Here is a 144179-nt window from a genome sequence, read left to right as displayed (position 1 = left end):
CAATACCTCCACAACGAGTATGAACAAAGGGTGGTGCACTGCGACGTCAAGGCGAGCAACATTATGCTTGACTCCAACTTTGACGCCCACCTCGGTGACTTCGGCCGAGCCCGGGCGCTCGACAATGGGGAGACATCCTATGCGGAAACTGGGGAGGTAATAGGCACCATGGGGTACATCACGCCCGAGCACTCCTGCATGGGCAGGGCTACGCAACAGTCAAACGTTTACGCGTTTGGCGCCGTGGTGCTAGGGCTAGTGTGCGGGAGGCTGCCCGGGGCCATGATCAGCGGGTACCAGCTGCTGGTAGATTGGGTCTGGTCTCCGCATCGTGATGGGCTGCTGCTGGAGGCCGTGGACCCAAGGCTAGGGCAAAACTAGGCCCAAAATTTTTTTGTAGAGAACTTTGCCAAAACTCTTTTAGAAATTTTATTACTACTCGAAATAAGATTCATTCTAGACCTTATTATAACGATTTATAATGCGGATTAGCTATTACTTTCCAACAATTAAATTAGTTATCTTTCGCTGTGACTTTTTTTTTGAATCAAATGTGGCTTCAACCTATATGTCATCTAATATAGTGTTAAATATAGTAATACTGTGTGAGCTTAACAGAAAAGAAATTCCTTTGGTTTATAAGTATACAATACCAACAATAAAGTGATAAAATAAAACAGTACATATAAAGCAAATATTTTCAATTGAATTTATGAACTAACGATATTAGTACATTACAATTGCTTGGTTTATAATTTTCAACTCTTCAAATCCTCCTTTATAAGGATACAATACCAACAATATAGTGATAAATATAAAACTTTACGTACATATAGAGCAAATATTTCTAATTGAATTTATGAATTAATGATTTATAAGAAGCGGATGGAGTATTATTATATAATGATTTAGAAATGGTACTGTAGTTGCAAGTTAGATCATAAGTCAGTGATTTTATTTGCAATTGATCTTTTAGTAAATTGACAAAGTATGACCCTTTTAGAAATTTTATTACTACTCGAAATAGGATTCGTTTTAGACCTGATTATAATAATTTATAATAGCCTATTACTTTCCAACAATTAGTTAAATTAGTTATTTTTCACTGTGACTTTTTTTTAGAATTAAATGTGGCTTCAACTTATATGCCATCAGTAATAGGGCTGACAAATCATGTCGATTGGGTCGCTATCAGGTCAACCCAATATCGACCCAACCCAATAAGGTCAAACCCAACCCATCCTGAAATCATCGGGTTCTTATCAAGTTCCAACCCAACAGATTTGTGTCGGATTCGTGCAGATTTCAAGTCGAATTCGTCCAGATTTCGTGTCGGATTCGTGCAGATTTCGTATCATCCAAAAAATTATCAGTCCTCTTTTAATTATAGTAAGTTAATATCATTAAGCAAGTATTTCCAATTGAATTTATGAATTAACAGGCGCTTTCGCCTGGGAAGATCTAGCTCGCTAGCCCTCCTCAACTCATCCTTCCACATCAACATTTTCCCAGAGATAACAGAACTCAAGGCAGAGGCCTGACATTCGTCATCGTCCCCGACCTCGCTGACCCCACCCCGAAGCACTGGCGGGTACCTCGGACTCACCAACGCCTTCACCGACGGCAACTCCACAAATAGATTAGTCGCCGTGGTGCATGGATGTGGATGCCCTAAAATAATGCATAGATCAACACAAGAAATTAAAATAAATAAAATGCATGCATCTTGTGACTTCGATTTTTTCTTTTTTTTTGGTGAAAATAAGCGGGCAGAGCCCGACTTCGATTATTTTTTAATGATACTATTATGAATTTTTTCCAATTGAAAACTTGGTATTTTCGATTAATTTCGGCTGCCAAGACGTCGCGGCGACACCGGCTGGCCGCTCAGGTCCCTAATAATTCGGCAAGAGATAACTCGAGTAGTCCAATAAAGAATTAACACTCTCATGCTGAAGGAATTAAATAAGTCGGCCCACTGCCAGGAATTTAAAAGACTAGCCCAAAAATTAGTTACACAAATTCCCATTCCTTTACAAACAAAAGAAAAAGAATTTAAATACAAAAAAAATATATACTCCCATTCATACCACATGTATACTTCCTTAAAAAAAAAGACTAGCCCAAAAATTAGTTACACAATTCCCATTCCTTTACAAACAAAAGAAAAAAGAATGTAAATACAAAAAAGAATATATACTCCCAACCAATTCACAAAAGAAAGACTAGCCCAAAAATTTGTTACACAATTCCCATTCCTTTACTATCAGAAGAAAAAGTATACTCCCTCTAAAGAAAGACTTCCTTTACAAACAAAAGAAAAAGAATTTAATTATGATAAAGAATATATACTCCCACCACACGTATACTCCCTCAAATAAAACATACTCGTACTGAATACGCCCAAAGAAAAAGAATTTAAATACAGAAAATAATATATACTCCCATTCACACCACAAATGACAAATGTATACTCCCTCAAAAAAAAATAAAAAATACACGTACTGAATACTCCCTTTATAAGCCAAGTTAATATATACTCCCAATTTGGAGAAATTCTTAAACGTTTCGCCCTTTGTAATTTCAAAACACAAATTGAACAAGCACCCGAATGAAAATCCAACTCCATATTCACAAAAGGCATGATTTAGTCCATGGGTGATTTGCCGAGTCTATCGTAAAATTTGGGTTGAGAATGATAATGAAATTTGAAAAATGATAAATTTAGGCGTGAATTGGGTGAAGATGAATTAGAAAAGAAAATTTTTATTATGCCCTTCAGCCTTTTAATTTGATTAAAATAAAATAAAATGAACTGCCACATGACAGCTTAGCAATCGTCCGATTTCCAGATCCTAGGGCCCCTAATAGTGGTATGGTATTATATTAAATGGTGTTGTCATTTCAACACATCCCTATATAGAGTAGTGATATGGAGCAAGTGCCCATTAAGTGTATAACTAGAGAATAAATCTCAGCCACAAGATTAAGAAATCAAGGACTGGTATTTATCCATGTGATTTTCAAAATTGAAGCAGAATTAGTTCACTATGTGAATGATTTGGTTCACTATAAGAATGCGGGGTCATAATAGACTTTTCAATTCGGTTCAATTTGCTTCCCCATTTCCAGATTTCGTTCTCGCTCTAATTCTCTCCAAAGTGATGGGATTTCCTCTTCAATTGTGCGATTTCTTCCTCATTCTATAGCTAGGGTTTAGTCGATTTTTCATATTTTCCCATAGTAAGGAAGATAGTCATGAAGAAGAGGGGAAAACTAAAGGTAATTTATAATTTTTTTATTTGTTAAATTTTTTTTCGATTTGTTTTCAAATTTCTGTACATTGTATTATTTGTTATCCATTTGCTGGATTGGATTCTTGATTTGTTGAATCTGGTTCAAAAATTCATTTGTTTTCTATTTGTTGAATCTGTTTCTACAGAAAATAATGAAAAAAATGAGTGAATTATTAGTTCGCTCTGTAGAAACTAATGAAAAAATGACAAAACTGAAGGTATGTTGTAATTTTCACTTCAATTGTTTCTCGATTTGGTTCATTCTATGTGAATTAATTGGTGTTGTGTACGAGTGGACTATATTGTTTTTTCATCTCAGTAAAGTAAAAACGTGCTTAGAGTGAAGTGTTTGTGATCCATGTTATTAGTGGTTTATTTTTTCATATCGGTGAAGTAAAACGTGCTTAAAGTGAAGTATTCCATGGTTAGAGTGAAGTGTTTGTGATGAATGTTATTAATGATCTGTTTTTTCATCTCAGTGAAGTAAAATGTGCTTAGAGTAAAGTATTTCATGGCTAGAGTGAAGTGTTTGTGATGCATGTTATTAGTGATCTGTTTTTCATCTCAGTGAAGTAAAATGTGCTTAGAGTGAAGTATTTCATGGTTAGAGTGAGCAGTTTGTGATGCATGTTATTAGTGATCTGTTTTTCATTTCAGTGAAGTAAAATGTGCTTAGCGTGAAGTATTTCATGGTTAGAGTGTGTTTATGATGTATATTATTAGCGATCTTTTTGTGTTTGAATGTTTGTTATGTTCAAATATATTAGGTTTGAATATTGTCATTAATCATTTTTTACGTTCTTTATATGATAGGATAACCAGAAAATCTTTCAGAAACTGCTGATATACGTAAAGAAAGACGAAAGACGAAGAGAAAAATAAAGAGTAGGGGAAGCTGATGCATGTATGGAGAATGAAATAATTGTATAAACTGATATAGTTCATAACATGATTCAGTTCACTGTAATACCTATTCGGTTCATTTACATTCAATAGTTTCGTAACTTCACTATAATAGACATTTAACAATTGAGTTAAGGTTAAAATCAATTACCCTATTATATTCATTTTCAAAATCCAACTTCGTCTGTCCTCCTTCTATTCTTCTCTACTCTCTGGAAATTCACCCAACGTCGTTTCTTTCACCTTCATTCGTCGTTTCCTCCGCCTCCAGCTGTTTCTTCCATCTCCAACCGTTGAAGTGAATATTATCTACAAATTAACTCATTTTCATTTATTAATCTTTAGCTAATTTTTTCAATCGTGTTTCTTAGTTGTTTATATACATTTAACTTCACCGCCTCACGATTGCTGCGATTGCCTTTTCTTCTAATCCAGATTGTAAAATTATAATCTCTTATAAGTTTCTGATTTTTTTTTCTTTGAGCAATAGTTGGAGAATCAGAAAAAAAACAGCACACTATAAGGCATCCGGAATATACTTCATTATATGCTCAATATACTTCACTAGAATGGAAAAACAGTACAATATAAGACATGCAGAACATACTTCACTATATGCAAGATATACATCACTATATGCTCAATATACTTCACTGAAATGAAAAAACAGTACACTATAAGGTATCCAGAATATACTTCACAATTTGCTTAATACACTTCACTGAAATATCAAACATCATATTTACTTCACTACTTTACTCTAAACATCATATATGATCTTGAAAGAGGCATGCAGAATATACTTTACTTTATGCACAATATACATCATTATATGCTCAATATACTTCACTGGAAAAAAATACTCCCTCCGTCCCGCTTTAGGAGTCCCGGTTGAGTCGGGCACATGTTTTAAGAAAAAAGTGTTTGAGTGTATAATAAATAAATATAGTAGTGGATGTTGGGACCCCATTTTTAATTGAATGTCCAATAAATAAATATTATAGTGGATGTTGGGACCCACTTTTAACACTTTTTTATTAGTTGTAGTGGATGTTGGAACCCATTTTTAATTGAATGTCCAATAAATAAATATTATAGTGGATGTTGGGACCCACTTTTAACACTTTGTAGATATTTTTTTATTAATTTATCTCAACCGGGACTCCTAAAGCGGGACGCCCGAAATTGATTAACCGGGACTCCTAAAGCGGGACGGAGGGAGTAGTACACTAAAAGAGGCATGCAGAATATACTTCACTATATGCAAAGTATACATCACTATATGCTCAATATATTTCACTAAAAAGGAAAAACAGTACACTATAAGGCATTCAGAACATACTTCACTATGTGCACAATATACATCACTATATGCTCAATATACTTCACTAAAATAAATATAAAAAAACCGTACACTCCAAGGTATGCAGAATATACTTCACTATATGCACAATATACATCACTATATATACTCAATATACTTCACTAAAATGGAAAAACAGTACAATATAAGGCTTGCATAACATACTTCACTATATGCAAAATATACATCACTATATGCTCAATATACTTCATTGAAATGAATAAACAGTACACTCTAAAGCTTCCAGAATATACTTCACTATTTGCTTAATATACTTCACTAAAATATCAAACATCATATTACTTCACTCTAGACATCATATTCCATGATTAATACGTGGAGATTGCATGAAGATGCCCTGATCTCGGTAACAGACGTTAAATTGAGATTTTGTGTTTGGGTGATGACGAGTGATTCTCGATTTCTAGCGTGAAATCTAAACTAGTAAAATCCGATGTAAGATGACATGGAATCTAATGTTTAATTGACAACTTCTGGTGAGAAATCTAGAAATAATAATGAAGATTGTAAAAGATGAGATTCTCGATCTTGAATATGGAAATTATTGATGAATTCCAGATCGTGAAACTAACCAGCTTAAGCTGATTAATTCAAATCGTGAAACTAACAACTTGCAGGTGCTGTGTTTAGAGAGCTAGAGAAGATTGTTCGTTGATTTGATAAAAAATGCGCTCGATTCTAGATAAAGATCTCAATCGCAGATGGGAAATTTATTCGCAAGTCTTCAATTGCAGAAGTGATTAATGTCTGGAATGGTGGAGATGGGGAGCGTGAATTTGGAAACAAATCTGCTTTCCATAAATGCCCTGTTAATTAAATATGTAAGATATTTTTATCTTTATTTTAATCTTTAGATTAATACAATGTATGGCTAAAATTTGTTCTCTAGTTATGGATTTAAAAATAGTTATACATTGATCACTTCTATATATATATATATATAGGGTCTTCATCTACCAAAATCAGTCCTTAAGTATGGAAATATAGACCATATCTAGACCGTCGGATCTGGTGATTAATGGCTAAGATCTGTAGTGACTCCTCGTTTTGTATGGGTCATAATAAGACCAATCTGTGTCATGTGAGGGGTAATTTAAGAATAAAAAATATTAGGAACCGTTGTTCCGTTTTCTAGGCGCTGATTAATTGGGATTTGGGAGTAATTACTGCACACGTTAAGTTGGTGCTTGGAATCCAAACACCATTCAATCCCACTCTCTTTCAACCAAATCCCTTCAATTTCCCACAAATCTTCTTCTTCTACCACCAAATCAACAAACAATCCTTCAACAAAAAATCCTCTCGGCCCATAAAAATCGTCGTCTCCTCCATAGATTCATCGTCTCCTCCACAAAAACGTCGCCTCCTTCCAGACAATCGTTTCTTCCACCAAAAAGGTGCTTACATTATTCAACTAGTAATAACTTGCTATGATTGTGATTATATCTCTACTTCACAATTGTTTTGTAATGACACTGGGATTAAGTTGGAAAATGTCATATATTCTTCACTCTGGTGTGTATGTACTACCCATTATTGTGGGAAAAAAGAGAGTCATCTTTGGTGCCTGTGATGTGGTTATATAAGTGTGTAAAATGTATTACTTAGTTGAATCTTTTGAGAAACTATAAAGCTTATTCTACTATGATCCAAGAAATTGATGAGGGTCCAGTAAGTTTATCATCTAAGAATAATGTCATACTTGCTAGGATATATATGTTGTACTAATTTATTGATGTTTCTGATACAGCACCACAAAAGAAAATCAGTCCAGAAGTGGAAAAAGAGAAAGAAACAGCTGATCATATTTCCAATTCTGGAAAAGGTACTTACTTTTAACACAAATAATAACTTACTATGATTTTGGTGATGTCTCTATTGCACAAATGTTGATTTATGACGGTTACCTATAAGTATTAACATCGTTCCATTGCACAGATGCACTAATAGGGGGAGTAGACACCTCTACAAAAGGGAAAGAAGTGGCAGAAAACGCAATGAAGGCTGCAAAAGGTTATACATTTACATTTTAGAAAATTGCAATGCTTATTCCATCTAAGAATAATGGCATACTTGTTTAGGACATGTGACAGTGACCCTAAAAAAATACACTCAAATGTTTAGCTCATTTGTTTCCCAGTTGAATGTAACTGGGGTAATAACACAATCATCTTCATTGTTTCTGGGTCATAATAAACAGATATTGAAGTAATTAATCGTATGGGTAATCTGGATCATAATAATCATTTATTCGAATCATGACATAATTACTTCAGAGCAACAGGATGCCTCATACAACCACTTCTAAGGGTATAAGTATTGCACTTCAAGGGATCATCTGTGTCTAATTTACTATATTTTGAAGTTTTATATAATCATGGTTGTAGTTACAGCTATAATGAATACTTTGTTGAAAGTATTATGTTACTGGAAAAATAATTAATTTTGCCTATAACTATGTAGGTGTAGGCAGGATTGGTCTGTCCTTAAACAAGGCAAACGAACTGATCATCAGGAAAAGAGCCAGGGCTAAGGAGAGCCTCAAAATTATGCAATTGGAGACAACAACAAGAGATAAGGCACATACCTCCAATGCGACTGATGATGTAACTGAATCACCTGATATGTCTAAAGGTATTACTCCATTATAAGACAACTAATATTATTAACTAAAAGTAATATTACCTGATTTGGTTTTATTTTTGCAGGCTCAAAGCGCCTTCGTGAATCTGTGATGGAAACCCAGGTATAGACAATAAAAACAAAATACAACCAGAAGAGATACACAAAAATGCACCTGGGAAGAAGAAGGATAGCAAAGGGAAGGAAAAGGTTGAGGAGGTTGTTGGAACAGCAAAGACAGGTGAAAGGAATATAAGGCACGAAAAGCTTAAGCTCAAAGCTAGCCCGCGGAAAATCATAGAGCTTTTACAAACTCTAAACGAAGAGCAGATGAATAAAGTGGTAGAGATGTGATTTGGAGAGTTGAAGTATTTTTGCATCGCTGAGGTCCCTGGCAAAATGGCTTATGACCTGGTCAAAGGTTTCCGCGAAATAGACTGCACAATACAGCTGGACACCGGACGACTGCCTATTTACCCTGAAGATGTCTACATGACTTTGGGGCTTCCTATGGGGGGGACGTTGATCAACCGCGTCGAAAGGCAGAAAAAGAAACCATTCTTTGAGGAGGTTGCTCGAAGAATAGGAAAAAACTCTGGTCGTATTCTTCCAGAAGACCTTATCAAACAGGTTTTGAAGTATAAGTTTGGAGGTGAATGGTTTCGAAAGATCTTCGTTCTTATCTTAGACACAGTGCTGATAAATCCATGTGGGGATGGCAAGTGCAGAACTCATATAGACTATTTGTTCAGAAACATGTCAGTTGTGAAAGAATACAACTGGTGTGCTTATGTACTTGAGACACTGGCAGTTGCAACAAAGAACTGGAGGATAACCAACAACTCCCCCTTCACAGGAACAATTGCATTCTTGGTGGTATGATCTTTATTACACTATGTTTATATACAGTTTCCAAAATAACATTCCATTTACCAAATCTGCATTATGTATATAATTTAAATTCTTGAAGAATTAGTTATAACTTGTTAAATCTTACACTTCAATTGCAGGCCTTTTATGTGGATCGCATTTTACACAAATAACTGCTGATGTCACGCGTTTTCCCGACCGTTTATGGCTGGACAAGCGAAAAGCTCAGGCAACGAGAGAAGATGGAGCTTGAGTCCAGTGATACTATCGGGAGCGGAAGTGTGGTAGAAAGAGGTAACCCTGAAAAGCTGCCTCGGCCATCAAGGCTAGTTGTCTTTGAAGCAGAAGAGCCGGAGCCAAGTGAGCAGTTGGAAACCGCGATAGAAGCGTTCGCAGAAGCAAGTGACGATGCAGTACGGGGACTGGAAAATTTGGTGAGAAGTATGCATGATTTAAGTGATATAATCCAGAACTTTGAAGCGATGAAGCTTGCTGCATCGTATGATGGGGATAATTGCTGAGGTGGAAGGGGATGAGGAGAAAACGGGTGCGTCCATGAAGACCTCTTTGGCAAAGGAAAAGCTGAATGCACTAGAGCTGTGCAACGCATGTTGAAAATTACAGCACAGCTGACCAAGCTTACAGACGAAGGGCTACCGTTTGAACTCCATCCTTCTTTTGTAGCAGATAATGTAAGTTGAAGACTAACCCGAACACAAATGCAATTTTTGATGGAAAACCAAGTTGTCTGTACTAACTATTTGAACACTGGTGTCTTAGTAGTATGTAATTTGTAATGGTACAATGACGATGTGGAACCCAGGAATCGCTTGTTATGACTCACTAATTACATGTGTTTCTATGACTCAGATATGCGTTTAGTATCACCCATATGCTTATATGTTGCTATGACTCAGATATGCGTTTAGTATGACCCAAAGAGCTGATATGATGTTTTTGGATATTGTTAGTGTATTCTTCGGGTGTAGTAATTTTTTGTACCCATGACAAACTTATCTGATATATGTGATACAAATGCTCTTTTAGTCTGATGCATGATACTGTTTTCTTCTGTTACACAAACATAGTGAATCGCAGGGTGGTGTCGTCAGAAGAATCGCCATGAAAGATAGAAACAGAACTAACATAAATGACTTACAGAGTTGTTTTGGTACAGCATATATTGGAGTGAACAAGGTATATCTTCAAGGAATAATTCTATACGTTTATTGATTATTAATGATCTAAACAGGATTCTGCAATGGCTTTATCGTATTATATCTAGAAATTATTTTTGCAGATCAATGTCATACTTAAACACCCAACGGACTCATATCCGACCATCAATTCAGTCAACAGCTTGAAAGTGAGAGAAGGACCGATATTAGCACCAGCACAATCCGTAATAAATTTTTGGTGAACTGGATCAAGTTGACGATTTAATCTCATGAACTTCTGGTGTTGTACCAATACCATGGGGTGGTTGTGTTCTTCGTTCAAGTGTTGAATGACATAACCACGGTCAGAATCGAATTTGAATGCAACCCGAGCATTACATCCACATATTTTGGATTTACGTCGTCGTTTGGGTTGTTCATTGCTAAATTTCTGCTCACCTTCTCTGTTACACACCATGTAAAACCATATGGTAAGATCATCAACCTTCTTTAAACCGTTCTTCCTTGTGTCAAAACCGACACATCAACCATAGTTCTCGTAAAACTAAATGGCGTTGTCTAAAGTAGGGAAGCTACGACCAACAAAAGATTTAAGCTCTATAGGGCATTCTGGTGTATTTAAATCTGTAATAATAAAAACAAAGACGGTCAGTGGCTGGTTGATTGTCCTAAAATAATACAGGCAGTGTACTGCTAAAAATTGTTACAGTATATAACATGTCATGCTAAGTGCATATTTGAGTCATACAAAAACATGTCATAGTTGCATCTTTACTAAGTAATACTTGTATCATTACTACTACTGATGAAGACTCAAAGATAAAAACAACCCAAACGTTGTGTCATACTAAGTGCGGATTGAAGTCATACGAAATAATGGCATAATAAACAAATAAATAAGTATTGATTGTAACATTACTAAAACAAAACGATAAAGAATTCATGGTTGAATCATTATTAAAATTACAGTCACAAAATTAAAATCATAACCTGTATTGTCAAGAATGTCAACAGGGGATGATTGATTGTCTAGATGTGAAGTAGATGGCGTTTCAGATTCCATTTCCAAAACGATTGAATCTGGAAACAAGTGCTCTATAAGTGTAACAGAATGATACAGCGACTGAATGCTATAAACGGAAATATGAAGTTTTCGACATTGTGGAATGCAAACTCAAAGGCTGTGAAGAAGAAGACAAAACTAGAAACTAAGTAGAAGGTAAAATGAATTAAAGATCGTATGAATCTTCAGAGAAGATATGAAGGAGAGAAATTATGGATTGTAACACACATAACTCAAGCTGATGATCAGTGAGTGGAGAGAGAAATATGCAACAATATAGGAACTTCCATAACCAACGAAAACATGGATTGACCAAAGTGACCTTTTATGAATATAAATGATTAAATTAATATAATCTGACAATTAAATCTAGCCATTAGATAATCTAATCTTAAGATGATCACGCCTAATCCTATGGACAATAAACCGTCTGTATTTATTTATTTAAGGTCATTTTCGTTTTGATCAAAATCCTATATACATATATATATATACATATAGGACTGTGATCAACACCAAATCACTCTTAAATCTTAAACGCCGAACAACATCATTATATGATAACTTGGAATTCAATATAATGAACTAATAACTAACATATAATGAACTTCAGATTTCTAAATTATCCATGATGATGTCATTGTTTTTAAATCTCAGAATTCCCTATAATGAACTACAAATAAAGTTGTAATGAACTCCACGTTATTTTATAATGATGTGTTTGGCGTTTAGCGTTTAAGACTAGTATATATATTTTGTCCACTTCCCAAAAAAATATATCCGTTTTCCTCCAACTTAATTTATTTTTTTCATTTTTTCATCCTATAATTCACAATTTTCATCTATAAATATCCTCATTTCGGCTCTTCTCATACCCAAGGCTTGGAAATTCCGAGTGGCTACTGTCTCTACCTAGTGGATATGTAAAATGCTGACGAAGGGCAATACGAGTGGACGCCCGAATCCGGCTCCGGCTCGACACAGCCGTTGTCTCAACTTCCGGAGGGCAATTTCCCAGATGTCGGTCTCGGTGTCCGCACTGTGTACTCATAAGATGAGGTTGAGAAGATGTTCACGGTCTATGTTTCGGTATCCGAAGATGTATCCGTCGGTACAATTCTGGGAGCGCGTCTGCTTCACCTACAACGCCATCCGTACGGAAGGAACTGTGGAGTGCAACCAGAGTATGTTGCGCAATGCGATTGCAAGAGCAAGCGAGGACATACAGGAGTTCCAAGGGTTTTCTATTGAGGAACTACAGTCGGTCGAGAGCAGCTCCAGCGAAGCCGACGTCATCACAATCGCCATGATGGTCTTCCAAACGATGACCCACAAAGCTTTCAGGAACCTTAACACTTGGAAGTAGGTACGTCATATGGACAAGTGGTTGGGAGGCACCCAATCCTCCACGAACTCCAACAGCAAACGGTCGAGGTCGCAATCTTTGGACAGAAAGGAAACACAAATAAGCTAAAAAATGAAATTAAACTAAAAGAACTCCATTGTATTCGTAATCATCCAAACAAAGATGTTTCCAACAAAAGCAGTCAACTAGACTAAACGTCGAATGCAAGGTAGTAAACGAAATGCTTGAACTAGAGAATCATAAAACAAAACGAAATAAAGATTATTTTTGGCTCCCAAGAGTGATGTTACTATTGAAATTTTAACTACGGCGATGGTAAACTGGTTGGCTTGAAACGTAGACTTCCCTCCGGCAGAGGGTCGGAGACTTCAAGTGATGATTAGACTAGTGAGCGAGTGATACGCTCGGATTTTGCAATGTTTTAAGGCCTTTGATTAGTCTGTTTTTAATGTCAAAATCACAATTCATGTTCATATTTTACATATTTTCTCTATTTTGGTATTTTTACGTGTTTTGTGAGATATGTGCATATTTAAGCCTAAAAAGACAAGAAAAAGTCGAAGTTGGAAATATGGAGCGTTCAGGAAGTCTAGCGGTCCGCTGCAACATGCACAACGACCGCTGGAGCCTAGCGACCACCATACCAGTAGTGGTCCGCTCTGGATAAAGTTGTGCTGAAACGAAGAACACGTCCAGCGAGTCGCTGGGGAGTGTGTAGCGACCGCTATCCTAGAGTCAAAGGCTACAGATCATTATGCAGCGACCGCTGGCCAACGTGCAACGGCCCGCTGCGAAAGTGCGGCGCACGAATTTGACCTACTTTCTCCTCAAGATTTACCAAACTTAGCCATCTTTTACCTTATTTCATAGAGCTCGATTTTCCCAATATATGTATACCCCCTCAAACCTATTCATTAGGATCTTCTTTTTGCCTCATAATTCTAGAGCATAAAATTGAGAGAGTTCTTCATTGTGCAAGAGGTTGAAGAAGGAATCAAGGCTACAAGGATTCAACTTTTGGGTTTTATTACTTTAGTTCTTATGTTCACTTTGTTTTTTCCTTCATTCTATGCTTTTAGCTCATTCAATTATGTGTAACTAAATTCATAGGATTGTAGGAATGTGTTAGTAACGACTTTGGTTATAAAATTTAATTTTGCTATTTAATATCCGTTTTTTTTAACTTCATTTCTTCCCTAAGTTGTTCTATAATACTTCACGTTTGAGTGACACATTCGGTGATGATTTAATATAACTTGCTACATAATTGTGAGAGGAGATTGGCGAGTTAGATCCACTTAGTAGACACACAATTAGCTTCCCTTAAAACGGCACTGTTAATTGAGGGTGAGGACTTTCCAAGGGTCTTAGGAGCTTTTAGGAGTTACAGATCTTGGATTGACAACCCTAGTGTTAGTAATCTACGTTTGTACCGCATGGGCATAACTTGTGTGACTCGTTCTATCAAAGTATAAACTGTGTCAGGGTATTGTAGTTAGAATTTGTATAACCATAACTGTGAACGCACATACCTGAAATTCTCTTATCTCACATATTTTTGCCTCTTTGATTATTTATAATTAGTTGTTTACTTGCTTTCAAGTTGTTCTTGTTTTCAAAAATCTTCAAAATTCTTGGTTTTCCAAATAGTGAAAGAAGCTTAGTAGAAGGTAGACAGTGTGTGACTTTATTCCCCGTGTTCGATATCCGGTACTGACCTTTAACTATATAGAGTATACTTGCAGGTTTATTTAGTGCTAATAAAAAGTGCATCAGCGAGCAGAGTGGAGCTAGCTTCCAAGTGTGTGTCTTCCTTCTTCATGTTGATCTCCTATTTATAGGGCAGCCTGCCCTAATCTCTAGGGCTACTTCTCCTCCTTAATTGACAATTTTGTTGTTTATTAAAAATTGTTCATTTGAAGCAATCCCTTCCTTCTCGTGCTCAAGCTTCACAGTATGCATCCTGACTGTTTTGCACCCTTCCTGCATCCTTTTAACTTGAAATCCTTCCTACCCTTTTTCTCCTAATTTGTATCCTATCTTGCACACTTCAGCAACTAATTTTGCACATATTATCCAATTAAGCACGTTATCCTGACCATTAACTAAGGTCTAGAATGAGAATTATCAATCCCCATTAACAATATCATATATACTCCCTCCGTCCCAAAAGAATATGCATTTTAGATTCGGTACCGGTTTTAATGCGAAATTGGGAAAGTAAGAGAGAGGTAGAGAGAAAAAAGTTTCCAAAATTAGAAAGTGCATATTCTTGTGGGGCAGACTAAAAAAGAAAGAGTGCATATTCTTGTTGGACAAATGGAGTATATGCTTGTAAACTTTATATGTTTATAAACTTTACTTTAGACAAATAGACGGAAAAAAACAACAATTCAATGCAAAAGATATTGTAATTCGTGAACATTTCTGAAACATATTTTATAAAATAAAAATTTGGATATTGGCACCTAATTTTATTGAATTTTCAAAAAGTTGAGTTTTTTTCCACGAACTTTGAAATTGATAAATAATATCACGAACTTTACCCCGAGTTTGTTATTTCCCACTAATGACAAATTCCGGCAAATAATATCATGATACAGATTATTTTCGTAATTTCTCGACAAAAACTTCAAGAGCTCCAAATTTTCAATCTTTGAGGATAGTTTTTCTTGAAACGCATCCTCCATAATTGTTCTTCAATCTATTAATATACCCGGAATTTTTTCATTGGTGGGAAACAACAAATTCTGGGTAAAGTTTGTGATATTATTTGTCAATTTCAAAGTTTGTGAGAAATTAAAAACCCAATTTTTGAAAGTTCCCTAATATTATATGCCAATATCCTTTTTTTTAATACACACATAATCAACCACCCTAAATTCTATTTATGGTGTAAGTATATTAAAATCATAATTCAATCTCCTTCTTATCTACTTCCACATCCCACAAAAATAATCTTATGCGTCCTACAAAAATAGCTCATTTCTATTTTTGCCAAGTCTTTTCTCTCTTATAAGGTAGACTCGTTTTCCAATAACAATACTTCAAATACTTTTCTTTTCTACGTCTCTTCTACTTTACCAATCTTATATTAAAACTTAGAGTGAACTTCAAAAATGGTCCCTGGACTATGGGTTTATCTCGCTCATAGTCCCTGGACTTTAAAAATATCGCCAGTAGTCCCTGGACTAAGGGTTTATCTCGAAATTGGTCCTTTTGGCTTTTTTTGGTACGAAAATGCCCTTTTGGGGGGTTTTGAGGGTTTTGGGCAATTTGGTATTTTTACACTTTTAACATTTTAAATATGATATTATTTCAGTTATGTACTAAATTTGATATTATTTCAAAATTATCATTCTTCTTCCATTTTGTAATCCTTCACTTTGTTTTTTTATTTCAATATTATATTTAATTTTATAAAAATTAAATTTTAAATTTTGATTTTTAAATATCAATAAATTTTTTAATTAAACTATTAATTCATGTACACTATTAATATTAATTAAAACTATTAATTTTTGTTATTTAATATAATATTCAGTTGAATTGAAGAAGTACACACAAATAATATTAATCATGATGGAAAAATAAGAACTATTTTATTTAGCCTTCGTTCGGTTGTTATAATTGCTTGTGATTGAATATTATGAAGTTGACTAAATATTTGATCCTAGTAAAAATTTTATATATGAGTATTTTTGTTGAAAATTACTAGTAAATTTTGATTGTTTTCAAATTAATAAACAAAAGTTATATTAGTCTTACATTAGATGCATATTTATTTCAGAATAAATCGTGTTATATGATATATTTATGATTAAAGCTATTAAATATTGATTAAAACTAAGTCGTTGTCATATTGATTAAATATTATACACTTTCAAATATTGATTATGACTATTAATTTTTTTTATTTAATAATTTTTGTAATTAAAATTTTTTTATTGATATTTAAAAATTAAAATTTAAAATTTTGTAAAATTAAATCTAATATTGAAATAAAGAAACAAAGTGAAGGATGACAAAAGGGAAGAAGAATGATAATTTTGAAATAATATCAAATTTAGTACATAACTGAAATAATATCATATTTAAAATGTTAAAAGTGTAAAAAGACCAAATTGTCCAAACCCCTCAAAAGGGCATTTTCGTACCAAAAAAGCCAAAAGGACCAATTTCGAGATAAACCCTTAGTCCAGGGACTACTGACGGTATTTTTAAAGTCCATGGACTATGGGTGAGATAAACCCATAGTCCAGGGACCATTTTTATAGTTCACTCTAAAACTTATGTCATTTCAAAAATCTCTATTTTTATAAGACGGATGGAATATAATTTTCTAGTTTTCGCAAACGGCATAATTAAGTCAATATATAAATTAGTATAGGGAATTCATTTACCACATAAACCCAAATTTTATAAATGGTGTAAGTATATTAAAATCATAATTAATTCTCCTTCTTAATTGTAACTTACTAGTCTTCAAAAAAAGGCATGAGTTAGTCAATAGATAAATTAGTGTAGGCATTCATTTACAACATAAAATCAAAATTTATTTATGGGGTAAGTATATTAAAATCATAATTCAGTCTCCTTAAATGTAATTTACTAGTCTTCACAAAAGGCATGATGATTTAGTCCATGTATATATAAATTAGTATTGGCATTCATTGACAATGTAAACCGTAGTAGAAAAAATGGTCCTCTTTTTCCCTCGTAAAGGGTTGTTACTTGTCTTCACCTTCTCGATTGCGCTCATCCATTTTGGTTCATCACTTTTCCTTAACGATTACAATAGCTCGTGTGAGACGTCACGACCATCAAACCTCGCTCCCTGCAATCATTCAAATGTCCATGGATCGTAGAGAAGAGGAGCTTTGCAACGTGCGATCTGAGTTTGGGAAAGTTGCATGGGAAATTCAATTTTTTTTTTATTCGGACAAGGATTTGGAGAGGTGTTAGGACAAAAGAGTGTTTGTGGACCGTTAATGAGAGCGGCGTGTACTTGAAATTGGGTGCTCAAGAAGTGCTTCAGTATCGATGGCCTTAGAGTTATGTGTCAATAACTTCTTGTCAATAAATATAATGTAAAACATAAGTGCATCCTATATTGAACTTCTCACAAAATTCACCCATATTATAACTTGAGATTCAATGCAATACAAAATTCTATTCATCAAAATACAAATCTTAATCTTATATTTTTTTTTTAAAAAAAAAAAACTAAAGAAATAGGCCTTCTCAGGTGATGATGGGCTTCTCCAAGAGAGCAGAGAAGTACCACTCATTCTTCTGAATGCCTCGATCCAGCTTCATCCCGGTGTTCCACCTCAATCTCTTAAACCCGACCCGGTCGAACATAGGCACGTACGTCTCGTTAAGCTGCGACCCGAAGCAGAAGAACCGGTCGAGCCAGAACAGCCCACCCGGCCTCAGCACTCTGTATATGTCATACAGAGCAAACTCCAGCATCGGATCCGGGATCCAGTTGCTCAGCACGTGCATCGAATGGACAATATCCAATGTGTTCTCGAAGAACGGAAACCTCTGCGAGATGCTCACGTGCATCGGGATCAGCCCCCTCGACGCAATGAAGCTGTTGAACGGCCCGTCGAAGTTCATCGACGTCGTGATGATCGTCACGTTCCTCTCCCTCATCCTCGCAGCAAACGTCCCCGACCCTCCCCCGATGTCCAGCCCGATCCTCACGCTTCCGGGCGCCTTCGTTGCGAGGACTTGATCCATCCCGAAGTCTAGTCCGCCGTTGTCGTATTGCCATCTTGTTTTCTCCCTGCCTTGTAAATCGAAGCAGTCTTTGCAGTCGTAGGAGCCCGGGAATCTTTTTCTCTCTATTAGGCACGTGTAGTTTTTACACGTGTACGGGTCCCACACGATGCTTGTGTCGGGTGGGGTGGCCCACATGGACCCCGGGAGCGGGCGCGGCTCCGCGTAGTTTTTAGGCTGCCGGGGGTGGCACCGGCGCCGGGGGAGGGGCTCGCAGCCTTTTAGCATTAGTATTTGAGCGAATACGTCGTCGGAGGGGCACAGCCCTCCGACTTCGTATGACATGTACTTTGCTAGGTCTTGCTTGTGGTTTAGGCACCCACCCCCGACCGAGGAGTAGATCTCGGACCCGATCCGAGGGGTGTTCCCGAGGGGGAGCATGTGGGGGCCGGTCGCGAGCCTGACCTCGTCCGGGAGGTCGTCGAGGAGGCCGGCATAGGAGGCGGCGCCGGGTCGGTTCCCGTTGAGGTTGTTGAGGTGGTCGATGAGGGATTCGAGTAGGTGGTGGGCTGAGTTGAGTTGAGTTTGCAAGTTCTCAATTTGGGAGTGGCTTTCAATGAGTTGGTCTTGTGTGGAGTTGAGCTTGAGGAGGAGTAGTTTGGTGTCAAAAAAGGGGAGTTGGGAGATTCTTGAGAGTGGGTGATCAATGTATGAGTGAGGAGTAGTGAAAATGTAGAGGGTTAAGAGGTTGGTTACTATGATTAGGAATACTACTTTGAGCATGTATGTGACTTGAAATTGTTGGAATGCTTGCTTTCTTGGATTGGAGTCATCACTTCCCATCTCTCTTTTCTCTCACTAAAACAAGATAGGACTTACTACACACTCAATGAATGCATTTAAGATGAAATATATATACAATGTGAAGGGGAATAAAAATATAGACACTTGATTGGGAAAATGTTAGGCATGTGACCGCAAACTTTGCCGGTTAAGATGAAATATAGAATATAGATAGAAACAAAAATGTTTAATTTGAAGTCAATTTAAGATCTATTATGCCTAGTTGAAGAAGTGGAACATTACAAAAAGTCCACTCATTTATTTTACTAAAATTACAAATAGTAGCTTCTACTCCGTCGCGACTTTTTAGAGTTGAATCCAATCCATATGCATATATTGATTAAGCCTAGTGTGTTAATATTTTAATTATATGAGAATAAAATTAATGTTACTTGTTGATGAACCAACAACAACCGAAATGAAAAAAAAGAATTGAGGAAGGCCATATTCTCTTTTCGTTTCTTGCGTAGCTGTTAATTGTATCACATTATATAATTTGTACGATAGTTTGGTCTTTGTGCAATAGGTACCAAAAATTTCAGCACACCTTTATTGTCACGATTTATATCTCTATAATTATACCCAATTATAATAGGATAACGTTCAATATGGGTAGTCAATAATGTACATACTACAAACAACTGAAAAAACAAAATAGGAGAACACGTTAAGTTAATTAGGTGCAACTAATTAATAATACTAGAATATTATTGCTATAACAGTTTTGACATCATTTTTCATCTTACGAATTTTCTTACTCATTTAAAATTAGTTCAAATTTTGATGGATCTCTATTCAACTTGATGTTTATATAATGGATCGGTCCACTATGCGCGCCGCATTTCACGCAGGCCACAAGATAGGCCCATTTATCATTTATTAGAGAAGTCTTAGTGCATAATTATTTAAGTTAATGAAGTAATTAGGAGTGGAGCGCATATAATGTATATTGATTTATATGGTCATATTCTAATACTTATATTATCCTAATCCAAAATCAAGACCAAATCTCTACCCTTAGATTTTAAAATGAGTGGATGAAATTAAATCTTATGAATCTTAATAAATAGTGAACAAAATATCAACAAAATGGTAATATCGTTATTATATTATCATATGATAATTTTCGTGAATGTTTTTTTATATCCACATAGGTGGCGTTCGATTGCCATGACTAATTATCATGAGACTATCCATCTAGGATTAAGTTGTGGGATTATTTTAGTTGGTGGGGGAGGCTATGACTAATTATCATGAGACTATCCATCTATGATTAAGTTATGAGGGTCAATCTTATGAACCAAACATGATACATATTAATAATGAGATTTAGTATTGACAACCGAACACCCACATAGTGTATTACAAGTATCAACAATATGATATAAGAATATCAACACTAGTACAAGAAAATATCAACACATATTTATTGAGATTTATACATGGTTTTATTGAGATTTTTTATATATTTGTTGATAAAAATCTGGTTATCAACATTTACGAAAACTAAAATAAAAAATATCAAATTTCATCATCCGAACGTCGCCGGAACATATGCAACTGAGATCTCGTTGGAATCCTTATAAAATTATCTTTAATTTGATATATTTTTTGCTAAAAAATAATTTAAATCGAGAGAGTTACGTAAAATTTAAAGTTTTAAGATGATTTTAATGAGAGGAAATTGACATTAACACCCTCTAATTTTATTTATTAACTTTCTTAATTAAAAATATAATCTAGTGAAATTATTTCAACCATTAGATCTTCTAATCTAATGGCTAAGATTTAATCTTAGTTTGAGATTGTTAATTAGTTAGCAATTGATCACTCCCCTTGATTTATATACGGTATATGGGTCATATTCTAATGCTTATAGCACCCTAATCCAAAATCAAGACCAAATCTCCACCCTTAGATTTAAAATGAGTGGATGAGATTAAATCTTACGAATCTCAATAAATAGTAGACAAAATATCAACAAAAGGGTAATATCATCATTATGTTATCATATGATAATTTTCGTGAATGTTTTTTATATCAACATAGTGTATTACAAATATCAACAATATGCAATAAAAATATCAACATTAGTACAAGAAAATATCTACACATATTTATTGAGATTTTTACATTGTTTTATTGAGTTTTTTTTATGTATTTGTTGATAAAAATCTGGTTATCAACATTTACGAAAACTAAAATAAAAAATATCAAATTTCATCATCCGAACGTCGTCGTCGGAACTTATGCAATTGAGATCTCGTTGGAATCCTTATAAAATTATCTTTAATTTGATATATTTTTTGCGAAAAAATAATTTAAATTGAGAGTTACGTAAATTTAAAGTTTTAAGATGATTTTAATGAGAGAGAATTGACATTAATACCCTCTAATTTTATTTATTAATTTTCTTAATTAAAAATATAATCCATGTTGCATTATTTCAACCATTAGATCTTCTAATTTAATGGCTAAGATTTAGTTTTAGTTTGGAATTATTAATTAGTTAGCAATTGATCACTCCCCTACGGTATACATTAACATATATGTGTGAAAAAGAGAAGAAAACAAGATTCATTAAGTGTTTGGATAATATTTTTGGTCTTCGATTTATGGATTAATTATTTCTGCAATAAGGTGTTTATTTCAAGTAGCCACCTAATAAATATGTCGAGACAGTACATTACTTTGGCTTCGTTCATTGAAATTTTCGCATGAAAGAAAACATGCTATCGTAACAATGCAACATCTGTTTCAATCAAGTTATCTATTTCGTTGTACTTGTACCTAAATTAAATCAAGTTATCTATTTCGTTGTACTTGTACCTAAATTGTGGAGTACTAATACACTCACTCTATCTATGAAAAATATAAATATTTAATTCAATCCAAGTTAATATATAATTAATAAATTAAGAGAGATGAAGATAAAGAATAATGTAAATAATGTAAGTGGAGAGTGAACTTCACATCATTAGTATTATAGTATAATGGTATAATTTATAAATAAAATTATGTGTAAAAATAATGTGTGGCTTAACTATTCTAAATTTAAAAAGTTCATAATTTTCTGTAACGGACTAATAAGGATATAGTAATACTTTTTCAAAGGATGGAGGAAGTATATTTTACATAACACTGTAATTATTTAAATATCATACACTATTTAATTCTTCTATTTGCTATTCCATGAATTCCGTGTCCTAGATTGTATCTAGGGAGTCTGTATCCTAGATTGCAATAGCAAGTATTCGAAATTAGGGCCTCGTTTGTTTGCCTTGGTTGGGTAGTGGGAGTAATTATTTATATAGCTAGTTTGTAGCTTAAGTATCTTCTAGAACAACTAAAATAACCGTAAAATATTAGGTTGATATATAGAATTGATTATGGTATAATTGGTAATCCACTGACTTTGTTAGAATCCAACTTAGCAGGGTTAATTATTTCTTGACTACTAATTAATCAAGTCCAAAGTCTTATATATTTGCAAAGCCTGTATATTTTTAGATATAGTAGAAAGTTTCAGGCCCAGTTGTCATTCTGATATAATATTAAGTCCATTTTGACTAATGTATATAAAATTGTTTCTCATCACTTCTACACATTTGAATTAAAATTTTATAAATTTAAATTTGAAAGAATTGATTTCTAGCTAAGTTCCGAATTCTTTAATTAATAAAATGAGTTAATTATATGAAATTAAATTGAAAAGAATTGCATATGTACCCATAGATAGGCAAACACATGCACAAAATGGGTACTGATAAATGCAAACTCTAAATATTGTACAAATTCCAAACATTGATCTGAACCGTAAGAAAATGCCAACAGATAACAACATTACAGCAACAAAGAATGTCAACATAGTGTCAGCACAATTTCAATACAACATCAGCCGTTGATACTGTGTTGAAATTTTTTGTTACTGTTATTTTATCATTTGTTGACATTTCCTAACGATCTAAATTAAAATTTGAGTTTGTATAATATTTTTGTCTAGTTCTTTCTCGAGTCATATCGAAAATCAAATCGCATATTAGATTTTGTTTAAAGAAAAATAAAACCAATTACTATTATCTTATCTCAAACTCTCTTTCCTTTCTCTCTATTATGTAGCAAGAGAAAAAAGAGGAGCCTGAGCCAACGAACGGACCTAGGTGGGGTCGGCCGACCCCACCGTCGGTCTGTGAATGCTTCCGTGAAGCTCCGTATTCATCCGCCTGACCCACGGTCGCTCCGCCTCCCGACCCCACGTATAACAGAAAAATTAGAGAATAATTGAGAGGAGAAGAGAGATATAGAAAAAAAAAAAACATGGTTGTTAATTAGAAAATTTAACTAGGTTGAACATTTGACGTTGAGGAGGAGAGCTCTGATGTAGAAGATGAGAGCTCTGAATTGGGGAAAAGAAGAAAAGAAGAGAGGAGCCGATTTAGTAAACCAAGGAATATTTTTATTATTGATGATACCTGGTACTCCAATTCATTATATTTTATTTTTAGTTTTATGCTGTAACTAGAGTACTAGTATAATTAATAACACTATTATATTTAATATGTTAATTAATTTCATTTAGTTTGTTTTCAACTGTAGTTTAAAATTAATAAAAGCTTAACTAGAAAAATTATATTTTTAAAAATGATTATTTTAATAATATACTCCATCCATCCCATTAAATATGCAACATTTGCTTTTCGGCATAGAATTTTATGTAGTGTTGTTTTGTGAGTTAATGAGGAGAGATAAAGTAAGAGGGCAGAAAAAGTAGAGAGAGTATTGTTTCCATTTTTAGAAACGTTTCGTTTTTAATGATGACAGACCAAAAAGGAAAACGTTTCATTTCTAATGGGATAGAGGGAGTACTATAAATTAAATCATTAATATATATAAATATTACTCCCTCCGTCCCGGCTAAGATGACACATTGCTTAGCCGGCACGGGATTTTAGGAGTTATTGGTTAAAGTGTTTAATTGGAGAGAGAGAAGGTGGGTGTAAATATTAAAGTAGAGAGATAAAGAAAGATGAATATTTTAATATGAGTGAGAAAAAGTGGTTGAGTGTATTAATTGGAGAGAGAAAGTTACCAAAAAAAGAAATGTGTCATCTTAGATGGGACAAACTAAAAAGGAAAACGTGTCATCTTAAGCGGGACGGAGGGAGTACTATTAAATTTTTTTCGACCCCACGAATTTTATTATCTGGGTCCGTCATTGAAGCTACTCAATTCCAAACTATAGTCATAGTATCTTTACTTTATAGCTAGATGTAAGTAGTATTACAGTGGCAGTTGTTTCATGGGAGTGGAGCTTATATAAGGTAACATAACTATCTAGATATTTCAGTTTCAGTCTTTAGACAATGGTAGATGTCGAACCATAAAACGTGATACTTGTGTGGCATATGTTCTTTAATTTGTATAGCCTGTAGGTAGTGATCTATTTAGATTTTAGATAGTGGTCCTTAGCATGTTCTTAAAGAAGCGGTGTTGAATCAATGGCAAAAAGATTAATTGCTGCTTATATGAAAAAGTCATGTTGCTAAAGCAAATCATCTCAATTGCACTTTCTCACTTCTTAGTTTTAGAAGAAATGGCTTGAACTTTGTTGTGTTTACCATGAAAAATGATGAAAGTATAAAAAATTGAAGTGTAAGTTCATGATGTTGATGAATTGCCAAAAGCTATAGCTAGGGGCAGTCAAAACTTAAGAGAATTAAGCAGTCCTGATCGATTTTTGGTTACTTTGTCAAACTTCTTGTAATGATATGATTAGTTTTGGCGATTGAAATTGAAAAATATATTATAACCTTCCCACATCGGTGTACAAAAAGAATTGAAATCTCTATATAAGTCTTATAGATTCCTCATATCATCAATTGATTTTAGGATGGAATCATAAATTTCTATCATGATATCGGAGCGGTCGCCGACTATAGGTCAAATTTAAATATTCTTTACATCATAATAAAATGACATCATTTTGCACCATAATTATAATATAAACAAGATGCAATTGAATAGTTTTACATACAAGCTAGATTGCCCATTTCATTTGACTTTGCAGACTTTGTTTAGAAGCTGTCGCTCATTGGTCAACGGTAGTGGACAAAATAGATGTCTGTAGGTAATTTCGTCATTCTTGATTTGGTATTCCTTCATTTTCCGTTAAAATTTTCTCCCACCTTCTAGACCTCGATTGTTTTAGTTCGATTAATTCAAAATTTTTGTTATAAAATCAATTCTTTATGATAGTGATTAATTTTTTTTATCACATTATTTGCAAAAAGTTATATTTATTAAATTAAATTGGGAGAGAATAAAATAAGAGAAATTAAATATATTAACTTTTGCTAAAAATGAAAAAGCAATACGAGTATGAATCTGTGAATGAGTGAATCTAATAAAGGTTTGATTCATCGCATAACGAATTTTCAGAATGTGGCTAACTGGTGCCAAATATGACAAATATTTTGTTCTTCTTCCATCCTAAGAGTATGCACTCTTTCTCTCATAAGAGTATGTACTTTCTAATTTTAGAATTTATTATTCTAATGAGATGAGACTCATTCTCCGCTAATTCTCCCTCCATCCCGCTTTAGCAATCCGATTACTTTTGAGCATTCGTTTTATAAAAATGATAATAAATAGTTAAACTGGACAAGTAGTAAAGTAAGAGAGAGAATAATATAGATAACACTCTTTTATACCTTATTCTCTCTCTTACTTTACTATTTCTCCACTTTAACTATTTATTACTCCCTCCGGCCCCCATTAATTGTCCACATTCACTTTTACCATAAATGGTAAGTAGGACTCACATTCCAATAACTTATTACACTCACATTTTATTATAAAACCAATAAATACTAGTAGGACCCTTATTCCACTAACTTTTTAACCCACTTTCCCTTACATTTCTTAAAACCCGTGCCGGAACCAAAGTAGACAATTAATGGGGACGGGGGAAGTATCATTTTTACAAAACGAGCGCTCAAAAGTAACTAGAACTGCTAAAGCGGGACAGAGGGAGTAATACTTTAATTACTTTTTCTTTCTATCTCTCTCTTACTTTACCAATTGTGCATTAAAACTCGTGTTCAACCAAAAATGTATACTCTTGTGGGATGGAGAGAGTATATATTTGTATATAGATTTGAAATAAGTAAAATGATATAGAACCTTTAATAGTTAGAATAAAAGTACTGAGAAAAAAAGGTATAGAATTCAAAACATAAAAGAATTAAGAAAAAAAGGTATAGAAATCAGAGAATGAAGAAAAAAGGCGTAGAAATAAAAACAAATTGAGTTCAGCAACTGTGAGGATCGAACTCGCAAGTGCTTTGAAAATGGGGAGCACAACCGCTTGACCAATGATGACATTTGGTAGAAGTAACTCATTACACAATATTAGTACTCTAATTTGGGGGTACAGTTGTACCCCCTTGCTCTAAGGTGGATACGCCACTGTCAACACAATGTCAATCGGTTGACAGTAGTGACGTTGTTTTGACATTTTCTATTAATGTTATTCGCCGTCTGTTGATATCAAATCTTAAAATCTAACGGTCAAAATCATAATTTGGAATTTATACGATATACAGAATTTGCATTTGAACATTTTCTAGTTTTCTCTAACGATAGATCATTTCGCAGAACTCATTTCACCTCCAATGCTCAATTGAATTTGCATATGAATTTTATAAACACAATGTTTTTAATATATATGAGTTCAATAAATACATACATGTGTTTTGTGTAGAAAAACAAATTTTCAATTTGAATCGAAATAAATACATACATTAATTTGTGCCCATAGTCCATAGATTATGATTATACTCGTAAAACGGCAATCCAAATACAATTTGATATACAAAAATTATAAATATCTGAATGCACAATATATGTGTCATGAAATTTATGCTTCATTCAAGACATTAGACATGGTCCAAACCAATTTGAGTTACAAACGAGAAGTTGTCTATATAAAAAACTTTGATTTGATCAAATCATTTGCCAGAGAAAAAATACAACACTTTTCAAATTCAAACCAAAATTTTCAAATCACTCGATGATGGCTTATGCACTTTTTTTCTTATAAAAAAACAAACTACTCACGGGATTTGTCTAATTGTGTACGATGTGGACTATTACACGGATATGATATTTACCCTAAGCACATTAATTAAACCGATTAGTGAAGACTTGATTTCTCATCGTCAGTCACAGCAAAATAATTGATGTTTACGCTTCAAAATGGTCACAAACGATTATTTAAATAGTAGTAACCGAAAATCAGGCTTTAGGCAACTCGAGAAATAAAATCGAATGTGTAAATAACAAGTTTTGGGGCTCCACACAATTTATTATGGTGCCTCTACTAGAAGTTAGTCTACAGAACCCTTACAAAAATGATTTTACTTCAATTAATGAATATCCGATGTAATTTTGACCAATGAATCAAAAACCAAACATCTTGAACTTACTGATTGGTTACTTGAATATGTGCCCCTATTGGTAAGTAATCTGAAGTATATCAATCGCAATAAATTCGGATATATACGAAGAATTTAGGGTTGGTTCCGAGCGAGCAATTACTTGTGTATAAGAAATTAATTTTATATTTAACCGGCAAGAACATAGCCCTTATTTTGGAGTAGAAGAAATTAAGCTCAAACTTAAAATCGGTTCTCCCCACTTTCTATCGAGTGAAAAAAAAAAATCATGTGATAAGGTGAAGTGTCAATTCCTTGGATTAAGGCTGACTCATCAGTAGCAAAAGTTGCAATTTGTTTGGCATTACTAATATGAGGTTCCAAATTGACAACCACAACTATATATAGTCGGTTTTATATCCATTTCTTGAGATTTATTGATAAGTCACTCTCTGAAAAAAAAAATATACTGAGTCACGTATGATTCCAAATTTGTTCTTTCCCTCGGCTGAATAAAAGTTTAATTTAGTCTTTTTTTCCGAACTCATATGTATGACAAGGTAAATAACTCATTTAGGAACAAAATGCTATGAACAAAAATATTTCTCTTCCTCGGTCCCTATTAGTATTCTTTGAAAGATGTAATGTTATGTAAAATTGAATGTCTCAGTTCACCCAATGTTTGCACATGGATGTGTTACTAATATGTATGTTGACAAACAGAAAGGAGGCTAATACCAACAAAGTTTGTTAGGGAAATATCTTTTCAAAAATGCGGGCAAATAAAAAAAGGGTCAATTTTAGGGTTGCCGTCTCATTAATAGCAAAAGTTGCAAGTTGATTGTCTGTGTAATCTGAGGCTAAAATTAACTTGGGATAGAGATAAATAAGCACTTCGAGACAAAGTCTGATTGATATAGAAGTATAGAACTTAAATACAACTAATCTTCAAAATTGACATTTTTCAAACATGAACCGAAATTAAATTGCTCTCGTCAAATTGAAGCATTTCGCAATGCATATTTGAATTTACTGGACCATTAAGTGCCACCAAATTTTCATATTTTCTAAATTAACGTTGGTTGGCAATTGATATTTGATTGAATGAATGATGAATTACAGTAATGAAAGTGACATAGTTATTTTGTAAAATACATTTCAAGTTCAACACGAATTCTCAACTGACACATTTATGTCTAAATGGGTAAGAGGATGAGAATTTTGGTCCCATTAAATTTCAACATATAGCAACTATAGTCCATATCTTGTCATATGCTAATGAAAAGAAGTGGATTGTTGATACAATAATCTCTAATATATACTCCTTCGGTCTAATTGTGAGATATTTTTTTTCGGCACAAGTTTTTAGGAGTGAAAAAAAGTAGTGAAAAAATAGAAGAGGGGATGAAGTAAGAGAGAGATAAAGTGTTGCTTTATGCCATAAAAGGAAATGTATGTCTCACTGTGATATGACCTAAAAAGAAATACACTTCACTTATAATGGAACAGAGGAAGTACTCCATAAGGTACAAATTTGCCATTAGTATTAACCATTGATGTAAATGTTTCTCAGAATTCATAGTTTATCTGATAATTTTCTTTCTTAAGAGCATTCCCAGTGCTCTCCCTAAAAACTCCCTTATTTCTCCCTAACTCCTGCCACATCAGCGCCACATCAGCACCAAATTTATCCTCAGTTTTTAGCCAACTTTTAGCCAACTGCTCCAATGGTTTCTCCCTTATTTCTCCCTTATTTTTCCCTAACTCAACATTTCATTTTTACATCATCACTAATATTGTTTAATTTTCCCTACAAATGTGTTTAATAAATAGATTTATAATGAACAATTCATCGTTGTATTAATCATTGCAAAATATAATACAACGAGAAAAAAAAAACTACAAATAAAAAACCATAAAAAACCATAAAAAACAAAGATTTAAAAAACTAAGAGGGAGGGGCATCCGGCGGGAGGCCCATCAGGATCTTCGAATTTTGGATGGTCGACCAGAGGGACTGCTTCTCTTCTGGGGTTCCGCTGCCGGTGAAGTACAGCGTGTACAGCTGCGTCAGATTGGCGACATTGGCAGAGAGCGTGGCTTGTTGTATGAACTGGGGTTCCGACTGGGCATCCGACGATGCGCCCTTCCCCTTCCGCCTCCCCTTCGCCTGCTTCGCTCCCACAGGGCGCTCGTGCGGACCATCCCCAGTCAAGTCGATGGGGGACGCGCTCCCCTCGCTCTCCGCACCGCTAAGTCGCGAGCGCACCGATTTCCGGTGCAGCGCGCTGTGCATCCCTGTCCGGAATTTGGGGAGATCCTTCAGCCTATCATAGATGTTCCAATACTTGAAGCCCTTCGACAAGAACTGGCCACTATACCTCTGGATGGCCTCATATCGGACCATGTGCTCGTTCTGGCCACTCGTCATGTTCGTCATCAAGTTAGAATATATACCGTTGAAATGGCCGCAGTCCCTCATGAGGCGCTCCCAATGCCGGCGGATCGCCTCGCTGCCATGGTCCTTCATCGAGGCAGTCTTGTTGCTCGTGTACTTCTCCGCAACCCGCTCCCAGAACATGATCTCAGTCTGGTAGTTGCTGCGCTCCGCGTTCTGCGTCGTGTCCGCCCAGCAGTTGGCTATCAGCTCGGACTCTTCCAGAGTGTAAGTAGTCCTTACCCGCTTCGGCTTCTCATCGGAAGCCGTATCAGTCGCAGCCGTCGACTCCAGCGCCTTCCCCTTCCTGCTCCTGGAAGGCGGCTCGGTGGGCGTTTCTTCCACCTCGTAGTCGTCCGTGCTGAGTGTCGGATCCGTTGTGTACGTCGCGGCCTGAGATCCTTCGTCGCCTGGGGTTGATCCAGGGGTGTCGAACAACGATGTGACTATCTGGAGGCGATACACATCGTCGGCTGGAGAGGGCATGCTGAGGGCAGACTGGAAGTACGGAGAAAGTCTGCGCACCGGAGGAGTCTGCAATGGGGACGGACCCGCATATGGATATTGGCCGGGAGGAGAACCTTTCGACAACAACGAGTTCATCCACTGCTGATTTGTTTCATCAGTGGGGTTGGGAATTTGCGGACTCGGCTCTTTGCCCTTACATTTTCGGGAATTTTTCCTACTTGAACTCATAATTTTGAAGATTGAAGATTAAAGATTGAGATAATGAGATTGAAAAATTGAGAGAATGAAGATTGTGTGTGATGAATGGAGGAGGAGGAGGAGGAATTATATATAGGTTTGGAATTATAGCCATCTGAAAAAGAAAAAAAAACGCCGATTTATCGCCGAATCGCGCCTACAGTGGGCGCCGATGATTCGGCGATAACTCGGCGATGCAGCGGGAGTCGGCGTTAATTCGGTAGAATTAACGCCGAAAAACCGCCGAAACACTCCCAATGGTCGGCGATAACTCGGCGAAAAATCGCCGAGTGTTATCGCCGGACCATTGGGAATGCTCTAAACACGTATTGAGATTGCCAGGAATGTTTGGTGTATGATTTATGAATTGATGCAATATTATCAATAGGGTGAGTGAAACTAAGAAATGTATTATGGTCCTTGTCACCTCTCTAATATTGATGCCTTCAGATTTCTCTCTACAAATTTGATATTTATTAAAATTTTAAGAGAAGGAAGAAATTACAAAGTGAGACGTGGCATGTGGAATTTGAGTTTAGAGAAAAAAAAATGTTGTGGAATCTCAATCTGTCTCTGTTTTAAACCTCGCTGCAAATTTGAGATTAAAAAAAACTGTGCAGATGTATTTTTGACTCAATATTACTGGAGAATTAGATCTGTCAAGAAATAAGAAATAACTTCAAAATGTAAAAGGAATTAAAAAATACTTTCACAATCCCACTTTAGGAGTCCCGGTTTACCATTTTTGGGTGTTCCACTTTAGGAGTCTCGATTGAAATATTCCATAAATGGTAATAGGCCCTACATTCCACTACCCTTTTTCCTGCTCACATTTTATTATAAAACTAATATATAAAAGTAGAACTCACATTCAACTATATATTTTCATCAACTTTTCTTTATATTCTTAAAACTCGTGCCGAACTCAAATGAGACTCTTAAAGTGGGATGGATAGAGTAATAAATATTACTCCATCCGTCCCCCAAAGTTTGTCTCAGTTTGATCCGGCACGGATTTTAAGAAATTGTTTGATTTTGTATTAAGTGGATGTGTGTAGTGGAATGAGGGTCCCATGTTGAGGATATTGTGAGTGTATTTAATGTGTATTTTTGGAAAGATTCCAATAAGGAAAAACTTTGTGGGACGGACGAAAATGGTAAAATGGGACAAATTTTATGAAACGTAGGGAGTATATCCATATCAGAAAACTGAAAAAGTAGAAAGAGAAACGGAAAAGAAAAATTAATGAAAGAAAGGGGTGCTCACAATGGAGCTCATTTTGAAGACTTAGCAAAGCAATCCTCTAATTTTGAATTACAAACTTCTTCCATCCTTGAAATATATAGAAAAATTTTAGTCGAAACAGATTTTAATATACAAATGATTAGAGTAAGTTAGTAGAGAATGGATCCAACCTAGAGAGAATAAAGTTTTCTAAAATAGCATAAGGTTTCTATTTTTAAAGTATAAGTTTAGTTCATCCTTAAAAGTTTGAACTGAAAAATAGATTTGATAATTCAATTCTTTTATCATAAATTCAAATCATTAAAAAACAAAATTCGCAACACTTTTATGACTCTAATTGATCATTTTCTTTAATTGATCATTCGCAACACTTTTTTTATGACTCTAATTCGCAACACTTTTATATAAAAATGACAAATTAGTTACATTCTAGCTAGGTTTAGTGAAATCAGTAGTTATCTTGGAACTTAATTACAGTCGATCAAAAATTGCCCCCTCGCAAATGGTGTAAGATAATGCAAGATTAACACCCTCAAATCATAGTAGTGCCAAATATATACTCCCATTTCTTAAAAATAATTTTTTTTAAAATGGCGTACACATTTAATGTAAAATTAGAAAAATAATAGAATGAAAAATGGATCTCAAAATATTTTTTAAATAACATTTTTTTTATTTTTTATAGATGGATTAAAAAGAAAAAAGAAATTCTATTTTTAGGAGGTGGAAGTGGCACTCTCGTTATATGTTCGACGTGACATGATAAATATCTAGTAACCAGCAAATATTGAGCACAGGATTGGTCGGTCGGTTTTGGCGACTACAACGAAAAATGAAAAGTATTCTAGAGGATATATATTTTTCTCGAAATGTCTTGATTTAATATCTAAGATTGATTATAAGTTGGGTCAACCACAATGATGTTGGAAATATGGTGACAATATCTCTAGCTAGGATGATGTCATCCAAAATAGATGGAACTGGAAAACGGGCTGAGTGAATGACGACGCAAGATTTATTGAATAAACAAACACGAAAAAGGAAAAAGAAACGTTAAAATAGAAATGGAATAATTTCTTCAGCTTCCAAACATGTTTATTGATTTATAAGTGTGCAAGTTTGTAGTGAGAATACATTCATTTTTGTATGTGGTCTAATGAGAAATGGATTAAATTTAAGTAACCTAAAATGAGTTTCTAATTTTAGCCGTTGCATATTAGTTAGTTCCAATTTTCATCTTACAAGATCTAGTGTATTTTCTTTTGAGTCTAGCCATTTGTTATTTATTTGTAATGGATGATAATCATGCTCTGGATTTTAAGATTGTTATATCTACATAAATAGTACCTAATCTTTCACTTTCGCATATAAATGGTATTTGATCTTTATATATCACTTTTTTTTTACTTATTAATCACATTTTTAGTATCCGATAAGATTTTCACCCCAAAATGCCCTCTAAACAAATGCATTTTTCCATTTGTGTCATGAAGGATATTTTGGACATAAATAAAACTAGTACCAAAGTGATATTATAATATTTTCTTTCATTCTCCTCACTCTTTATACTATTATTATTAATCAATATTAATAATATTAATTTAATATTATAAATTAATAATTTGTTTATTTTTTAATATCATTCAAATATATTTAAATATAATTATAGTTATAATTATATTTAATTATTATAATAATATTGTTGTTATAATAGAAATACTAGTACTAATTAATAAATAATTATAGTATTATTGTTTAAATTATGAATCGTATAATATTATATAATAATAACAATTATTATTATTATTTATATTAAATTAATAATTAATCAATATATTCTTAATAAAAATTTAAAATTGTGAATTGTAATATAAAGAGTTGAATATATTTAGTTAGGTGTTTCAACCTTAAAATGAGTATAAAATAATTTATTAAAAAATATTCAATTGATTTAATTACTTTAAATAATTAATTTAATTAGGTGTTTTGTTCTTGATTTATATTATTAATACAATTAGATGTACCTATAAAACAGTACAAAGAAAGAAAGAAAAAAAGAAAAGAGAAAACATAAACTAAGGAAAAAAAAGAAAGAAGAAAGGAAGATAAAGAGTAAAGGCCAAATGTGGTCCCTAACATATGGCCGTTTTATCAATTTGGTCCTTAACATTATCTTTTTTATTATTTGGTCCCTTACAAATAAACTCAGACCCGAATCGGTCCTCACTTAACAGAACCGTCAAAAAATAGACAGTGATTGCAATTTGACTATATTAAATTACTAATGGTAATTAATTATACCTAATTATAATTCTTTTCCTATTAGCAAAATTGGAAAAAAGATATTATCAGTTGCAAAATGAAATGAATAATTTATAATTTAATAGGAATTAAGAATTATAATTAGGTATAATTAATTACCATTAGTAATTTAATACAGTCAAATTACAATCACCGTCTATTTTTTGACGGTTCTGTTAAGTGAGAACCGATTCGGGTCCGAGTTTATTTGTGAGGGACCAAATAATGAAAATGATAATGTTAAAGACCAAATTGATAAAACGGCCATATGTTAGGGACCACATTTGGCCTTTACTCGAAGATAAAATACTAAAAAGAAAGAAGAAAATGAAGAAAAAAGAAAGAAGAAGAACTAAAGAAGAAAAAAAGAAATAAGGAAGGAAGAAAAAAAAATCACATCTTCGGTACTATTTAATTGAAATTTCCAAAAATATCCTCCATAACAAAAAAATCACATGTTTGGTACCCAGAGTTATTTTTATCATGAGGTACCAAAAACGATATAAAATAAAGATCATGTACCATTTATGTGCGAAAGTGAAAGATCGGGTACCATTTATGTAGTTCACTCTATATATAATATCATTTTTTGATATTGTTATACAATTTCAAAAAAAAAAAAGTTTTCCAGTTCAAATCACTTTTCCTTATTCGGTTTTTTATATTTATTTTTTAAAAAAATCGGTTTTGATTCGGTTTCAATTTTAAGAAAAAATTCAGTTTTACAACTCAGTTCGATTTTGACATAAAAACTGAACCGATAACCAAATGTTGACTCCGAAGTTTAATAGGATTAGGGCTGGGGAAAAATACCAAAAAAATGATATATCGCTCGTATCGTATTGAAAAATATCAAAAAATTATCGAATTTTCGATATATCGTAATTTTCGATACGATACGATATCGTATCGTAAGTTTTTGATACGATAACGATATGAATTTCCTTATATCGCGATATATCGTTTTATATCGAAAATACGATATATATCGAAAATTTTCGATATATCGATATTTTATTTTCGATATATATCGAAATTTTCGATATATATCGATATTTAACGATATATCGAATTTCGGTACGATATATCGAAATATCGATACAATAACGATATGAAATTTTTTTATATCGAAACTTTCGATACGATAACGATATGAAATTCTTTCATATCGATATTTTCGATACGATACACGATACAACGTTTTCGATACGATATATCGTATCGACCCACCCTAGAATATCGATATTTTCGATACGATACACGATACAACGTTTTCGATACGATATATCGTATCGACCCACCCCTAACTAGGATGCATGTGTTCATAAATAAAACAAATTAATTTAACAATATCCACGTCCATGCATAGAATGAATTCAATGAAATGAAATGAACTCATTTCTAAAACAATTTTTACTTTATTCTTTTTTCACTTAACTCATTTTTAACACTATTTCTTAAATTTCATGCTGAAAATAAATATCTCTAGCTACTACAGAGAAACAGAAAAAGTATGAGTTTTATAAATTAGTTTTATACCAATGGAACCGATTAAGTCATTCAAACTCCCAAAATGTCATTCTACAATAATGATACTCCGGAATGACAATTAAATATTATACTTATGTCTTTATTAGGTGATCCATCTTTACGTGCTTTTCTGCCTCTATAAAATATTGTTTTAAAATTATTAATTTTATTATTTTGAAATGGATCAGAAATGAAGCGATGTACAGAATCACTCTATTATTGACGTACAATTAATGATTTAAAGTCAATCCATCGAAATTGGTGGATCAGTCTAGAATTTGATTTTGGTAACATGATACTCCCTCCGTCCCCGATTAAAAGTTACACTTTTCCATTTCGGTCTGTCCCCAATTAAGAGTCACACTTTTCCATTTCGGTATGTCCCCAATTAAGAGTCACACTTCATTTTTACCATAAATATTAAGTAGGTCTCACATTCCATTAACTCAATTCACTCACATTTTATTATAAAACTAATATAAAAAAATGGGTTTCACAATCCACTAACTTTTTCAACCAACTTTTCTTTACATTTCTTAAAACTCATGCCCGATCAAAATGTAACTCTTAATCGAGGACGGAGGGAGTATTACGCATGGTACATTGGTACTTATCAAATAACGAAAAGAATTCACATTTCCTAATATATAGATGAACAAGCCCAAATTGCTCATGGCGTCAATAAAATATTAATGAGTAGTTTATTTTTCCTCATAATAATAACCCATTTTAAGATGAATTTGTGTCCAATTAATTGTGGTAATTTGTCACTCGATCGAAGTATCTATTCTTGGGGAGAAACAAAATATACTCCATTTAGATTCCAATTAAGTTTTCGCCAGCTTGTTAGTTGCCAATTTCGATCATTTGATTGGCTCGTATATTCAGAATTTTCTACAACGTATAATTATTAAAGAAAGATCTAATTGCTGGAGAAAATTAAAAGGAGGGTCAATGGTCTAAAAATTCATACTATTATAGACAAATGTAGAAGATTAGTGATTAGTGAATATGAAATGGGAGTTGAAACATAAATTAGGAGACTTTGAATAATATGAAGTAAGAGTAGGACGCCAACTGAGTGGTCGTTTGATGACACTGAAGGCTTGTGACAATGATTGTCGTTTATTATATGTTTTTACATACTCCGATCGATTTTCTTGTTCTCTTGTACTTTATTAATTGCATATTAAAACGCATATTGTTCACAAATATAACTATTTTCTGAAGGATGGAGTATATCCTAATTAAATTCATATCTTGTCATAGTCAAAATATGTGAAATTCATTATAATTTATAAAATACATAACTGAAAAAAAATTGTTAACTCATATATCTTGGTCTTCAAGTTGTATCATGAAAATGATTTAAAATATGCGTTTTTATTATATTTTTGTTAATTTATTTATCTTTTCTAGCTAAATATATTTATTATTGTCAGAATTTATAAAATTTGTTCAATATATCATTTACACTAAATAAGTATAGTAGGAGTATATACTTTTCTACACTGCATGATGTTAATACTAAACTTTGAGTACATATTCCATATAAGAAAAAAATTTCCATTGAAAAAAAATTCCATTGCAAGCCATCCCAAGACATCCTTTCGGCGATGTTTCGTTATCTAGTGTATACAACGTACTAGTATTACTCAGTGAAAAACAAATACTAGTGGATGTAATTGAATGCAAATTCTAAATATTATACAAACTTCAAACTATAATCTGGACCGTTAGAAATCTGATCTGGACCGTTAGAAAATGTCAATAGATGACAAAATAATATCAACAAAAAATGTCAACACAATGTTAACGGTTAATATTGTGTTGACATTGTGTTGACATTTTTTGTTGCTATCATCTGTTAATATTTTCTAATGGTCCAGATCATAGTTTAAAGTTTGTACAATATTTAGATAAATAAATAAGTTGATTATTTACCTACATGTGTGTGTGAGAGAGAGAGAGAGAACCCAAATATCGAACCGAAAGCAGGAAAAAATTTCGGAAATGCAATAAGAACAAAAGAGAAGAATGCTACTGTTATTGTCATGCATCATGTAGTATATATATTTATATTTATATTTATATATAGATAGAGACAGAGAGAGAGAGTGCTCACGGGAGTCTCTTGAGTCTTGACCATGCAGTTCCCCACCACCCCCCTTCCCCACCCCACCCCACACTCATACAGTAGAGTCCAACCTCATCCCCAGCCTAACCTCCATAAGCATGCTTTTGCCTAGAAAAAATTCTTACCTTTCTCCATCACCACCACCCCTATTAATCCCCTATATTTAGCCACTAAATGCACAATATATACCTATTATATGCTCATTAATCCACTTTAATTATCTCCATTAATTAGATGTGTAATTATTCAATCTTACAGTAATCCAACTAATTTATCTCCAAGACCATCCACATAATTTGTGTTTAGCTAACCTCAGAACCACTACTAGTCTACTAAACTCATATTAATTATATTAAAGTCATGGACTAATCCAATAGTCAAAATTGTTATGTATACATATGCATGTATCAATATAAAATTACATCATTATAGTTTAATCATGATACAGTCATTTTAATTAAAATTAATTTTAGAAGATATATAAGTTGTTAATGGGCAGAAGAGTTATAGTTTATGTAGAGATAAGATATAAGATGTTTGTTCATTTCCCATTTTGAATTAACTTGTGTAACATCAACGATTAGGCCCACCGACTCTATTAACTGATCAAGAATTCAAGGATTTAGATGACATAAGAAGATCTTAATTGAAGGTCTAAAAAAATATTTGGAATTTGGATGATAACTAGAGATTCAAATAAGATTATTTATATAGTGAGTGAAAATGTTAGCTGTAACGAACCACTTGCATCTTATAATCCCACTTTTATTTTTTAAATTCAAATTATTTTTGAACAAATTAAAATAAATGAATTCCAACATATTTTTTGAGGAACAAATTATTCAATTAATTTTAATAATTAATGGCATCACGCATCCGTGTCTGCAATTCTTAACCATTTAAATAAATTTAAATAACATACTGGGCATTTATTTGTCTACTATGGTTTAAAATTTCAAGGTGCATGAATTGCGCAACTACATGGGAACTTCTATACTACTATTAATCACGAATCATTTTCCCTACTCATATTATATTTTAAGTACTAATATTATCACTAAGGTGACACTCTATAACTCTTCACTGTCAATACAAACAACCATTTTTACAAAAACTCGTGTTACTTAGATATATGAAATCATAGTAGACAAATAAATGCCTAGTTTGTTATCATTTAAATTTATTTAAACAGTTAAGAATTACAGACACGAATGCGTGATGTCATTAATTATTGGAATTAAAAGAATAATCGAAAACAGCAGTACCACTTGATCACTTATTACTTGACCCCAAAATATGAAGAAAAAAAATTGAAAAGTAAGAAAATTAATTGTGGAATTAAGGAGGATCCAAACTCACCGCAAATGTGAGACTTGGCCACCCTGTCCTTTGTTTGTGATGTCCCTTTCTCATCTTAAACACCTTAATTAATTACATCATGTAGGCCCTCCATAGTTATGTAGATCTTTCTATTAATTCTTTCCCCTCTCCCCATTTTCTTCTTCCCTAGCTAGAGAAATTAAGAGAGAGAGAAGGATAACTACCAATTCTTGGAATCCTATAAAATTTCACTCTCTTATCCCTCTTAACCCTTGAAAGACCAACACCTCAAATAAGACAATTTTGCACAATCCAGTTGTGTGTGATTGTACTATAACCCCGTGTGTGTGTTCACGCTTAAAACAAGAAACACACACAAATATATGATATGTGTATGTATCCATCATCAAGCAAATTAAGCGATTGATGATTTCGGATGCACTAGCTAGCTAGTTTAATTATTGATTCCGATTGTTGTTGTGAGGGTTTTATGGCCATTGGTGCCGCAGGCATGAACAATCAACAAGACAAGCAAGACGAGCACGAAAACGACGTCGTGATGCCCGGCTTCCGCTTCCACCCCACCGAGGAAGAGCTCGTCGAATTCTACCTCCGGAGGAAGGTGGAGGGCAAGAAATTCAACGTCGAGCTCATCACTTTTCTAGACCTCTACCGCTACGACCCTTGGGAACTCCCAGGTAAATACATATATATCTATTTTGATTTATTTGAGATGGAAATTAGTTATCGACTGGGTTCTTGTACGGACGATATGCCAGCTCTGGCGGCTATAGGGGAGAAAGAGTGGTACTTCTACGTCCCGAGAGATCGGAAGTACAGGAACGGCGATCGGCCCAACCGCGTGACCACATCCGGGTACTGGAAGGCCACGGGCGCAGATCGGATGATCCGGAGCGAGAATCTCCGGTCCATCGGCCTCAAGAAAACCCTCGTTTTCTACTCCGGCAAAGCCCCCAAAGGCATCCGTACTAGCTGGATCATGAACGAATACCGCCTCCCTCATCTCGACACTCAGCGTCTACAAAAGGAGGTTTTTCCATTCAAACATTTTCAGAATTAATTGATGTAAAAAAACTCACGAGATCTTCGTGAATCTCATTTAATTTTTCAAATTTTCAATTTCATAGGCGGAAATTTCCCTCTGCCGTGTGTACAAAAGGGCGGGAGTGGAGGACCACCCGTCCCTGCCGCGGATCCTCCCTACCAAGGCAGCGTCTTCGTCGAGAGGATCGCAGCAGGCGCGGAAGCAGCAGGAGACGGCGTCGAGGGGGATTTTCCAGCAAACCGACGGGAAATTGAGCGAATTATCGAGCCCCACGAGCAGCACGGACATCGGAACCTCCCTCGCCCTCTCGCACCGGACCTCCTACGCCATCGATCCACTGGCCCCGGAACAGTCCAAGCAGCCGATCTTTGTCAATCCCAACGCCATCGATGATCTCCACAAACTCGTCCATAACTACTCGTCGTCATCTCAGCAATCTGCATCGGCCATCGGCAACGAGAGCCAGCTTCATCTCTACAACACTCCTCCGGCTAATGCGCCCAATCTGCTATCGCAGTTCACGGCCTTGCAGCCGCAGACGGCGGCGTACTCGGATAGACTGTGGGAGTGGGGGGGTGCGATATCGGAGGCGGGGAAGGACTACAGCAATCTTTTCAAGTAAATTTCATTGTTTGTATGTTGATTTTATGTTGATTTACTTCTTCGTTGCATACTTTGGTGAAAGATTTACTAAATAAGGAGTAATTTGGTTTTTATAGTTAGGGTTTTGGACTATTGTTCCAAATTTCAATTGTTTTTGGAAATCCAATTATATATAGGTTCTTAATTTTTTCCACTACTTGCTAGTTGCTACCTAGTTAATATCCTCCCATGATGAATGTGATTTATTTAAATTAAATGATGAAAAATAGGAGAAATTAAGAAATGAAAAATATGTATGGAGCGGAGATGAGGAGGCATGGGAATGATAATGTGATGATTGATTAGTTACAGGCAAATGATGACTTGCAGACGACTGCTCAGAGACAAAGGTAGTACAAAAACAAGTGTTAGGCAAAAATGTTGGACCCCAATTTCTTCACAAGACAAAATTATGCTGTCGGAATTCCGCAGTATTTGATTTTTGATAGGTCAACATTTTTGGAGTAACAAACCCATTATCTCTCTTCCAGTAAAAACAAGCCTATGCCAAATATTTCCGCATCAGTTTTAGCATATATTCACAGAAGTAGTTAGCCGCCACTGCTAACAATTCTTTTGTCATCAAATCTAGCTTGCATCACTCACTCAGTAAGCAGCAGCTTCAATTCAATCTAACCCACTATTTTTTATTGTTGTGTTTTAAGCTTGAGTTATCTCTTCTAGTAATTGTTAAACAAGGTAGAGAAAGTATAGGCAAAGTTAATGTGATGTTGAGAAATATCGCCAGAAAGCAGAACTGGTCAACTGCATATGTATATTTTGTGTACATTATCCATGCATAGTGCTTGCTAATCAATAAATTAACGCAATATATAACGGAACCTGAAATATTACATCAGTAATATTTTTATAATTAACGAGACGCTAGATGAGGACGAGTCACAACGCCTTGAAATCGTTGAAGAATTGTCTCATTGTCAACCAAATTCATGAATAAAATTAGTACGTACTATAATACTCTTCCAGTCATTAGCTTTCAAGTTTCAACAGATGATATAAATTGATAAATTTGTTGAAGTTTATAGTGATCAAACTTTGATGCCATAAAAAGTATATTATATTATATAAATAAAGTAAATCAAAAATTGAAAATAATATAATGAACTTTCTATTTTGAAGAAGCTTCTCCTTTCTATTTTTCAATAAATACATATAAAGGGTCACGTTAGGTTGAGATTATTTAGCTTAATTGAGAAATGAGATGCAATATCAACCACTAATCCACAAGACTAACGAAATGTCAACAGCTATCACATTATATCAACACGGGGGTATAATTGTCATTTCATTAATAATGTAGCGGAACAAAATAAAATTGTACTATTTGAATTCATTTTCTAAAACCCTCTCTAAAACTATCGCTGCAAAATCTGCCGATCTTCATACAATTCTGCATTCAATTTTGCAAATCTTCAAAATTCAAACGTAGACCTTCAAACACCAGTTATCTACAATGGCGATCGAAAAGCAAAATCGAAGAGAATCGGCTGAAGCGCCGATTATAGCTGAATCGACATTCAAAATCGGTGGTGGTTGAAGCGACTTCTTCAGGTTGATGAATTTTCAAAATCGACATTCAAAATCGTCGTTCATCCGAAAATTAATGAATTTTCGAACAACAAACGACTAATTCGACGGAGTTTGGTTGAATCTGAAGTTTTTAGGTTGATTTTATCGACTTTGATTATGTTTTAATGCTTTATTTGTTGATCTCCAATCAAATTTGTTCCTAATCAATTTTTTTTTTTTTTTTTCTTTTTCATTTTTAGGTTCGAGTACACTTCATAATCAAAGCCTAAGGTGTTATCTGATGGATTCTTCATCCTATTCAGAGTCGACGTCGACGAATGTTGAAGGTATTTTGGTTTGATTTTCATTAACATGACTTTTTTGTACTTTGTTGGTGAATTATACACTGTTAACATAAATGCAGATTTGTTGACATTCTATGTAGAATTTATTGATATCATGTATACTCTCTGTTGCTATGATGATAATTTCTTGTTGACATAAATGCAAATATGTTGATATTTGAATTGATGTTCTGTTGACATAAATGCAAATTTGTTGACATGGTGTATGTTACCTGTTAAATATTCTATGTAGCTATACTCTTTGTTAACATTTTGTTGACACACAAAAGAGTCGTATCCAAAATGCACCGCCCGGATGAAGAGCCTCTGTTGTGGTGTTTGTGGGTGGAGGAAGGGGTTATGGATAGGGTTGAGAGTCCATGGTAGGATATGTGAGATGTTGGTGCTGCATATTTTTAGATTTTGATTCTGGATTTTTGGAATCCTTTCCTTTATGTTGTCAGTTAAGAGATGCTAGTTGACATATTTGGATCTTAGTTTATATGTTGTTGTGTTGACACTATGCTAGTTGATATGTTGTCAGTTAAGATATGCTAGTTGATATGCTGGTGTATATTTTAAGACGTAGTGTTGAGATTTTGATTCTGGATTTTGGAAACCCTTTATGTTGTCAGTTAAGATATGCTAGTTGACATTATCTATTTCAGCTTGTTGACATATTTTCTCATTATGTTGTAGGACCTGTTATTCCAATTTGCAAAGTTGAGTTGGGCCTTATGAAGGTCAAAAATTTTCTTCACTTGAGGGGGGAATTTCCTTTTATGAAAAGTATGCTCAGGAGGCTTGTTTTGATTGTCGAAGATTTGGAAATAGGTCTAGTGGTGGTGGTGGTGTTTTTCAGTATGTTGTTTGCAACAGACAAGGTTTTCATACAGTTGATCCGTTGGATGTCGATACAAGTATATCTGAGGAAGGGAATGTTTCATATGATGATGAAGTAACTTCAAAGAAGAAACGCAGACGTGGCACAAAAGAGAGTTGCAGAATCACTGGAGAAGCTAATGGATGCCACGAGGGAAGAGCTGCCGGACACCATGGCTGTCGTTCTATTATCTGGGATGGAGATCAGCGACTTGACAATGGAGCTGAGTGACAATGGTTCCGATTGGAAACTCTTCTGCTTCAAATCTCGCGAGCTTGTGGAGGTGACGAAATCGTCCAAGGATCTAAGGCACAGTGTGCCGGCGTGTTGGAGTTGGAGGTGGATCAGAGCGGTGGACCTATGATACAGAACACGGCGATGGAGCTGTACAGGAGAGGATGAATCTGCGAAAATCAATATCACAAGTTGTTGACAAGCTGTTGACATTTTGTTATAAGTTGTTGATATTTTGATATGGAGGCTATTGACATGTGTTGTATGATCATGATGCCAAAACTTAAAATCATACGATAGATGTCAATAGAGAGCAAAATCAAATATAAACAACTAATAAGAAAATGTCAATAACTTGTAGTATATGTTAACAACTAAAAAACAACTCTGATAGTTGTTGACATGGCTTGTACGTGTAGTTGACATGACTTATAATTATTGCTGACATGTTTTATATGTGTAGTTGACATAGTATGTAACATATTTGACATGGCTTGTACGTGTAGTCGACACGATATGTACCGTAGTTGACATGACTTGTATGTGCCGTTGACACGATATGCACCATAGTTGATATAATTATATTGGTTGTTGACATGTCTAGTATATATAGTTGACATGATTTTTAATTGTAATTAACCTTAAAAACATGAAGTGTAATTGTAATTACCCCTCCAGGCAGGACTGGGGCAGCCTGGATCCTGGACGACCTCATCGGCGAGGAGAACGGAAGCAAACCCGACTCCAACTTGTATTGAAATGTTAAAATCTTATAACCAAACTTGTATTGAAATGTTAAAAACTTATAATCAAATGTCAACAGCTTGTATAAAGTGTGTACAACTCAGAAAACAAATCTTAAAATTAAAAAAGAAAATCATATGATAGATGTCAATAGAGAGCAAAATCAAATATCAACAACTAATAAGAAAATGTCAATAACTTGTAGTATATGTTAACAACTAAAAAAAAACTCTGATTATTGTTGACATGGATTGTACATGTAGTTGACATGGCTTATAATTGTTGTTGACATGTTTTCTATGTGTAGTTGACATGGCTTGTACGTGTAGTTGACATAGTATGTAACATAGTTGACATAGTATGTAAAATAGTTGACATGGCTTGTACGTGTAGTTGACATGGTATGTACCATAGTTGACATGGCTAGTATATATAGTTGACATGATTTTTAATTGTAATTAACCTTCAAAACATGAATTGTCAACTAGGGGGCATAATTGTCATTTTCGCGCGATGTCAACTACTGAGACATTATGCCAACTACGATGTCAACAACAAACGTTATTTATGTCAACTACGATGTCAATAGAAAACGTTATTTACGTCAACTTTCATGTCAACAACAACATTTTACGAATAATTAATGTCAACAACAAATATTTTCATGTCAACAACGTATGTTATTTATGTCAACAACAACGTTTTACATATAATTCATATCAACAACAATGTTTTACATATAATTTATGTCAACAACATTTCTCATAAAATTTATGTCAACGACCTACATAATTCATGTCAACAACAAACGTTATTTATGTCAACGAGCTATATAATTCATGTCAACAACTTGTAGTTGACATTATATGTGTATAGTTGAGGGTTTAGGGTTTAATTTACATGAATTGTATATGTAGTTGACATTATATGTGTGTAGTTGACATGAATTGTATATGTAGTTGACATAAATTATATATGTAGTTGACATTAAAAAAGAGATATAGTTAAATCTTGATCTAACTCTTAGCAACTAGTAATTCCCAACTGAGGAATATCATCAAACACCTAGAGTTCATTATGATTAAGCTTGATTCCCCAATCTAGCTCACATCCAACACAATTTCAACAATTTTTTCAATCAATAAATGACAAAATTGACAATAATCAAATGTTCAACAAGCATATGAGTAAATCATAAATACATAACTCAATTCAAAATATCAGCAAATTTGATTTGGTCCAAAAATTCAAAAAAATTTCTAATCACTAAATGATAAATCAAAAGCTCATCAACTACCGATTGCAGCTAGAAAATCATAAAAAACACAATCTAATTTCAGAAATTAGCTAAATGGATCTGATTTGAGAGCTGCTGATACTGATAAATTGCTACTGGTCGATCCTCAATCACACCGACAAACCGACGTGGCTCCTCCCTCCCACTGTCGCTGCCGCCGACCGAGCCACCTCCGCCTCCAGAAGCCACAGCATAGCCGAGAAATGCCGCAGAGACAGAATCAACGCTCATCTCTCCACTCTCCGCAAACTCATCCCCAAATCCGAAAATGTATTTTTCCCTCTCTCTCTCGAATCAAATCAAAATTTGGAAGTACCTAAAAACTCAATCATATGACTCAGTCTCTATCTCATGTGTAACTGTGAAGGTCTTCTTTCTAGAATCAGAAACTTTAAAGACCTCGATGTCTCCAAAGTGGACATGCTAATCATCCGACAACTCTTATCAGCCACAGAAATCAATTCTTGTACCACTCTAAACATCCTATCCGTGTATACAGATGCCAATTGCTTCTCAAATGCTAAATCAGTGGCATATTTTGGAGAGATTATAGAATCATAATAGTCAAGCCTTTCAGTTTGATTCATTTGAGCATCAATGGCAGTATTGTACCGAAGAGTGAAGTCAGCAAAATTAAACAACGATTTTGAATACCTCTTAAAAAACTGTTTTCAGATTCTGAAAAGAGTGAATTACATTTTTAGGTCCTATACTTACAACGACGAACATTTGCGGTCCCTATACTTGCAAAATATCATTTGCAGTCCCTATACTATACCAATTGCTCGTTTTAGGTGCTTTTTCACTTTTTGACCAAATTTTCGTACAAAAATGCCCCCAAAAGACTAAAGAGCATTTTTATACACTCACTCTCCAAAAGTAGATACTACTTATTGGATATTTATGTTAGTTTGAGTACTTTAACTATGATTTATATTTTATTCGAATTATTTTTGTTTAGATTGTTATAGGATAAAAAATATGCATAATTTTAATCTTGGATTTTAACTTAATAAAAATCGATTTACTATAAAGAACATATTCTATTTTCTCAAACTAAAATGAATCAATTAAAATGATGATTTTATAAAGAAAAGGGGGGGGGGGGTGTTTAACATTTGAAAATTCTTTAGAAAATTTTAAAATATCGTGGCTTTTAAATATTTTAATATTTCAAAATATATTGCAATAGTTGTAATTAAAAATAATATTATATTGCTATTATTTCATTTTTATTGTCAACTAGGTTACTTCTTCCTGAAGAAGTCGGAAACCATTTTTAATCTCTAACTCTCTCAGATTCAACCTTTCTCATTCATTCAACAATATGACCATTTACTATTCTGGAGCAGAATTTTCGTAAGAGCTAAATATAATTTGTAAAAATTTAGAAAATTTTTGAAGAAGAAAAACTAAAAAAAAAATTGGGTAAGGTAAAAACTAAAAAGCCACACCCTTTATTTTTACTAGTTCCGCCCCTGTGGGTTGTGCACAATGACACTATAACCAATCCAAACAAAATTATTCGAATAAAACACAAATCATAGTTAAAGTACCCAAGCTAACATAAATATAAAAATAAGTAGTATTACCTACTTTTGGAGAATGAGTGTATAAAAATGTCTTTTAGGCTTTTGAGGGCATTTTTGTCAGAAAATGTGGTCAACATGTGAAAAAGCACCTGAAACGAGCAATTGGTATAGTATGAGAACCACAAATGATATTTTGCAAGTATAGGGACCGCAAATGTTCGTCGCTGAAAGTATAGACCCTAAAAATATAATTCACTCTTCTGAAAAAGATGTTGTTCTCATTAAAGAACTCATAGGAACATCTCTAAAGAACCCATATGAACCCATAGCACCACTAGACCTGTTTCCAAATCTTCGACAATCAAAACAAGCCTCTTGAGCATATTTTTCATAAAAGGAAATTCCCTCCTCGAGTAAAGAAATTTTTTGACCTTCATAAGGCCTCAACTCAGCCTTGCAAATTGGAATAGCAGATCCTACAACATAATGGGAAAATATGTCAACAAGTTGAAACAGATAATGTCAACTAGCATATCTTAACTGACCCACACCAGAATCCAAAATCAAAATCTCAAAATATGCAGTACCAACACACCAGCACCAACATCTCAGACATCCTATCATGGACTCTCAACCCTATTCATAACCCCTTCCTCCACCAACAAACACCACAGCAGGGGCTCTTCAGCCAGGGCAGGGTGCATTTTGCATACAACTATTTTGTATGTCAACAAAATGTCAACAAAGAGTGCAGTTACATAGAATATTTAACTGATAACATACATCATGTCAACAGATTTGCATTTATATCAACAAAACATCAATTCAAATATCAACAGCTGTGCATTTATGTCAACAGAGTATAATTCACCAACATAGCACAAAAAAGTCATGTTAATGAAAACCAAACCAAATTACCTTCACCATTCATCGACGTCGACTTGGAATAAGATAAAGAATCCATCAGATAACACCTTATGTATTGATTACGAAGTGAACTCGAAGCTAAAGATGAAAAAGCAAAAAAAAAAAAACTGATTTGGAACAAATTTGACTGGGCATCAACAAATAAAGTATAAAAACAAAATCAAAGTCAATAAAATCAACCTAAAAACTTCAGATTCAACCAAAATCCGTCGAGTTAGTCATCTATTTTTCGAAAATTTATCAATTTTCGGATGAATGCTGAGGAATCGTTGAAATCCGAGAGAAATCTCACAGAAATTAGATCACAGAAATCGTTGGAATCGATTGAATCACAGAAATCACGATTGAATCACAAATCTAACTGAAATCGCTATTCAAACCCAAAGAACCTTAAATTAAAACACGAAATGATCATAATACCCTTTCATAATAAATTAATCTAAAATTATTTTTTATGTGGCAAAATCTGGACCGCTCATTTAATAAAAATGAATAGCTGATATTGCATCTCATTTCTCAATTAGCCTAAAAAATCTCAATTGATCACAGCCCTACATATATATACACATCACATTTATTGAGCTTTGCTTATAAACCTAAATTGTCTATAATGCAAAAACTCAACAATATTAAATGCAAATTAAACTTCTATATTTACAATGCCAAACTCAATAATATAAAATGCAATTTATGGAAATCCATCAATAGCTTCTTCAAATGTATATTGCATTTTAGTATTTACAGCATTGCATTTTTCATACCACGTAGCAGTACGAGATTGGAAGTACATTGTAACTTTAAAATTAATTATTTTTTAAGCACGTCCATATCACATACTGTAGTAAAGAAATAAGTATTGTGAGCCCATTATAAATTATTTATCTAATATCCATAAAAAAAATTGATCTAAAAGATCCTCGAAAGATAATATATTGAGAATAGGTTATTCCATTATAGGAGATGGAATTCAATTCATGATGATTGTATTCGGGCTATTTTTAGTTTAATTGTCATATTCATGCGAATGAATCAGGCTGTACTATTTGCTGTATATTAGACCATCATTTTCTTTAATTCACTGCTTAGTTACTTATTATAAATTTTATAATAACTGTAAATTAATCAAAATCATTTGAATTTGCAAACTCTACTGAGGAGGGCAACTAGTCCATCAATCTCATCTTCCAAACATATAAACATATCCACATCATATATAGACTAATGGCCCAATCAATTTAATCAATAAAGCAAGCCCAACATCAAAACAATTAATGGGCCTATCACGTCTTCTACAATAACTCCTCACTTCACTATCATAAACACGACGGAAACAGAGACCAGGGGTGGGCTCCCACCGGCCAAGCCCTTGTTGGAGCTATGTCTTGGCCAACTGTAGTCTGCCACCAGGGATAAGCCAGGAAATTTTACATGGTTGGGGAAAAAATACACATAAAGGTATTTTAAATGATTTTAAAAGGGGCATAAATAAGGATGTTTCAAAAAATTTTAAGCATAAATGAATATATTTTAGGTAGGGCATTTGCCTCATGTTGGGCTCATGTACATCGATACATCCGTCCCGGTCTGCCACTGAATAAACGGTCGTTTGGTACGTAGTATAAAGAATTATGTGCTAGTGATTTCTAAAATAGTTCATTTAAAATTGACATGGTGGTCCAACATCTCGTCCCTTAAATATGAAGTCAAGTGGTTGATCCCTACTCATATGAATGGAGCTAACCATTTGGCCTGTGTTCCCTATCGTTTGGTGCAGTGATTTCTAAAATAGTTCGTTTAAAATTGACGTGGTGGTCCAACATCCCTATCGTTTAGTGCAGTAACCGTTAAGACAATGCATTAGTATCTCGGCAAGTGATTAGGGCATCCACAATGGATGCCCTAGTGCATGCCCCAGTGAGAGCCCTAGTGGTTGCCACGTCAGCATGCCCTATCTTTCTGCAATGGTGGAGCCCTAGTGCATGCCCTATCTCTTATCCACTTTTCATTTCAATTTTAGTTTTAATTTTTTTTATGTTTACCATATAAATAGCAAAATTAGACTTCTAAATTAAAGAACTAGCAAAAAACATACATTACTTAATTTTTTTTTTAAAGTTACAAAAAAGAGGTACAATTTCAACGACCACTACGTGCCCAAACTTCTTCAATCATGTCGTTCATGAGATCAAGATGAGCATGTTGGTTGCGCATGCTCTCATGAGCTTGTAATCTCTCGTTGAGTCCATAGGGTAAACCTCGAACGACCGGCGGGCTGCATGACCTGCGCTCGGAGCGGCTTCATCGTCGGACCACTGGCTAGCTGCACGGCCTTCGTCGTGAATAATCATGTTGTGCAAGATGATGCACGCGTACATGACATTGGCGATATGATGCCTGTACCAGGAATGAGCCGAGCCTTTCACTATTCCCCAACGCGCTTGAAGCACACCGAATCCTCGCTCCACGTCCTTCCGTGCAGACTCCTGCTTTGCCGCAAAAAACTCTCTCCTCGCACCCGTTGGACAGGAGATCGTCTTCAAGAAAACTGGCCATCTCGGGTAAATGCCGTCGGCTAAGTAGTACCCCATATGATGTTGTCGTCCGTTGGCAGTGAAGCTGATAACCGGACCGTTGCCATTGCATTGCTCGGTGAAGAGACTGGACGAGTTCAGCACATTGATGTCGTTGTTGGACCCCGCCACGCCAAAGTGAGCATGCCAAATCCAAAGACTGTGGTCAACGATTGCTTCAAGGATCATCGTCGGGTGGGTACCCTTATACCCACTAGTGAATTGGCCTCTCCACGCTGCAGGACAATTCTTCCACTCCCAGTGCATACAATCAATACTCCGTGCACCGTATCGTGCATCCGCAGCAGGTCCTGGCAGTCTTGGGCATTCGGCTTGCGCAAATATGTGGCGCCGAAGGCGTCAATAACGCCTGCACAAAAATTTACCAGACACTCCCGGCCAGTTGTATCCCCGACGTGAAGATACTCGTCAAACATGTCCGCCGTAGTGCCGTATGCCAACTGACGAAGCGCAATAGTGCACTTCATCAGCGGGGATGGACCCTTTCTATGGGCCGCATCTTCCCGCCACTGGAAGTACTCGTCGCGCGCCTCCAACGTGTGAAAAATCTGGAGAAACAGCTCTCGCCGCATCCTAAACCGTCGGCGAAAAACCGGCGCGCCCCACCGGGGATGTTCGGCGAAGTAGTCCTCGAACAGACGTTGATGAGCTAGGACATGCTCTCGACGGACGGATGTCCGTCGGCGGATGGGCCTCGGGACCTGCTCTTGGGCCTGCTGTTCGGCTTGCTCTTGCTCATGTATTGCACGAATACCGGCGAGAATCTGGTTCCCGAAAGCAAACATTGCGCGTTCCATAGACCGACCAATATCTTCCCCGGGAAACATTTTGGAAAAGTGAGTGAAAGAGATATTGCTATGGAGAGAGAGTTGAGAGAGATGTGTGAGAGTTGTGTGAAAAATGAGTGAAATGAAGGTATATTTATAGAATTGAAAAAGAAGAAAAAAAAAAAAAAAAAATCAAAAACGCGTGCTCGGGCTCGGGCGTGATCGGGCGCGGCTCTGCAATGGGCGCCCGATCACGCGCCCGATCGATCGGGCTCGGGATCGGGCGCGACCGAGGTCTACAATGGATGCCCGACCGCGCCCGAGCCCGATCTCGGCCGATCGGGCGCGCGATCGGGCATCCATTGTGGATGCTCTTAGTCCTGAGAAATACATCGGGGAAAAAAAAGAAGTAGTCCAATGCTAACTGGGAATCCATTTTAAAAAACTAAAATATAAAGAAATTTAACTTAGAGTGACTAAAATAACCCAAGCAGTTCATATAGCCTACACGATTGAACTCTTATTAAATCTATTGAAAATCAACGAATTAAGGATCATTTTAGCATGCTTCTCATAATCGAAAAAGTTTGCACAGAAAATATAGATATACTCATAAATAGGTCTTTAAATCGAAATCAAAAATAGAAAATAAGTAGACATCCCAATTAGAGTGGGAAGTAATAAATATACCGTAGGTCTTTAAATTGAAATTTATGCAAAAGGAATCAAATATTGAATGTTGAATTTATATTTTCAATGGTGACTGACTCAGGACTCGAGAACTGGAGACGAAACACAAGGTTAAAATTTCAATAAATAAAAAAGAAAGGAACAAACAAGCCCTAGAGTCAAAAACGGAATCTCATTACTGCAAAATAGTGCGAAGGAGGGAAAAAGGGTGTTTTCCCATTTCAATAATTTCGTGTGGGATAATTGAGCAGTAATTATTGCCTTGTAATCCATTATTTACTAGGAAGAGCAGAGATGCTCGTTAATTAAGATCTGCAGATCTGCATTTGTAGACGAGATTGAATCACATCGTCGATGTGTATTGAGCTATGACGTCAGTTGAGCTGCGTGACGGCGGCGGGATTGATCCCCGGCCGAGCAACTTGCATTTGAAGAAGGAGCTGACGCAAATCAGAAAGGCGGCGAGGGTGCTACGAGACCCCGGAACCTCCTCATCATGGCGGTCTCCGCCGCTTGGTTCTGCGAGATCTCTCACCTACAAGAATGGTAATGCCGTTGCTTCTTCCTCTTCGCACATTTTGCAGCCACGATTGCTTGTAGGAAGTAGCGATACCTATATTAATAACAACAATAATAGTTATAGTAATGCTAGTGGTGGAGGCATTTCGAGAGCGGAAGAGGGTAGGAGGAAGGTGTATTTGTATAACTGGAGAAATCAGAAATCTGAGAGTGAGAGGAGTAGGCAGATTGATGGTGAGAGTGGTAAGGATGAGGGGTCCTCCTCTACTCGAGAAGGGAGTCTTGAGTCGGATAGCTTGAATGTTGGTGGGAATGATTCGAAAAGTGATGGTTATTTGAGTGATAGGTACGGTTCTTTGATGTCTAAATGTAGAGATTCTAACTTTACACCATCTATTAGGCGTACTATTAAGAAGAAAACGAAGAGGAGTAATTATTCTAGTGCTAGTTCTAGACATCAGAAGGAGGAGTTGCAAATGAGGATGATTTTAAGTAGATATGCTGAGAATGTAGCAGAATGCTCCCCTGGTGCAAGAATAAGGAGGGACGATTTGGCAACTTTGGCAGATCAGTTTGATGATAATGGTGATTATTGTAATTCCGAGGATTTAGGTAGAGATTCTGCAATATCACCTTTACTTGCTAGGATCAAGAATAAGCATTGGTCTTATTCACCCACAAAGTTGCTGAGGACGCATAGGAAGGAGGATGATTCTGTTTCGTATAGCACACCAGCATTGTCAACAAGCTCTTATAATAGATATGCTATTAGGAACCCAAGTACCGTTGAGTCGTGGGATGCCACCACTGGGTCATTGAATGGTGCTGATGATGAGGTGGACCAGTTGGATTTGCCTGGTCGTCAGGGCTGTGGAATACCTTGTTACTGGTCTAGAAGGTCGACACCAAAGTCTAGATATGGGAGTTCTTGTTCTCCTTCTCTTTCTGATGCTCTAAGAAGAAAAGGAAGCATCTTGTTTTGTGGAAGTCAGACCTCGTCCCATGGAAGACATAATCGCTTATCTTTGGCTTCCAGCAAGAGGAGACTCAGCTCCAAGACAGGAGGTCAAGGCCTCGTTCCTCTCCTTGGCAATGGTGCTGATAGCCATGGAAGATTATCCATGAGAAGCGGGAATAGTGATGATGAGCTCTCAACAAATTTCGCGGAGCTTGATTTAGAAGCCTTGAGCCGGTTGGATGGTAGGAGGTGGTCTTCAAGTTGTAGAAGTCCGGAAGGGCTTGAGTTAGTAGCTTTGAATGAGGAAGAGCATGAAGAAGGTTCTCCTGAGAATGTCAGAAGCCTGAGCCACAAATATAGGCCAATGTTTTTTGACGAAATAATTGGCCAAAATATAGTTATTCAGTCTCTTATGAGTGCGGTTTCAAGAGGGAGGATTGCTCCTGTTTATCTATTCCAAGGTGCTCGTGGAATTGGAAAAACTTCTGCGGCTAGAATCTTTGCTGCTGCTTTGAATTGCATTGCCACTGAAGAGAGTAAACCCTGTGGGATCTGCAGGGAATGTGCTGATTTCCTGTCTGGAAAGAGCAGGTATCTTGAAGAAGTTAATGGCTCCAATAAGAAGGGAATCGACCAACTGAAAAATCTGTTAAGAAATATATTGGCAGTTCATCCCTCGGCACTTCAACATTACAAGATTTTTGTCATTGACCAATGCCATTTACTGCCCTCAAGAACATGGCTGGCATTTCTTCGACTTCTTGATAAACCTTTGCCACACATTGTTTTTGTCCTCATTACAACTGATATTGAGAATGTACCTCGCACCATATTGACTCGGTGTCAGAAGCACATTTTCAACAAGATTAGCAATGGTGATATTGTTACTCGCCTAAAGAAGCTTTCAACTAATGAGAATTTAGATGTTGATCCAAATGCACTGGAGTTGATTGCTTCAAATGCAGATGGTTCACTACGAGATGCAGAAACAATGTTGGACCAGTTGAGTTTGTTTGGGAAACGAATCACTAAGTCCCTGGTGAATGAACTTGTAAGTTAACAAAACCATATTTAAATCTTTAGTTAAATCTTCGTTGCCCTGCCTTGTGACTCTGAACAGTCCTTTTTCTTTCCGACTTGCATTCAGAGGAATGGCTACTGTGTTTGTATTTTTCTTGCCCATTTAAATTTTTTAAAATAAACTTGCTCTTATTTAAATAATACTATAAGAGTTTGTATTGTTATCTGACTAATAAAAAAGTGCATGTGGACTATTTTCACACAAAAAACGAAAGAAAGTGCATGCAGATATCAATAGATTATTTGATTTCTACAACCTCGAACCAGGTTGAATAGTCTGTTGAATTATGATAATTTTTTATTCAATGTTCCTTATGCAGATGGGGGTTGTCTCTGAGGATAAATTACTGGAGCTTCTGGAGTTAGCAATGTCATCAAATGCTACAGAGACAGTTAGAAGAGCAAGGGAAATGATGGATTCGGGTGTTGATCCATTAGTACTAATTTCTCAATTGGTGACACTTATTGTGGATATTATTGCTGGGACTTATTCGAATGCTGATGCAAAGCACAACTTTCCATTCTTTGGTGGGAGAACTTGTAAGTTCTTCTCGTTTACTCTGTTTAGCATTCCTCTACTTAGTCTTTTCTGTTATAAAATATCTTGATAACCCCTGAAAGTAAACATTATTGGTGAATTTGAACACTCTTCATTAACAATTAATGTATTATTATTTTCAATTAAGCATCAAATATGTTTTTACTATCCTTACTCTTACTCTTCAGGCACATTCAGTTGTTTGTAGATATACTTGCCTGTACATTAACTCAACTACTACTATTTGTTTCATTCTAGGCTAAAACAATTGAAAACTCATAATTGCATAAAATTATAAACGATTGGTTTTTGCCCATCTCAAAGATATATTAAAAGAATATTGATTGGTATCTGTTAATATATTAAAGGAAATTGTTGTCTATGAACCATTTGTGTAATAGACACGGTTCTGTGCTAAACTGTTCTCTATAAGCTTATTTATTTTAACATCCACTTCCATTTAGCTAATAAATCGTTGTCTTTTTTTAGCATCCCCATTTTATTTTCAACAATTTTAAATAAATTTGTTGCACAAATAGGGTAACCCTCATTATACACCTTAACATATGATCTCTGACTGATTAAAAGAACTCTGTAAAGCTGCACTTGGATGACAGTGATCCAAATTGAATGAGTATTTCTCTCTAATACTCCTTACTTATCACAATGTTAAATGGGTTTTCCAATCTTCTACCCCCAGTAAATAAACATGGAAAATAAAATATAAAATAAAACAAATGGTGTTTTGCGTTAGCTGTATCTGTAAATGTTTTACTTATGACATCCTCTCACATTTTCAACTTTTTTTTTTTGGTTTTTTTCAATAAATGTAAATTGTTGGTATTTATTGCCACATTCAAGTTATTATATATGAAAAATTTATTGTGGGGTGGGGTTGGCAGAGGAGATGAATCAATGATAACATTTGCTGCATAACATGCTTACTTTATTAAATAGTTTCACTTTGCATAATAGTTTAAATCATGTTCTTTCAACATGCTGCCTACTAAGTATGCATACTCCATCTGCTGCAATTGGACCAGCAAAACCTTTCAACATGTGAAGTTACTTTTTGTATTTTTTATATCAAGCCAATGCTCCCTGGTCCTGCATGCTTGATCCTATGACTCAATTAATGAAAATACGAGTAAGATTTTAAAATAGTATCCCTGCCTCTAAATAGTATCCGGTACTGGAATCTTAGTTGTTCTCATAATTACTAAAACAATTGATGGTTGAATTTTCAGTGACTGAAAGAGAATTGGACAGACTGAAGCATGCATTAACGCTACTGTCTGAGGCAGAAAAGCATCTCAGAGTATCAACTGAGCGATCAACCTGGTTCACGGCAACTCTATTACAATTAGGTTCTCTGTCTTCTCCTGATCGAACTCAGTCTACCAGTAGTCGGCGACAGAGTTCAAAGGCAACTGACGAGGAGCACATGAGTATGTATAGAGAAGCTACAGTCCCTAAGCAGAACTCAGATGCACAATTTGCACCTGAGAAATCAGGTTCTCCATCATCATTTATGGTTGCTGCTCAGTGCAATCCAATGAGCAACGAAAAACCAGTCAGACTAATTGACAAACCCAATCAAGGCCAATTCAGTAATAGTGATGATCAGACTGACTCAAATGGTGACTGTGCAACTGGTAAAATGACAATGACATGCATGGATTCAAAGATGTTGAATAATATCTGGCTCCAGTGTATTGAGAAGTGCCATTCTAAGACATTGAGGCTGCTACTTCATTCTTATGGAAAGCTTGTTGGTTTGTCTGAAACAAAAGGTAATTATACATACAAATGAATTACTATGACATTTCCAGTTTTTTTTTTATTCTGCTTTATAGGACAACGGTTTAAACAACACTGCATTTTATTTGTGAGTGCTGTGCGTGAGTGTATCAATATTGGTAGGACTTAAATTTTTTCAGTGATTATAAGACTTAATCTGCTAGGAATAAAATTTTTCCTTTTAAAGGCATATGAAAGAAGGGAAATAAATTTTGATATTGATATGATTAAAATTCTTTCCTTTTGGATATATACCAAATATCAACTAACAAAAAGAAGATATAGGAGGTGTGTGGAAGATGTTACTTGAGAAATCAGTGTTTAGCTGGTTAGGAGAAAACTTGAGGAACTCTTTTTTTTTTGTAATTTAGATTCTCTTCAATTAATATTTATGCCGTCTTGTTCATTAAAATTGTGATACCCTTGGCTCTATCATACTCTGGTTCAGAAAGTTAAACATATTGTTGAATCATGCATTACATTATTTGTCACTGGCAATTGAATGCCTCACTCTTTCTCATATCATTTACTGGATATGTAATAGTATGGTCATTTCAAGTGCATGCTTAAGAGGTTTTGTTGTAGCGAAATTTCTGAGCACTTCTTTATGCAGGTGGTTTTATTGCCCATGTTGCATTTGATGATAGTAATATCAAGACCCGAGCAGAAGGTTTTCTTAGCAGTATCACCAATGTATTTGAAGTAGTTTTACGAAGCAATGTGGAGGTTAAAATAAGTGTAGTGCACAGAGCCAGACCCTCCGTTGCAGACGTAAGTACTTCAGAAGATGGCAAGTCAGATCTTCCCTTGCGGAGAATTGAATCCATCATCCACGAGCAAAGATTGGAAACTGCATGGCTGCAGGCAATGGACAGAGGAGCCACTGGATCAAGCCATTCGAAACCAGAAAGGAATCAAGTGCTGCCACAGGATGGCATTGATCATCCAAATGAGTTGAAATCAAAAGATTCTCTGGATAGGCCCGTGCAGCAATGGGAAGATGAGTTACATCACGAGATTAAAGTACTGAAAATTAACGATGGAATGTCACATCAGAAGGATCAGACAGTTAAGAAGATTGGTCATTACCCCATATCTCCGAGCTTGCTGCATAATTCTACCTTCCCAGATAATATGTAAGTGAATTTATTTTATCATTTCAAATTTCTGAATCAAGTTTAAGAATGAAAAGGATGATCTTCTCTTTTGAGGTGACAATTTACTGTTGTTTGTTTGCTCTTGATAGTAGAGTGAGAGCGGATTGTTCGTGCATCTGTCATCATCTTCACATTTCCTATTTTCTTCGCAGGGGATATGAATCTAGCACGGGTGCTGGTGGTTGCAGCGCCTTGTTCTGTTGGAATAACCGCAAACCTCAAGGAAGGAGAAAGGTAAGCTCTTATTTCGAGTCTAATCTCATTCGAAAGTGGGCAACATTATATTCACAAACTAACTTGTGTTCCATATGCAGAGCACTCCTTCACGCCCGCCCAAAGGTGGGCGATTTTCTTTATTCGGAGAGTGTGCGAAATCGAGAAGGCCAGAAAACAACAGATCAAGTAGATGATGATCAGTCATTCCATTGCCATTGATTTTGTATTTATAGAGGCTCAACTCAGTCTTTGATTTTCAAATATGTCAAGATCGGTAACGGAAATGTATGTTGTAAAGTTAATTGTTGTGACTCATCATTTACTCAATTCACCAATGGTATTAATAAAAATTACAGACGTTTTTGTTGTTGTGCTATGAAATGGAAAACTATACGTAATATATAGGTTTGTATTAAAATGACAACCTCATTTAAGATGACACTGTACTACCAATGACAGCCGTTAGATTTAGGAGCAGATTCAACCTTAGTCTGCCACGTGGCAGACTTGCTTGTCTATGTATCGTAGATTGTTTGATAATCTTTGATTTCATATCGCAGATTGCTTGAAACCATATGCTGAGTTGCTTGTTTATGTATCGCAGAATGCTTGCCTATGTATCGCAGATTGTTTGCCTAGATTGTCATTTTAACTATGGTATGCCAAATTGTTTGCCAACGTATCACATATTGCTTGCATATGTATTGCAGATTGCATGTAATTTGTTGTCACGTTGTCACTTTAAGAGTGGTGTCACTCTATATATATTGCAGTGACTTGCAATCTTCACTTCACTTGACGAGGTATGATAAGCTACTTTTCGTTAGTGCTGAGCATTCGGTTTTCGGTTTTTCGCATGAGAGGAAGGAAATTGTTGTAATATGTGATCATTCAGTTGGATAAGAGAGGCAAGATTCTGCATATAGTGAATTTTGTCCATTGTGGTAGCTCTTTGTGCGCATTGAAATCGGGACCGCAACAGATTGAGATTAAACAATAGTAATAACTTATTTAAATCCAATTGAGGGCATAAACTGGTGGAATAAAATCAGATTCTAGACTTGCTACGTTAATGTAGTCCCAATTTTCTTCAAGCCCCCCTTTTTTTACTACCTTTTTTTGTTATTTTTACATATTTGCAAATAAAAAAGTACAAGTTGGTGCAAAAGATATGTTTCAAAATAACTCCATGTGCGTACTTTCTATTTTCTAAGAAATATTAAATTAAGAAAAAAGAAGTTGGTGATGATTATGAACATATAATTGAGGCATTTACCTTCTCATTGATTACTTTAAGAGCTAATGCCGATAATAATTGCTAGCTAGTGTACAAAATAGTAAAAAATGCATGCTTCAAACCACTCTTTTAATGGTGAGCTGGGAATGCTCTCCTCATATCACTTAAGGGGCAAAGTATTAAAGCTTAACCACTACAATAATCACTATTTAACCACGGATTATTTAAATCATGATACTTTATGTTGATTTTCATTTAGTTATTTCCATTAGCACTTCATATGCCATGAAGTAAACATGCTTTTAAACAGTCTTAACTCAAATCTCAACTCTGCTACTTCTTTCAATTTTCTGAGCTCAGCTATAGCTCTTAGAATCTCATACCTCTTCTCATAATTCTACTCGTGCTCTCTCCATCTCTCATTAAGTGTCCATTTTTTGGCATGAATTTCAAGAAATATATCCCACTTTTATATAGAATACTAGTTTTATAATAATGTAAATAAAATAAGTTAGTGGGACGTGAGTTGCTTACTATTTATGGTAAAAAAAATGGAAGTGAACTTAGTCTACTAGTCTAGTCTTTGATCTTTTTGGAATGAACATAGATAGTCCCTAGAGGATTTTGATACTACTCCACTATATATGAGATTAATTTTTAGCCCAAAATGCCCCTCAAGTCATCAAGGGTATTTTTGAACTTTCCACCCAATTACACTAAATATGATATTTTCTTGGAATTTTCACTCAAATACTAAATATGTTATTTTCATCATATTTAAATACTTGAAAATGATACTATTTCATCTTTATGTTGTAAACTTTTTCAAAATAAATAAAAAAAATTTATGTCAAATTTTTCTCTCTCTTACTTAATTAATAAGATGTCCTTATTTTCCTTCCTTCTTCTTCCTCTCTCTCTTTCATTTCTTCTTTTTCCTCCTTCCTTATTTCTTCTTTTAGAACCATGTAAAATTAAAATAAGAAGAAAAGGCTAATAGTAAATTCTAAGATAATTCACTGAACATATATTCTACTTTTCTTAAAAAATGACTAAGTAGGAATATTCAATTTTAATTAAACCGATACTTTATGTCCTGCTTATTCATACATAAGGACTCGAAGAATATTTTTAATTATTTTTGCATAAAAAGGAGATGGAAATTATTATTTTACATTTATTTTGGATAAATTTACAAACATAAATTTGAAATATAATTTCATGTATCCAAACATGAGGAAAATATCATATTTTGTAGTAATTGGGTGGAAAGTCCATGAAAATATCATATTTAGTATTTGAGCGAAAAGTCCAAAAATGCACTCTATGATCTCAGGGTGATGTCATTTAGGATTATTTATGGAGTTTCTCATTGAACGTAACAAAAATGCTAGTACAAAATTTCTCAAATACTTATTCATATTCACTACTGAAACATCAAGGATTATTTATGTAGTTTCTCATCTATTTATTAGAAACTTCCATTCTACTACTATCTATTACAGGAAAGTGTTGTACGAATGCACAGCATATGAAAGTTTGTTCTTCTGATTGAGGAATCTAGTCGTAATTTGGTTGTTTTAATATATCTTTGGTTAATTGGTTTCATAAAAAAATTACAGTACAAAACTTATTTCCTTTTTGGATGAATTATTATCATATCGTCTAAAAAACGAACTCCATGGTTTAGACTTCAATACAAAGTCATACATACAAGGAAAGGTATATACTTTATTAATTATCATCATACGATTCGAATTCAGAAAGACAAATTAATTACATAACAAAAGATATATGGTTAGTACGTAGCTGTAAGTCTCTTTCGTATTAGTAGATTACCATTGTATAATAAGGACATTTATCTTAAATACTTCCCGCTACAATAATATAAAATCACCGACGCCACAAGCTGACTTCTTCCCCAATCGAATATACCGCACCAGTCACCACCTCCATTTGACAATTGCAAATAATACTCTCTCTGTTCCATAATAATTGAGTCATTTTAACATTTTGGTACGTTCCATAGTACTTAATAGACTTTTTAGTAAAAGTCAACACATTTCTTCACACCTACTTTACTCTCTCTTACTTTTTTCTCTCTTCATCTCTCTATCTTTTTCATTTTCCACTTTGTTCTCCATTTACTTAACTTACCTCTAACACAATTTTTCTTAATCTTCGTACCGAAAAGAAACGCATCCATTACTATGGAACGGAGGGAGTATATAGTAGTAACAAAATAAAAATCTGTTGTGACTACTACTATTTATCTAATATGGAATCATTATATATAAATAATTTAAATAATATTCTCTCTATCCCCCATTAATTGACATATATTTCTTTTTTCGTCCTTCCTCAATTAATTGACACTCTTACTTTTTAGTAATGGAACTCATATTGCACTAACTCATTTTACTCACATTTTATTATAAAAATAGGATTCACGTTCCACTAATTTTTTTAATTCACTCTCTACTATATTTCTTAAAATTTGTGTCACGTGGAGTATATGCAAATTGAGGGAAATTTCCTTTACAGATCTGTGCATCTATTTCTAAATTTTTAGATTGCAAATGAGGTAATAATGCTAAAACAATGTGTTATGTGGATATCATGACTATGATGATAGACGAATGAATAAGAGACATGCACTATGATGGTTAATAATCAAATCAACATTAGTAATCAAATGAAAGTTTCCATAATTTAAATTGAAAAGTTCAATCTTTTCATCACGTTTTACATTTACATATAAAACGACCAATGGCTGTGACTTGTCATCCTTCGTAATACATACACTGACGTATATATATATATATATGCACACAGACTCAAACAGCATAGCTGATTCTGTGAGGGCGAGCACACGCAATTGTTGTGCTGATCATGGAAGATTTTCTGAAGCAATGCCAACAGTCCGGTGATGCAGCCTACAGTGCGCTACGATCACTCCTCGAGCGCCTCGAAAATCCTTCTACCCGAACCGATGCCCGGATCTTCCTATCGGAGCTCCATAAACGCTTCACCTCTAAAGACGACTCTGCCCGCTGCCTCCAGACTTACCACTTCCAGATTCAGGATATCTACGTTGAGCAATACGAAGGTATACGTTCCATATACGTGTGTGTGTCGGTGCGATTTTAGTGAAAATTTGCGCGGTTTACATTTCATGGAAATTTGGATATCGTTTTCAGGATAAAGTCAATTGTGATTTGTGAATTTGAATGCCGTGACTGTCAATTCACTCTGTTCGTTTTTTTGGAGTTTACCAAACTGTTATTTTGTTTAACAAAAAACTGAGATGGAACAATTATTAGGCTAACGAAATTAGCTTATACTTCTGGAAAACAGAGAATCTGCTTTTTGACTAAATCATATTGTTGAGAATTTAGTTGGAATTTTGATTTGACGGTCAAGCTTCTAGGTTTCCTGAATTTTATTTCGGTTGATTTTATGCTCTGCTTGAGCCTTGAAACGATCTATGAACAGAAGATAACCATTCATATCATGCAAGGATTAATGGCAACAGTTTGTGCCAGACTGACAGTTGCTGGTGCATCAGTGTAGAACTAATGCTAATGTGATTTAGAAAGCTGGTTTGTAACCGTAGCTGGAAATGAACTTGAGTTTTGTTGAGGATCCTTGTATGTACCGGAGATAACCTTTTTGTAGTTATAGTGTTCTTCTGCATGGAGGAGGGACTATATTGAAAAACTACTTAAATGTGACAATAGAATCTTAGGATTATTTTAGCGACAAAGGACTGCGGAATGCTATTCATTTGGATCAGATATCGGTGTTCTTCTAACTTAGAGGAGTTCTGAGTATATTTGGAGGGACTTGAACTCATCATGTCTTCATATTGCAGGTTTCCAGAAGAGGAAGAAACTTACAATGATGGTCATACCCAGCATCTTTATACCCGAGGATTGGTCCTTCACTTTCTATGAGGGGCTCAATAGGCACCCTGACTCCATTTTCAAGGACAGGACTGTAGCTGAACTTGGTTGTGGAAATGGATGGATATCCATTGCAATTGCAGAGAAGTGGTTACCATCAAAGGTTCATGATCCCAATGATTTATCTTGTTTTCTAATTGAAGTCTCTGTCTTGTTATGCATGTATTCAGGTTGGGACATGGAAATTAAGGCAATGATCTCTTAATGTGTTTCATTACTATTTTCAGGTATATGGGCTTGATATCAATCCAAGAGCGGTGAAGATATCCTGGATAAACCTATACTTGAATGCTCTGGATGGTAGTGGCAAGCCAATTTATGATGCGGAGAATAAAACTTTACTCGACAGGGTTGAGTTTTATGAATCTGATTTGCTATCTTACTGCAGAAATAATAACATAGAACTTGAGAGAATTGTTGGATGCATACCACAGGTACCTACCTTGATTACATGTAAAATGGCTCTGTAAATTGTTTCCATGATCATGCTTTTTAAGTTCATATAATACAGCACAGTTGATTCCATGTATTGGAATTATTTTGAAGCTCTTTGTGCTTTTCTCTTTTCAGATTCTAAACCCTAATCCAGATGCAATGTCCAAAATGATTACGGAGAATGCCAGTGAAGAATTCTTACATTCTTTAAGCAACTACTGCGCTCTTCAGGTCACTTGCTATATCATCTGTGTAACTGTAGTCTACTAGATGGGTTCCAATGCTTGATGCCAAAGTAAATATAGTAAACTCGCACTTCCAGTTTAAGTCTTTGCATATATATAAAGATGATTTTGTAAGTAATCACTAAAGCTGGATTTTTAAGGTGTCGACCTGACCTTGTTATCACTCGCCTTGATCTGCTGTAACAAAGAGCTCTCTTCACTTGTTCCTTAAGCTAATATTTTTTTTTCAGGGCTTTGTAGAGGACCAATTTGGTTTAGGTCTCATTGCGAGGGCTGTTGAGGAAGGGATAGCTGTAATAAAACCTTTGGGTATTATGATCTTTAATATGGGAGGTCGCCCTGGTCAAGCTGTGTGCAAACGTTTGTTCGAACGCCGTGGTCTTCTAGTTGACAAGCTTTGGCAAACTAAAGTTCTTCAGGTTCTACTCTAACTTTCCATACACTATTAATCCATGCAAGAACACAAGTTTTAGAGATCTTTCTGTTGCAGGCTGCTGATACAGATATTTCAGCATTGGTTGAAATTGAAAAGAATAGTCCTCACCGTTTTGAGTTCTTTATGGGACTTTCTGGAGATCAACCAATCTGTGCAAGAACAGCATGGGCATATGCAAAAGCTGGTGGCCGTATTTCTCATGCTTTATCAGTATATAGTTGTCAAATCAGACAACCTAATCAGGTTTGATATTTCCTTCATGATTAAGAGTTGTAAATAGATATATGCCTAACAATAATGGATGTGGCCCTGATAGGAAAGTTAGCCTGAAGCTGATTTGCTGTTTGACAGGTAAAAAAGATATTTGAGTTTCTAAGGAACGGACTGGATGATATCAGGAGCTCCTTAGACTTGTCCTTTCAAGAAGATTCTGTTGCCGACGAGAAGATTCCATTCCTTGCTCATCTTGCTAATATTCTTAAACAGCTCTCATTTTTTCCTTATGAACCACCAGCAGGAAGTAGACGTTTCCGTGGGCTTATTGCCAACTTTTTGATTAAATACCATCACATCCCACTTACTGCAGATGTAAGGAACATTGATACTACTTACTACCAACTTACTAACAGTACATCAGTATTCTTGTTCACTGTGCTTTGATGGTTAAGCCTTGTGGGATTATATACTTTTATTGACCAGTTTTGCACTTTCATATCAATGATAAACAATGTTTCTTTGAAAATTTCCAACTATCTAATTTGTTTCTCTGATCTTTCTCTTACTTTGTCGGCCAGAATGTTGTTGTGTTTCCTTCAAGGACTGTGGCAATTGAAAGTGCTCTACGTTTGTTGTCTCCACGCCTGGCTATTGTCGATGAACAATTGTCGCGACATTTACCAAAGCAATGGTTGACAACCTTGAAAAATGTTGAGGTATGATGAGGCTAAAAACATTGTTACATTCTTTCGTTTAATCACATTTTTATCATTATTGTTGTGGCTTTTTTCTCTTCTTAGGTTTTAAGATTTTATTGTTAGGTGTAGATATTTAAATGTCAAATATGGCTTCTGTATTAAAACAAGGATAAACTAAACAAGCACATCCCTTCAATGTAAGGGAATGCATTTTACTCTAGACTGGTATTTCACTATTAACAAAGTTTCTAGAGTTACACAACTATGGAATCTATGGTTAATCAGTTCACCAATTAAAGATAATTTTCTCTCTTGGCTTTGCTTTCAAATATGGATTTTAAAACAACTCAATAAGGTTTTTCAGCAGTTATTTGTTTCCTCACATGAATATTATAATAGAAGACATGCTACATGGTTGTGTAGCTTATTCTATTCTTCTTCTGATTGACTGTGTTTTATTTTCATGATTCCTCTGACTTCTCTACATACATACACATACATGCATACATATAAATACATATTTCTTATCACCTCTACTTGTATATAAAGGTAGACTTTTCAATAATTATAGGTTAAGATCTATTATGATATAATCCCTATTTCTGTTTGTCTTTTCTGGATTTGTTAGACATTTTTTCTCAGGGATAGTTGAAGGTGGTGCGTTGCACTGGAATACAGCTTTATAGAGACTTAACTTTCGATCTATCTCACTACATCACTTATGTAAATACATACTGCATTTTTTGGAATGCATAGGTTTGCGATCTCAAGATGTCGATGAAGCATTATAACATGATATGTCTATTACCTCATTTCCTGTGGTATGGAGTAATACATATGTGCAGGATAAGAATTAAAATTGATGGTTTCATGTTTGTTTTATAAGTATCAAATTTCTTATTACAAATTCTTGATGTTTCTAGTGAAGGCCATTTGAAAGCTTTTCATTGTCACTTAATTGAATAGTTGCAGCAAGTCCCTCTTTCTTCACAAGTTCCTTTTCTTTTGCAGAAGACAGAAACTGGAGAAAACTCACATGAAGTTATCACAGTCATTGAAGCACCACGCCAGTCAGACTTGATGGTAGACCTAATAAAGAAGTTAAGGCCAGAAGTGGTAGTGACTGGGATGGGACAATTTGAATCAGTTACTAGTTCAGCTTTCGAGCATCTACTAGATACGACAAGAGAAATTGGGTGTCGATTGTTTGTGGATATATCTGACCACTTTGTGCTATCCAGCCTTCCAAGTTCCAATGGAGTCCTCAAGTATCTTGCAAGAAGTATTCTGCCTCCACATGCGACAGTTGTTTGTGGCTTACTGAACAATCAGGTAATACATTTGTAGGGATTGGTGTGTTAAGTATATCATTTCTAATAAAATTGCCGATGTACTTGGGCTCTGAGTGTGGCTTGATGAATCCGTCTTAAAAGCTTTTGCTTGTTGTTTGTTATTAATCCTCTGCAGTGATTAATCAATCTACTGGTCATCCAACCATTTTCTCTCTGGAATCCAGGTTTATAAGGATTTGGAAGTGGCCTTTGTGATATCAGAGAACGAGGAGATGTTCAAAGCTCTGTGCCGGACAGTCGAACTTCTACAGGGAAGTACTGCAATAATTAGTCAGTATTACTATGGTTGTCTTGTCCATGAGCTTCTGGCTTTTCAGCTTGCGGATCGACACCCTCGTGCACAGGTTAGTATGTTCGTAAATTTTTGGTTATGTTCATAAGTTGTATTTTCCTGGTCTAGTAATTGTGAGGCCTGCTCGTGTTCAAGTATCTTAACCATCACATTTTAGTTTTATTGTTTGTGAATGATAACACAACTTGAAAAGCTGCAACCCAATATTACAACTTTCTAACTATTTGATGTCTCATGGTTTTATGCTGAACCTTACGCCGTACTAGTATTGTTAGTTCGTGATACTTAATCAGGGATCTGTATAATATAGCCAATCAAGTAGAATTTGGTGATGGCACATGCCGCTTCCTCTAAACGCTTTAGCTTATAGAAAGGATGTCATCTTTAATATACATATCAAAATTTTAAAATTATCTAACCAAGTATCTTACCCGTTGAATGGTTTTTAGAGAAATGCTGAGAAGACAGGTGCGACCAAGGTTAACGGAGTTTCCAGTTTGACTTACCCAGTGCTTGATCATGCTGAGCTATCAATAAATGAGCCTGATGAGTCTTCTCTGGTTCACATGGATGTCGACCAAAGCTTTCTGCCAATAACCACACCAGTTAAGGCTGCAATCTATGAGAGTTTTGCCCGGCAGAACATCACAGAATCTGAGACTGATGTTACAGACGGTATTAGGCGTCTAGTTAGCAGCAGTTACGGATTTTCTTGTGACAGTAGCACAGAGTTCATATATGCTGGGTCTCCTGCAGAACTTTTCACTAATTTGGTGAACTGCTGCGTTCAAGAGGGTGGAACTCTATGCTTCCCGAGTGGTTCAAATGGAAATTATGTATCTGCTGCAAGATTTTTGAAGGCTAATATTGCAACGATCGCTACAAATCCAAAAGTAGGGTACAAACTGACTGAAGAAACGCTCTCTCGCACCTTGGAGACTGTTAAAAAACCATGGATCTATATATCTGGTCCAACCATCAATCCAACTGGCTTGCTTTATAGCAACGAAGAGATAAATAAGTTATTGTTTGTATGTGCCAAGTTCGGAGCGAGGATAATATTGGATACATCATTCTCAGGAGTGAGGTATAATCCCAAGGGATTTGATGGCTGGAATTTGGGAGCCACACTAGAGAAACTTTCATCTGCTAATCCAGTCACTAGTGTATGTCTACTTGGGGGATTGTTCTTCAAGATGCTTGCTAGTGGGCTTAAATTCGGATTTCTGCTCATGAATCAGCCTTCTTTGGTGGATGCTTTCCATAACAGTGGTGGTGTAAGCATACCACACAGCACTATTAAGTACACGGTGAAGAAATTGCTGGAATCCGGGGAGCAAGAAACGCAGGATCTGTTGAACGGCATAGCAGAACAGATGGAAAATCTGAGAAGTAGATTTAAATCTTTGAAGCAGGTAATTCTTTTAATTGTTTAGTCATTCACAGATTGGTGGCTAAGTATGATGTATATATGTTAAGATAATTTTGTTGTGACAGACACTTGAAAATAGTGGTTGGGAGGTGCTGGACGCCGAAGCAGGTGTGTCCATGGTAGCAAAGCCATCTGCCTACTTGGGCAAGACCATCAAACTGAATGATGCCTCAGGGAGCCGGGAGATAAAGCTTGATGATACGAACATCCGAGATGCGTTGCTCAGCAGCACCGGTTTGTGCATCAATAGTGCTTCATGGACTGGAATCCCTGGCTACTGCCGCTTCACAATTGCCCTCCAAGATCAAGATTTCAACCGTGCACTCGACTGCATTACTCGATTCAAAAGCTTGGTTTCTTGAGTGAATACACGTTCACTTTGTTTTAAGTTACACACTTTGTGTAACTTAAAATCAATGAACTACAAGCTATATGCATGTATGTTGTGTTTAATAAAACCTATTCATCCATTCACATTGGCAGTATATTTATGATGATTTTGTTTATCCTCTGTTAGCTGACTATATATAGGGGGGGTTTCTACTTTGGGGATGATGTAGGTTCCCACCCTTCATCGCACATCCTTCCTAAAATAGAAAAACCCATATAGGTAGGTCATTGGAATATTGAATTGTGCCATGTGAAAACAAAGCATGAATAATTCCTTTGAAAGAATTTGGCTTAGGAAAATGAAAGTCTTATACCGAAAAGTGGTAGGAGTATTCACTATTTTGATGTCTCAAAATGGATGAACAATTTATAAATTAAATAAACAGATGATTCTCAATAAGTTGTTAGGTTAGGTGTCAAATTTTACAGCATTAAAGATATCATGTTGCATCATCTCCATACTAAATTTTCCGAATGATCTCTCTTACATATATGGCCTAATCAAATTATAGTTATATCTATATATCTATATTTTTATAATACCTTATGCCATCATTTTTAAAGAAAAGAAGAATGGTATTCTCATACTTTCGAGAAGGCACTAGCTTGTCTATATGAGTCTAGATCAACGTACGCTCTTCCGTCGCAATCTCTAGAAACATGTAACATCACCTATAAATTCCTCTCCAAACTCCCCATATTTCACACACTACAATTAGCAAGAAGCAACACACACACACACACACACACACACACACACACAAGGTAAATATGGAAAGAGCAAAGCTTACAATGGCGGCATTGGCCTTGTTTGCAGTGGCGGCGTTTCTCCTGGCGCCGGGAGCGACCGCGCTGGTGCCTTACACCCCTCGGTCAATATGGGATCTGATGCTACCCCCAGAAGACCCCTTCAAGATCCTAGAACAGTCACCTCTTGCCGCAGCCAGAGCAGCCGCGGACGAGAATGCAGTTGCTCTGGCGCGGGCGGACTGGAGGGAGACGGAGAGCGAGCACCAGATCACGCTGGACATCCCCGGCATGAAAAAGGAGGACATCAAGATCGAGGTGGAGGAGAACCGCGTGCTACGCGTGAGCGGCGAGCGGAGGACGGAGGAGGAGGTGAAGGACGAGCGGTGGCACAGGGTGGAGCGCACCGCCGGCAAGTTCTGGCGCCAGTTCAAGATGCCTGCGAACGCCGACATGGAGAAGGTGAGCGGACGGCTGGAGGAGGGTGTGCTGAGGATAACAGTGCCCAAGTTGAAGGAAGAGGAGATAAAAAAGGAGCCTAAAGTCATCGCCATTGATGTCGCCGCTGCGGATCATAAGGACAAGGATGCTGTCAAGCCCCCTTCCGACAAGAAAGAGCTCTGAGCTGCATTTGCATGTCATTGTCTACTCATCATGTGTGTTTCTAATTTCTTCGGTTTCTTCATTTTGTTTTGCTGAAATGGATCTTTTTGTATGAGAGTTGGGTGTCTTATTATTCCAAATAATATCAGTTTTCATTAATCATTTACACTTTGCATTACAACTAAGAAATGTTTTCGTTTCACACTTTGCATTTTCTTTTTTTCAATTAAATACTCCCTCAGTTCCAAAGAGTATGAATATTTGGTTCGGCACGAGTTTTAATGGTTAACGAGAGATAGAAAGAAATTTTTTTTAAAGTATTGTTAGCGGAAAATTGGTCTCACCTCATAAGAGATAAAATGAATTTTCAAAATTAGAAGTTCATACTTTTTTAGGGACGGACTAAAAAGAAAATAGTTCATACTTTTCAGGGACAGAGAGAGTATAGCCATATCCAAAATCGCTCGTTTTACCCACAGGAAATATGAAAAAAATATGAGTGAAAGTTCACTGTTGTATTGCTGAAAAAGATAATCAACATGGACTACATAACGGGTGTTCGGTTTGCAAGATTGTATCCCGGATCAAATATGTAGTGTGTTTAGTTCTTGAGATTCAATCCCACAATTCAATCCTAGATGGATAATCATGAAATAATTAGTCATAGATAACGCCTTATGACTAAAATAATCTCATAATTCAATCCTAGATTGTATCTTGGTATTAATTTATCTAGGAAAGCGTACACCATCTATATATACATAGCTGATTATAGTTAAGTGAATGGATGATGGACTAATATGTGGTTATAGCCGAAAAGAAATCCAATACTAATGAGACAAAGGGAGTATAAGATAGGGAGTATAAGATAAACGAATTTGAAGAATATAAAATCGGTGAAACTTATGAATAGTTAACTGAATGGATGATGTACTAATCTGTCATTATAAAAAAAGTGAATGGATGATGGATTATGGGTATTGTGTCGTTTAGTAAGGAATGAGATAAAAAGTGCTATGGGAACACAGTAGCGGACGCATTATTTTAATGATGGGGGATCTAAAAATAATTTATAATAAAATTAAAAATAATATTTAAATATAAAGTTAAATATAATCATATCATAACATTTTGCTTTTATTCTTCATCTTTCTCTGCATAATAGTTTCATTAGTGACATTAACAAAGACATCCTTTTCAACGTAATGAATTAAGTAATCTATAACAGTAGTCTCTCAATTATTACATAGAGAACTCTTGATGAACTTCATTGCTAAAAATGTTCTTTCCATTAAGGTACTAGCAACTGGCAAGATCAATGACAACTTGACTAACAATAAACTAATAAGAATTTTTGATGCTTTCTTGTAGAAGCCATCTTCCGACCACCGATCCCATATACTTGTGAAAAATTTTCATCTATCCAGACATAAAAAATAAAGCTTTTAGGTTGATTTTCAAGCTCATTCAAAGCAACACCAGAAAATTTTAATGGATAATAATTGGCAAGGTGAAACAGTTCTCCTAATTAAATAATAATGTATTGAAAAATTGGAGAAAGAAGGAGAATAGGGAGCGGCAAATTTGAATTCTGGTAGAGAAGTTCATATTTCAAAACTCCTAATTATCTATGTTTAACTTTGATTAAATATTAAATAACATTTAATTTAATTTTAATATGAAATTACTAAAATACCCCTGCATTTGTTTTTTAATATTAGGGGTTGCATGGGTCCCCATGGCTCTTCTTATGTCCGCCCGTGTGGGAACAGTACTGAAAGAATCGTTTAAATGGCTGTTTAGATAACTCATCTCTCTTGAATTTATTTGAAAAAAAATGATCAAAAAGTACGTTCTTTATCCTATTTTGTTTATTTATTAGATACGGTGTAGATGTCTAATCAATTTGAGTTATCACGTAATCACGTAGTGACAGGACTTCGTTAATGATCCATGTGATTAGCTCTAAATTGTCATTTACCGGTTTTAATAAATGAAACATGCATTAGATCGCAATATATTTCCTTTCATTAAAATCAAAGGTAAGTAATACTGACGGTACTTGATGCACTGATAAATTAACTAAAGAATTTCAATATTTTATAAATGAAGAGCTGCACATGATTTGGCTAGGGGTGAGCATTCGGGTTTCGGTTCGGTTTTTTGCCCAAACCGAACCGAACCCGAAAAACCGAATTTAGACTAAAATCAAAACCGAACCGAAACCGAAAACCGAAAAATCGAAATCCGAAAAACCGAAAATCGAACTTTAAAAACCGAACTAAACCGAAAAACCGAAATTTTGTACAATTTTAAAAAACCTTAAAACCAAAAAATAACACAAAAAATCATAATCATCCATCAACCAACAAAAATAAATATTTAGGCCAAAACATAAAAAATAGAGTTTCATGATATCTAATTAATACAACAAATTATAACAATTTAACAATGTAAATCCATTCCCAAGTCTTCCATCCTCTCTGTTCCACGGGATGAGCTTTATCATAAGCTCTGAATCAACTCTATAAAATCTGAAATACAAAATAATCCCACAAGTTATTAACAATGAAGTATAGAATATATGAATGTATTAGAAAATGGTACTGAACAGTAGAGATGTTGAGAAAAATAGAATAATTTTTTTTTTAATCTTGAGCAGCAGATCTGGATGATTAGGAGCATCCAATTCTTAAATATCATAACACTTAATTTAAGCATATGAATTCAGCTTCAATACTTGAAATAATCATCTTTAAATATAAAAGTTTATGTGTATTATCTTCTTTTATCAGTAGATGTTTGTGGATTCTTCAATTATTTATGGTTCCTAAAAGAACAGGTCCAGCATCTGAAGAACACATTAATGCCTAAACACAAAAACTTAAGTATTATAAATTTGACCACTAATTCGAGAGTTGTGAAGAAAATAGATAAGTTTGAGTTTTTACCTTCTTCTGAAGGCGGCGTGGATGGCTGGAGCACGGCCGAAGGCGGCATAGATGGCTGGAGCACGGCCGCACTGCTGGAGGGCGGAGACGGCGTGGATGGCTGGAGGCGACGGGCTGGAGCAGAGATAGGCGCCGGGTTGGAGGCTTAGAGTTCGAGAGATTAAGCCTTTAGGGTTAGAGATTTAGAGTGGAAACCGTGATTGAGAATGGAGGTGGAGAGGTTGAGAAAGGAGGCGGTGAGATAGATTGAGAATGGAGGCAGAATTTTAGGGTTAGAGTTATATTTTTATATATATAATATTTTAATATATTTATATTAAATATAATTCGGTTTTTCGGTTTTTTTTTCGGTCCGAACCGAACCGAACCGAAAAACCGAATTTTTTGCAATTTTAAAACCGAACCGAACCGGAAAACCGAAAAAACCGAACCGAATTTCAAAATTTCGGTTTGGTTCGGTTCGGATATTCGGTTTTCGGTTTTTTTGCTCACCCCTAGATTTGGCCTTGTGTATTTATATATTGTCAACTTATTTGCGTGATGTAATTTATTGCATATATAGATTAAAGAATATTGGCATTACTTAGAATTCAAAATTCCTAAATGCTAAAGTATATATTAATTCTCATTATTGTTAAAAAGAGAAGATTGTGGGGGATCAATCACAATGATATCCCAAGAATAGATTGATATAATTAGGGACATGAATTGATCTCATTAGTAAATAGATTGATATATTTCCTTGTATACACCATTGTAACACCTATATAAAGGGTCATACATGAGAAGAAATAAATCATCAAGAAATTATCGATCTCTCTACTTTCACTACTGCCTCTCTCTCTCAAACTCCTAAAATATGCATGATACACAAATCAAGATGGTACCAGAGCAGGGGTGAGACTCAGAGTAGTCTCATCACTGTCTCGGACCAATCTCAAACCCTCTAACCAAGATCCGGCAGATTCCTGTCAAAACCAGCAAACATGTCAGATAACAATGAATCCCAAAGCCATCGGAAACAGAGCAATTCGCTTGAATGTTTGCCGAATTAATGTGCACAACCATCGCGCATAACCAACAACAAATAATACCCACAAACCCTCCAGAACCGAAACCAGAAGCCTACAGAATCGATTCCTCGCCATTAGTGATTGCAGAAAGACTAAACGGTGAGAACTACCCCATTTGGGCAGTCCTTATGAAGGCGGCAATCAGTGGGAGAGGAATGATCTCCCATATCAACAGAGCCTCATCCCCTCCGGCAAAGACCGACCAAGCCTTCGAACGATGGCAACAAGCAGACCACTGTGTTTTCACGTGGCTACTTCACAACATGGAAAAAAAATTGGTCAACCGTATGTCTCAATACTCGACGGCCAGAGACATATGGACCAGCCTGGAGATCACATACGCCAGTGGAGGAGATAAAATCCAAGTGTACGACCTGTACATGAAAGCAATAACATTAAACAAAAGGAGGAATCGCTGGAGGATCTGTGGACGACCTTGAACGATATATGGATCTCCATAGATCGGAAAAATCCAAACCCAATGAAGTATGCAGAGGATGTAGAGATATACAACAAAGAGAAGCAAGATAAGAGATTATTCCAACTATTGGTAGCACTAAACAACAAATATGAGGGGGTCAAAAAGGAAATACTCAGAATCGAACCACTTCCCTCAGTGGATGTCGCGTACGCCATCCTCCGACGAGAAGATGCCAGATCGAGCATTCTACAGTCGATGGAATCTGGCTCTCAAGGAATCGGTGCTGGATTGGTTGTAACTCAGCCATGGCCTAATTCAGCAGGCTACCTGAATAATCCCCAACAGAACAATGGTGGAAATGGTCGGAATTGGAACAAGCATCCCGAAGAAGATAAATCAAAACTTGTCTGCTCCCACTACGGAAAGAAGAAGCATACACGGGAGACATGTTTTGAACTCCGTGGGTACCCGGAGTGGTGGCAAGAAAGGAAGTCCAAAGCCAACCCATCGCCGAATCAGTTCAGAGGAGGACGAGCGGCCGCAGCGGTAGCCGGAGGAAAAGGAACGCCCGCCACCACCATAGGGAGCAACTCAGGGGCCGCTAACAACCGTGGTGGCCCGGGAACAGAAGAAACGGCGGTTGGAGTGGCATCTATTGCCAGAGGAGGAGGAGGAGGAGATGGAGCACCTCGGGCGATGGACGAAGTGGAGGTGCCCAATCTCAGCGGAGGTAAATTAGGGTTAAGGGATTATTTTTTAAATCCCCACACTCCTACCCTATTACACAATAAACCCCATTTCCTAGAAAATACCAATGACCTCCCCCCTCCCCCCCCCCCCCCTCCCCAGCAGTTTTATTATATCACACAGAGGACCCCCAACTTCCAAATATCTCGAAACACACCCCAAACAGTCAAAAATTGCCAAACCGACCCCACCAAATTCCAAATATTCACAAACAGCCCCACCGCTATGTGAAAATCGATTTCAAGTCCTTGAAAATTTAAACCCATCATATGCCTTGTCCGTTTCATTTGAAACTAAAAACGATAAATGGATTTTTGATTGCGGAGCCACTGATACAATTACTTATGATGTTAGTAATGATGTTGTTGATATATCTGAGATGCATAGGGCACCCAAAAGTCATATCCAATCGGCTAATGGAGAATGTATACTTGTGGAGGGAGCAAGAACTATCAGAATCGCACCCGCTCTGACTTTAGCCAACTATTTATATGTTCCTAAAATGTCACATAAACTGCTATCAATTAGTCATGTGACAAAAGAATTGAATTGTACTCTCCTAATGCAACCAAATTTTTGCTTGTTGCAGGATATCAGGACAGGGGTAATTATTGGACGTGGCACTGAACGGGACGGGCTGTATTATGTGGATGAGATAGATCAACAAGGAACTGCTCTACTCACTCATGGATCATCAGACATGGATGCTTGGCGTTGGCATCGTCGCTTAGGACATCCCTCCTCGGGTTATTTAAAAACTCTATTTCCCAAATTTAATCAAGATATGTATTGCGAGACTTGTGTGTTGGCCAAAAGCCATAGACATTCTTATAAATCTAATAATACCCATGTTGATTTTTTGTTTTCACTTGTCCATACTGATGTGTGAGGACCGTCTCCGGTTGTGGGGGGACAAGGGTTCAAATATTTCCTTCTATTTATAGATGATTGCACTCGTATGACGTGGGTCTATTTTATGAAAAAAAAAATGAAGTATTTGAACACTTCAGCCATTTTCACGCCCTAGTACATACCCAATTTCAGAAGAACATACAGATTCTTAGATCTGACAATGGGTGAGAGTTTGTAAACTCAAGAATGAAAAAATTTTGTCATGATAAAGGCCAAGTCCACCAAACTACTTGCCCATAGACCCCAGAACAGAACGGTGTGTCTGAGAGAAAGAACCGTACCCTTTAGAAATGGCACGAGCCATGCTTATTGAGTCTAACACCCCCAGAAATTTTTCCGCATATGCCTACCTAACCAACCGACTGCCTTCTACTACCCCAGATCTACTCTCCACACTAGCCCATATTCCTTTACCCTTGACCCTTCAGCCCTGAGTATTCGGATGCTTTGTCTTCGTTCACATACCAAAACATGAGAGAACCAAACTCTCACTGTGTGCTGTGAAGTGTGTATTTGTGGGATATGGGGCCTCTCAGAAGGGATATCGGTGTTTTGACCCTAAAACCAACCGCCTATTCATCACCATGAACTGTGATTTCCTTGAAACAGACTACTACTTTAACCACCTTAGCAATCAGGGGGAGCGTAACAGTGAACTTCTAAGCCAGTTAGACTTTCCCACAACAAGCTCTGAAGGGGAAGTCCTCAAGACTGCGATGTAGAATCAAGAAATACAGCCCGCACCAATCGATGACATCGCCTAGGAGAACCCCTTAATGATATCCGTTGTAAGTACCTTTGATACTCCTCTTGAGCATGCTCACGATATTGGTGATGAAGTTCATGTATCTAGTGAAACTGACCCTAAAACAGATATTGAGCCCGACTCTAGCAACCAAAGCAAACCAGAGATCTGTGATCTGCTGGAAGAACAAATGAGTGAAGGAGTTGGAGGATGTAAATTAACACCAAGGCTCAATCGAGGAGTCCCACCGAAGAGGTACAACCCTGAGGCCATCGGCAAGAAGGCCAAATACTCTATAGCCAACATGGCCAAAGGAAAACTCTCGGACTCGGAAATGGTCCATGCATTTGAGACGGCACTCTACGAGGAAGAAGAAATCTTGTGCACAATAGAACAAGCTTGGAGGCATAAACATTGGCGGGAGGCAATGCTAAAGGAAATGGGCGCACTAGAGAGGAATGACACTTGGGAAAAGTGCAAAATACCAGAAGGAAAGAAGACTGTCGAATGTAAGTGGGTGTTTACTATCAAACGGAGGCCAGACGGTTCCATAGAGAAGTACAAGGCGCGACTGGTAGCAAAGGGGTACACTCAAACCTATGGACTGGACTATGATGAGACATTCTCACCGGTAGCAAAGATTAATACCATCCGAGTACTTTTATCAGTTGTTACAAACAGAGATTGACCACTACATCAATTTGATGTCACAAATGTCTTTCTCCATGGAGAATTGAGGAGATGAGTATATATGGAGGCTCCACCAGGATTCACAGAAGGATATAAGAAGGGAGAAGGATGCCGATTGAAGAAAACTCTATACGGACTTAAACAGTCCCCCAGAGTTTGGTTCGGTAGGTTCACTGAGGCTATGGCAAAGTATGAGTTCAAATAAAGCCAATCCGACCATACTCTATTTTTAAAGAATCGGGATGGTCTAATCACATGTTTGATCATCTACGTAGATGATATGATCATAACCGGGATGACACAGAAGAAATTGAGAGGCTCAGGGGGAGCCTATTCCAAGAGTTCGAGATGAAAGACTTACGGAATCTAAAGTATTTCTTAGGAATAGAGGTACTGAGATTGGAAGAGGGGATTTTTCTGAGACAAATGAAATACATGGGCTACAGGACTTCTGGATTACAAACCTGTTGATACACCGATTATAGTAAATCATGGGCTACAGATCTCAGAGGGGGCTGAGCTAGCACATCAAGGCAAATATCAACGCTTGGTTGGGAAGCTCATTTATCTATCCCACACCAGACCTGATATTGCCTATGCAGTTGGGATTGTAAGTCAGTTCATGCATCGACCTCAGAAGGATCACTACGAAGCTGCACTGAGAATCGTCAAGTATCTCAAGGGGACAGTTGGATATGGGATAACGTTCAAGAAAAATGAACATGGATGAGTGTATGGATATACAGATGCTGACTGGGCAAGCAACCCAGTAGACCGAAGATCGACCGCAGGCTACTTTACCTTTGTAGAAGGTAATCTGGTCACCTGGAGGAGCAAGAAACAAAAGGTGGTTGCTTTATCTAGTGTTGAAGCTGAATTCAGATGGATCAAAAGTGGACTAATAGAGATAATATGGCTAAGGAGACTAATGAGAGAAATTGGACTCGCTCCAGAAAATAGTCAGCTCTTCTGCGACAACAAAGCAGCAATCAACATATCCAAAAACCCAGTACAACATGATAGGACCAAACATGTCGAAGTTGATAGACACTTCATTAAAGAGAACATTGAGAATGGAGTTGTGGAACTACCGTTTGTTCGATCAGAAGATCAACTAGCAGATATCCTCACCAAGGCGGTTAATTCAAGGAGCTTCACAAGTGTATTGTGCAAGTTGAGCTATGGAGATCCCACCACTCAACTTGAGGGGAAGTGTTAAAAAGAGAAAATTGTGGGGGATCAATCACAATGATATCCCAAGAATAGATTGATATAATTAGGGACATGAATTGATCTCATTAGTAAATAGATTGATATCTTTCCTTGTATATACCATTGTAACACCTATATAATGGGTCATACATGAGAAGAAATAAATCATCAAGGAATTATCGATCTCTCTACTTTCTCTACTGCCTCTCTCTCAAACTCCCAAAATATGCCTGATACACAAATCAAGAATTATATGATCCAGAAGCAGTGGCGGAGCCACGCTGGGGCAGGGGGGGCCTTGGGCCCCTCAGCCATTTGAACTTTAACTATATATTATATATGTATGCAGCCAATTTCAATAGTATTTCTAGTGCAGGTGGTTTCATGCTTGGTCTTCTGTCCAACAGAACCTGTGTTCGAATCCCTCAAGCGCGCAGATATTTATTCTTTTTAAATATACCTCTTTATATTTCTCTTTTATGTTTAATACCATATATATTATGTTATAATATTATAGTATATTTATATTTATTCTCTATCATTTCAAAATTTAAACTAATACATATATCTAAGAATTAAAAATTATTCATTAACCCCCAAAAATATGTGAAATAACATACCCTATCATTATTTTCTTTCATTTTGTAATTTTAATCTATGAATAAAAAATACTTTATTATTCCATGAATATGTAAATACATATAATACTAGCATCTTCAATTTTCATTTGTAGGTTTTGTTGATTTTCCCACAATTAGTAATTTTATAAAATGAATTTCACACACTAATATATTTATAATTTAAAAAAATACTTAGTAAATTAATTCACATTACTTTGTCTTCAAATATGTTTATATTAGTTTTTATTGTCCATGTTTTAATTATTTTCACTATATATCTGTTCCTCTCAATGATCCCCTTATTGCTTATACGGCTATCCGGACAATTATCAATTAGAAATTTGGGCTCCCCTTTTGAAAAATTTATGGCTCCGCCATCGTCCAGAAGTATAAATGGCAGTTATTACTGATAACAACAGTAATACTGATTAGTGATAAGAACACAAGCATGTTTGAATTGGTTAGCAACAACACCTCACATTGGATGGTTGGAAGTTGGGGCCAATCACCCAACATAATGAACTAAAAAAAGAGGCCTAAAGCCTCAAGCTTAAGGCCAACGGTTTGATGAATCTGTTCTTCCATATGAGACGTCAAATAATTCTTCCAATCTCCCACTTGGCCCTTCCTAAAATATGCAGCATTGGGCACAAGCCCCCAACCATGGTCACTCGAATTCACCTCCAAATTCTTAAGCCTCTCCAAACTGCACCTCTACAAAAGCTCCTCCATCTCGGCTTCCTCCTTCACCGACCTCCCAGAAACTCAGCAATCCTCGAAACCTCCCTCTTGGGGTCCGATTTGATATCCTCATACTTGACGAACAAGACCTTCTCCGGCCTTCTCCTGCTCTCCAGCCAATACTCAGCCACGTGATCCGAGAAGGGGCCAAAGGGATGCACGCCGCAGAAGAAGCAATCCACGACCTTGTCGAGCGGCAGCGGCTCTTTGAATATGGCATTGAAGAAGTGCCACATGGAGATGAGAGTGTCCTTGGGGCTCCTCGCAATGTATACTGTAAGTTTTATGTCTCACATATGTGACATGTGATGGAATCCTAAATAGAATTGGATTTTTAGTATAATACATATATTTGGTATAAGACACATTTTACCCTAATTAATTGGCTATCAATTAATTATTGTCACATATCAATTAATCAAATAATCATGTTATATTGCTCCAAAGAGAATATATATATATATATATATATATATATATATATATAGGGGTGTGTTAGGGTCCTTACAGCATCTTAGTGTAAAACACAGCACTAATCACAGCCCTTGGATCATTAGATTGGATGGTTGTGATTAGTTACATTATCATACTAAAAATCTACATTATTAGCCGAGGTACATTATTAGACTAGAAATGTACATTGTAAGACTAAAACTGTACATTATTAAACTAAAATGCTACATTATTTTCCGAGCTACATTATTAGTCTAAAATTCTATATCATTAGATGACACGTGGCATTAATCTAACCGTTAGATCATAAGATCCAATGGACTGCAAGTGTTTTGAGTTTTACTTATACTTAGCGTTCTGACCTGAATACATCCCTATATATATATATATATATATATGTCAATTGATTGCCAATGAATGGAAAAGATTGATTATATAATCTTTTTATGGAATGAATATTCATTCCCTTGGCCATCAAGTAAAGAATCATGCGTATATATTATTAAGATTTGATTAGAATTGATTGTGATCCATTATTTTGGGCCTCTTTGATGGAAAGGGCTTTTAGGGTTTGATACTTAGGGTTTGTCCTCTCTCTGCCTATAAATACAAGTGTGGTGATCCCATCAAATCACACACATTACAGAGAACACATAAACGATGGAAAGAGAGAGAAACAAATCCTTGGAGTTGCGCCACTGCGCCGGAAAAGGTTCAAGGAAATCATCTCCTCCTTCCTCAATCGCTTCCGCTATGGATCGCCAAGGTATATCTCGATCCTATTATGCTTATGGTTTACGTGAAATACATGTAGTTCGAAGATCTTGCTTTATTTATATTCAATTATGTATTCTTGAATATATTATGATAAATAATGTCCAACATGTGGTATCAGAGCATGGTTGAGAACTCATGTATTTTTCGTATCATGGAAAACCATAATCATTTAATTTATTTTTTGATAAATTATTGATGAATTGAGAATCATGTTTGTGTATATTTGGTTCTCGCTTTATTTGGTTTTCGGTATCACTCTTCCGTCAAGAAATTTAATGAATAGTGATTCAAATTTAGTTGATTCAATTTGTTTATTACGTATTCAATTTTAATGAATTCATATGACTGCATGCTTATCAAATTGCACTATTATGTATTGATTGAATGATTTTATGTGAAATTGTTTCTGCACGAATGTCAGACTTTGTTCGCATAATTTAATTGTCAGTTATATTGGTTTAATTACTGTATCAATCAAAGAAAGTTTATTTTGTATGATTATACTTTGAAATATATTGTTTTCATATTGATTCTATTTATATATATGGAATTGATTTGGGTATTTTGATTGTGTATATACTTTATGTAAATTGAGTTTGAATATATGCATTGATGAATTGAGATTTCAATTAAATGTTTTATGATTATGAATTTACCGAGACGGTGGAATGAATGATTACATAATTCAATTCTCGTTTTAACATGTATTTTGATTATATTATGTTTATTTTGCAATCACCAAAGTGAGGCAAAATAAGGAGAGTCTATAATCAAACTCATATTAAAATTTGTTTAAGTAATTAATCTCTATATGTTCTTGATTATATTATGTTTATTTACAATCACCAAAGTGAGGTAAAATAATATTTTATAATCAAATTAAGTGAAAATCTGCTTAAGCAATTAATCGCTATACATTCTTGATTATATTATATTTATTTTGCAATCACCAAAGTGAGGTAAAACTGGAAGAGTTTATAATCAAGTTAATATGAAAAATCTATGTATGCAATTAATCATCATGCTTGTTGTGGCTATTCATCATCTAAATAGTTTGTTTGTTGTAAGGTCTAGATTCCCAAAGGAAATAGTCTTTGCGACATAATAAACACTAATGGAGTTAATAATTTAAATTGGTGTCGATTACCCAAAGGTAACGCCAATTTATTATTACTCAATTATTGAACTGAGATATGGATATTAAAAGCATGATTTTTATTATTGTATGAAGACTACCCAAAGGAGTTTTCATAATTGCCTCATGATATGGGTTTTCAAATTAATGTTCGTGTTATTATTCAAAGCTTTTATATGTGAGCATTCATTTCTTAATTGCTCCTATAATGTAAAAACATATATTTTTTGCTACTAGTATGTTTACCTCAAACGTTCCCCAACTTAATGGAACTAACTTCTTTGAATGGAAAGAGAAACTTAAGTTCACTCTTGGAATAATGGACTTGGAACCTAACACTGTTGAATGATAATCCAATTATCTTTGATCAAAGTAGTTGGTTGATTGCCCATAATGCTTGGGAAAAATCTAACAGGACTAAGTTTACAGTTCATTAGAATATTCGTTGTAGATAAAGTCTCTCAACGACTGATATTGCAAAAGAATATTTGCATAACGTTGAGGATCGCTTCACAACTGCATATAAGTCTATTGCAGGAAAACTTATGAAGGATCTCATGAGCATGCAATATGATGGTTCTCGGACTATGTACGAGCATGTGATGGAAATAAATAACATCTCTTCTAAGCTGGAAAAGTTAGGATTATAGGTGGATAAGGATTTCATTGTTCAATTCATTCTAACTTCCTTATATCCTCAGACCATTCCAAATTGATTCACTATAAAAGATTAGTGAACTCTTAAAGAATTGGGAAACGTATTGGTCTAGGAGGAGCATAAGATGAAGAAGTATAGAATGGGTGCATCTCATGCTCATATTGCAACCGAAGGAGCGTCTAAAGGATAATATTCATTCGAATTTATCATTCTTATGGCATAAAGGAACTGGATCATATTTCTAGTGAAAGAATTAAGAGGCTTATAAAGGATAATATTCATTCGAATTTAGACTTTACAAGCATTACCGTTTGTGTGGATTGTATTAAATGTAAACAAACCAAACACAGTACTAAAAATGCCACAAGAAGCAATGAGCTCCTTAAAATTATACATACAGATATTTGCGGACCTTTTGATGCCTCGACTTCTAGTGGATAAAAACGTTTTATCACCTTTATTGACGATTTTTTCGCATTATGGATTTATTTATTGCAAAAAAAATCTCAGGCACAGTTGAACATTTTATGACTGAGGTTGAAAGGCAATTAAATAGAAATGTGAAAATTATTCGATCTGATAGAGGTGGTGAATTTTATGGTCGTACCACTAAAATAAGTCAATTACATGGACCTTTTGCCAAATACTTAGAAAAGCATGACATTTGTGTTTAATACACTATGCCAAGTACGTCTCAGCAGAATGATGTTGCTGAGAGACGAAATCGAACTCTCATGGAAATGGTTAGAAGTATGATAATTCTACCTTACCCATAACGTTGTGAATTTATGCTCTTAGAACCGCTATTTATGTATTAAACTGAGTTTTTAGTAAGGTTGTACCAAAGACTTTCTTATGAACTTTGGACAGATAGAAAACCCAGTTTCCAGCACCTTCATGTTTGGGGCTGTCCAGCGGAAACTAGAGTATACTCTTTGCAAGAAACGAAAAATGGATTTTGGACAATTAGTGGTTATTTTGTGGGTTACTACAAAAATCCAAAGGTTATCGATTTTATTGTCCTAATGATAGCATGAGAATTATGGAAACTGGAAATATATGATTTTTTGAGAATGGTGAGATCAGTGGGAGTTCTAACACTCGTAATACGGTCATTAATGAAATAAGGGTATAACCTTCTTCCCTCATTTCCTCAAGAATTAAGTGTGTCAAATATTGTTGAACAGCCTAATAATATTTGAATGACCAACCACTTAATGATGATGCCAAAGTCATTGAACATAGGTATGGAAGAAACATCTCCAGATGTGCCATTAATGCTTTCTTAATGAGAACGAAGGTGGCCATTTCTGATGACTATGTGGCATATCTCTAAGAATCCGAATGTGATATATGAATACGTAATGATCCAGTTTCATGTTCACTAGCCATTAAGTGTAATAATTCTAATAAATGGATTAATGCATGATAGAAGAGTTAAAATCTATGGATTATAATAATTCTGGGACCTTGTCGAATTACCTAATAGACAAAAGTATATTGGGTGTAAATGGGTCATCAAGACCAAATTCGACATAGATGGTTTAGTCAAACGATTTAAAGCCAGGCTTATTTCCAAAGGTTATACTCAGAAAGATAGCGTTGATTATAAAGAGACTTTCTCTAATGTATCAAAGAAGGACTCACTTAGAATCATTTTGGTACTTGTAGCCCATATTGACTTGGAGCTGCATCAAATGGATGTGAAAATAGCTTTTCTAATTGATGATTTGTAAGAAGAAGTCTACATGAAACAACCTGAAGACTTCATTAAGAAATGGAATGAAAATTTAGTCTGCAACTTAAGACATCAATTTATGGACTGAAATAGGCTTCTCGACAATGGTATTTTATATTCCATGACACTATTACTGCTTTTGGTTTTAAAGAAAACACCATTTATCGGTGCATATACCTCAAGGTTAGTGGGAGCAAGTTCATATTTTTGGTTCTGTATGTTGATAATATATTGCTTGCTAGTAGTGACATTGGATTACTACATGACACTAAAATTACCTCTCTAAAAGTTTCAACATAAAAGATATGTGTGAGACATCCTACGTCATAGGATAGAAATATCTTGTGATCAATCATGTGGACTTTTGGATTGTCTCATAAAAGCTACATAGATCGAATCTTTTAGAGAGATATGACATGAGTGCATGTTCTCCAAGTGTTGTTCCAATTCATAAATGTGGCAAATTCAGTTTGGATCAATGTCCAAAAACTGAATTGGAACGTAAAGAGATGGATAATATTCCTTATGCCTCTAACGTGAGAAGTTTGATGTATGCTCAAGTATGTACTAGACCAGACATCAACTTTGCAGTTGGAATGCTATGCCGTTACCAAAGTAACCCTTGTGTTGAATATTGGAGAGCTGCAAAGATAATAATGAGATACTTAAAGGGAACAAAAGATTTTATGCTCACATTAAGGACATCTGATCAACTAGAAATGATTGGATTTCCATTAAAGCTAAATTTATGGCTTACTTTGAAGCATTAATGATTGCAAAATTTTATTTCAGGCCTTAGTATTGTCTCCTCAATATCCAAGCCGTTGAAATTGTATTGTAATGATAGTGCAATCGTATCTTACTCTAAGAATGACAAGTATTCAAAGGAGCTAAACACATGGAATTAAAGTTTCTTGTCATGAAAGATTAAGTTCGGGAACAAATAATATCTATAGAATGTATAAGCACACAGCTTATGGTTGATGATCCATTGACTAAGACGTTACCGCCTAAGACATTTATGGAATAAGTTAACATAATGGGTCTTGGGTATGGAAACGTCTAATCTTTATGTTTCCATGTTGGTTCAGACACTTAAGTTATGGATATTTTGAATCCAATAAAGTTGTTTCTACTTTTCCTGCATATACTTATTATTTCATATGCATATGTACGTTTTTAGTATTAATGCAGGAAGTCTTGAAATAAGACAATTATGGACATTGTGTCACTTATAGATTATATTAGTGGGGTTATTGGTGATGTGGTACATGGAAGGAACTATGTCGATTGAATGATATACGCCCGCCATGACTCGCATTAGTAGTCTCTCTAATATAATACTTATGTTTACCAATGATGAAAGTATTTATAAAGTCCAATATTATGCGCGCCTTATGTTTATTATGTCTATTTTACTGTGGCTCTGTCAAGTGTGACAAGTGGGAGAATCGAAAACTTTGTGTCCCACATGTTCGCCAAGTGGGAGAATGTAAGTTTTATGTCTCACATACGTGACATGTGATGGAATCCTAAATAGAATTGGATTTTTAGTATAATACATATATTTGGTATAAGACACATTTTACCCTAATTAATTGACTATCAATTAATTATTGTCACATATCAAATAATCAAATAATCATGTTATATTGCTCCAAAGTGAATATATATTCATATATATATATATATATAGGGAGATGATCAAAACAAGTATGTGTTTAAATCCAGAAATGCAGCCCAAATCTTGGCCCTAGGATTAGATGATCTAATGGTCAATAATTAACCCAAAACATGGAAGGTCATAATTAAGTAGTTTTAGGTCATATTATAAGATTTGGATTTATGTCATGTTAAGATCATTTTAGGTCATGCTTTGTTAGCATGACCTAAAAATAAACTAACTATGACCTAAAAATGTCTTACGTATGACCGTGTTCTGCATTTCTGTATTTAAATTTGGTTATATATATATATATCAATTGATTGCCAATGAATGGAAAAGATTGATTATATAATCTTTTTATGGAATGAATATTCATTCCCTTGGCCATGAAGTAAAGAATCATGCGTATATATTATTAAGATTTGATTAGAATTGATTGTGATCCATTATTTTGGGCCTCTTTGATGGAAAGGGCTTTTAGGGTTTGATACTTAGGGTTTGTCCTCTCTCTGCCTATAAATACAAGTGTGGTGATCTCATCAAATCACACACATTACAGAGAACACATAAACGATGGAAAGAGAGAGAAACAAATCCTTGGAGTTGCGCCACTGCGCCGGAAAAGGTTCAAGGAAATCATCTCCTCCTTCCTCAATCGCTTCCGCTATGGATCGCCAAGGTATATCTCGATCCTATTATGCTTATGGTTTACGTGAAATACATGTAGTTCGAAGATCTTGCTTTATTTATATTCAATTATGTATTCTTGAATATATTATGATAAATAATGTCCAACATATACGATCTTGCAGGCGGAGTTCTTGATGGAGCTAGGGAGGAGGGAGTATGGGAGGTGGTTGTGGAGGAGGCGAGGGGCCGAGGCGTCGTAGATGTCGAGCTTTTTGTTGGTGGACAAGGGCTCGAACTCGACGGTGGGGACGAGAGTGTGAGGGTTGTCCGTGGCTAAGGGATCCCCGTTTTCGGCTTTATTGAGGATGGAATGGGAGAGAGCCATGAGCCATGTGGTGCCGGTCTTGATGGACGACGCCAGAAAGACGTCGTCGTCGCGGGCGTTGAAGTTGGAGCGGAAGGTGGTGGCTGGGTCGAGTCCTGCACTGACCAGCCAGAAACCTTCCAACTGGGTCAGGATGTCGGCTTCGTCCCAGAAACTTGCTTTTGGGAGGAGATCGCCGGACATATTTGAATGCTGCATATGCTTTGAGAGACTCAAATTAAATGAGCAGATTAGTTTGATTGTTTATAGTATATCCGGATTAAGATTCCATGTTAATTTTAATTATATTGCTTGGGATTCGTTAGAATTAAATGATACAGATCTCAAAATATAATCCTTTTATCATTTTCATACGTCACATAGAATTAGGACTAATATTTTAATCTTTTTTTTCTATCTCTCTCTTATTTAATAAATTATTTCTACTATTTATTACTTAATCCGTCCCTTAAAATTTGGCATCATTTGATCCGACACGGATTTTAAGAAATGTAATAGAAAGTGGGTTGAAAAAGTTAGTGGCATGTGCGTCCTACTTTTATATATTAGTTTGAAAATAAAATGTGAGTGAAAATGAGTTAGTGAAATATGTAGTCTATTACCAAAATAGTAAAAGTGAAAGGTGACAAATTTTTAGGGACGAACGAAAAATGAAATAGGTGACAAATTTTCAGGGAACAGAGGGAATATAATAGATCTGTTTAAGCCCAAAATGTGCTATTTTATGGAATGTAGGAAGTACTCTCTCTGTCCCGGCTAAAATAACTCATTGCCGTTGATCAAAAGTCCCCTGTCGACAACAAAGAGCTCTGAGCTGCATTTGCATGTCATTTTCTACTCATCTGTGTTTCTAATTTATTCGGTTTCTTCTTTTTGTTACTGAAATGGATGTTTTTGTAACAATAATAATATCAACTATCATTAATCGTTTAAACTAGTACTGCTACTAACAAATGTCTTCTTTTCATACTTTGCATTTTCTTTTTTTTCAATTAAATAATCTTTCCACCCCAAAGAGTATGAATATTTGGTTTGACACGAGTTTTAATGCATAATTGGAAAAGTAAGAAAGAGATAGAAAGAAAACGTTTCTAAAGTATTTTTAGTAGAAAATGAGTCTCATATTAGAGAGAAATGAGTTTCCTAAATTAAAAAAGTTCATACTTTTCCGGGACGGATAGAGTATAATAACTATATCCAAAAGAATCGCTCTGTCTTACCTACAGGAAATATGAAAGAAATATGAGTGCAAGTTCACTGTTGTATTGCTGAAGAAGATGATCTACAAGGGCTACATAATCAGCTACATATACATAGCTGATTATAGTTAAGTGAATGGATGATAGACTATATGTGATTATAGGACATCCGAAAAGAAATCCAACACTAATGAAACAAAGGAAGTATAAGATAAAAGAATTGAAGAATATAAGAATATAAGGAAGTATAAGTGAAACTTATGAATAGTTAAGTGAATGGATGATGGACTAATATGTGATTATAAAAAAAGTGAATGGACGATGGATTATGGATATTGTTTTTTGAGTAAGGAATGAGATAAAAAGTTCTATGGGAATGGTAGTGAAAGAATCATTTAAATGACAGTTTAGATAACTTATCCATTTTAGATTTATTTGAAAAAAAAATGACCTAAAACTTAAAAGCGTGTTCTTTATTATGTTTTGTTTATTTATTAGATACTGTGTTGAGGTCTAATTAATTTGAGTTATCACGTGATCACCTAGTGATAAGACTTCGTTAATGATCCATGTGATTATCTCTAAATTGTGATTTACCGGTTTTATATAAACGAAACATGCATTAGATCACAATCTGTTGACTATTAAGATCAAAGGTAAGTAATACTGATGGCATTTGATGCACTGATCGTTACTAATTAACTAAAAGAATTTCATTTTCTTTATTAATGAACAGCTGCACATGATTTGTCCTTATTTATTTACATTGTCAATTACTCACTTGGTCTCCTCGTTCCCTCATAGTTGAATCATTTTTCTATTTTAGAAAGTTCCCTCGAGTCATTTTCATATATATAGTACTCTAATTAATATTTTTCCTCACTCTTACTTTATTACCTCAACTTTATTTACTTTTGACTTTATTCTCTCTATTTTTTTCTCTTACATTTTGATCTATTTATTGAACACACTAAACATCTCTTTCTTAAACTTCATACCGAAAAGTTCCGCCTCAACTATGAAAGAACGAACGGATCGTGCGTGACGTTATTTATTGCATATATAGATTAAAGAATATTGGCAGTATTATATAGAATCAAAATTCCTAAATGCTAAAGAATATATGTTAATTAATTTCTTTATATGATCCAGAAGTATAACATTACTGTTAAATGGCACTGAATGCAATTTAGGATATCGTACAACAATTGTTTGAATTGGTTAGCAATAACATTAGTACTGATAAGAACACATGCATATTTATAATTTTGAAAATATAAGTTATAACTCACACAAATTTAAGGCCAATCATGACCCAATATAATGAACTAGAAAAAGAGGCCTAACGCCTCAAGCTTAAGGCCAACGGTTTGATGAATCCGTTCTTCCATTTGAGACGTCAAGTAATTCTTCCAGTCTCCAACTTGACCCTTCCTAAAATATGCAGCATTAGGCACGAGCTCCGAATCATGGCCACTCGAATTCACCTCCAAATTCTTAAGCCTCTCCAAACTGCACCTCCACAAAAGCTCCTCCGCCTCTCCTTCCCCCGTCAACGGCCTCCCCAAAAACTCAGCAATCCTCGAAACCTCCCTCTTGGCATCCGATTTCATCTCCTCATACTTGACGAACAAGACCTTCTCCAGCCTTCTCCTGCTCTCCAGCCAGTACTCTGCCACGTGATCCGAGAAGGGGCCAAAGGGATGCACGCCGGTGCAGAAGCAATCCACAGCCTCGTCAAGCGGCAGAGGCTCTCGATCGCGCCTGTATATGGCATTGAAGAAGTGCCACATGGAGATGAGGGTGTCCTTGGGGCTCCTCGTGATGTAGACGATCTTGCAGGTGGAGTTCTTGACGGAGGCTGGGAGGTGGGAGTATGGGAGGTGGGTGTGGAGGAGGCGAGGGGCCGAGGCGTCATAGATGTCGACCTTTGTGTTGGTGAAGGGCGCGGACTCGACGGTGGGGACGAGGGTGTGAGGGTTGTCTGTGGCTAAGGGATCGCCGTTTTCGGGTTTTTTGAGGATGGAATGGGAGAGAGCCATGAGCCACGTGGTGCCGGTCTTGATGGACGACGCCAGAACGACGTCGTCTTCTCTGGCGTTGAAGTTGGAGCGGAAGGTGGTGGCCGGGTCGACTACTGTGCTGACCAGCCAGAAACCTTCCAACTGGGTCAGGATGTCGGGTTTGTCCCAGAAACTCGCTTTTGGGAGGGGATCGCCGGTCATTTTTGGATGCTGCATATGCTTTGAGGGACTCAAAATTAGTTTGATTGTTTAGGGTTATAAGAGAAGGTGTGCATGATCTTACGGATTAAGATACCATGCTATTGTTAATTATATTGGGATTCGAAATGATACAGATCTCAAAAACGACGCATCTGGTTATCGCCTTGGTGCTAACAAGTTCACAATCTAAAGGGAACAGAGTTGCCAACTTTACTCCAATAATTTAATACTACAATACTTGCTACAAACATTATTCAAGCCAAAATATAAGATTCTCACGTGTTGCTCTACCAAAGGAATTACGGGTTTACGCATAACAATTGATTAATGTTATGATTGTTGGACATAATTTTATCATCATATATTCAAGATACATAATTGAATATAAATAAAGTAAGATCTTCGAACATCATGTATTTCACGTAAAACCATAAACATAATGGATCGAAAACTTACCTTTATGATCCATAGCGGAAGCGATTGGGGAAGACGGAGAACTTCCTCGGACTTTCTTTGGTGTAGTAGCGCAACTCCAACTCCAAGGATTTGTTTCTCTCTCTTTCCCTCGTTTATGTGTTCTCTTAATGTATGTGATTTGATGGGATCCCACACTTGTATTTATAGGCAGAGAGAGGACAAACCCTAATTATAAAATATTAAAGCCCTTTCCATCAAAGTGGCTATTTTATTAGGACGTTTCTTTTTGACCAAGTAATACCAAAATCAAATTAAATAATTGATCATGATAATTTGATTTGATTTTGTTAGTCAATAACATAATTAACGTCAAATTCATGACAACCAAAACCATATATATTCTTGACTAAATTAATGCTAATCAAGACATATAAATATCCCAATTTCCTTAATAGCAATATACTACTAGGAAACATATAATATTAGTCAACAATTAATGACTAACTAGGAATCATCCAATTTAAATCAATATATTCAATTGATAGCTAATTAATTAGGGAAAATTGTGTCTTATACCAAGTTAATGTATTATATTAAAAATCCAATTCTATTTAGGATTCTATCACATGTCACATATGTGAGACATAAAACTTACATTCTCCCACTTGGCGAACATGTGGGACACAAAGTTTTCGATTCTCCCACTTGTCACACGTGATAGAGCCACAGTAAAATAGATTTAATAAACATAAGGCGCGCATAATATTGGACTTTATAAATATTTTCATTATTGGCAAACATAAGTATTATATTAGAGGAACTACTAATGAGAGTCATGGCGGGCATATATCATTCAATCGACATAGTTCCTTCCATGTACCACATCACCCAATATCCACTCTAATATAATCTATAAGTGACACCGCGTCCGTAATTGTCTTATTTCAAGACCCCTGCATTAATACTAAAAACGTACATATGCATATCAAATAATAAGTATATGCAGGAAAAGTAGAAACAACTTTATTGAATTCAAAATATCTATAACTTAAGTGTCTGAACCAACATGGAAACATAAAGGTTAGACGTTTCCATACCCAAGACCCATTATGTTATCTTATTCCATAAATGTCTTAGGCGGTAACGCCTTAGTCAACGAGTCAACACTATAAGTTGTGTGCTTATACATTCTATAGATATTATTTGTTCCTGAACTTCATCTTTCATGACAAGAAAATTTAATTCCATGTGTTTAGCTCCTTTGAATACTTGTCATTCTTAAAGAAAGATTCGATTGCATTATTATCACAATACATTTCAAGGGCTTGGATATTAAGGAGACAATACCAAGACCTGAAATAAAATTTTGCAATCATTAATGCTTCAAAGCAAGCCATAAATTTAGCTTTAATGGAAATCCAATCATTTCTAGTTGATCAGATTTCCTTAATGTGAGCATAAAATCTTTTGTTCCCTTTAAGTATCTCATTATTATCTTTGCAGCTCTCCAATGTTCAATGTCAGGGTTACTTTGGTAACGACCTAACAATTTGAAGCGCAAAGCTTACATACTTGAGCATGCATCAAACTTCCCACGATAGATGCATAAAAAATATTTTTCATCTCGTTCTGTTCTTATTCAGTTTTTGGACATTGATTCAAACTGAATTTGTCACCTTTATGAATTGGAACAACACTTGGAGAACATGCACTCATGCCGTATCTCTCTAAAAGATTTGATCTATGTGGCTTTTATGAGACAATCCAAGAGTCCACGTGATTGATCACAAGATATTTCTATCCTATGACATAGGATGTCTCATACATATCTTTTATGTTGAAATTTTTAGAGAGATAATTTTAGTGTCATGTAGTAATCCAATGTCACTACTAGCAAGCAATATATCATCAACATACAAAACCAAAAATATGAACTTGCTCCCACTAACCTTGAGGTATATGCACCGATCAACAGTGTTCTCTTTAAAACCAAAAGCAGTAATAGTGTCATGGAATTTAAAATACCATTGTCGAGAAGCCTGTTTCAGTCCATAAATTGATTTCTTAAGTTTGCAGACTAAATGTTCATTCCCTTTCTTAATGAAGCCTTCAGGTTGTTCCATGTAGACTTCTTCTTCCAAATCATCATTTAGAAAAGTAATTTTCACATCCATTTAATGTAGTTCCAAGTCAAAATGGGCTACAAGTGCCAAAATGATTCTAAGTGAGCCCTTCTTTGATACTTAAGAGAAAGTCTATTTACAATCAATGCTATCTTTTCTGAGTATAACCTTTGGCAACAAGTTTGACTTTAAATCGTTAGATGAAACCATTTATGTCGAATTTGGTCATGAAGACCCAATTACACCCAATACACTTTTGTTTATCGGGTAATTCGACAAGGTCCCAGACTTTAATCCATAGATTTTAACTCATCTATCATGCATCAATCCATTTAGTAGAATTATTACACTGGATCATTACGTATTCCTATATCACATTCGGATTCTTGGAGATATGCCACATAGTCATCAGAAATGGCACTTCTGTAGATGCTTCTTCCACACCCATGTTCAATGACTTTGGCATCATCATTAAGTGGTTGGTCATTCAAATATTGTTAGGTTGTTCAACAATATTTGCCACACTTAATTCTTGAGGAAATGAGGGAAGAAGGTTATACCCTTATTTCATTAATGACCATATTATGAGTGTTAAAACTCCCACTGATCTCACCATTCTCAAATAATCATATATTTCCAGTTTCCACAATTCCCATGCTATCATTAGGACAATAAAACCTATACCCTTTGGATTTTTCTGGTAACCCATAAAATAACCAATAATTGTCTAAAATCCATTTTTTTCTTTCTGCGAAGAGTATACTCTAGTTTCCACTGAACAGCCCTAAACATGAAGGTGCTGCAAACTGGGCTTTCTACCTGCCCAAAGTTCATAATAGAGTCTTTGGTACAACCTTACTAGAAACCCGGTTTAATACATAAATAGTGGTTCTAAGAGCATAGATTCACAACATTATGGGTAAGGTAGAATTATCATGCTTCTAACCATTTCCATGAGAGTTCGGTTTCGTCTCTCAGCAACATCATTCTGCTGAGACGTACTTGGCATAGTATATTAAGCATAAATGTCATGCTTTTCTAAGTATTTGGCAAAAGGTCCGAGTAATTGACTTATTTTAGTGGTACGACCATAAAATTCACCACCTCTATCGGATCGAATAATTTTCACCTTTCTATTTAATTATTTTTCAACCTCAGTCATAAAATGTTCAACTGTGCCTGAGATTTTTCTTGCAATAAATAAATCCATAACGCGAAAAAAATCGTCAATAAAGGTGATAAAATATTTTTATCCACCAAAAGTCGAGACATCAAAGGTCCGCAAATATTTGTATATATAATTTAAGGAGCTCATTGCTTCTTGTGGCATTTTTAGTATTGTGTTTGGTTTGTTCATTTAATACAATCCACACAAACTGTAATGCTTGTAAAGTATAGATTCGAATGAATATTATCCTTTATAAGCCTCTCAATTCTTTCACTAGAAATATGATCCAGTTCCTTTATGCCATAAGAATGATAAATTCGAATGAATATTATCCTTTAGATGCTCCTTCAGTAGCAGTGTGAGCATGAGATGCACTCATTCCATACTTCTTCATCTTATGCTCCTCCTAGACCAATACGTTTCCCAATTCTTTAAGAGTCCACTAATCTTTTATAGTGAATCAATTTGGAATGGTCCAGATTGAGGAGGTAAGGAAATTAGGGTCAATTGGACAAGGAAATTCTCATTCACCTATAATCCTAACTTCAGCTCAGAAGAGATATTATTTATGTCCATCACATGCTCGTACATAGTCCGAGAACCATTATATTGCATGCTCATGAGATCCTTCATAAGTTTTCCTGCAATAGACTTTATATGCAGTTGTGAAGCGATCCTCAACATTCTGCAAGTATTCTTTTGCAATGTCAACCGTAAACTTAGTCCTGTTAGATTTTTCCCTAGCATTATGGGTAATCAGCCAACTACTTTGATCATAAAATAATTGGTTTATCATTCAACAGTGTTAGGTCCAAGTCCATTACTTCAAGAGTGAACTTAAGTTTCTCTTTCCATTCAAAGAAGTTAGTTCCAATAAATTGGGGAATGTTTGAGGTGAACATACTAGTAGCAAAAAATATATGTTTTTACATTATAGGAGCAATTAAGATCTGAATGCTCACATATAAAAGCTTTGAATAGTAACACGAACATTTATTTGAAAACCCATATCATGAGGCAATCATGAAAACTCCTTTGGGTAGTCTTCATACAATAACAAAAATCATGCTTTTAATATCCACATCTTAGTTCAATAATTGAGTAATAATAAATTGGCGTTACCTTTGGGTAATCGACACCAATTTAAATTATTAACTCCATTAGTGTTTATTATGTCACAAAGACTATTTCCTTTGGGAATCTAGACCTTATAACAAACAAACTATTTAGATAATGAATAGCCACAACAAGCATGATGATTAATTGCATACATAAATTTTCATATTAACTTGATTATAAACTCTTCTCATTTTACCTCACTTTGGTGATTGCAAAATAAACATAATATAATCAAGAATGTATAGCGATTAATTGCTTAAGCAGATTTTCACTTAATTTGATTATAAACTATTATTTTACCTCACTTTGGTGATTGTAAAATAAACATAATATAATCAAGAATGTATAGAGATTAATTGCTTAAACAAATTTTAATATGAGTTTGATTATAGACTCTTCTTATTTTGCCCCACTTCGGTGATTGCAAAATAAACATAATATAATCAAAATACATGTTAAAACGAGAATTGAATTATGTAATCATTCATTCCACCGTCTCGGTAGATTCATAATCATAAAACATTTAATTAAAATCTCAATTCATCAAGTTAAAATAAACGATATGCATAATATGTTATATATACAAACACACGTGAATTCACCATATATATTTTTCACATATAATCATACAAAATAAGCAATCTTTAATTGATACACTAATTAAACAGTACAATTCACATACATATGCGAACAAAATTAAATAAACTAAATTACCGATTCCATCATATGTTTTCTCTCGGTTCATGTGGAAACAATTATTTCATTGAGACAGCCAATCAAAATATAGTTATTAGATTAGTCATGCGAATTCATTAAATACGTAATACATGAAAGGAATCAACCTTATTTGAAATCATAATCCATTAAATGTCGAAAGAGATTTAATTACCGAAACCAAATATACAAGAATACATAATTCTCAATTCATCAATAGTTTATTCAAATTGAAAAAACAAAAATTATGGTTTTTCAATAATACGAAAATACATGAGTTCTCAACCTGGCTCTGATACCACATGTTGGACATAATTTTATCATCATATATTCAAGAATACATAATTGAATATAAATAAAGCAAGATCTTCGAACATCATGTATTTCACGTAAAACCATAAACATAATGGATCGAAAACTTACCTTTATGATCCATAGCGGAAGCGATTGGGGAAGACGGAGAACTTCCTCGGACTTTCTTTGGTGTAGTAGCGCAACTCCAACTCCAAGGATTTGTTTCTCTCTCTTTCCCTCGTTTATGTGTTCTCTTAATGTATGTGATTTGATGGGATCCCACACTTGTATTTATAGGCAGAGAGAGGACAAACCCTAATTATAAAATATTAAAGCCCTTTCCATCAAAGTGGCTATTTTATTAGGACGTTTCTTTTTGACCAAGTAATACCAAAATCAAATTAAATAATTGATCATGATAATTTGATTTGATTTTGTTAGTCAATAACATAATTAACGTCAAATTCATGACAATCAAAACCATATATATTCTTGACTAAATTAATGCTAATCAAGACATATAAATATCCCAATTTCCTTAATAGCAATATACTACTAGGAAACATATAATATTAGTCAACAATTAATGACTAACTAGGAAACATCCCATTTAAATCAATATATTCAATTGATAGCTAATTAATTAGGGAAAATTGTGTCTTATACCAAGTTAATGTATTATATTAAAAATCCAATTCTATTTAGGATTCTATCACATGTCACATATGTGAGACATAAAACTTACAATGATCCCATTCTCACCAGATTTTATGTTTATGTAGTACTACTACTACTTTTCTTTGAGTACACGGATAAGAAGAATTATACAGAGGAACAAGCGAAAAAGAAAGAGATCTTTATTACTCCCCCTTGTCCATAATAGGAGTCCTATTTGATTATGGCACGAGTTTTAAGAAATGTAGAGAGAAGTAGGTTGAATAAGTTAGTGAAATATGAGTCTCACTTGTATATAATATTAGTATTAGTATTATAATAAAATGTGAGTGGAGTAAGTTGGTGGAATGTGGGCCTACTTACTATTTATGGTAAAGTGAAATAAGATTCTAGGACGGACCAAAACGGCAAAATATGACTCTTATTCTTGGGCGGATGGAGTATCACCCCGTCTCCTTCTTTCAATATTCAAACTCACAACATGATGGAAGTGGATGGAGTCTGAGATTATGGATCCTGATCTGTCATGCATGTGGCCTTCACCTCATTCCATTTCTTTCGCTCTCAAATGATCAAATCCCAATATCTAAATTTTAATTTATTTTAAAGACTACCAGCTACAGTCGGTCAACTATGGATTGTTCATACATTTACATATATGGCAAAGGACCTTAGATTGACGAAAAGATTATTATTTATAATTTTTTTCATTTCATAGAAATAGAAAATATTTACTCTCTTCATTAACTCACAAAACAACACTACTTAAAATCTCATGCCGAAAACCAAATGTTTCATGGTATTTATTAGGACGGATGGAGTAGATGGCAAGTGCAAGTCATAAACTTATGACATGGTGCACTTGGTAATTTACATTAAAGAGTCCTCTAGGCAAGCAACTGAGACAAGATATGCATTCCGATAAAAATTTATTCTGGTATTTGGTAGTACTGTAGATTATGTCGCAGATTCTATATAAAAGGATTATTAGCACATAATATCACACATTTTGAAAATACGCATTACTAGTTATTTGGTGTTGGGTTGTCAATTTTCCACCGATTGGATTAGGTGATATTTTTGTTGATTTGACCTACTATACTAAACGACAACGTTATTATTTTATTATACTACCTCCGTCCCCCAAATTTTGACACATTTTACCATTTCGGTCCGTCCCTGAAAATTTGACACACTTCACTTTTACCATTTTTGGTAGTGGACCTCATATTCCACTAACGCATTCCTACTCACATTTTATTATAAAACTAATACTTTAAAAGTAGGACCCACATCCAACCAACCTTTTCAACTCACTTTCCATTACATTTCTTAAAATCCGTGCCGGGTCAAAGTGTGTCAAAATTTGGGGACGGAGGTGGTATTATTTTTTTGACTAAATTTTACATTATTTATTTATTGAGTTAGCATCTCCGAAATTCCTATTTCACCAAAGCTGTAACATCCCGGAATTTCGAACCCTAATTTTTGAGCCGAAAAATTTCTTAATTAATGACTTAAGAGACGTGAATTAAATGAGGAACGAAGTTATGACCGAGTTGTGTCTAGGGTTGCGTTGGAAGTTTGAAAAGTCAAACTTGTTGAATATATGACATGGCATATGAATATTTTGAATTAAAGGTGAAATTATGTGGTGATTTGATTGTTTAAGGGTGAGTGAGAATATTAGGAAAATTTCCATAAATACTATAACCACATTATTTGATATTTTCGACCCCTTCACTTTATTGGAGAAGGAATTCTATTTTCCGGATTTAATTTATTTCTTGGGATATTTATCCAAATTATATCCAAAGCCTAATTATTCTCTATTTCTCTATGGGAGAAAATTGAGACCCTATTGATTCTAGGTGATTTTCGAAAATCACCTATTTTTGGGAAGGAGGAATTATTTTATCGTTTAATTGATCCCTTATTGATTTCCTTTCATACCTAAAATTAAATATTCTAGCAAATCTTATCATACCTCAAGGAGATCTTGTCATATCTTATTTTAGTTAATATTCAAAATATATTCCTTATGGGAGAACCACATATTACACGCCTATTTCCCCTATATATATTGGGAGGATTTTTATTTTATTTTGCTCCGTGATATTTTATTCTACTTCGAAAAATATACCAAACAAAATCTTGGCTAAGTAAGTAGCAAAGATTTTCGATTTCATATTCTCCAACCCTAGTTCACGCCATTTTCATTCTTCTTCTCTACTTCACAATATTTATTTTATTTAATTGTGTAGAATCAAATCTTCCCAAATATTATATTTAATTACCTAAAGATTTTATTGAACCCTATAAATAAGAGAAACCCCTAACCCTAGCCATCAAAAAAATCGCCCCCCACCCTAAACTACACGCCTCCCTCCTTTTTCCCTCTCTCTCAATTTCCTCCTACTTTTCTCCAATAATTCTTCATCTTGTGAGAAGAGTTAGAGTTTGAGCCTCAAGATTGTTGAAGAATCAAGTCTCTACTTTGTTTCTACCGTTTGTTTTGACAAGAAAAGGTACCTACATATTTATCTTCTTCTTCTAACCGATTAATCGGTATTCTTGAACCCCCTCATGCATCTACATTGAGTGAAAGTGGGTTAAATGGTATATGGAAAATGCGTGTGTGTGTGTGTGTATGCGTGCGTGTGTGTGTGTGTATGCGTGTGTGTATGTGTGTGTGTGACACGGGAACGACCCTCATGTGTGACATAAGTTGATGATAGATCTAGGATTGTTGAGTGAATAAACATATATGATGAATATGCCTTGTTTTGAATGATAAATGTAAACCGGATCGGTGGGAAAAAGGGGAAGCGTTGAGACATGCATGATTTAGGAGTTGATGTTGAAACTGATTCGTGATATGTGCCTATGTGATTAAAAGGTGAAACCTCGGTTGCGAAGCCGGATAACGAAAGAGAGAAACGTACTTGAAATCTAAGCAGTCGAGGTAGGCTTTATTCTTAAACTCTTTTATGTTGCAAATTTATGAATGTGGAGAGATGAGGGTGGTTTAAACTGTTATGTCATGCCTGTGATTATTTGTGATGATATTGTGCGCCTGATGCCCAGTTTGAGAGTTCGCTCCATTGGGCTATAGGGCTATGGATATGTATAAACGAATTCGGGTCTGAGTAGGGCCGCAAACCCTACCAGGCTAGTGTACACGGTGTTAGAGTTTGTATACTAGAATCACCTTTCGAGTGATTGAATACTGTTAAAACTCTTATTTTATTTTCCAAATGAATAAACAGATTATTTTTGTCATAATGTTGTTATGTTTTACATTTAATGGACGTTTATTGCATATTTAAATGTATAAGTAACTTAACAAAGTCTAAGTCTTTGTTTTAGTAGACTGGTTGTGGGCGTCGTTCACTTTAAGGTAACACGGTCAGTTCTAAACAAAGAAAAAGAATAATTTCACAACCTAGATAGGCATAGATTACCTATCGTGAAAGGTTGCAATGTCTGTCCGATTATTTCTAAGCCTTACTGAAATAAGATGACGTTGGTGTGGTATAGCACTGAATGGATCTAACAGCGAGACAGTCTTTATGCTATCTACTGAAAGACGAGGTCTCGTAAATTATTTCTCAATCAATGTACGTTAGCATTGAGCATACGGTATTGATCATGCACTACTTTGACTTACCAAATGGTGCAGGTTTTTCGCAACCCAATAAGCCTGGTATATTGGGTAGTGGTGATTAATATCTAGCGGTGCTAGGATTGCTATTATGTTGAATCGTGCGCGAGGTGAGTCTCGTTTGATAACATCCTCAGGAGAAGCTTGAAATAAGGTTTTATTATTCGGAACCTAGCTAGTTGGAGTTTAATTACTCTATGAATAATAAATAAGATTTTCTTGCTTAGTCCTCTCTTGGAATAAATAAGATATTAATTAATTAAGTCCATAGCAGACAATAATTGATTAATGGATGTTACTATCTTAAGCGCGGGAAATAAATATAAAGTATTGAAAACCCGAAGTACTTATAATTTCGGATTTGGATGGGGAGTGCAATATTACTTCTGTAGTGGCTGCTCGTAATATTCCAATTTCAAGCTTATATTAAATTGGGTTTAATTTAATTAGTAAAAAACTAATTGGAGGAGCCAATATCCAAAGCCTTCCATAGATCCCTGTCTGGGCCCAATATGTGACTTATTATAAATAGGAGAATAAAGGAGACAGAAAATACACTTCATTTTTCTCTAAAATTTTTGGCCCCCTACTCCTAGTGGTGGTCGAATTTTCTCTCCTCCGAGGGAAAGGATTTCTGTCTTCTCTATTTAAGTCCTAGTGCACTGGTGAGATCAGCCCACCCTGATATCAGTTCACAGTCCGGGAACCAGTCAGAAGATCCATGGTTTTGTACTAAAGATCTTCACGTGGAGAAGGCGCTAGCTATCTTCGATTCTTTGGAGAATCATCAAGGTATAATGGCTGAACCTTAGAAAAGCATGTTTTAGGTTTCAATTAATTTAAAGCATGTTATTATTTGAGTTATGAGCATGATACTTGAGATAATTACGCGAATAGAATTTGTCTAAATAATCCGCTAATAGATCTGAATTATCTGTAATTGATTTATGTGAGCGCTTCCGCTGCCAAACCCCTTTACGCGGTGGGATCGGGAGCCGTCCTTGCTAGTCGGCCGGTCTCGTGGGCGAAAAGTGTGGCCACACTTTCGTCGCACTATGGAAAGGTTGTGATTGATGGATTGTTGAGAAAGTGGGGAGTTGTTTGACTGGCCAGTTTTGTAAGTTTTGTGTCTCACATATGTGACATGTGATAGAAGCCTAAATAGAATTGGATTTTAGTATAATACATTATTTGGTATAAGACACATTTTACCCTAATTAATTGACTATCAATTAATTATTGTCACATATCAATTAATTAAATAATCTTATTATATTTCTCCAAAGAGAATATATGTTCATATATATATGTGCCGATTGATTGCCAATGATTGGAAAAGATTGATTACATAATCTTTTTATGGAATGAATATTCATTTCCTTGGCCATCAAGTAAAGAATCGTGCGTATATATCATTAAGATTTGATTAGAATTGATTGTTATCAATTAGTAATATTAATAGACGGAAGATTATATTCTTGGTCAATAAGAAACGTATTTACTAATTATTTTGGGCCACTTTAATGGAAAGGGCTTTTAAGGTTTCATAATTAGGGTTTGTCCTCTCTCTGCCTATAAATACAAGTGTGGTGATCCCATCAAATCACACACATTCAGAGAACACATAAATGAGGGAAAGAGAGAGAAACAAATCCTTGGAGTTGGAGTTGCGCCACCACGCCAAAGAAAGCCCAAGGAAGTTCGTCTCCTCCTTCCTTAATCGCTTCCGCTATGGATTGCCAAGGTAATTTCGATCCTATTATGTTTATGGTTTTACGTGAAATACATGTTGTTCGAAGATCTTGCTTTATTTATATTCAATTATGTCTTCTTGAATATATGATGGTAAATAATGTCTAACAAGTCTATGAAAATATTTTGTGATACTCGATGATCTTTATTTTGATAATTGTAAAACTCGAGTTCACTGTGGTAAGGGTGGCATAACTAATAAAATATTTTGGCAACGAGTTCACTGAGTATTTCAAAATACTCAGCCATGCATGTGTTTTCCTTATGTGCAGGTTGAAGGGCGACGAGCGGTGGCGGGTGTTGAGCACATTAATTAAATAAGATGGATATTTTGAACTTCGAGTGTAGCTGTGTCTTCATACATAGCTTCACTTTCTCTTGGTCGTTTCCGTTGAATTTTTGAAACACTTTAGTATTATTTGGCTATTTTGAACTTGTTCCCTTTGGTTTAGAAGATTGAGACATGTTGTGGTTTTTGGTTGAATTTATGTCGAACCCTTGACTTTTGATCGTAGTTTATGGTATCAATTCTTCATTGATTTTCTAGGTTAAACCTTTTATTTATTGCTTGATAGTTCGTTTAATACCTTGGTCAAATCTCTTTAAATAAAACCCTAGCCTATGTTTTTATTGCTTTTAAGTCCGTTTTGGTAGCAGTCGCCGTATTTATTATACCCTAGAAATCCGGGTTGTTACAAAAGCTCACTCATTGCCAGGGAGAAAGAAATCACCCTCCTCTTGACAACAATGAACCACTGCTTGAAATCACAATTGTCGAGCTGAATCCTCTCCTTGGGGCGGATTTGACATTTTGACCAGTTTCAACAGCATTTTCATCTCATAAGGAACTCCATGTTGTCAATGTTTGTGGCATCAAAAGTAAAAAATTGCTGTTTATATCTCAATCACCATTGAATAGCCATTTTTTATAAATAGAAATGTTCAAACCACACACAGAGAATTGCTCCAATACAAACTAGTACAATATTTTGCATCAATAAATCACATTCACACACATGCATATAAAACTAGTACAATATTTTGCATCAATAAATCACATTCACATTCCAAATTGATTATGAGCTGAATGAAAAAGTTCTTTGATTCTCTAGAAAAAGAGGCCTAACGCCTCAAGCTTGACACCAACGTTTGATGAATCCGTTCTTCCATTTGAGACGTCAAATAATTCTTCGAATCTCCAACTTGACCTTTCCTAAAAAATGCAGCATTGGGCACGTGCCCCACACCATGGCCAGTCAAATTCACCTCCAAATTCTTAAGCTTCTCCAAACTGCACCTCCACAAAAGCTCCTCCATCTCTCCTTCAACCTTCAACGGCCTCCCCATAAACTCAGCAATCCTCGAAGCCTTCCTCTTGGGGTCCGACTTTATCTCCTCATACTTGACGAACAAGACCTTCTCCGGCCTTTGTCAAGAGATAATCAAGGAAATCATTTACGGTAAATGAGGAAGACAAATCACTGAATATGTGGAAAAGATTGGAGCATTAATATGTAATTGGTATGGCTGAAAATAGGATTATATTCTTCCATATTTACATTGTATTCCTCTCCTATATATTAGGATGTATTGTATATGAAAAATACACACTGAAATCAAAACCTAATTCTCTCATACGCTTGTTTACAATGTCTCTCAATACCAATCTCGCTTCTCTCGATTACCATCTTTAAGATGGTATCAGAGCAGGCAAACCACAAGATGAGGACTCAAATCCGAGTCCCTCATTATTCTTGTTAAAATCTCTACCAATCTCACAACCTGCAAATCTGCACAAACAGAAACAAAGCCATGTCAGACTCCGAAAATTCTGATACAGAAACTCCCAACAACACCCCAAAATCCCAGACAAACTCCATGAATTTCCCAACTGAATTTGCTGCACAATTTGCAGAATTTCTCAAACAAAGCCCCAGGATTCCTGATAAATCAGAATCATCATCGGCCGCTAAATCACCAACAAAATCAGACCAGCCAGAATCATTTGGAGAAGTCACCATCAAGGCGAAACTCAACGGGGAAAATTACCCCTTATGGGTTAACCTCATGAAACGCGCAATTGTGGGAAAAAGATTGTCATCTCACATTAATGGACAAAACCCCCCTCAATTGACGACCCCGGCTACACGAGATGGGAGCAACGGGACAACTGCGTTTTCAATTGGGTAATCAACAACCTCGAAACCGGACTTGTGAATGAGGTATCTCAGTACGCGACAGCCGCTGACTTGTGGGAGGATCTGGCGATCACCTACGGAAGTGGATCTGATCCATTCCAGATATACGACTTGCATCGACAAGCCATGACAGTGAAACAAGAAGCCATGACTCTAGAAGGGCTGTGGACCAAAATGCAAGACCTGTGGATCTCGATTGACACCCGAGATCCAAGCCCGACTGATATAGAGGGCTACCGGAAGAAGGAAGAACGCCATCGCCTGTATTAATTTTTGAGCGCACTAGATGACAAGTACGCAAACATCAAGAGGGAGATTATGGATAAAGATCCATTACCAACTGTCCAAAAGGCATATGGACTAGTGCGAAGGCAGGCAACAAACGAGGGCATCCTCAAGCCCTCAGAACCGCCAACCATAGGAATTGGGCCATGCCTTGCTGCTGTCAACCACAGCCAAACACCACCACCGTCAAACCGCCCACCACCACACGGAAATCAAGCCTGGAACAATCGAAAAGGAGAAGAAGATAAGAGCAAACTCGTGTGCTCACACTGTGGAGGAAAGAAACATACTAAAGAGGGCTGCTTTCTACTCATAGGATTTCCCGAATGGTGGGACGAAATGAAGAAGGCGAGCTGCTTCTAAAGGCCGAAATCAGCCATGGAACCGAAGCGGACAGGCGGCGGTAGCAGTCAGCAGTGGAGACCCGACATGGAATCAGGGTGGAAACTCAGCGACGGCAGTTGGGGGAGGAAATCCAGCGTGGACTCGGGGAGGACAAGTAATGACAGCCGGTGGAGCATGGAAAGGTGGCGAGAATCGAGCTGCCAACACCAATACTCCGGCGGGCAGCACCGGCCCACCGCCGCCGCAGCAGAATCGTGCCGAAGAAGAGAGGGGTGGGGCATTGGCGGCTAGGGTTTTTGGAGGTAATGAGGGGTTAAGTCATTTTAACCCCTCACAATGTGTTATATCATGTTTTTTACCCTCAATTACCTATATCCGAAATAAAACCCCTAGACTCTCATAAATTACACCAGAAGCCCCACCCAGACCATTTATCTCATCAAACCCCCCATGCTGCCCCGAAATTACATATTGAACCCCTAAATTTACCAGAATTCGAAAAAGAAGACCTAGACAATAAAAAACAGTTTTTCGAGCCCAATATATCATGTAGAAATTCGTTTCAGGCCTTGGCATTATCCTCCACTAATTCTGAAACATGAGATAAAGATCATAATTGGATTTTTGATTGTGGAGCTACAGATACTATGTCATTTGATGTCTCGGATTTTTTGGAAATTGTTCACACTCCGAAAAAATACATAAAAACAGCCAGTGGAAATTTAGCTTATGTACAAGGGGCTGGGACTATTAAATTGTCACCGGAATTGAGTCTCTCAAATTGTTTATATGTCCCGTCTCTTTCTCATAAATTAGTCTCTGTTAGTCATGTAACGAGGGAACTTCATTGTAACTTACTAATGTAGCCTGGTTTCTGCATTTTACAGGATACGAAGACGGGGAAGATAGTTGGGCGTGGCACTAAACATCAAGGACTGTACTGGATGGGATGACTAATCAAGGTACTGCAATGCTGACTCAAGGACTGACATAGGACCAGACCTGGCTTTGGCATCGGCGGTTGGGACATCCATCCATAGGATATCTACGGTTACTTTATCCAAACTCAATTTCCCCACATCCTTTGAATTGTGAGACATGTTTTTTGGCCAAAAGCCATCGTCACTCATTTAAACTCAATAATACTCGCATGAAGTCTGTCTTTTCTTTAATTCATACTGACGTTTGGGGTCCTGCTCCGGTTACTAGTGAAAACGGGTTTCGGTATTTTTTATTGTTTATCGATGATTGTTCTAGAATGGCATGGGTATATTTTTTAAAATCTAAATCTGAAGTTTTTGAGAAATTCACCCAATTTTATAGTCTAGTCCAAACACAATACAAACAAAATATCCAAATCCTTCGATCCGACAATGAGGGGGAGTATGTGAACTCCAAAATGGAAAATTTCTTCACCGAAAAAGGTCTCATCCACCAAACCTCTTGTTCCTACACTCCCGAACAGAATGGGGTAGTTGAACGAAAAAATAGGATTGTCCTAGAAATGACTCGAGCCCTCATCATTGACTCACATATCCCGAAATCTTTTTGGCCTGAAGCTGTAGCCACATCTGTCTACCTCATAAATCGACTTCCTACTCACATTTTAAACTTCAAACCGCCACTCGAATTTTTAGCCACTCACTCTGATATTCCTTCATCCCTTACCCTTGAACCCAGAATTTTTGGATGCACAGTCTATGTTCATATCCCGAAACAAAACCGTTCAAAATTCTCACCAAATGCCGTAAAGTGCGTGTTCTTGGGGTACGGAAAAAACCAAAAGGGATATATATGTTATGATCCAAAAGCTAATCACCTCCACACTACCATGAATTGCGACTTTGTGGAGACAGAATATTTTTTCCACCAGCTTGGGAGTCAAGGGGGAGGAAAAAGAAAACATCGACTCCCTAAGTTGGCTCCATACATCATGCTCTCTCCCAATACCATCAGCTTCATCCGTCCCAATGCCAATGCCAGAATCTGGATCAAATGAAAAGGAAAGTGTAACCACCACCGAGCCATCCGTCCCACATGTACAGTTCGAAATGTCTGGTGACGCAACCCAGCAATCATCTTCGTCTTCAAATCCCGAGGTTAGTCACAATGATTCTCAAGTTAATACTAACAGTGAGAGACAGGGAAATAGTGAAGGCGGAGAAGGTGAACATACTGAGGATGATCAAGCTACGGAGCAATATATACTGCCTCACAGGAGCACAAGGGGTAAACCACCAAAAAGATACTCTCCAGATTGGCAGGGACGGAAAACCAGATACTCAATAGCTAACCTTGCTCAAGGACACCTCACAGAGATGGCTCGAGCTTTTGAGGCTGCCCTATACGAGGAAGAAGATATACCTCAGACCGTTGAGGAGGCAAGAAAGCATAAACATTGGAGGGAAGCTATGAAGAAGGAAATGGATGCCCTAATAAAAAATGGGACATGGGAAAAGTGTCTATTACCAGAAGGGAAAAGACCGGTAGGATGTAGGTGGGTGTTCACAATTAAGCGACGAGCAGATGGGTCAATCGAGAGGTATAAAGCTAGGTTGGTTGCAAAAGGGTATACTCAGACCTACGGGATAGACTATGAAGAGACTTTCTCGCCTGTGGCAAAGATGAGTACAATAAGGACATTGCTTTCAGTGGCAGCATGCAAAGAATGGCCATTACATCAATTCGATGTGACCAATGCATTTCTACACGGGGAGTTAAAGAAGAATGAGGAGGTGTACATGGAAGTTCCTCCTGGATATTCCGGAGAATTCGGAGAAGGGCAAGTATGCAGACTAAGGAAAACACTCTATGGACTAAAGCAGTCGCCTAGAGTATGGTTCGGGAGATTCTGTCAGGCCATGACAAAATATGGCTACAAACAGAGCAATGCAGATCATACATTGTTTCTAAAGAGGAAAGGTGAAAAGGTAACATGTTTAATCATTTATGTCGATGACATGATTATCACAGGGAATGATGTTGAGGAAATCGAGAGCCTGAAGAAAAGCTTGTTCCAAGAGTTTGAGATGAAAGAACTTGGAGCTCTAAAATACTTCCTTGGGATTGAGATACTGAGGTCACAAAAGGGCATTTTTTTGAGACAAAAGAAGTATATCCTTGACTTACTGGCAGAAACAGGGCTATTAGAGTGTAAGCCAGCCGAAACACCAATGATGTTAAATCATGGACTAAAGATTGTTGATGGAGCAGATTTGGCAGACCGAGAGAAGTATCAGCGTCTTGTTGGGAAACTTATCTATCTTTCCCATACACGACCAGATATCGCCTATGTTGTGGGGGTGGTGAGTCAGTTCATGCACAAGCCTCAAAAAGATCATATGGAGGCAGCCTTGAGAATTGTGCGATATATAAAAGGGACTACTGGGTATGGTGTAATGCTTGAAAAGGGGGAACATCTAGAAGTTGATGGGTATACTGATGCCGATTGGGCAAGTAATCCAAATGATCTGAAGTCCACGACCGGCTACTTCACCTTCATTGGGGGAAATTTGGTCACATGGAGAAGTAAAAAACAGAAGGTAGTGGCACTTTCAAGCGCTGAGGCGGAATTCAGAGGGGTAAAAAGTGGGATAACTGAAATCATGTGGCTAAGAAGGTTACTCACAGAAATCGGTTTTCCTCCTACAAAGGGAAGTCGACTTTTTTGTGACAACAAGGCTGCAATCAGTATATCTGAGAATCCCGTCCAGCACGATAGGACCAAGCACGTGGAAGTCGATCGCCACTTTATCAAGGAAAAGATTGATGGAGGAATTATTGAACTCCCATTTGTGAGATCCGAGGAGCAGTTGGCCGATATACTGACTAAAGCAGTAAACACAAAAGTCTTCAAGGAAGTTCTGGACAAGTTGAGTATCGGAGATGCCGTTACTTAACTTGAGGGGGAGTGTCAAGAGATAATCAAGGAAATCATTTACGGTAAATGAGGAAGACAAATCACTGAATATGTGGAAAAGATTGGAGCATTAATATGTAATTGGTATGGCTGAAAATAGGATTATATTCTTCCATATTTACATTGTATTCCTCTCCTATATATTAGGATGTATTGTATATGAAAAATACACACTGAAATCAAAACCTAATTCTCTCATACGCTTGTTTACAATGTCTCTCAATACCAATCTCGTTTCTCTCGATTACCATCTTTAAGAGCCTTCTCCTGCTCTCCAGCCAGTACTCGGCCACGTAATCCGAAAAAGGGCCGAAGGGATGCACGCCAGAGCAGAAGCCATCCACAGCCACGTCAAGCGACACCGGCTCTTGACCGCCCATAACCACTATGGCATTGAAGAAGTGCCACATGGATATGAGGGTGGGTTCCTGGCGATGTAGACGATCTTGCAGGTGGAGTTCTTGACGGAGCCCGGGAGGATGGAGTATGGGAGGTGGGTGTGGAGGAGGCGAGGCTCTGAGGCGTCGTATATGTCGAACTTTGTGTTGGTGTTGGACTCGACGCTGGGGACGAGGTTATGAGGGTTGTCTGTTGTTAAGGGATCGCCGTTTTCGCATTTTTTGAGGATGGAATGGGAGAGGGCCATGAGCCACGTGCTGCCGGTCCTGAGCATCGACACCAGAAAGACGTCGTCGTCGCGGGCGTAGAAGTTGGAGCGGAAGGTCGTGGTCGGGTCGACTAATTTGCTGGTCAGCCAGAAACCATGTCGGGTATGCCCCAGTAATTCGCTTTTGGGAGGATATCATTGGATGAGTTCGACATTTTGAATGCTTTCACTGTTACAAATAAAATTAAAGCTTAGCTTGTTTGTTTTTATAGTTCAAGCAGATCAATAGCTTCGTAGTAACATGACACACGGGTTAATATTTTTAATTAGATATTTAGCTTAGGTGGCCACGCATAATATACTACTCCTATTGCATATATTAAATGTGGCAAACCACTAAGTTTTGATCTTCTAAAAGATCTCCGGGTCCTAGAATATGTATTAAAAATTGCATGATTTGACATTCCATCTATCACTCAGTATATGTATTTCGTGATTGGACATTTTCCAACTGGTATCATTTAGAGCATCCACATCTGTCCTCTTTCATAAGAGCACAAAGGTGAGTCCGAACTCTCTTTTACTCCTTGTTCTTAGGCAAGAGCACAACACTCAAATCCATGTTCTTCCACAAGGACAAGTTCAAGGATCCCACCATTCTATTATTCAATTTAAATACTTCAATTACTAAAAACATTTCTACAATATAAAAATACATTAAAAATACCTGAAATACTATTACATATTACTAAAATTTAAAAATTACATAATTAAAATTTTAAATTACATAATTAATAATCCTAAAAATTGAGGTTGAGAGAGTTGTTTGGTGTAGTGCGTTTTTTTGTGTTGAAATGAAGGTATTTATACTTGAAAGTGTGAATTTTGGGATAAAAATAATGAAAAAATAAATTAAAAGTGTGGGAAAAATGGATATATTTTATTGGAAAGTGGGAAAATATTTTTTTTTATTAAATCTGAATTTTTCATATTTTTTTGAATTAAAAAATATATAAATAAAGGATAAACCAACGGTCAATTAAAGCATGACACGTCACTGCTCGTGCTCTTGCCGTTGGCACGACTGTGCTCTTAGCTAAGAGCAGGGCCATGCCGTTGGCAAGAGCACAGCGGTGAGCAGGTACTCGCCGTACCGACGGCAAGAGCACGTGCTCTCGCGGTCGAGCACCAATTAATGTGGATGCTCTTATACTTAAGAATTCGAATTGCATGATTTTACACTTATTATATTAGGTACTAATTAATTCCATAACGTGTGCAGTGTGCTCCATCTCGAATGCATTTTGCTTACTTATTTTTCGTCTATAATCTTTTTAAAAAAGTAATACAACTGATTATCCCTAAAAGCATTCATAGTGGGTTGGAGATCGTCCGGACGATCTCTTGTAGTCGCCCGCTAATAACCACCATTTAAAATCCATTCAGAAAGGCACAAATGGAAGAGTTGCTATTCAATTAAGGTGATTAGGTAACGAGCACCAACATTTGATTAAGAATCAGTAAATTTACTGTTGAACTTTTATTGATATGCTACCATCATTGAAGCCAGTGGTATACTGCAATCGAAGAAATGAAATACTCCCTCGGTCCATCGTTAGGAATCTCGGTTTATCATTTTAGTCTTTCCACCATTAGAAGTCTTTATTCACATTTACAATAAAGGTAGATAAACCTCATTTTCCACTAACTCATTATGTTCACACTTTATTATAAAACTAATATTACATCCGTCCCAATTAAGTTGATTTAAAACTTTTAGACATAAAGATTAAGAAATTGTGTTGAACAATAATATAGAGGAACAAAGTGAAAAAAATTTGTGGCATCAAAAGTACAAAATTACTAATATATCTCAATCATAATTGAATGCCCAATTTTTATAGAAATGTTTAAACCACACAGAAAGAATTTCTCCAATACAGATCCAACAAAGTCATTGTAGTACTACACTTTATGCAATTTCAATTCTCACATAGAACTAATATAATTTTTCTTGTTTAAATTTTACACCATTTTTATCCTATAATTTATACTCTCTCCGTCCCAAAAAAAAATAAGGACATTTGGGACGGTATGTGAATTAATGCATAATTGGTAAAGTAAGAGAGATGAGGAGAAGAGTAGTTAAAATAGTGCTAATGGATAGCGGGATCCATATTATGTTAGTGTTTAATGGTAGGTCATAGTGGTATAAATTGTAAATAAATTAATGTATATATATATGGGTAATGAGCTTGAGAGAACTTTTCATACATGGAAATGAGATCATTTTGTGGGATGGACAAAAAAGGAAAGTGTCATTATTTTTATGGAACGGGAGAAAGTATTTGACATTAGTTTTTGTAGAACGGCTATATTTATTTTATTTAAAATTTATTTTATTATTTTTATCTCAAAATTTCCTTAGACAATGATACCTACATATGACCATAGCATTTAAGTAATTAATATTCCATCTGTCCCATTTTTAAGTAGTAACATATTTTCCTTTTTTAGGAATGTTAACTCTAGATGACACATTTTAAAATAGAAATATCACTCTCTCTATTTTATTTTTTCTTTTACTTTATTATCTCTACTTAACTCACGAAATAACATTGTATAAACTTTTGTGCCAAATAAGAAATATTTCATTTAAAGTGAGACGGAAGGAGTAATAATTTATAATTATTTTAGTAGTATAAAAATAGTAGTATAGTTGTAAGGTAGTCACGATATTCAAAATTTATGGAAGAAAATTGATAATCTATATTGATATTGTGTGTGATATAGACTAATATTTTTTGGAGTTGTTCGATTTGCAACATTATATCTCGGGGTTATATATGTATTGTGTTTGATTCATGAGATTGGATTTTAATCCTAGATGATAATCATGTGATAATTCATCATAGTCATTCCCTGTAATTAAAATAATCTCACGACTCAAATCTGGATAAATTATTGTATTGTAATTAGTCATGATAATTAAATGACACTTATATCTATACATATATAAAAGACGAGTTTTGACATTTTTTAAAAATATTTATAAGTTTTGAGGTTTAAATATGAATATTTATGAGTTTTGGGTGATTGAGTATAAAATAGATGATGATTGACATTGTAATTACAAATTTTCAGTTATTATTCAAAAATTAATTATAAATTATTGCATATATACAATGTGAAGTAACGGCCAATCATCATGGCGGACTAAACAAATCTGCATTGAAACTCATTTAATCATAATAAGAAATGTATTATAACTTTTAATCCATGGCTAATAACAACAAAAATGAATAAGAAAAGTCAAGTTTTGTAACGTCTATTGTCTTAATTTTATAATTATGTTGTTTTAATTCCATGATCTCTCATGGACTAATTTTGTGCTTATAAAAGACATAGAGTTGTGCATGAATTACACACCAACAAAAGCATTCTCCATTCTCTCTCAAGTTCTCAACATTTTATTGTACATTTTAGGAACATTGTATTACTCAATTTTTGGAGCCCAACAAGTTCATCGGCGCCTAGCGGGTTTGAGATTTTATGTACGTTCAGAGGATTTCATCTTTGGGGATAATACGTCAATCCGAGAGCACTAACTGTAATGTAATTTGTCTTACTGAAAGAGAGGTTTTTTCAACTAGACTTATAGTTCAGTTTATTTTATAATTTTCATTGTAATTTCCATTTTATGTATTGTTGTTTTTTTTTTCTTCTGATTGCAATAGTTAGAGTACCGCGTGTATATATGGTTCGAGAATTTTATCCCAATATTTCTTACAATAGTTAGAGTACCGCACGTGTATATTGTGATTTACATTTTTCAGTAGAGAGATATGAATGATTGTTTTAAACATAATTTTCAAAAGTATCAACACTTGATACTCTCTTCTTTGTTGTCCAAATAATTGTCTTTGTCTTGGTTTCATTTTAAATAGTGGAGTATATTCATTGAATTGTTATTGTTATTAATAGTATATTTTTCTATTTTGAACTTATATAGTTATATTATTTTTTACTTTAATTAATTAATTAATAATTTAAAGTCGTATGATGAAAATATATTTCGCCGTGCATCGCACGTTGGTTAAAACTAGTATATAATAATGATAGAGTAATATTGTTGTAGGGACGTGTTATATTGCTAATAAAATAATGATCGGACCCCCTATTGTTGTATGGAGTATGTATAATATGGATATATTGATGAGTAATTAGCAAAGAAGCTGCAAAGCTCAATGGGCCGTCTCGGCTATTTCCAGTGAAACATATTTCGGCCCAAATCTATGAAACATATTTCGGCCCGAATCTACATACCATTCCCCTTCTCCAAGTTAACAAGTTTCTGGCTCTCTCTTCTCTCTTCTCTGAGCAAATTTGATTCCTTGAAGCATAGTTGATCGGTATGGCGACGCCCATGGTGGAGGACAATTTCGAGGACGACCAGCTCTCCTCCATGACTACCGAGGACATTACTCGCGCCTCTCGTCTTCTTGATAACGAAATCCGTATTCTCAAGGTTTTACTTCCCACTTTTCGTTGCCCTCTTTCATTTTGTTGCAATTTCAACTTCGCTGGAGATCTGATCTGGATTTTCGCTTTTCACAGGAAGAGTTACAGAGGACGAATCTGGAGTTGGAGGCGTTCCGCGAGAAGATTAAAGAGAATCAGGAAAAAATCAAGCTCAATAAGCAGCTTCCTTACTTGGTTGGGAACATTGTGGAGGTATAATTATGTGCTGCTGGGTTTCGGGACTGCCCTCTCTAAAATGGATTACTTGATTGGGTTCTTTATGCTTTGCTTAGGGTTTCAGATTACAGCCGACCAAAATGGATTCTACTTATTTCTTTTTTTTCCATACCTGGTTTGTGCACTTTTGTTTGGGGGGGAGTGGGAAGGGGAAACACTGCATTTGATTTCCAAGCTTTATCAATGCTCGTCCTGTTGGGAATGCAAAGTCGGAAGGGTGTCTGTCTCATGATTAGTTGACATCATAATAATGGCTGGCCATTTAAACAATTCAAGGAAGTTTTGTAGTTTTTGCGCTCACATTATTCCATCTTTTGCTAACTAAACACAATGCTTTATTGGATCATCAAAGCTGCTCAGCTCTAGAAAGATATTTTATACTATAGAAACTAATCTAAAGATGAAAGTTTTGTAAATTGTGTTGGACCCAGCCCATGATATTGATCCAAATCAGTAGGACTACCGTTGTGTTGTCTGGTCATTCTATCTTGTGAGCTGTTTTTGAGATGTTTCTGGATGATATTATCTAGGCAGTGTGTTCGCAAAAAACACTTGAAAGGGAAATACTATAAGAATATATGTCATATTAGCCTTTATGAGTTTCAGTAGCTGTTCTCTGGATGCTGAATAATCTTCTAATGCTGTTGTGATCTACACTGGTGGCATTTTATCCAAAAGTCTATGTTAATATTCCTTTAGTTATGATTGTGTGCCACCAAAGGGATACCATTGCCACCTTTTATCTGTTTTCTCAGATATTGGAAATGAACCCAGAGGAAGAAGCTGAAGAAGATGGTGCAAATATTGACCTCGACTCACAAAGGAAGGGCAAATGTGTTGTGCTAAAAACATCTACACGCCAGGTAAATATCATACGTTCATACTAGCTATATTGCCTGTCCTCCATCTCGTCTATTTTATGTTAGGTAGTATGATTTAGGTGTAGGTGGGATTTTCTATATACAGCTTTATATGCTTGTCTAGTGGAGCTGAATCCACTATACAGTTCCATATACTTGGAAAATATAAAGGATATTCAAAGTTGATGGTAATGATCAGAAGGTCCTTTCATTTAATAAATAATTCCTTCTTTTGACTTCAACTACTCCCTTCGTCCCAGCTAAGATGACACATTTCTTAGTCGTCACGAGATTTTAGAAGATGTTGGTTAATGTAGTTAATTGGAGAGAGAAAGATTGTGTGTGAGTATTAAATGGAGAGTGAAAGAGAGTGAAATATTTAATTGATAAGAGAAAAAAGTTGTTGTGTGTATTAATTGGAGAGAGAAAGTTACCAAAAATAGAAATGTGTCATCTTGGTTAGGACAAACTAAAAAGGAAAGTGTGCCATCTTAGTTGGGAAGGGGGGAGTATTATATATGCAGACCTGAACATATCGAAGGAACATTGTTTATTGACACCTAGGAAAGGGCATCTGCATTAGAATCATTAATACATATATGACATACAAATATTTTAAACTTTCTAGGCATAACAACTTTCTTACAATCTGTCAATTGCAGACAATTTTCTTGCCTGTAGTCGGTTTGGTCGATCCTGATACGTTGAAGCCTGGAGATCTTGTTGGAGTAAACAAAGACAGTTATCTCATATTGGATACTTTGCCATCAGAGTATGACTCTCGTGTTAAGGCTATGGAGGTTGATGAGAAACCAACTGAGGACTACAATGATGTTGGTGGCTTGGAAAAACAGGCAAGTTTCTCCCTTTGATCAACTAATAGGCAATAGCTCTGGTTCTTGTCATTTCTTATAATATTTTATGAGGCATGCTTGTTAACACTTCAGATTCAAGAGTTGGTTGAGGCAATTGTGTTGCCAATGACACACAAAGAGAGATTTCAGAAGTTAGGAGTTCGCCCACCGAAAGGAGTCCTTCTTTATGGTCCTCCTGGAACAGGGAAAACTCTGATGGCCCGTGCATGTGCAGCCCAAACAAATGCCACTTTTTTAAAGCTCGCAGGTCCCCAACTCGTTCAGGTATAGTTAGCTCAAGTTCATTTTTTAATTAACATGTGCCCTTGTAGTGCATGATTCAAGTTTTCTTGAGTGATTTTGATTTTAATACAATTTTAGCGCTATTTTTGCTTTAGGTATATTGGATTTTTGGTAAGTCTGTTTATTAACTGTACGTACTCTAATAATATTTTTATATATTTAGATGTTCATTGGAGATGGAGCAAAGCTTGTCCGTGATGCTTTCCAACTCGCTAAAGAAAAATCACCCTGCATCATTTTTATCGATGAGATAGATGCTATTGGTACAAAGCGGTTTGATAGGTAGGTTTTTTGCAGTTTGCATTTCTGTTTTGGGTGCCCGTGTGGCGTGCCTCACAAGTTTGTAAATGATAAATATCTTCTATCTATTGGAGGAAGTATTGAGTCCCTGACTCCCTATATTTCATGGGCTCTGGTGTTGTTTATAAGCGAATAACATAACAGAGGATCTCATCTTATGCAGTGAAGTTAGTGGTGACAGAGAAGTTCAAAGAACCATGTTAGAATTGCTTAACCAACTTGATGGTTTTAGCAGCGATGATCGGATAAAGGTTTGCTTCTGCTTCTTTTAATCTCTCTTTCAGTGTTTTTTTTTTCCTTACATTCTGATATTGTGCCAGACTGCCAGCACACTTTGCATTCTGATTCTATTGTCTCTTATTGCTTCTAATATTTATTTGTGTATTCAGGTAATAGCAGCAACAAATCGAGCTGATATTTTAGACCCTGCTTTGATGCGGTCTGGTCGATTGGATCGTAAAATAGAATTTCCTCACCCTACTGAGGAAGCAAGGGCTCGCATTTTGCAGGTATATATCTTCAAATCAAGAGTATACTATTTTGGCCTCAATTGTGAAGTGCATTCAATCTGTGTTTATATCTAATGTCCTATGTAGCAATGCCTGTTTGGTAATTATTGCATGCTGCTGATAACTTCTGTAATTGCAGATTCACTCCAGGAAAATGAATGTTCATCCTGATGTCAACTTTGAGGAGCTTGCTCGCTCAACAGATGACTTCAACGGGGCTCAACTTAAAGCTGTTTGTGTGGAAGCAGGCATGCTAGCTCTTCGCCGTGATGCCACTGAGGTTGGTGTTTGTGTGTATGTTTCTGTTGTGTATTGAGAAACATGAGACACTCTCTTTGATTGTATACTTGATGCTTTGCTAAATATAATTGGACCAACTTGGTGTATCAGGTGAACCATGAAGATTTTAATGAAGGTATCATCCAAGTTCAAGCGAAAAAGAAAGCCAGCTTGAATTACTATGCGTAGACTACAGGTTCCCTCGGTAGCAGGTGTCCCATATTGCTCATTCAGTGCGAGAGAATGAATACTTTGTTGGTTGAAGCACACCCTCATTCATGAGGTTCGACTAGGATGTTTAACCCTAACCTGCACTGAGCTGTTCAGTTTGAGGCAGTCCATGCAAATTGGGTTCCAGTGTAAACGTTCACGGTCGTTTGGAATCTATGTTAATTTTATCATTTTAAGCTATATGACCACAGCCTGATTATGGACCTGTTTTAAATGTTTGAATGATATGGACTATGTCTGTAATTCGCTATTTCTAATTTGGGATGATTTGTTGCTAAAACCATAATTGAATAACATCAAGAAATTTCTTAATAGTCTCACTTCAAAATTTTCCGGCACGTGTGTATTAATTTTGATGAGGATATGTTTATTATTCCATGAGATTTAAACAATTTCAAATGCTTAAACATGCTGTAAAAGGTTTTGGAGGAAAAAATAACCAAGCAGTAAAGCCGCTTATCCCTAACTAAAAATAAAAATAAAAACAATCGTCATCTTACATAGTTAGTGACTACATTATTACATAGTACATAAAAATCAACATTGCAAGTCAAATTAAATATAGCAAGAAATCATACTCAGAATACAATGGCCTCTGCGGATCGTAATATAGCTTGCTGAATGTTTGAGTTTTGATGTTATTAAAACGTGAATTGTGGAATATATTTTGCTAATTTACTGTTATTGTTGTTATCAAGTTATTAGTTATGCAAACATTAATGGTACTAATCATCTTCTCTAGTTCTCTCCCTCTTCCACTGCCTCCTGCCCAATCCTCCGCCACCTTCTCCCCTCCTCCTTCATTGCAGCCTCTACTTGCCTTTTTTGAGCTCGAGACTGACACTAGATATTTATATGACAAAGTCAAGCCAGTTCAAGATGGCTTTAGAAGATTGAATCTTACACTACTTGAAGTTGTCAAGAAAGAGATCATGAAATTGTATGCAAAATGTGGAATTACGATAGTAGAGACTTCAAGACTAATATCTACCACAAGTGGAGGCGTGGAGCGTCCCCATAACAAAGATGACTTTGTTTTACCTTTTACTACTAATCAAATGCTAGCTAAATTAACTAATCATGATTTCTAGTATTTCCATAACGGTTTGTCTAGTTATAATCTAGTGGTGATTGCCGAGAGAACTAGATGACGACGACATTCACTAGCCCTTTGTGGAGGCCATTTTGGTGGGCAGTGAACCGTCTTCAAAATGCTCAATTCACAACACAATTTGGTTGATCTTATGTTCATAAAGATATTTAGGTTTAAATTCAATCAAATTTTTGCACATATCCCAAAAAATAGTACAAAAAGTAATAATTGTGATAACACTTTTTTTTATTATGCCATTTCTAGAAAAAAGAGAGCATAAATACTATTGTGAGGATAATAGTTTTTTACTTTAATAATTGATGAAGACTTTCCAAGATAAAATAATACTCCCTTCGTCCACAAAAAATAGAGCACAATTACCATTTTTGGCCGTCCACAAAAAATAGAACATATTCATTTAGGGAAAGTTTTCAACAAATAATAATCTTACACATCATTCCACTAACACTACTATTCACTTACTTTTTCTCCTTCTCTCTTACTTTTTTCTCTTACTTTACCAATTCTACATTAAAACTCGTGTCATACACAAATTGCTCTATTTTTTGTGGACGGAGGAGGGAGTATCAAGATACAATCTAGTATTGAGTTGTGAGATTATTTTAGTCATAGAGGATTAGCTGTGACTAATTATTCCATGATTATTCATTTAGGATTGAGTTATGAGGTTGAATCTCATGAACCAACACACTACAAATTTAATCCTGGATACAATTTTGCAAACCAAACACTCCTTAATGTATACTCACCACAGTCTCCTCCCTTGCTGCCGAAATTGCCACCATCTCATCATCTCCCTCCTCACCACCTCCTTTTCACATGTTGTCGTTGTCTAGTCATCACCACTGTCTCCTACTCCCTTCCTCGCCACCATTGTCTCCTCCTCCTCCCATCCTCGTTGGCGCTGCCGTCTCCTCTATCGCCGTACTACCACTTCTAATTAGTTCTTGCGTTTGAAGAGAATCGAGAGATATTTAACAAGATGGAGAAATTTAACCTAATTACTTTAGGTTATTTGAATTTCAGAGTCGGAACCCGGATGGGGACTCACGTGGAGCTTGCCCTTAGAGCACTCCCAATGGTGCCGGCTAAAAGTCGGCGTTTTTCGCCGTCTATCGCCGAGTTATCGCCGACCAATGGGAGAGGTCGGCGATAATTCGGCGATTTTTCCTCCCGTTTTATCGCCAACCGGCGAAAAATTGCCGGATTATCGCCGACCACTGTGGGCGATAATTCGGCGAATAAATATATTTTTTGTTTTTTTTTTTTAAGTTAAATTTTTTTTTCCATTCATGTACTATTTTTTTTATTAATTTTCGTCGTTGTAATGTTTACCCGTGTTTAATACAACGAACTTTATTACTATTATTTGTTTTGTCTTATAAATTAAATTAGCTAACTTTATTATATACAAAAATAAAACAATTAAATTAGTGATGATGTAAAAATGAAATGTTGAGTTAGGGAGAAATAAGGGAGAAACTATTGAGCAGTTGGCTAAAAGTTGGCTAAAAACTGGGGATAAATTATGGTGCTGATGTGGCGCTGATTTGGCAGGAGTTAGGGAGAAATAAGGGAGGTTTTAGGGAAACTGTTGGGAATGCTCTTAGAGGAGTATTAATAAAGTAGTTTTACTATTTTGGGTTGTTCTTTTAGATAATAAGATACGATCGATAAAAGAATATAATGTACAACTTGTCACGATTACACGTGTTTCAAATTGATGACCTAATTTAGTTGTTTGTTAAGTGTGTTGAGAAAAAGGATAAAATCTACAGTGTTGTCCTCGTTAAATTTTTTGAACGATACATTACATACAATTTTACTCAATTAAAAAATTGAGAAAATTGTTAACAATAAAAAATTTTATAGTAGTATTTGATTTTCAAAATTGTACTCCTAGTGGTATAGGAGTATTAAAGCCTCATTTTATTTGTATTTAACTGCCGAATTCTCAATTATATTTTGTTGGGTTGTTGGGGAAGAAGTAGTGCCTCGAGAATCCAATGAACAACAACAATTACTTTTAGGATCCACACTATTCAGCCACACCACAGTGACCCCGAAGCCATCTTCTGCTAATTGCAGGTTGAAATCCGACCACTTATCTTCCTCAAGTATATTAGATCAGCTGGACTGTCATCGAAGGTAGAAGGGCTAGGTTATTGAGCGACTGGGTTGTCTCTTTTTGGCTGATTTATGTGGTGTGGTGAAATTCTTCAGATACATATTGGGGAAGCATTGACAGGAAATAGATTTCTTGGTATAAACTAAAAATAGATATCATTACAATATTTATAAGATTTTATATCTTTAATTATATTTCACATATATATATATATAGAGGAGTGATCAAGGTCTAACTAATTTTAAGTGTATAACTAGAGAATAAATCTCAACCATACAATATGCCAATCCAAAGGCTAAAAATAAAGGCAACAAACCTTTCATATTTAATTAACAAAAAGAATAAGGGCATTATTGGAAACCAAATTTTATGGTGGAATCATTCAATCTCACCCAGAATTGCTCACGCAAAATCAAACTTGGCGACACCCTTCTCCGCTCCGCCACCGCTCGCAGCACCGGCAGACCTCCATGCCCGTGCCTTCGCCTCCTCCTGCTCCTCTTCCGCCTCCTGCGACTTCATATCCCTCTCATCCATCACCGCCAGCCACTAAGAGGTCTCCGACGCCGTCGATCTGGAGCAGCGTCGTAACAACAGTAGAACTCCTCTCTTCCTCGAGAAATTCCATCGCGTCAACAAGACGTAGCAAGACTCATGCTGATTTGTTGCAATCTTCATCGTTTACGCTTACGCTCATTAATCTCCATTGTTAATTGCAAAATCTTCATTGCACTTGTGGATTTCGCAATCTACTATATCTGTATATCATCTCAAAAGATAATTTCTCCATCGTCAATTGTCGATTTCAGGATCTACTAATTCAATATTTCATCACAAGAGTTGAATTCACCATCTCATGAATTGAATTATCAGATGATCGAAGATGGTTCACTTTAAGATAGAAATAGTTCACTGTACTTCACTAAAATATCAAACATCATATTTAATTCAATATAACATTTCACTATAAATATTATATGCATCACTATATGCTCAATATATACTTCACAAAAATGAAAAAATATTAGACTATAAGACATGCAGAATTTACTTCACTATATGCACAACATATATCACTATATACTCATTATACATTATAAAGCATGCATAATATACTTCACTATAAGCACAATATACATACATCACTTTATATGTGTTCATTTTACTGCTTACAAGCCCAACATTATAATTGATATGCTTTATAGTGAAGTAAATATCGATTATAGTGTACTGTTTTCCATATCAGTGAAGTATATTGAGAGTACAGTGACGTATATTGTGCATGTAGTGAAGTATATTTTGCATGCTTAGAGTGAAGTATACTCTAAGCATGTAACACTTTACTCTAAACACATTTTACTTCACTGAAATTATAAAATAGTGCACTATAAGCATGCATCACAAAAACTTCACTCTAACCATGAAATACTTCACTCTATGCACGTTTTACTTCACTGAAATGAAAAAACAGTGCTCTATAAGCATGGATCACAAACACTTTACTCTAAGCACGTGTTTACTTCACTGAGATGAAAAAACAGTGCACTATAAGCATGCATCACAAACACTTCACTCTAATCATGAAATACTTCACTCTAAGCACGTTGTACTTCACTAAAATGAAAAAACAGAGCACTATAAGCATGCATCACAAACACTTCACTCTAACCATGAAATACTTCACTCTAAGTATGTTTTACTTCTCTAAAATGAAAACAGAGCAATATAAGCATGGATCATAAACATAGCAATATATGTGTTTGTTTCACTGCTTACAAGTCTTTAGTTCACTTATTACATGTTTTGGTTCATTTATAGTGAATATATACTTATCGTGAAGTTGAAATATTATACATTGTAGTAACTCTAATGTAGAGTGATGTAAAACTGCTTTATAGTTACAAACACGATCCTTAAAAAAATTTTGGTAAACATTTGAATATGCTCTATAGGAAAGTAAATATGCTTTATAGTGAAGTAAATATTGATTATAGTGAATTGTTTTCCATATCAATGAAGTATATTGAGCGTGCAATGATGTACATTGTGGTATATAATGAAGTATATTATGCATATAGTGAAGTAAATATGTACAACAGTGAAGTAAATAGTGAACAAGATATTAAAAGTAAAATAAGAACTGGCTATTGAATTTAAATGAAGTTTTCTACAATAGTCCATGAATACTTGAAGTTTACAATCATTTTTTTCCACATCTATGTCCATGTTTTTCCCACATTCTTCATAATGCTTTGATGTTGTTGCCAAGTTCTTCAATGACTCATGATTTGTTTCCGACAACATTAATGCGTTGCAATACTTTGCTCTTAGTCTTTGGAGTATTCCCTTGCTTCTTGTAGATAATCCATGTTTCCAATCTTGTTCCCACCTACCATAATAACATTCCATATGTCTCATCAAAAAATTTCCATAATCTTCTACATTTGATTTTGTTTTCCAAGGCATTTTTAGCCTCTTTATGTTCACATCCTTTATTGATTTGCATTGCATGTGATAACCCATTTTTGACAAATAATGACAAAAATACATTTTCTGCAATACATTATCATGAATTTCTGAGGTAGTTCACTGTAAAGAGTACTCTAGTTCAATGTAAACCTAATAACATGCATAAACACTTCACTCTAACCATGAAATACTTCACTTTAAGCACATATTACTTCACTGAGATGAAAAAACGGATCACTAATAATATGCATCACAAACACTTAACTCTAACCATGATATACTTCACTCTAAGCACATTTTACTTCACTAAATTGATAAAAAAGATCACTAATAACATGCATCACAAAAACTTCACTCGATACATAAAATACTTCACTCTAAGCATGTTTTACTTCACATAAATGAAAAAACGGTGCACTATAAGCATGGATCACAAACACTTCACTTTAACCATGGAATACTTCACTTTAAGCACATTTTACTTCACTGAGTTGAAAAAACAAATCACTAATAATATGCATCACAAACACTTCACTCTAACCATGAAATACTTCACTCTAAGCACATTTTACATCACTGAGATGAAAAAACAGATCACTAATAACATGGATCACAACCACTTCACTCTAACCATGAAATACTTCACTTTAAGCACATTTTACTTCACTGAGTTGAAAAAACAGATCACTAATAACATGCATCACAAACACTTCACTCTAAGCATGAAATACTTCACTCTAAGCATGACTCTAACCATGTAATACTTCACTTTAAGCACATTTTACTTCACTCAGATGAAAAAACAGATCACTAATAACATGGATAACAAACACTTCACTCTAACCATGAAACACTTCACTCTAAGCACTTTTTACTTCACTGAGATGAAAAAACATATCACTAATAACATGCATCACAAACACTTCACTCTAACCATGGAATACTTCACTCTAAGCACATTTTACTTCACTGAAATGGAAAAACAGTGCACTATAAGCATGGATCACAAACACTTCATTCTAACACTGGAATACTTCACTGTAAGCATGTTTTACCTCACCGAAATGGAAAAACAAAGCACTACAAGTATAGATGACAAACACTTCACTCTAACACTGGAATACTTCACTCTAAGGATGTTTTACTTCACTGAAATGGAAAAACAAAGCACTACAAGCATAGATGACAAACACTTTACTCTAACACTGGAATACTTCACTGTAAGCATGTTTTACTTCACTGAAATGGAAAAACAAAGCACTACAAGCATAGATGACAGACACTTCATTCTAACACTGGAATACTTCACTCTAAGCATGTTTTACTTCACTAAAATGGAAAAACAAAGCACTACAAGCATAGATGACAGACACTTCACTCTAACACTGTAATACTTCACTCTAACCATGTTTTACTTCACTGAAATGGAAAAACAAAGCACTACAAGTATAGATGACAGACACTTCACTCTAACACTGGAATACTTCACTAAATGAAAAACAGAGCAGGTAGTTGTTACTCATGATCGGAGTCTACGGTTGTTGTTTTTCTTTTCTGTCGATCAAAACCTACACAAAAACATAGAAGTAGTTAACTCTATTAATTAACTGTAAGCAGATGTTCTTATGTTCAATTTGGATTCCATAATAAACTATTGCAGATCTCACTTATTAAAAACTGTCGATGTTTAAATTTGCAGAATTCTCAAAACTAACTTTTATTCTAAAACTAAATCTAAATCAGAATGAGAAATCTAAATCAGAAACTAGTAGAGCAACTTACATTTTGGAAAATCTTTCTGATTTGAATTCATTGTTCGACGATGGATGGAGGCGACGACGATTGCAGCGACGGGAAGACAGCGACGATGGATGGAGACGACTGCGATTGTAGCGACAGGAAGACGGCGACGAAATTTCGAGAATAGGTGAAGAAGGAGAAGACGGGAAGAGGAGTGATGGCGGGATAGATTGAATTCCGTAACGAGAAATTATTTCAATTGTTAACCCTAATTTTATTTGTGAAATGTCCATTATAACCCCGCCTTGTATAGTGAAGTAAATCTGTGATAGAGTGAACTGATTTCTCCTTCAAATTCGAAAATCACATGTGTTAAAACTAGCCCTTGATTTTCTTGATCTTGTGGCTATGATTTGTTCTCTAGTTATGTACTTTATGTGCACTTGCCTTATATCACTACTATATATATATATATATATATATATATATTTGTTGGATGATATTGGAACATGCTTGACCTAACCCAAATTTTCTGTTAGCCGGAATGGATTGACAGCACCAGAGTCATGTAAAAGCACAAAATGAATATCACACAGTTACCAAAACACAGAAATGCAAAGAGCACCCTCAACAACTAACCATTTAGCTCATCTAAATATAACAAATTTTGAAAACAAATACACGTTGATAATATCCGCATATTCAATTGCATCACGCGGCAGCATTAAGGAACTCATATATCTCAAGCATACAAAAAAAGGAGCCCAGCTTGAAGCTCCGAGACATAAACCTTTGGCTCATAGGCTGCATCAATCCTCGCCCTGCACTAGAAACAACGACGCCTGCATGGAAACAAACACACCATGAACTAAAATCAGCAGTTTCAATACAAGTCTTAGATTAAAATCTCTTCAAATGTTAACTTTTTGGATGCCTCGATATGAATAGACAATAACTGAAAATTAGCAAAGGCAAAAAACGAGTTCAAGAATTGAACAGCATTATTATGCATAAAGAATGGTGATAATATCACTAACCTCCACTTGATATGGACTAGGATACAATTTCCTTGGGTGCAAGGTCCTCCATCTATTTGTGGAAAAAATCATCTCCATTTGGCATCGAAGAAGTTGCAGAATCGGCTGAGAATCTCTTTTCTTCCATGAATGATCTTGCCTTGTCAGCCTCATTTTGCTTTAGCAGACTCCCGATGATGACGTTGTATGTTACACGATTAGGTCCACAGCCGCGATCCTCCATCTCTACCAGCAAACGTTTTACCTCTTCCAAAGACCCTTCTTGACAATATGAACCAATGATCATATTATATATATAAGCATCAGGTTGTACACCTTTTGAAGGAAGTTGATTGAAAATATCTCTTGCCATGCCATGTTTTCCATTTTTGCATAATCCATTTATGAGAGCACCATACGTGACTACGTCAGGGGTAAATCCTTTATCTTCAATCAGGCGGAACAATGAAACAGCCTTATCCATCTCTCCATTGCTACACAACACATCCAACAATACAGTATAAGTATGCAAGTCAGGAAAACACACTTCTTGATCTTCCATATCCTCAAAAAGTTTCCAGCCCTCGCCAAATTTATTTGCACTAAATAATCCGTGTATCATGGTATTATATGTATGTTTAGTTCGCACCAAGCCTTTATTGGGAATTTCAAGAAAAAGAAGCCAAGCTTCATCCATGCTTCTCTTTTTGCAATATCCATTCAATAAGCTGTTGTAACTTACAATATTCGTATGTTACACAGCCCATCCAACAATAATGAAACAGCCTCATCAATCTCCCCATTGCTACACAGCCCATCCAACAATATATTATAAGTATGCAAGTCAGGACAACATACATGTTGGGCTTCCATATCCTCGAAAAGTTTCCAGCCCTCAACAAATCTATATTTACTACATAATCCATGAATCATGGTGGTATAAGTATGTGTATCAAGCACCAAACCTTTACTAGGAATTTCAAGAAAAAGAAGCCAAGCTTCATCCACGCATCCCTTCTTGCAATATCCATTTAATAAGCTATTATAGCTAACAATATTAGGCATTAAGCCTATCTATTTCACCTTTCATACAAAATCCATCAATAAGTGTACTATATGTGACCACATCAGGAGAAATGTTTTGTTGCGTCATAATTTCCAATACATTTGTAGCCTCTTCCATCTTCCCTTCCTTACAATATGCATCGATCAATATACTGAAAGTATGCACATCCAAAGATATCGTTGAATTGGCCATTTCATTCAATAAGTCTCCAACATCAGTATGCCTACCATTATCACATAGTCCCTTAATCATGGTATTATATGTGACAACATTAAGTAAAATACCTTTGCTGATCATCTTAGTTAGAAGTTGCAAAGCATCATCCATCTTTCCACCCTTACACAACCCATCAATTAATGTGCTATAAGCCTTGATGTTGGGTCTCCACCCACAACTTTCCAATCTACGAACCCAATCATAAGCCGCAATGACCTGTCCAGTTTTGCATAACCCATCTATCCAGTGCAGAATCATAACCTGATCAGGAACGCAAAGTTTTAAATCCAGAACCTTTTGGAATAATTTCACAGCTTCTGCTTCCTTACCCTCTAAAAACAACCCTTTAATGAGATGGCTGATTGTCACAGCATCTGGTTCGTATCCACCCTTAAAAAAGAAGGCCATTATAGCAAAACCAGAGTTTATATCTTTCAAGTGATAGCAACAGTTAACTGCAATACTCATAGTGTACATATCAACAGGGAAACCCATTTGAAGCATTTCATCAAACACCTTAAGGGCAAATGAATACTGCTCAATCTTTACACAAACGCTCGTAAGTTTGTTGTACATTCGCATAGAAGGCTTCGGCTGCATATTTTCTATTGTTTGAAACAATTTAATAGCATCGTCTAATTCTTTAACAGGAACTGAATCTATTCTGCACCTCTTAGGTTGAAAAGCCTTGGAAGAGAAGACAGAGAATAAAGGAGAGAGAATACCGGCTTTATGAGACCATCGATTGAGAAATCCTCTCCCATTAACGAGATCGATTGAAGATACAGCAGCCCTTCTGCTCATCTCCTTAATCAGCGGGAGAGATTCAAAGTGAGGAAATGAAATGGAAACAATTGGGAAAGAGAAGAAAAGGGAATTTTTAGACCATACGATGTGGTTTTATATGGAAGAACTGAAGAAGTAACATAATTTTTTAAAATTATACTCCCTCCGTCCCGCTTTAGGAGTCCCGGTGGAGTCGGACACATATTTTAAGAAAAAAGTGTTTGACTGTGTAATAAATAAATATTGTAGTAGAGGTTGGGACCCACTTTTAATTGAGTGTCCAATAAATAAATGTTATAGTGGATGTTGCGACCCACTTTTAACACTTTTTTATTAGTTGTAGTGGATGTTGGGACCCACTTTTAACACTTTGTAGGCATTTTTTATTAATTTATCTCAATCAGGACTCCTAAAGCGGGACACTCAAAATTGATCAACCGGGACTCCTAAAGTGGAACGGAGGGAGTACTATATACTCATTTGGATTATTACTCACTCCGTCCTCAAAGAATATACACTTTGAGTTCGGCATGAATTTTAATGTTAAATTGGTAAAATAAGAGAGATGTCAAGAGAAAAAGTAATTAAAATATTAGTAGTGAAAAATGGGCCTCACCTCATTAACAAGAAAAGACTTTCCAAAATTAGAAAGTGCATATTTTTGTAGCACGAACTAAAAAGGAAATAGTGCATATTCCTTGTGGGACGGAGGAGTATTAACTAGTATCAACCCCATGCGTTGCACGACATATTGAATTTTCTCATATAAAATTGAAAATTTCAATTAGATAAATTATGATAAAAAATAAAATTATATAGAGTTTTTAAATCACTAATACAATACTACTTCCTCCGTTTTTTAAAAATAGAAATATTTGAAACAACACGGGTTTTAATGTGCAATTTGGTAAAATAAGAAAGAGTGAGAGAAAAATTGGTTAAGTAAGAGAGAATGAGAGAAAAAAGAAATGGAATTAATATTAGTGGATTATAGGATCCACTTTATTAGTGGTATAAGTGGTAAATAAATTGATGTATATGAGTGTAAAGATTTCTTAAAATAGAAAGTTAGAAAGTTGATATTTTTAGGGAACGGACTAAAGGAGGTGGTGGTTGTGGTGGTGGTGGTGGTGGCGGCGGCGGCGGCGGCCCATAGCGTCGCCGCTTCCTCTGCATCTCTGGCATCTCTCTCGTCGCCTCATCCGCCAATGGTCGCCGGAGCCGTCGCCGGATTCCATTTGTGCATATTCTAGTCCGTCTATTTAAAAGTGTTTTAAATCTTCTTCAAGAAGTTTGCATTTGGTTGGACCATTTGAGAAGCCAATAGGAGCTGCAATTTTTTTTATCCAATGACTGCCATTTCACAAAATGACCAAAAGGGTGAACAAAAATAGCTTCACATTTATAAAATTGTCTTTTCACCAAACTGTGACTTTAGATTAGTAAGATATGTGAGTGAGATGAGTTAGTGGAATGTGAGGTCTCTTTACCATTTATGGTAATTATGAACCGGGACTCCTATTCGTGGACGGAGCAAAATAGAAAAACGAGACTCCTATTCGTGGACGGAAGGAGTATCTTGTAGATTCTTTTTTTTAATAATGTTGAAATTTTAATTTAATACTTGTGTTGGAATTAATTACATTTGTCATCAATCCATTTAATTACTAATCATATACTCCCTCCGTCCCAGATAATTTGACCTAGTATTCCATTTTGGTCTGTCCCAGATAATTTGAACCATTTCACTTTTACCATTTTTGGTAGTGGACCAAGTATTCCACTAACTCATTTCTACTCACATTTTATTACTCCCTCATTCCCTGAAATTTTGTCACCTATTTCATTTTTCGTCCGCCCTAGAAATTTGTCACCTTTCACTTTTACCATTTTTGGTAATTGACCCCACATTCCACTATCTAACTCATTCTCACTCACATTTTATTTTAAAACTAATATATAAAAGTAGAACTCACGCGCCACTAGCTTTTTCAACTCACTTTCTATTACATTTGTTAAAACTCATGTCGGGGTCAAATTGTGACGAATTTTGGGGAACGGAGGGAGTATAAAACTAATACTTTAAAAGTAGGACCTACATCCCACCAACTTTTTCAACTCACTTTCCATTACATTTCTTAAAATCCGTGTCTGGTCAAACTGTCCCAAAATATCTCGGACGGAGGGAGTAACATTCAATAATTTCAGTAATAGAAAATTGAAAAAAAATATTAAATCAGAATGCAACCAAAAATGAAAATTTCAACAAAAAATAGAATCCAAAATAATTTATGCTCGTGTCTCTATACCATCACCCATCACCCCCGTATATCTCTAATAGCTTTCATCTTCTCTATTCATCGTCTCCAACACTTTCATCGTCCTACGATTAACATTTACTACTAGATCACTAAATTACACATGGCAAGTTTATTACTAGCTCTAAAATTCTCATAGTCGTAAATTAGTTGTAGTCAGCAATTACCGAAAGACTTAACAATTAGATCACACCCACCCCTGCGGATGGCAGTATTAAATTTATGATGATTTTTTACGGTCATTTACCATTAAAATTAATCAGATGTATTTTGGGAAAGTTGGACAGATTTTTTGAAAGAGGAATCCAAGTAAAAACAGACACTTAATTTATAGATACTGCTACTCTGAAAATTTCCTCCTGAAAGCTTTAATTTTGTGAAAATGGCGGATTCTGAAACCCTAGTTACTGCTCCATCTACTAGCCTAGAAGAAGACAGCAACGCTAACGATGTTTTGATGCCCGACGCTAAGAACGCTACTGAAGGCTCCGACTCTGACTCCGACTCAGAATCCGAATCGGACTCCGACTCTGAAGATGAATCCCAGGCGAAGGCTCAAATTGAAGCACTGGAAACACAGCTCTACAATAATCCATCGGATTACGATACTCATGTCCAAGTAAGCATCCTTTCCTGCCGATAACTAAAATGAACATACACACTTTCACTCATTTTGTGTGCTTAGATTTTTGTGAATATGTGTACTAGCTTTTCTGTCTGTAAGCTAGAGTTATGCCACGGGGTTTATTGCAATAGATTGGCGCTTATCCATCATTTTGATGGACCGAGTTTTTTTTAGTCTTCAAATTTGGTCACTCAATCCGGTATGAAGGATAAAAATGCTGATTCTCAGTTTATCTGTGTGAATCTTGAAGTATATCAAAGCTCTGCGGAAGCAGGGGGAGTTAGAGAAGCTGAATCAAGCAAGGGAAGCAATGAGTTCGTTATTCCCACTGACTCCTGATATGTGGCGCGAATGGGCCAAGGATCAAACTACTATTAGCTCCTCGTGAGTTTTTTATCTACTTTTTTTGTTTGTCGTTGCTTGTTTTGGATCATTGTCTCAATATTCCAAATTATCTGATCACTCTGGTCACTCTAAACTCCAAAATTTTAACTGGTCTCCCATATAATTTATAAGGTATAGCTATCGAAAGAAAGTCAATAGTGTTTTGGCATACTGAATTAGGAATCAACAAGGTGATATGTTTTAGTTCTGAACATTGCCTAATGCGATCTGTTTGTGTTGGCACTCAATGCTTCTCTTACATATATTCTTTCTGATAGTTGGTATGATATAGTTTCTGCGACCTCATGATTTTTTTGGTGTTAGAAATATTTGCATACCAAGGTAATTAATACATGGTGTAGGGACAAAGCAAGTATGGCTTATCATTTCACAAAAGTGGACGTGTTTGTAAAGTATACATATATTCTTTCTGATAGTTGGTATGATATAGTTTCTGTGACCTCATGATTTTTTTGGTGTTAGAAATATTTGCATACCGAGGTAAAAAATACATGGTGTAGGGATAAAGCAAGTATGGCTTATCATTTCACAAAAGTGGATGTGTTTGTAAAGTATAGAATATGAGCAAAAAATTTCAGTTTAAAATAATAAACAATTGGAATTATGTATGTCACGCAAAGCAGTGCACGCCCAAGTGTCACACGAGTTTTAATAGAAGTGAGGTAGTGTGTTTTGCGAGTGGAGAAAGAGCCCCACTTTGCTGCATTTTACGTACTCCCTCCATCCTTAAAAAACCACTATTTCCATTTTGGTCTGTCCCTTAAATTTATGCACTTAAAATGTGGTCAGATTCATGTTTCATGTTTTATGTTGTGACTATTGTTGGACATACTGTCACATTATTATGTGATAAAATAATCCCTTTGCAGGCTAGAAGCACTCCCTCAGATCGAAAAGCTGTATGAACGAGGAGTGTCTGATTATATGGTATGCTCTTGTATTATACCTGAAAACCTAACTATAGATTACAGTTTACTAATCTCCATGACAATCAGATTAAATTCTGTTCACAAGTGAAAACTATATCCACTTTTTTACGTACTTCCTTTAGTTATTGGTGACCACAAGCTTCAAAGTGTGACTTTTACTAATATTAATCAAGCTGAATAACATAAAATATTATTCTCCCTCCGTCCACAAAAAATAGACAAGTTTTACCATTTTGGGCCGTCCACCAAAATTAGACTAAGTCTAAAAATGGAAAGTTTTAAACCAATACTAACCATATAGTACATCATTCTAAATGTGGACCCCACAATCCACTAACACTACTTTCCCCCCATTTTCTCTCCTCTCTTACTTTACCAATTATGTATTAAAACCCGTGCCATTTACAACTTTGTCTATTTTTTGTGGTCGGAGGGAGTAATAGCAAAGGTGATCTTATGGAAATTGAACTGTTTCACTTAAAAGATGCTCTCTATATATTTGTACATGTGTATAGTCATGTGCATTTCTTTAAAAGCATTTTGCAGTTTGCCATCTAGTATCTAGTAATAAAGAGTTGACTGATGCTTCTTTGTGCAGTCTGTTGACCTTTGGTGTGACTACTTAAATTTTGTACAAGAACATGATCCTTCTGTCAAAGAATGTTCTGCTGTGGGCATCTCGAAAGCAAGAAATCTGTTTGAGCGTGCACTTACTGCTGCTGGCTTGCATGTTGATGGAGGTCACCACATATGGGAACTGTACAGAGAATTTGAACAAGCGATTATTTTTATTATTGATGAAACTGACTCTGCGGTTAGAGACTGTTATTCATTTCCTACATCAGTTTAATGAGTTTTCTGTAAACAATGTTCTCCCTGTGGTACTTATAACTGTGGTATGTGTCATTGGAATATAATTGGTCACTTTGTGGCATTAGAATTGCTTGTTCTTATGTCATCCTTGCCTACTCAGAGTCTACTAATAGATATTGGGACAAGGAGGTCAATACAATTATAGTTATTTCATCTTCTATGTAGGGGCAAGCTTCTCTTGATATAGCTGCTGATGTAGTATAATATTTTGAATGGCTGTTCCTTAAAATCATATGTTTGGTAATCAAAAGATTTCCCATTTTATTGTCAGAAGATACTTTACTAATTTCAGTCTAAGGCCTTTGATCAGATCTTAGAAATCTGTGATTGTGCTTATTTTTACCAGCTTTTTCAGCCAGTTTTTGTTTCTAATCAGAAATATTATGTTCTTTCTTGTTAACTGGTATGTCACTTTGACTTTGTATAAGTTTCCGTAGTTAATAGTGGCTGCTTATTTTGCAGGCAAAAGAAAAGCAGATCCAGCGCGTGCGAAATTTATTTCATCGTCAGTTATCTATTCCCCATACCGACCTAAAATCAACACTTGCTGCGTACCAGGCCTGGGAAGCTGATCAGGGGCGTCTCACTAATGCTAACAATAAAGACTTAGATGACCTTCCATCTCATGTTGTCTCTGTATATCAAAAGGCATTGGAGATGCTGAATGACCGAGCTCATCTAGAAGAAAATATTTCCAAGAGCAATACAGATTCTGAAAAACTTCAAGATTTCATGGTACGTGCACACTAGAACCCTCTTCTCTCTACCAGAAGGAAATAATCTATTTTTTAAAAAAAGAACACTCATCAACCACTTTAAAGGACTGAAGTTCTGCTTGTACAAAAGATGAGAGATTTATATTTTGGTCACGTTGTAGGTTGATGCAAATTGAGATTCACTTACAGATACAGAAATTTTGTGCTGGTGCCGAAAAGTTGTCTAAGGTGCAAATTAAAAACCATTGAGTGCTAGTACTTGTTATAGGACATTGCCTTATTGGGTGGGTGTATGTTATTTTTTAATTGATCTGCAGCACTTCTCCTCTTTCTTGGAATAATATTCGTATCACAAAATGGAACATAAATAAGGGAATAAATCGTGTTGTCTTGAGAGTCTTAGACTTTTAGCTGTGTGGCCATCACTATAAGATGTCCTTTTATCTCTAGTAGTGGCCCTTCATAGTCCTTTTCTTTTTGGAGATTGACTTTGTTACTAGGAGTTGCTGTTGTTTTAGCATGATTTGAAAGTTATACATTATAAGATGAAGGGATCTAGGTGTAAGGATCATAAGCTCTTCAAATATTATTTTAATTTTTGTAAAGAAAAGAAAAAAGAAACGGCTTATTTGCCTTATTAAGTTCAAACTTCAAACAGACCTCGTTGAGGCAGTAGCTTAATGCTCTTGGTGATTTTAGTTGTCCATCAGCACTTCATATCTTTATGAAATATTTGTAGAATCTAGATGGTAACTATACAGCTGTTTTAATTTCATTCCCAGTTCCAATACCCAGTGCCCAGATAATGATGATAATGGATTTTTGATTGAGGGTATAGGGCTGAAAGAAGTTTTTGCAAGTGTGTATATTGAGTAAGAATAAATCGAAGCACATGTGTGTATATTGAGCAAGTGTGTATATTATGTAAGAATAAATCGAAGCACACGTTATGAGTGTTAAGCCAGCCATAGAACTCTGGAAAAAAAGTGTCTTAATGTAAAACCAAATTAGGTCTTCAGGTTTATATATACAGGACTTCTGCTTTAGTTGTTCACCTTTGGACTCTTCCCAGTAATGTATTTTCCAGAACAAATAAGGTTGCATTTTACTGGAGGTTTTGATTTGAGGAGATGAATCAGGGAAAGAGCTGAGTTGGTCTGTTTTAAGTTGGCATCAAATGCCCCAAATAATGGTACACAATTAGAGTAGGTTTCATGTAGAGTACACTTATTTAAATGGTTCCATTCAATGAAGTTGTTGATGTGAATATCTTACCATATTACAAATCCTCCTAACTGACTCGCTAAAGTTTTATTTTCTCATCTATCATGTTGAACACTGAAAGTGTTCTAGTTCTGATAATAAAATGACCAATTCTTATCACTGTTAAAAGACAGATGTGTATTGTCTAATATTTGTAGACAAGTTTCAAATTGCTAATGATTTTCATACTTCTGCAGACTTACTTGAAATTTGAGCACTCATCTGGTGATCCAGCACGTATACAGATCTTGTATGAACGAGCTATAGCCGTGTTTCCTGTATCTGCTGATCTATGGCTTGACTATACACAGTATCTGGATAAAACATTTAAGGTTTTGTACTTCATTTTATGTAGTTGTGTTTTCTCACATTTATAATTTCTGAGATTGCAATCAAAATGACATTTGAACTGATGCATTGCAGACTGCCAGAATTGTGAGGGACAGCTATTATAGGGCCACAAGGAACTGTCCTTGGGTGGGTGAATTGTGGGTTCGATACTTGCTTGCCCTGGAACGTTGTCATGCTTCTGAGGAAGAGTTATCAACAGTATGTATCTATTCTAGTCCTTCGATGAGTCTGACACCTAATAGATGATTTTTTATATCTTTTGTGCCTTTTATTTCTTGTTCAATGTTGTAGGTGCATTTTTAATGCACTACTTAAGTTGACATATAAGAAATCCTCCTTCTGATTTCTTTTTTTAGGGGGGTGGGAGCGAAGTTATTTCTTAGAGAATACTCAATTCCATAAGGTCCATACTGTGTTGTTGTTTCACAAGATTGGAAATCAACCATTCAACTCTGCTATCTTAGACTAGTTTCTTTATGCTGCAAAAGAAAAGTAGAAATCCAAGAAAACTGCATCAATAACTTAGGCATCATGTGTCAGAGACTCAGAGGTATCAATCTGATATAGTACACACATTTTTGAGTTATCTAATAACTCTAAATCTATGGATTTCTGATATGACACTGCAAACTTGTTGCATGTGCCGTTTCAAGTTCTGGAGTCAACATGCAAAGAGAGTAGATGCATGTTTAAGGTTTAATCTAATTCTGCCTGGTCCTGTTATTTGAAGAATTTTATTTCTCTTTCAGTATTTAATTATGTAAACTACTTTTTGTTACAGTGTGGTGCGTAATCTCTTGATCTTCTTCTCTTGCTATTCCTGTGCTCCCCTCCCTTCCTTTTTTATTGTGTGCAACTTCTTATTTCTCATTATTTCAGGTATTTGAACGATCACTGCTGTGCACTTTTTCAGGATTTGATGAGGTACAAAATTTTAACATATGATTGATTGTTCAGAAAAATATGCATTTCAAGTATTGGGAGAGTTACTGAACATGCTTACTGTCTGTGGCTCTTCTGAATAATTTGTTCTTAACCGGAAGTGGAGGACATTGACCTGTGTTTTCTTTTGTACTGCACATGTAGTTCTAAACATGTAGGGTCTCATGGATTTAGACTTATATACCTGGAGCATTGATGTCAACTCATTGCTGTTTTCTTGTACTCCATATTTCTGACTTTGCCTGCACTTTCTGTCAGTACCTAAATGTATTCCTCACAAGAGCCGATGGGTTAAGGCGGAGAATGTCTTCATCTACAGCTGTGAAGGATGAAGTGGACTATGCAATTTTAAGGGATATATTTCAGGTTTTATATTGTGGACTTATTTTAAGTGTTTTTACTGACTATTGCCTTGGGTTCCTAGACCTCTGATTTTTACAAGTCTGTTTATAGTAATTTTGTATTGATGATTAATTTGTAGACATGTTGACGCTCTTAGTTTTTTCCCCTTTATTGGTGTAACTAGTCAATATATCTGAAGTAGAATGTGACAGCCGCACACTTGTTTTGTTCTGTTGTTACTTTTGACAAATACTTCCTCCGTCCCACCATAAGCGATTCACATTCCTTTTTGGGATGTCCACCTAAAATGAGTCATTTCCGTTTTCAGCAAAAAATAACACCTTTCCTCTCTCTTACTTTATCCTCTCTTCACTTCTCTACTTTATTCTCTCTTTACTATTTTACTTTATTCTCTTTCCACTTAACTCTTGAAATACTATCATTTTCTTAAACCCCGTCTCCAAAAGAAACGCCCCGTTTATGGCGGGGCGGAGGGAGTACTATTATGTTGGTGTTCATATTGTTAGAACTATTGAATCTTAACTTATCACACACAAGCATGGCAACAGCTAGATGCATATGCCTTTCTTTATGATGTGGAAAAATATGAGCCCAGAGGACTTTGAACCATACCTTATCACATCTGAAATCTCTAGATTGAAAAGGTTCACAGGTTTAAAATAGAAGCTTTATTCATATTTTATTTACTGCTTCTTGTGCATTAGTCAGGCTGGTTGCTAATTGGTAGTTTTGCAACAATAAGCTACCTTACTTCCTGATCTTGTCTTCTATGTCCTTTATCACAATTGTTGATTGACATTGTTTAATTACTTCCTGATCTTGTCTTCTATGAGAAATCAAATTATATGGCAATGCTATGCATTATGCAATAGTTATTGTATAGTTCTATGGTTATTTATTATTTTTGAAGCCCTCGGCTTAAAACACGAGTTGCACAGTATCATGCTCCTCATTAAATGTTTATAGATGCCTTGTATCCATGATGGCTGAATAGCCACCAACTACTCTCATTTCATGTTTCGCTTTGTTGATTTTGATGTGTGTATCTATGTGCTGAAGCAGTATGAAAGTCTAAAAAAGATGTACTGCTTAATGGTATCAGTCTATTTTATGTCAACTGACTATATTGGCAAAATGTGTGCCTTTTACTTTTGAAATCTATTAACCCCTGTTTACATAAGTTTTTTTTGTTTTTTGGATCTTAGCGTGCATCAGATTACCTATCCCCACATCTCAAAAACACAGAAAGCTTACTTCGCTTGCACAGTTATTGGGCTCGACTGGAGTTGAAGTATGGAAAAGATTTGACTGCGGCTCGTGGCGTCTGGGAGAGCTTGCTTAAAATATGGTGTTCCCTATATTCTTGCCCTTTTTTGGTTGATTCTTTAAAACTTTATTGTTATAAACAGAGTTATTAAACTATATTTTTCTGTTCTATTATTTTCTAGTGGGTCTATGATGGAAGCTTGGCAAGCTTATATAGCATGGGAGACTGAGACGGGCAATATAAATGAAGGCAGATCCCTTTACAAGAGATGCTACAGTAAGAGATTCCCTGGAACAGGCTCAGAGGTAGGACTTTGGGCTGACTATTGCTGTAGTTGGTTAGAAGGGCTAACCCTTTCCTTTGATTTCTCTTGGTGGGTAACGGGAGCTGGTTGATGAAAATTTTTCTCTTTAAGTGTCTTCTACCTCTTTTTGGAGTCACCACGTTATCTTGTATCCCACTTTAAGAAAAAGAAAAATGATTTTTCTCAGGGGATGTATCTGCTTCATAACATCTTCAAAGTTCAAACTTGTCTCTGAAATTCTTAAAGACAGTATTCACTTTTCAAAGGTTTTAGCCATAGTCAGCTTACTGCCTTTTGTTATTATATGCTGCAGATGATTAATTTGTTTGAAGAATAGGAAACAGGCTTGTTTATTTTTAAAGCTTTTTAGACTAGAATTGTATTGTATGTACTTTGTGCAGAAATCTGATCTGAATAGTGCTTCTTTAGTGATAATTGATATAGCCAATTATTAAATTAGTGAATTGCTTAATAGGTATGAACCAGACAACATTATTTGGATGCTTGAGTGATAAGATGCATGTAAAACATTTCCCCACTTATTGCACCATTGTTGTTGTGGAACTCAACAAGCCCATGCATTCAAGTCCTTTTTGTCCTTTTAAATAATGGTGATGTCCCTTGTTCGACTATTCCTCATAAAAGTCAACCCTCACATGACTTAATTGTAACTAATGCCTTCTTGGACTTGACTGATCTCACTTTGTATTGGTTCAGAGTCTTCTTGATGTTTTTCAATTGAGATACATGTGATACCTTTGGATTAGATGATACATTCATTTCCTAAAAAACAGAATCATTCAGGATATTTGCCATTCATGGCTGCGCTTTGAGAGAGAATATGGATCACTGGAAGAGTTTGATATTGCTGTTCAAAAGGTACTTCTCTGTTTAAATTTTGTTTTCCAATATGCCTTACCTGATGTTCACTACTTAAGACTACATTCTTTGGCATTACTTGCAATATATAGCCCCTTTACTTCTTAAAGTTTTTCTTTTCACTTGTTATAATAATGCCACCTTTCTGACTTGCTCTGCATTATTGCCAATATATATGCAAATAGTCGTGATGAATAATAGGCAGGTCATTTTTTTTAACTGCATATTTTCTGCATCATTTTATTAGTCAAAGAGGCACATTACATTCCTCAACACTTAACTTGGGATATGTTCATAGAAGTTATGTGGTGCCAGGCTGTGCCCCTAATTGTCTATGTGGAATTGTGGATCAGTATGTTTGTTAGTAGCATTACGCTGAACTGTCAGTAAGCATAATTAATGGGTCAATATTTTCATTATTTATTACCATATCATCTGTTTGCCAACTAGAATAAGAAGCCTGTATGTGACACATGCATAGAACTTTAGAGTTGCTGGAGAAAGTGAAAGTAAGAAGTCTCTTGTATTGATGCCCATTTGATATGTCCTGGATTACACATTATTAACCTTAGTGTACCTTTTGTTTTAGTTAGACATGATTTATGAACAATACTTGCTGAAAATAATTTGGGATACCTGCAATTTAGATGATCAGGCTCTTCATATGAGATGCTTTGAATTTAAGATATTTTATTATTTTACAGTATCCCTTTTGATTATTCCTTCGTGTGTTGCATCCAATGTTAACATTGTTGCAGGTGTCTCCTCGTCTTCAAGAGTTGCAGCTGTTTAGGTTGCAACAGGAGAGCAAAAATGTCATTCCTGCTGCAAATGAGAGAGAAAATCCATCCAAGAAAAGTGCCCGGGAAAAGAGGAAGCTAACTTCACATTCAGTAGAAGAACAGCCACCAGCTAAGCATCACAAAAGTGCGGCTCACGACTCCAACAAAAAAATTCAGAATGATAAAGGTCAGCCAAGGCAATCAGCTGAACCAAGTGAAGCTGCTGAGTTAAAAAACAAAAATGCAGAACGTGCTAAAAACCAGGAAATGCAGGATAAGTCTAAAAAATCTATCCAATTTAATGATCAATGCACTGCCTTCGTTTCCAATCTGAATCTCCAGGCATGTCATCCCGTGCTAAGACTTTCTTTTGTAACCAATCATCATTAATTAATGGATAATGATATTCATTACAATACGTGTAGGCAACTGCTGATGATCTGCATAATTTCTTTGCTGATGCTGGTGGAGTTGTTGCAGTTCGATTACTAAAGGACAAATTTACCAGAAAATCAAGAGTAAGTGCTGAGCATTTTATTCCCATCGGGGCAGTAATTAATATGTACAATTCACTTATAGTGGGTTTTAATGTTCGTCTTCCTAGGTTTGCAACTTTTTGTTAATGTTTTATTGGCTACATTCTTGCTTAAAAAACCAAAATTTTCTCTTTTACCAGCTCTGACAAGAATAAAAGTCTTGGAGATGCCATTTTCCTTAGAAAGTAAAAAGGAAATTGATTAGATTAATGTTGATGTTGCTCAGTGGTACAATATAGTGGCTGAGACCCTAAAATCTCTGTTCATTTAGAGTTTGGTCTTGGGATTTGCATTCTATAATTCTGTTGGATTTACACCTGTTTCTTCATGAAGGGGTTGGCATATGTGGATTTCTCAGACGATGCACACCTTGCAGCGGCTTTACAAAAGAATAAACAAATCTTTATGGGCAAGAAGTTAAGCATTTTGAAATCAGATCCTAAGCAAGGCAGGAAGAAAGAAGTTGCTGGGCGTAGTGGCAGAGCAGAACATGGTAAGTTAATACATCAGCATGTCTATCATCAAATTTTGATCCTACCTTGTGTTTGTCAGTTGTTATTTGAGACAAATCTAAAATGTCAATTGCTGTTTGAAGTAGAGGATATTCCGTCAGACGCTAGGTAGTTACTAGATGCTGTCATTTTATAAAATGTTCTCGTCCAAAAACAAAAAAACAAGTCCAAGGGGAGGAACATATCAACGCCAGGCAGTTGATTTGCTAGACTGATCCCTCATCCGATCTGCTTTGGCATGGATAGCTTGCCTATGAAATTTCCTGCTTTACTAAATTCACTGCACAATATATGTGATTCATATTGCTGTAACGTTGCAGGCCGATCTGACACACGAGAGACTCCCAAGGGGAAAATGGACATTCAGCCACAATCTCCCACTTCTGGGCAGGGTGATGTTCAGTTGAAGGGGAGGAACACATTTGCAGTACCAAGAAATGTTAAACCGCTCGGTTGGAGCAGTCGAAGCACACCACCATCTGATGCAGCTAATGAACAGGAGGCCGATAACCCCAAATCTAATGATGAGTTCAGGAAGATGCTAATGAAATCATGATGGTCAAATAAGCCACTGCCTATGCTTGTAGTTTGACTAAAAAGTTGGATTGCTTGATGATCGTTTTCTAATTGGGCACACGTCGATAATCTATATTAGTATGATATCAAGCAGTGTTTCTTCACTCATATATCAGTTTGACAAGTCTTTTTTAATAGTGTCAAGATCGTAATTTTTCAAGAGGGATACACATTTTTGGCTCATTGGACATGGTTGAAATGCATTGGTCGTACACCCTACTAGTTTTGTTAGATAACTGATGCAGGGAATGTATGAACTATGAAATAAGGTCTACTCGTCAATTCACTACAGAATATAGGAAGCAAGCGAGTACAAGTACACCACCAAAAACAAAGCCCACATACAAGATAGAAGGGAATGCATTAGAAAGCTTGGAATGATTATTCATCTAAGATTAAGATAGTTGTAATAATATATAATCTAATGAACCAAATACATACGATATTTATGTGAGATATAATCTTGCAAATCAAAAAACCCCTTAGTGAATGAGTATCATTTTAATTTATAAATTGAAAGATGTGTCTTTGAATAGATATATTTTCAATCTGCTGCATCATAAAATTTCCCTAAATCTGAAATCATATAATAGACGAGAAAAATAGCAAAGGTAAATATAATCGATTCTATTAAAGTTGCAAAATTTGCCACAAACCAATTCTACATAGATGATTTTTGTGATAATTTATAAAAATAAAATAATGTTTCGCTTATAGTAATTCTA

General features: G+C 35.7%; 10 protein-coding genes, 1 long non-coding RNA gene and 5 pseudogenes across 14 annotated transcripts; 10 read left to right on the top strand and 6 right to left on the bottom strand.

The window, feature by feature from the left end:
* LOC125220478 (putative L-type lectin-domain containing receptor kinase S.5) overlaps positions 1 to 381 on the top strand; it is a 3159-nt pseudogene extending 2778 nt beyond the window's left edge.
* Positions 382 to 17795: 17414 nt separating this feature from the next.
* LOC125220075 (putative methyltransferase At1g29790) lies at positions 17796 to 19289 on the bottom strand. The gene has a single exon (XM_048122197.1). It carries the CDS (start codon positions 19250 to 19252, stop codon positions 17927 to 17929), a length of 1326 nt encoding a protein of 441 aa, XP_047978154.1. The 5' UTR covers positions 19253 to 19289; the 3' UTR covers positions 17796 to 17926.
* Positions 19290 to 39553: 20264 nt separating this feature from the next.
* On the top strand, positions 39554 to 41228 carry LOC125219351 (NAC domain-containing protein 35-like). Its single transcript, XM_048121313.2, has 3 exons — positions 39554 to 40061; positions 40143 to 40414; positions 40512 to 41228. The coding sequence occupies exons 1-3, from the start codon at positions 39854 to 39856 to the stop codon at positions 41049 to 41051; spliced, it is 1020 nt and encodes a 339-aa protein (XP_047977270.1). The 5' UTR covers positions 39554 to 39853; the 3' UTR covers positions 41052 to 41228.
* A 2739-nt stretch (positions 41229 to 43967) lies between these two features.
* On the top strand, positions 43968 to 44397 carry LOC148934028 (nematode resistance protein-like HSPRO1; annotated as a pseudogene).
* An 8363-nt stretch (positions 44398 to 52760) lies between these two features.
* On the top strand, positions 52761 to 59239 carry LOC125223228 (protein STICHEL-like). The gene is made up of 6 exons (XM_048126265.2): positions 52761 to 55138; positions 55488 to 55707; positions 56953 to 57498; positions 58119 to 58641; positions 58815 to 58896; positions 58977 to 59239. Exons 1-6 carry the CDS (start codon positions 52979 to 52981, stop codon positions 59070 to 59072), a joined length of 3627 nt encoding a protein of 1208 aa, XP_047982222.1. The 5' UTR covers positions 52761 to 52978; the 3' UTR covers positions 59073 to 59239.
* A 3642-nt stretch (positions 59240 to 62881) lies between these two features.
* On the top strand, positions 62882 to 69692 carry LOC125223350 (methionine S-methyltransferase-like). Of its 2 annotated transcripts, none has more exons than XM_048126465.2 (12): positions 62882 to 63224; positions 63990 to 64183; positions 64308 to 64514; positions 64651 to 64746; positions 64991 to 65179; positions 65251 to 65439; positions 65548 to 65784; positions 65991 to 66128; positions 67122 to 67442; positions 67627 to 67806; positions 68204 to 69169; positions 69252 to 69692. In XM_048126465.2, the coding sequence occupies exons 1-12, from the start codon at positions 63008 to 63010 to the stop codon at positions 69546 to 69548; spliced, it is 3231 nt and encodes a 1076-aa protein (XP_047982422.1). In that variant the 5' UTR covers positions 62882 to 63007; the 3' UTR covers positions 69549 to 69692. The 2 variants fall into 2 exon arrangements, with proteins under 2 accessions (XP_047982422.1, XP_088919081.1); XM_089062955.1 differs by lacking the exon at positions 62882 to 63224 and adding an exon at positions 63465 to 63917.
* Positions 69693 to 70143: 451 nt separating this feature from the next.
* Positions 70144 to 71079, top strand: LOC125185212 (18.1 kDa class I heat shock protein-like). The gene has a single exon (XM_048081711.2). The coding sequence runs from the start codon at positions 70348 to 70350 to the stop codon at positions 70945 to 70947; it is 600 nt and encodes a 199-aa protein (XP_047937668.1). The 5' UTR covers positions 70144 to 70347; the 3' UTR covers positions 70948 to 71079.
* Positions 71080 to 75431: 4352 nt separating this feature from the next.
* On the top strand, positions 75432 to 76745 carry LOC148934027 (uncharacterized). The gene is made up of 2 exons (XM_089058409.1): positions 75432 to 76101; positions 76708 to 76745. Exons 1-2 carry the CDS (start codon positions 75432 to 75434, stop codon positions 76743 to 76745), a joined length of 708 nt encoding a protein of 235 aa, XP_088914535.1.
* A 4298-nt stretch (positions 76746 to 81043) lies between these two features.
* LOC125220480 (cytosolic sulfotransferase 13-like) lies at positions 81044 to 88663 on the bottom strand. Its single transcript, XM_048122651.2, has 3 exons — positions 88268 to 88663; positions 86384 to 86441; positions 81044 to 81312 (listed from the first exon to the last, which is right to left on the bottom strand). Exons 1-3 carry the CDS (start codon positions 88661 to 88663, stop codon positions 81044 to 81046), a joined length of 723 nt encoding a protein of 240 aa, XP_047978608.2.
* A 2315-nt stretch (positions 88664 to 90978) lies between these two features.
* Positions 90979 to 91904, bottom strand: LOC125220481 (cytosolic sulfotransferase 12 pseudogene; annotated as a pseudogene).
* A 12913-nt stretch (positions 91905 to 104817) lies between these two features.
* Positions 104818 to 111355, bottom strand: LOC148934026 (cytosolic sulfotransferase 7-like). Its single transcript, XM_089062143.1, has 4 exons — positions 110964 to 111355; positions 110287 to 110486; positions 108589 to 108644; positions 104818 to 105261 (listed from the first exon to the last, which is right to left on the bottom strand). Exons 1-4 carry the CDS (start codon positions 111248 to 111250, stop codon positions 104953 to 104955), a joined length of 852 nt encoding a protein of 283 aa, XP_088918269.1. The 5' UTR covers positions 111251 to 111355; the 3' UTR covers positions 104818 to 104952.
* On the bottom strand, positions 105346 to 106754 carry LOC125199717 (uncharacterized). 2 transcript variants are annotated; one of them, XR_016134580.1, is made up of 2 exons: positions 106624 to 106754; positions 105346 to 106531 (listed from the first exon to the last, which is right to left on the bottom strand). It is a non-coding gene; the product is annotated as an uncharacterized LOC125199717 (long non-coding RNA). The 2 variants fall into 2 exon arrangements; XR_016134578.1 differs by having other exon boundaries at positions 106604 to 106740.
* Positions 105643 to 107885, top strand: LOC125199716 (uncharacterized; annotated as a pseudogene). Its single transcript, XR_016134577.1, has 2 exons — positions 105643 to 106960; positions 107546 to 107885. The product of XR_016134577.1 is annotated as an uncharacterized LOC125199716 (transcript).
* Positions 111356 to 115525: 4170 nt separating the features above from the next.
* Positions 115526 to 119590, top strand: LOC148934025 (26S proteasome regulatory subunit 6A homolog). Its single transcript, XM_089062905.1, has 10 exons — positions 115526 to 115712; positions 115802 to 115918; positions 116698 to 116805; positions 117465 to 117656; positions 117750 to 117941; positions 118123 to 118241; positions 118423 to 118510; positions 118649 to 118768; positions 118908 to 119048; positions 119159 to 119590. The coding sequence occupies exons 1-10, from the start codon at positions 115599 to 115601 to the stop codon at positions 119234 to 119236; spliced, it is 1269 nt and encodes a 422-aa protein (XP_088919031.1). The 5' UTR covers positions 115526 to 115598; the 3' UTR covers positions 119237 to 119590.
* An 8192-nt stretch (positions 119591 to 127782) lies between these two features.
* On the bottom strand, positions 127783 to 129831 carry LOC125220483 (uncharacterized; annotated as a pseudogene).
* A 2578-nt stretch (positions 129832 to 132409) lies between these two features.
* EMB140 (EMBRYO DEFECTIVE 140) lies at positions 132410 to 143637 on the top strand. Its single transcript, XM_048125117.2, has 16 exons — positions 132410 to 132750; positions 133007 to 133140; positions 134031 to 134088; positions 134689 to 134904; positions 135426 to 135698; positions 137140 to 137274; positions 137366 to 137491; positions 138173 to 138217; positions 138494 to 138601; positions 139804 to 139946; positions 140047 to 140170; positions 140974 to 141048; positions 141807 to 142172; positions 142256 to 142348; positions 142700 to 142859; positions 143199 to 143637. Exons 1-16 carry the CDS (start codon positions 132514 to 132516, stop codon positions 143432 to 143434), a joined length of 2529 nt encoding a protein of 842 aa, XP_047981074.2. The 5' UTR covers positions 132410 to 132513; the 3' UTR covers positions 143435 to 143637.
* Positions 143638 to 144179: the final 542 nt, after the last annotated feature.

This window comes from Salvia hispanica, chromosome 1 (assembly GCF_029641045.1).
Source record: "Salvia hispanica isolate PSC_SH4W2 chromosome 1, Shi_PSC_v1, whole genome shotgun sequence".
Lineage (NCBI taxonomy): Eukaryota > Viridiplantae > Streptophyta > Magnoliopsida > Lamiales > Lamiaceae > Salvia > Salvia hispanica.
This window is presented reverse-complemented; position numbering and strand designations above follow the sequence as displayed.

Coding starts and splice junctions, on each gene's coding strand:
- LOC125220075 (XM_048122197.1), bottom strand. CDS start 19,252: ATGGGAAGTGATGACTCCAATCCAAGAAAGCAAGCATTCCAACAATTT.
- LOC125219351 (XM_048121313.2), top strand. CDS start 39,854: ATGGCCATTGGTGCCGCAGGCATGAACAATCAACAAGACAAGCAAGAC. Junction 40,062..40,142: donor CGACCCTTGGGAACTCCCAG/GTAAATACATAT, acceptor ACGATATGCCAG/CTCTGGCGGCTATAGGGGAG. Junction 40,415..40,511: donor CTCAGCGTCTACAAAAGGAG/GTTTTTCCATTC, acceptor TCAATTTCATAG/GCGGAAATTTCCCTCTGCCG.
- LOC125223228 (XM_048126265.2), top strand. CDS start 52,979: ATGACGTCAGTTGAGCTGCGTGACGGCGGCGGGATTGATCCCCGGCCG. Junction 57,499..58,118: donor TGGTTTGTCTGAAACAAAAG/GTAATTATACAT, acceptor TTCTTTATGCAG/GTGGTTTTATTGCCCATGTT. Junction 58,642..58,814: donor TCTACCTTCCCAGATAATAT/GTAAGTGAATTT, acceptor TTTTCTTCGCAG/GGGATATGAATCTAGCACGG.
- LOC125223350 (XM_048126465.2), top strand. CDS start 63,008: ATGGAAGATTTTCTGAAGCAATGCCAACAGTCCGGTGATGCAGCCTAC. Junction 66,129..67,121: donor CAACCTTGAAAAATGTTGAG/GTATGATGAGGC, acceptor TTTCTTTTGCAG/AAGACAGAAACTGGAGAAAA. Junction 67,807..68,203: donor ATCGACACCCTCGTGCACAG/GTTAGTATGTTC, acceptor AATGGTTTTTAG/AGAAATGCTGAGAAGACAGG.
- LOC125185212 (XM_048081711.2), top strand. CDS start 70,348: ATGGAAAGAGCAAAGCTTACAATGGCGGCATTGGCCTTGTTTGCAGTG.
- LOC148934027 (XM_089058409.1), top strand. CDS start 75,432: ATGAAGTATGCAGAGGATGTAGAGATATACAACAAAGAGAAGCAAGAT. Junction 76,102..76,707: donor GGTGCCCAATCTCAGCGGAG/GTAAATTAGGGT, acceptor TGCTTGTTGCAG/GATATCAGGACAGGGGTAAT.
- LOC125220480 (XM_048122651.2), bottom strand. CDS start 88,663: ATGTCCGGCGATCTCCTCCCAAAAGCAAGTTTCTGGGACGAAGCCGAC. Junction 86,442..88,267: donor AGAACTCCGCCTGCAAGATC/GTATATGTTGGA, acceptor TTATCTTTGCAG/CTCTCCAATATTCAACACAA. Junction 81,313..86,383: donor CATAGCATTCCAACTGCAAA/GTTGATGTCTGG, acceptor TAAAACTTACAG/TATACATTGCGAGGAGCCCC.
- LOC148934026 (XM_089062143.1), bottom strand. CDS start 111,250: ATGCTCAGGACCGGCAGCACGTGGCTCATGGCCCTCTCCCATTCCATC. Junction 108,645..110,286: donor TAGGAGGAAAACCGATTTCT/GTGAGTAACCTT, acceptor CATTTGATCCAG/ATTCTGGCATTGGCATTGGG. Junction 105,262..108,588: donor GTATTGGGAGAGAGCATGAT/GTATGGAGCCAA, acceptor ATTATCTCTTGA/CAAAGGCCGGAGAAGGTCTT.
- LOC148934025 (XM_089062905.1), top strand. CDS start 115,599: ATGGCGACGCCCATGGTGGAGGACAATTTCGAGGACGACCAGCTCTCC. Junction 115,713..115,801: donor ACGAAATCCGTATTCTCAAG/GTTTTACTTCCC, acceptor CGCTTTTCACAG/GAAGAGTTACAGAGGACGAA. Junction 118,511..118,648: donor GCAGCGATGATCGGATAAAG/GTTTGCTTCTGC, acceptor TTGTGTATTCAG/GTAATAGCAGCAACAAATCG.
- EMB140 (XM_048125117.2), top strand. CDS start 132,514: ATGGCGGATTCTGAAACCCTAGTTACTGCTCCATCTACTAGCCTAGAA. Junction 138,602..139,803: donor TTTTAAGGGATATATTTCAG/GTTTTATATTGT, acceptor TTTGGATCTTAG/CGTGCATCAGATTACCTATC. Junction 140,171..140,973: donor TCCCTGGAACAGGCTCAGAG/GTAGGACTTTGG, acceptor AGAATCATTCAG/GATATTTGCCATTCATGGCT.